General features: G+C 41.6%; 2 protein-coding genes across 7 annotated transcripts; both read left to right on the top strand.

Annotated features, from left to right (window-relative positions):
- The first annotated feature begins 19730 nt into the window (after positions 1-19730).
- On the top strand, positions 19731-116361 carry ANKRD17 (ankyrin repeat domain 17). Of its 6 annotated transcripts, none has more exons than XM_075039362.1 (34): positions 19731-20334; positions 64478-64631; positions 65245-65401; positions 67791-67938; positions 68242-68389; positions 69563-69796; positions 71832-71926; positions 77152-77389; positions 77974-78165; positions 78548-78657; positions 79508-79595; positions 80576-80703; positions 81182-81325; positions 81917-82019; positions 83583-84338; positions 91973-92118; positions 93541-93652; positions 93829-93974; positions 96017-96159; positions 96910-97123; positions 98164-98339; positions 100355-100517; positions 101304-101399; positions 102597-102713; positions 103521-103692; positions 104467-104914; positions 105330-105485; positions 105759-105908; positions 106421-108069; positions 109937-110134; positions 111210-111458; positions 113428-113603; positions 113930-114094; positions 115884-116361. In XM_075039362.1, the coding sequence occupies exons 1-34, from the start codon at positions 19963-19965 to the stop codon at positions 115941-115943; spliced, it is 7803 nt and encodes a 2600-aa protein (XP_074895463.1). In that variant the 5' UTR covers positions 19731-19962; the 3' UTR covers positions 115944-116361. The 6 variants fall into 6 exon arrangements, with proteins under 6 accessions (XP_074895463.1, XP_074895456.1, XP_074895487.1 ...); XM_075039355.1 differs by having other exon boundaries at positions 91970-92118; XM_075039375.1 differs by lacking the exon at positions 19731-20334 and adding an exon at positions 20822-21277 and having other exon boundaries at positions 91970-92118.
- A 2122-nt stretch (positions 116362-118483) lies between these two features.
- On the top strand, positions 118484-127760 carry COX18 (cytochrome c oxidase assembly factor COX18). Its single transcript, XM_075039397.1, has 6 exons — positions 118484-118790; positions 120217-120317; positions 121060-121223; positions 122330-122442; positions 123493-123600; positions 124384-127760. Exons 1-6 carry the CDS (start codon positions 118515-118517, stop codon positions 124555-124557), a joined length of 936 nt encoding a protein of 311 aa, XP_074895498.1. The 5' UTR covers positions 118484-118514; the 3' UTR covers positions 124558-127760.
- Positions 127761-136460: the final 8700 nt, after the last annotated feature.

The following is a 136460-nucleotide window of genomic DNA, read 5'->3' as shown; positions in this document are numbered from 1 at the left end:
TCTAGGACTTCTGTGTGAGGAATCATTTATATGCATCTCATGTTATCTCCGTTTTAGCTCTGCTGTTCCAAGAACACCACATAACAGTGTGCTGGGGGTGTGTAGGGTACTTCATAAAAATGCCTTCTGATTATTTACAGTAGTTTCTGTAGACTCTCCTTCCCCACTGTGCTGGTGGAGCTTATTACACATGCAGGTGATTGTGAGATACTTCAGTTGCGTGTACGTTTTTCTGTGGGTATTGATGTGAAAGCTCCCGGTTGCCATATCTCTAGAAACAATGTCCCAGTCCCAGCAGCATTGTCCCTATGTCCCCTACCTCAGCAGCAACGTGCTTTGCAGATCTCTACTCATACACGCCACAGAATATCACTGAATTTCAGAACGGGCAAGTTAGTCCCTACTCTTTGCTTTATCGTTTGGATGAACTGCGACTCTTGCCATTTCTATCTTCTACTCATCCTGGGCATCTATATACACCAGGCTGACATGGAAAAAACCATGTTAAATATCTTTTAGTGAAGGCTTTGTTATGATGTAATATATCTTTTAGATGTGGGATATCTTCTCTGTTGGTTTTACCTGTTCAAAGCAAGCTGTGGGTAAGTTAGCAAGTACCTCATGTACTGTGCAGCAGTGAGCCAGAAATCACGTTGTTCTTCTGTCTTCCCTACATACAGTGATCAAAGGGAAGAGATTGACTTCATACCTTGCTATGCTTCTTGTTATGCTGTCTTTACATCCAAACTACTCTCCATTTCAGCATTAATCTCTGAAGTGCTTGAGTCCTGTTAGTGAGTCTTGTTGCCTGTCTTGCTTTTCAAATCCTGTACATTTGATCCATAGGGCATTCTACCATCCCTACCAATTTGTCTCATAAAATCCACACTGTGGTGATGTAGCTGTTTTCCTTATCAAGTAACAGTTGCCACTATCATCCTTTGGCAGCAGGTACAAGAAAAGTTTTGTCTTGCCTTGTGAGGTAATACCTTAGTGACTGTAGGCATTTCATACTGACTCCTCTATAATGCATTAAATTGCTTGAATTTATCCAAATATACAGCTTTCAGTGTTTTGTGAGGGCTATCAGCTGGGAAGATTTATCCTAGGAGCGGCGTCACTCAGTTCGTTAAGTCCGTATCAGAAAGAACCTTTTGCTTCAGTACTTTTTATAAATTTCTTCGATACGCTATCTGGAATTTAAATTGTTGCAGTGGTCTGACTGATGTTTGTTTCATGATACAACTATCGGTGGTGATCTTTTTTCTTCCTCTTACATAATTCTCCAGAGGCCTTTGGAATCCAGTACGTTCACTTGTGCCCTAGAAACTTTTTGGCACTCGGTTTCCAATTTCCATGCTGCTGCCCGAGCTTTGCAGCCTGTGTTCTTCTGAGTTTCATGATCCACCTATTTTTGCTGGTTTGTATCCTGCTGATGTCGTATCCCCACAGAAGCTCATATTGTCAGTGGCTGCTTGCATTCTTCTTTAAGGTGCCGTTTAAAAACAGTTGGCACAGCTGATATGCGTGGAAACACGTACATTTCACTAGCATGTTTTTTTCAATAGCACACTAAGCATTGTTCTACTTCTGCTTATATTTAGCTGTGAGCTACTTCATGTATTTCTAACGATCCTAACAGAGCTGCTGCAAGTCCTCTGAAAATTCTCACTAAGAGTCTCTGCGGTTCATTCTTTTCACCAGTCTGTCTCCGTTGTGGCTATTTCGTTTCCGATAGCTAATAAATGGCATTCAACCTCTAAGAAATTGTTGGTGGCTCTGTGCCTGGAAAAGTGCAACTGCAGTCAACTGTAGCTTGATGGTCTTTGGCAGTATAGAAGAACCATTCAGTGAACACAGTTCAGTCAAGGGCCAAAGCTGAAAGCTTTTGTTTGGCCAGAGATTGTTAATATTTCTTCCCTAGGTTTGACGTACTTCAGGTCTAGCAGCGAAAGAGATATTGAAAACTTCTGAGGAACGGCAGGAAGTGTTTTTAGGTGGTTTTTTTTGTTTGTTTGAATTCCTTTTAAGGCATTTATCTGTGATGTCCAATTTATAAAAAACATGGCTACAAACTTTTTTTGTGAGTGTAAGCAGGTGTATTTGCTAAAATCAGAAGAAAGGCATGTTGAAAATGAAATAATGAACCGGGAGCTGGTGGTTTTGCTCCCAACTTGGAACACTTTAAGAGTTGAAAAAATTGTTTTATGTCTAGTGGGGCTGTAGGACTTCTGGAAAATTTCTGAGATGTTACACAGACTCCCCCATTCTGCAGCTGACACACCCAGACGTTACTGCATCACTCACAGCCTTTGACCCTCAGCAGTGCTGACATTCTTACTTTGTCCTATTTTTCATTTAGTTTCATCGTAAACTTAAGGTTTTCCCATTCTGTCCTAAAACCTTCAGAGCTGATAAATATTTTCTCCTTCGTGCCCATCCCCATAGAAAGAGAATCTGTGTTACTGCTATAATTGTTGTCTGATATTGTGCTGGTTTTTCTGTTACGGCCTCTGGAATTTTTATTTTGGTTTGTTTTTTGGGAAGATACTAGTTTATCTCGTTAAGACAACTTGTAAATGTTCAAGCATTAAGGAGAAAAAGAGACTGATCCTGTTCTCATTCTTCCCTCCATTTCTGAGTAAGCAATTCCTGGAGTTAAAGCCCTCACAACTTTGAAAAATGGAAAGATAGTTACTTTAAGTGAAGCCCTGGAGCAGGAGTGGCGTTTTCTACCTCAAATATCCCCTACTGCCTTCAGAATTTCTGTAGCTAAGAGTCAGGTACCTGAACTGGTACCTTAACAGGAGAACAGAGTTTTGTACAGCTGCTCGTAGGTCCTCGTTGCTGGGGGAATGTTTATGGCGCAAGCGAGACAGATGAACGTGTAGGGAAGGATCCTTTCAGTCCCGCACATACCGAAAAAAGTTCTGTCATGGTTGTATTCAAAAATATTGCTCCTTTCAGCACTCCTGTCAGAACTCAGATTTTCAGTTTCCTCAGAGCCTCCATCTGGATAGAGGTAGGACTCACCTCCTGACATCACAGCAGGGAACTCTGAAACTCTGAGAGCAGAGGGGTAAGGATGAACAGCAAGAAAGAGGGTCCAGAGGGTCCAGAGCTCTGCAGCCTGCCAAGCGGCCCTGCTACAGCTAGGACTGAGCCTGTTCCACTCCTTTGAAGCAGGCAGGTTAAGAATTTTTTATAGTTGGCACTGTCACTTACTCCATGACATAAAAAAATAATCCACTTCTCCATATTATTCTGCTATAATGAATTCTGAGGCTCCATGAACTGAATGTGAAGCTTTCTGTCCCCGCAGGAGAAATCCAAACCCACAGTGAAATATTTCAACATTTTTGTCTTAGCCTCAGAAGCAAAGTTCAATTAGTCAAACCTAAGCATGTGTACTTTTCTGTCTGAAAAAATCAATTGTTTTTAACAGCTAAAAGCTCTTCAAGCAGCATTCAAACAGACCACATTTATTAGGTGATCTCTGGCTTGTAGTTTCAGGTCCAGTACTACCTTAAAAGTGAATCAAACTCCCAATGATATCATCAGCATGTAATGATCTCTTAGAAGAGAATTCAATCTGCAGCAGCAGCAATAAAACACTGTCTTTCTTCTGGTTGCCATTTTCCTTCCTATGTTCTCCTTTACCTGTATTTGTTACAATATAGCATGTAATACTGGAAACCTGGGACTCCCAATGTTAAGGAAGTGACTAAAAAATAGTATGAAACTGAGGAAATGTTGCTCGTTTTGTTTGTTCGGTTGTTTTTTTGTTTAGAGTAGTGCTTGCAACCTCTGATTTTCTAAGGGGACAAGTGATCTGGGGTACCTAATTTGAGAGCCTTCGGGAAGACCTGATTTTAAAAGAGAGGTTGCTTGCTACATTCCAAAAATCAGAAAAATTTCATCCAAGACCAAAAACTGTGATTAAGCTTAGCAAAGATCCGTATCATTTATGTGGTTGACTGAAATAAGCAATAAAAAGATTGGTCCTGACAGTCACATCAAAGGAATTAAAAAGAGGCACCAGATAGATCTGTGGCTTTGCAAAGTCTGAATAGCTGTGTTGGTTTGGTTTTTTTTTTAATTTGAACGCTAACCCGAGAATCCTTCTCAAGTCATGAAAAGAAATATTAACAAACTCTTTGCACATGAAGCTTTTTGTGTTGTCTTTTGGATCAATTAGCCAGTGGCTATACTCGCTAGGCCATTCCTCTATATTGCCCTCCAACCCCATGCTGACAGTCCTTGACATTTGCTTTCTGTTCAAATGCCTTTTATTCTAATACCAACAGTGGTTCAATATTGCCCACCAAGCATATTCATGATCTATCTATAGGTCTCAAAAATAACTACTGAAATTAAACTATAAGAATGAGTTGAGGATTGCCCTTATCTGGCTCCTGCACTTTTAAGTGATCTAAGGTTTCTGACTTTTCTCCACGCCTATAAGTGCTGCAAACACAGAGTGGGATTTGTCTTACTAAGCTTTGGGTGTCTACAATACAGGTACCTGAGCTGTTCTCACTGTAAAGAGACTCGAGGCTTCCTGTAAAGTCAGTGCAGATCTTGTCCATATAGCCATGGAGCGAAGGACGCCTGTTATCTAACCAAAAGTCGGTGCTCGATTTAGAAAGAGAGGAATCCTGCCCTGCATCCCGTACAGTAACGGGGAGAGGTCTGTCTGTCCTTGTTTGTAAATAGCTAGTCATGTTACCTGATTTATATGTTATATCTGCCTCCTGTGTATTCATAAGTGTTTTCCATGCCGGGGTTGCCTAAGGCTGCCAGATGCCTGGCTCCCTGGGAAAGGAAGTTGGAAGCTGTGCAAATTATGTGTTGAACTAAATCTCTCACAGCTCCTGCTGGCAGAACGGAGAGCCTAGTGCTGAGCCAAGAGCTAGGACTCAGCTCCTGGTGTAAGAATAGGAAGCCTGAAAATGTTGAGCGCCTGACATGAACACAAGCCTCACGGTCCCCAAGGTCCTGCTGCATGGTTGGGCACTGTAGCCTCACTGCTGTTAGCACTGTAAAACTTTGGGGATGGATGCTTTGGCATCACAGAACACTGATGTTCTTGGCTCGTTTGACTGGGTGCCCCAAAGCTAGAAATCCTACAAGCACAGGGCCTGCCTCCCTGCAGGTTTGTTTAAGCCAATATGGTTCTATAGGAAACATAACTTCGGATTTCATGAACGTTTCCAGTCTGATGTTTCCAGCGAAACATTTTTGGATTCAACTAATTGATATTTTACGTGAAAACAGTGCAATAAATAGGCAGACCAGGTCTACTTTGTGTCATAATGGTTGCTTGATCAGAAATATCACCAGCACATCTTTGCTCTTACTGAAGTAAAACAGTAAAACTCCCAACAGGGGACTGAGCTATGGTAGCATTGAATCCATGGGAAATTACCCTTCTGAATGCATTTGTTGTCCCTGGGGATAGTGTTTTGTGGTCTACAAACAAAGCAGTTCAAGAAAGAGTGAATGTTTAAAATGTTCAAACCTTTCAAATGACAAACATCTCTTAATCTGCTAACCCTGACCTATGTCCAATAAAATTTCAAAACAAATTAACAAACTACAACACTACTAGCCTAGAACCAGTACTCAGTGATGACCTACATGGACAAATGCCCGTTTCTCAGACTAGGAATGACAGAGTCCAGCTACTATGCCTGACGTTGATGCCTCTTCTCAGAGAGCGAGACTGGCTATTTGTGACAGACTTAGCCTTTTACAGTGGCTATTATTTTCGTCTTCAGACTTCTAGGAATGTGCAGATTAGATTGTATTACTCCCTGTGACACTCTCAGACATGTAAGCCCGCTCCACATCTTCCAAGTTGTAAATGCAAATTTGAGTGGTAAATTTATCCTGCCAATCATAACGAGCAGTCTTAAATCTGAAAACACGAAAGGTTTGAAATAGTCACGCAAAAGATGATTAATATAATTCCTGGAGATCTTACACTGGAAAATAGACAAAAGTCATTATGTCTTAAAAAGACCAAGCCTCGTGTTCCTTGTGTACTTCATTTCTGTCAGAAAATCGGTATAAAAAGGAACACAACATAAGCAAAACTGAATGTGCATGAGGAAGCACGGTTTCAGTTAAAATCCTGCATATGGAAAGCACAGGATCCATCGTTATCGGCAGCGTAAGTTCAGAATGTTCGATGCTATTCCCACTAACGCAAAATAGAATAAAATTTCTGATCGTGCAGGCCCCATTTTGTCTTACACTGACTATCTCATGAAATGAATAGAGACTAACGCGACATGAATTTTACCTGTAAAACTGGACTGCTTTGGTAGGTGCCTGATTTCATGCAATAGACAGATGGGACTAAGAAGATATCCTACAAACAGACCGTCCATTAAAAATATGACCATTTGAACCAAGTATAAAATCAAGAGAACAAAAAGATACCAGTTTGTCACCAGGTCTGCCTCTAAAATTAAGATATCATCTCTATGGAAATTCAAGAATGACTCTTTCTGTTTAAAGACCTACAGACCCAGACCCTAGGAAAGATTTGTAGTTGTCATGGTTTTAGAACAACAAATGTGGAAGCCCTTGCCTAGTCACCTTCACTGTTTTACTGATAACATGTATTTTTGTCAGTCCTCATGGCATTTATTCATGAAACTTTGCACTGAATTTTCTGTTCTTTGGAAAAAACACACTGTTATTGTACCATGTGGCAACAAACAAAAACTCTGCTGACATGCACTTGGGTCATTTTATCTTGCCACCCACAAAAAGAAAACTTCATGATTGAGCTGGTCATAAAATTCAGCACAGAATGATGTAACACTGGAACTAAAAATTATTGTGTGGAGAAGGTTGAATTTAGATGAGGTTTCCCAAGGAATTTCTGTGTAGGTTTTGGGGGGGGGTTTTTTGTTGTTTTGGTGGGTTTTTTTTCCAAAGAAAAAGGAAACTACTTTATTTGATTCCTGGCTATCAAGTAGGCAATCTACCTACTTCCACTTCTGAAAGGAAAATCAAGTACTCCCCTCCTCCTTTAGGTATATAACTGCACTTTCTTTAAGTTGGGTAAGGACCGATTTAAATGAGACAAATCAGAGACTCCTGTCTGTTGGGCACTGACATTGCCTAAGTAGCTATTTGACAACTCAGTAAGGTTATCAGGTCCTCAGTGTAGGATTTTGAAATATATTCAACATTGGCCTAATTCTGGTTATGTGGAAGCCAGTGCTAAAACTCGCCTGACTTCACTGGAAACTGAGTTAGATAAAACTGCGTGCTTTTGAGAAACGCACTGCTGATTTACCCCAGTCGCAACCAGAGAACTGGATAGCTAAGAAAAGAAGATGAGAAACTGCTGAATAATCAAGCAATAATCAAACTTTTTTGGAGTAAAGTACCATCTAAAATCACAGATCCCTTCACGTCAGGTCAAAATTAAAATCTTTAACCTGCCATGAGGTCTGTGCAAGCAAGCCTTTATACCAGTGGATCTTCAAAGGTAGGAATTACAAGTACGCTTAATTGTGTGCACAGTGTATAGCCCCATTGAAGTCAAGCTCCAGCAGAGACACTGGTTAGCGTGAATGGCGCAGAAACAGTTTATTTTACACAAGTGGCTACAAGTGGGAGGCTGCTCTTCATGCAATAGGCTTTTTATTAGGCCTTAGTTGTGGAAGGTAGGGGTTTAATTTACAAAACTGCCAGGAGATACTCTATCTTAGAACTTTCCACGTGGACTTTAGACACTCTCTACAACATTTTAAGGAATTTATTTCACACCAAATGACACAAATATTTTTAGTCTGGTTAGCGGAAGAGTAGGAAACGTCCATGTCACACAGCAAAGAATTAATACGGGTTTAATTACCTCCTGCATGTGAAGCAAAACGACCCCTCAAAACTGCAGGTGAAGGCTAGTGCAGATGGAGCAGCGGTAATAGATGAAAAGGCCGTTACAATGAGCTGCGGGAAAAGCGCAGGCTAGGAGGAGGTCTGGGATAAATGCAGAAGGCACAAGTATGGACAGTATAAAGCAGGTCTATCCCAGGTTATATTGAGATTACTCTAAAACCGCCGTTCAAGCCTTATCCTTTCCTAAAAGACAGCTCTGGCAGGGAAAGCTAGTACGTGCCCCCAAGTAAACGGGTGTCAGCTAAGAGCTAGTCCTGATCAAGATGCAGCAAGCCTTTTCCAAGTCCTCAGGCAGGAGAAGCATGCCACCTACTGTTAGCAAAACTCTTTTGCACAGAGAAGCCGTGGACCTCAACGTTGACGAAAACGTTAATGTTCCTGTGGGCAAAGAAAGGGCTATTCTTTCAGTTAATCAGAGACATCATTCCTACAAACTATGTCCACTTAGTAACTAACTATTCCAGGATAAAAAGCTCGTGAGGTGTATCTCCATACTTGGAGAACCATAGGTGTTAAAAACATAAGAATGGTTCACCAACATTTAAAACGATCAAGACAGCGATTATTTGTGCTAGTTTGACAGGTACTGCAGCAGTCAGGCCATCCTATTACACCAGGATAACAGTTTGCTTTCCGTTAATTGTACTTTAACTTCTTTTATTCAGGCTGCTGTAAGTAAAAACCATTGAACCTGCAACTGCACATTACAGGTGGCTAGAAATGATCAGACTGGTACTGCTGAAATAAACCTGCAAGCTACCTGTTATAGCAGATGGTCAAACGTAGAAGCATAGGAACAAAACCAGAGAGAAAAAGCATTTGCAACGGATAGGTCCTATTCTTGGCTTTGCCATTCATGTTCTGTGCGACCATTTCCACTTCACTAGCTCTCTTTGCGTCTGCTTCCTCTCTTAACTTTTCTAAGATTTATTGGTCCATAGCACAAATACTTTCGGTCAGGACTGCCTATCAGAAAGGGTCTGTATGGTACCAATAGAGAAATCCTGAGGTGCCCGAGAATGGCAGTGTTCTCAGGAGGCTGAGCCTTTTTACATTCTCTTCATTTAAGAACTTTGCAGAAATGCTTGCTACATTAAATAGTTATATTTAAGAAGCATCAGATGACGATATTAGGGGCATGATGTGTCAATGAAATATAGAAAGATGGTGCATCTGTGCAATTTCCCTTTTTTTTTTACTGGGCCAGCAAGGCCTTTGGCATTCTGCTCTTTGGCCGTGCAGGGAGAACTACCAATACCTAGCAGCAGCCTGATGGAATAAGGCTTCCTGAGGATACGTTGTCCATTCTTGGTATAAAATAGCACTTCAGTATGTCATGAATCTATCCATTTTTTTCCTTAGGGAAAATAGCTAAAGAAATGTAAATATTGTTACTCTACCTGTAGCTAGGAACCACTGACTTTGCCTGTATTGTTTTATATAGGTCTGCAGAGCCAGCGATTCACAAACCACAGGGCTCTTACCTGTCTGTTTCTGTGCATATGCATGACATGCACACCACACACAAATATACAGGGAGTTAATGTCCCTGTCATCACAGCATCTGTTAGAAACGTGGTCACTGAGGGATTAAGGGATATCTTAAACGAGAGAAGCAGAACAATGTGTAGTGAAACCACCATTCATATCCATAAATCTCCTGCATTCTTTCTGGTAGCAAAAACATTTAGCTTCCTCTTGTTTGGCATTGGGGAATACACACAGCACAAGGTATTTGTCAAACACCAAGCAGAAACCACAGTATAAGGAAGCATCTGATTTTTTTCCTTAGCTCTAAATCACTGCCGTTTCTTTCACAGCTAAGCTGTCTGAAATTGAACTTTATTAAAACACTGTAGGGAATGATCATGTGTTGGTTAGAAAAGGAAAATGAATTCAATTTGAACTACGAAAATAGCCTACACAGTTACAAGAGGGCGATGAAGTGAAGGATTCAGCTTTGAAATTGTTGTCTGTTGATCCCTTGAATTGTCTTTCTTCCAGCCAGAAGGTGAGATTTTCCTTTTCTTTTTTTTTTTTTTTTTTAAATTTTTTAAAGAGCTGCAATTTTGGCTCAGATTACTTTAGCTCAGAGTACTCTGAGTGCATAGATGTCACAACAATTTCATTGCCAAAGGTGTCACCTAATGATTACAATTATTCGTAACTACATGTCATATTGAATGCCCCTCAACTCAAATGCTTTATGGGAGACTTCATATAAAAAAGTTACCGTGACCACACTTACTGATTTTTTTATAATGTACTCATTCCAAATTTCAGCTCCCTAACACCATGGTTGAGTCAGGTATCATCACGTAGCTTTTTCACATCATGGATGAAAACTGTATCCTAAAAAGACACATTTCCCCAAATCAGCCTCTTGTAAGGATCTGATCCGTTGCGTTCAAACTCACTCTGGGCCAGCTAAGCACCCAAGTGCAAGCTACTGACCACGCTTTGACGACACTTTTACTGAATGCAGCTGAGGAAGAATGAGGCCTCTAGAAGGCTGAAATGGACCTTTGTCCCTGCCATGGCTGGAGGCTGAATGGCAGCGCGCACAGTTTGGAATAGAGCCTTCCCTAGCTTGTCAACAGTCAAATCAAATGGCAAGACATAAAAAGTAAAACCATTGCATTGATTAGCATGAGTATCTCATGCTAAGAAAGTATTATTTTCGCAGTAGCTGCCTGCTCAACATGGATGCATATTTGCTGGAATCCAAAAATAAAATAAAAGCCAAAACCTAACAGTACACGGATCTGCCTGCAATGCATTGAAGTTGCAAGTTCTCTGACTAACATATACAAGAAATATGACAACATATACAGGAAATGCTGACAAGAAATGCTGACAAGAAATGAGCAGAACGTAGGAAATAATTCCATGACAGATGAAAATTCTAAGTAGAATAGTCACTAAGTATGTAACTGTCTCTAACGTTATCTGTTTAACAAAACTCAGGTGTATCTGCTTGGGACTGACAGTCCACATAGGCAGGTAAGCAATGTACCTTATTTAGGATATTCTAGCACACAAAACAAAAACCCACATCTAATATTTCAGTGCCAGTCTTAGAAAATTGCCATCGTGAAGCGTATAACAAAAGAGATCAGCTCTCACTGGGGTTTTGATTAATAGCAAAGAGCAAACTTGACTTGTCGATTAATAAGTATGCGCGATTTATTTGGTGCTTTTATTGCAAAGTATTTGTGTAAGACTTTTGGAAGTACTTCTACTGAAAAGTGTTTTCATTGTCCTGACACTGGTCTTTTTAAATTAAAGATAGATATTTGAAATACAGAATCTAAAAAGTTCTTTAAGGTATTAGGTAACACAGATAAAGCATAGCATTCCAAAAATTATGAACAGCTTTTCTGGCTAGTAATAGCCACTAGCCAACAAACAGGTGTGCCAGGTTCGGAACTAGGGTACCTAAAGGTTACATGTAAAGTGCTTTGCTGAACACAAGTAGGCTGAAGCAGATGTTTTAAATGTCGCTGAAGTTAAGTGGCATTTAAGAGCTTTGCCAAACATGGTGAGACTGTAGTGATGTCTGAAGGTGAGCTCGTGAATTTGTGTTCAAATTGACTTCTGGAATACAATGTTAAATACTGAAACGTAATCCTTCTGTATAATTGAAAATCACACACTTGAAAAAACAAATCAGATATTTTAGGCCAAGTCCACACATCGAAATTCATGAATGAGAACAAATGATCCAGATACACTTTTCAACCCTCATAAGCTCACTCACCAGACATCTGTAGGTGAAAGTGTATTTTGACTTACTGCAGCCCTCTTTTCAAGTACTGTCTAGTGGTACTTCCTCATTTAGAAATGTAACTGAATTCATGTTCATGAATGAGAATATAAGAGAATGACAGACAGGTGACAAAAGGAAAATTCACCTCATCAGCATTTTTCCTCCCATGTACATGAAATGCTTACTGAAAAGGACACTGATTCAGGAACACAAAGCTATTCAAAGCGGCACCTAACTTTGTAACTAGCTTGCATTAAAGTCAATGGTATTGTAAATGTCACACAAGAAAAAAATCCCTGTTTAGCCGGCTGGAAATAAATCAGAAAAAACCCCTCTTTATATTTACTGTTGAATGGGAAAAAAAAAATATTTTTAGGACACACATGTTCAAGAATCAAATGCTTTAGTAAAATTTCATTTCCAGAATGTTGGGAAGAGTAAGAATTTGTCATGCATGGCCCTCAATTTTGACTAGTTTTACCTAAAGATGGATTGCCAGCTTCTAGCTCCATCTACTGTGTCAAACTGAAATAACAGAAAGATTGATCTTCCCTCTTTTTTAAAAAAAACTGTATCCCAGCCTCCCCATAAAATAGGAGATCAGGAATCAGCAATATGTAGCTGTCGAAAGGAAATGCATTAAAGCGAAGACAAAATGGCAAATAGCATGAGCCAGTAAGTAGAATAGCACACAGTAAACAAGGTAGGGAAGGTTCTGTTTTGAAAAACAGAGGCTCCACAGGATCTGGGGGGGGTGTTAGATAATTTTAGACGATTGAGGGCTTTTACACCTTTTTTCTAGTTATCATTTAAACTCTGCGAAAAATGTTTTGCTTCCACTTTACATACCTTTTTTGAGAAATCAAAGAAATTTCTGGCATTGCCTTCACTGAAACCAAGATCTCGTGAAGTTTCACACAGAGATTCTCACTCCCTTTCTCGTCCAGAGATAAACTGGCCTGGTAGTATAAATATTTTCTAGGCACACTTTGTATGAAAATAGAAAAGCAACAGCTTGTACCTTGTTGTTCTGCATGCCAGCAGAAGGCTGCTTGCATTAACATCTCCTGAGCAGCACAAAGAAAAACAATTTCAAGGACTAATTTCAGAGCTAATCAATTGTTTACTTAAAAAGTGGTTACTATAGAAATTATCATTATGGACTGGCAGGACTCAAGCAAAACATAAAATGTAAGAAATGTTTAATGTCCTAGCTGATTCTTGTGTAGTCCACAGCTGATGCTACCTTAAATGTCAGTAATAAAAAAACCCAAAACCAAACCCAAACAACAAAACATTAGTTTGACAAGTAAACTTTGATATTCAAATACAGGTGGTTTGGCCTGAGAGGTATCATTCACAGTTTTGGATTACAGATCCATTATACATTAACCGCAAAAAGCTTCTCTTTATCTTACGATTTGTCTTGGTTTTATTTTATTTTTATCTTCTACAGCACTTGAAGACAATTAGAACGAAATCCAGAATCTCATCTAGATGCTCTTTGCCTCAATTTGCCATGGTATTTTTCGATTTTATACTCGCAAAGGGTAAGCATTTCGAAAGCATGTGAAGCAAATTAGGAACCTGAAACCTACTCTCAAAAATCATTTATGCACATAAAAATGTAAGTCTTTCAGAGTACTAATAAGTTTTAGGATTCCAAGTGCTTAAGCCATTTCTTAAAGAAGATGCAGACTCCCGAAGTACTACATATATTACAGAACAAATGCCTTTCCAGCTTAACACTTTAGGTCAATTGTTAGCTAATCAACCCTTTAGAATTTCAAGTTCAAAGTACTGTTACCTGCTGGGTAGTACTGGGGCTACAGAGAAGGGTATGAAATAGTGACTAGTTTGTAAAGCTCACCGTAAGAAAACACAAAGTACAAAAACTACATCACAACCTTAATTTTAATACAAAAGGTACTGCTGTCCTTTGACCCATCAGTCTCAGGCTGCCTGCCTAATGTCTATCCGGGGCCATCAGTGTTTCAGCTCAGTCTTCTCTGTCAGAGTCAATCATCTTGTATCACCTACACTGTACACAGATTTCTCAAGTGCTGTCTTAAATTTTAGTCTTTTGCTTGCAGTACTCTTGCAGGAAGACTGCTTCCAAGCCTCATGTCTCTAACCAGAACTCTGAATTTCCAGCCCCTAAACAGTTGTGGTGTATTATATATCACTGTTTACACTTGTGCCATTATTGTATTTTTAACATTTGCCAGATTTTTTGGAAAAACTAGGCCAGCATGGCCACAGCTAGCTAGCTCACTGTTACGTTAACATGCACGCCTCTGCCTAAACACTCGAGTGAAAATGGCAAGATGAAAAAACTGCATTCCGAACTTGGGAGCGCTTTCCCTCAACACCACACCAGAAGAAGCAGTGAGTAAGCCCCACTGAACTACCTGAACCAACTCCCAAGTGTATGGGTAGGCATCACTGCATTCAGACGCAAACCAGAACTATTCCATGCGACTGAAAGTCTCCAGCACTCCTACTGGCCTCCCAGCGAGTGCCCTGGTATCAAACACCACTCTGGACTTCAACGTCTTGTGGGTGGATGAACGCCACTGGTGACACTCCTTAAGATCGAGCTGATCGCTTCTAGTGATGACATCAGGAAGAAACAAGGAGAAGGTTAGTCTTTGTTAGCAAAGACTTAACTGGATGGAACGCCATCATTTCCTGCAGGACAACTGCGCTTTATCTTTTTAACAAGAGCACCTGCGTATTTCTTCAGTGAATCAATATTCAAAAGGTTTTGCTTTCTGGACTTGTTTTTACTTTCCCAATCCTGACCGTGAGGAAGTGGTCAAAGCTGGCATGAAGTTGTATTAAGGTTTAAGGGCAACTACCAGAACATGTAATATCAGTATCTGAGATGGAATACAAATACTCTTCAAGACACTCAGGTGGGATATATATGTTATTTCAAACTGACACCGATCATGTTTAAGCTTAGCAAATGGCAAAATCACCTGGTTTACCGTGCCAAATGTAGGCAGAAGTCAATCCCAAATGGGCCTTCGTACTGGACGGGTTTGAGTGTTAGCATTAATGTAAATGCTTTACCTTCTGCACATATAGAGGTGCTGTCCCTTGATGAATTGGGCTGCTGTAACTCTAAGCAGTTCCTTCAGGCTAGCACCACTCTTGTTAAATCCTGAATCTGTCTGGATTTTCTTTACTTTCTTTACTCACAAGGCCACAGCAGTTGGGATGCTCACAGGAAACTTGCTATAACGGAGAAATATTTTAAAAAGTGTCATTTAAAGCAAATGCCATGGCTGCGTAAAAACAATTTTTAATCATTCTTTTCCATGTGTAATTTACAGTTATTAAAACTGAGTGTTTTAAGCAAACCTTAAAACATGTATCACAGAAAACAGACTTCTCTGAATGCAGAGACATTTGTGTTCTTTTCCTTCTTTCTCCCTTTGACTTGGTCAGCAGTTAACTGCGTAATTGCTGAAGAACTTCAATTTTATTATTTCTGTTTAAAAGAATTAACAATGGTCTAGTTTTAGTTTGTCTTGTCTCCCATTTCAGATGTGTCTTCCATTTTTTTTTTGAGACAACGCTATGCACCGAGGACGTTCATTGACCCAGTCCTTTTGGTACGTGTGTTGAAGGAATACAATCGTTTGGGGTGCACAATTCCCAGAATGATACGAATAAAACCATTGCAGCACATACAGAAGCTGCAAGAGCTGCAAAACCGTATGCATCAAAGATAACCAATGAATTCACTCCTCCTATAACCAGTAAGACTGGCATGATTTGGTTTTTGGATTAATTTCATAGCTCATTCGGATAATCATCTCATCCGGAGATGTAGAACTGCTGTGCTCTTCCCATGTTCCTCCTACGGTGACAAATACTGTAACTGGACATACTCAGTCTTGCCACGAAGAGACAAAAACATGGGGGGTGTGGTTTTAGGCTGACAGCATTCGCCCTATTTAAGAGGCAGTCACTCTTTAGCACTTAGAGGAAGTCAGCTGAAGCAGTTGTATTCACAAAAAGAGAAAAATCGATACTGAAACTGCTGGAGTGAGACAATGGGAAAAGGCAGCCTTGTTGCAGTCGTAGCAGTCCCGAGTTTGAGTTAAAAATTCAGGAAGTTTTCACAAAAACAAATACAGAGAGAAAATACATTCACCCCTTCCCAAAACGAAAACTATTTCAGTGATTCAGAAGTGCCATTTCAGTGCATTTACAACAAAAGTTATTGAAGTTAAAAGCTAGATTATTTAATCTTTGCACATCAAGAATGAGATACCTTCTTCCACCCTTTTTTTTTCTCCAGCCCTCAAGTGATAATTTCAGAAGTTCTGATTGTCATTCAGAAGCTCCTAGAAATAAGAGCTGAGTGTGAACAGAGGGTGTTTAGGACTGCTGGATGGCATGGCACCGAGCACAGGTGGGCTGAGTTAGCTGACACGTGTACGAACCGGGAGGGAGAGGGTGCACATGTAAAATTAGGGCAGGAGGGCAGGTGGAGGGAAAAAGTCACAGACTTGCGGGGTGTGAAAACTTGCATGTTACGTGCGTGTCTCTGTGTGTGTGTGTGTGTGCTGGAGGGGTTACTAAAACTCAAACCAGGAATAACTTTTTCGGTTCCTTGATTAGTTATAATTCCAAACAAAACTCAATATCCCTGCTTCCTGACTTTGATGATGATACTGCTTCCAGCAATTATAAATGAAACTGAAAGCAGATCCATACAGATAATTATACCACAGCATAGGTTTAAACAAGTGAGTTGTCCCACACAACTTTTTAAAGAATGTGGCATACACGAGGCCATGCCTGAAGGCATTCGCTGAGTTCAAACCTCAGGTTTTCCCAATATTTATATTGAGTGTTTGGTGGAGGGATCAAGAACCAGAAGGGAAATGAGTAAATACTGAAGTAGGAGTCACAGATCAAAGGCATAACAAAGGATTATTATTTTTCTCAAGATTTCCTGCAGCTTTATGCCAGCAACAAACCCAAATGTCCAGAGTTAATCAACCTTACAGGCTCACAAAAGGAAATGTATGTTAGGTATTACTTCCCTGATTAGGGCCTATACCGACTTTCCATTGCTATATAATGCATTACCTAGCAGCCCTATGAACAGGAAACACAGCTTTGGGTCATGCACCCATATGGAAACTGGGATACAAAAAAATGGTCTCCATTATTTAGTCTTTCATTATAAGCCCATCTTGATGATTATCATGGTACCTATGAGAATGTTTTATTTTGGTTTTCTAAAATATAAAGCGCTGTTATGCAACCCGGAGAAGTTTCACGCCTTCCCAAGGCGTTCTCTTGCTCAGACCATCACAGGACTGATAGTTGACTTTTGTTAGCAGCTTTTGCCCGTGACAAAATCAAAGCTTATAAGCCCAATGAATCCGACACTGAGCTTCTCTAAAGACCACAAGTGCTTTTATTGCTGTTGCACTCACAAAAGGCTCAAACTAGTAAGGGTGGTAGGGAGAGCAGGTATAAACTGTACATTACAAAAATGGAGAAAAACAACTTCCTCTACAGTGCAAGATTAGAAGGAGCAACTCTTTGATCAGAGCAGAGGTCACCATCATAAAAGAAACTGAACAAATAGTCTCAGATAGTCCATGCTGCCTGTGCCAACAAAAGTGGTGGTTTGTAACTACTCCCATCTGATTCAGGGCTTGAGAATACAACGCAGAGTGATAAAATAACACGGTCGCTTTCATTAGCAAGAAACTGGGCTGGATGGCACAAAATACCCTTTCCAAGCCTAACAACTTAAACGGACTCTTGAAGTAACGTGCAAATGTTGTAGCTCAGTATTAAAATGCAGATTTGTAACACAACCGAACTGAGCGTTACTGCAGCCCCGCTTGGCCTCGATCAGCTCAGCGGCAGACCGACCCTTCGATGCCATTTCCCAACCTCACGCTGCACTGGAAAGGGACAGAGAGGGCAACTCCTTGCTAACAGCTCAAAGGGTAAAATCCAGTCCTGCAACCGCCCTTCCTGAATCCAAGCGGGGGCATTTGGTGCATTCGGACAATCTGTTCCTCTGCCTGGCTGCTTGTACGGCCAAAGAAGTCTCAGAGATTGTTTTGTTTAAAGAAGTCAGTCAACTCTTGGATCAAACGATGAAAACTAGGTCACTTTTCCAGGCTTATCACTTGAAAAAAGTGACATCCTTTTCACGCCCACACCATGAATCTCAGGTGGTAAGGCTGAGGTTACCTATATTCACTTGCAATTCTGTTTTCTGCTTGTTGTGATTGCAACAAGTAAGAAATGCTTAATTTGTGCTTGTTATCTCTACATAAATCAGTAAAAATCAACGCATTTGCCACAAGAGGACAAAAGCATTAGTCTCGCTGATCTGCCGTCACGCATCTCGCGCCGTTTTTGAGATTTTTGTGCAGTCATACCAGGAAGTAGTAGGTAGGTGACTGGAATGTTCAGTTTATTCCTCGCATCTGAACACTAGAGGTTAAGAACTACAGTTATAGCCAGATGACTTAGAAATGACGTAACTTAACGGTGGTGCTGTTACCACTAATGCAGTCTTTTTATTAAGAACATATAAAGGCATGTGACAAGAGGTAGGTTTTGGTGGGATGTCAGGAACGTGAAGATTTGGGGGGAAACTGTGCAGGCTTGCTTTTGTGACGAGTGTTATTTCTTTGAGAATTTTTTTTAAAAGCAATGTTTCATTTCAGAGGTGCTGCAGACATGACAGGTGCTTTCTAACATTATCCCAAGATGACAAAACACAGCATTTAAGGGTAAAGTAATCAAGTAACAACAAGCTCTTTGTGTTTCCCTGAAACGTAACTGGAATAGACACCGGCGGTTTGGAACGCCAATTCCAAAACACCCACAGCGTACCAGCACATGAGAGCCATTACCGATCTTTACAGTCATGTGTTTCTGTGGTTAACGTTTTTCCCTGTTGATTTCCATTAGATCTAAAGGAAGAGGAAAATAATAATAATAAAAAAAGCCCATTCCTTCAGCGAGCATTCGCCGGTTGCTTGTATTTAACTGCCACAAGCCTTTTGTTACTGCAGGACCTGACCGGCATCAATGCAGGCGACATGTTTTTCCACACAAAAAGTTGAGTATGACTGTCCCAAGCACATCTTGGGGATGGAAGTCTGGGCTGGGGGGGGGCCTGAAGGAGGAAACGGGATATGGTGACACAGTTTAAAGGATGTCATTAAAGCGCATGGTCAAAGTGACACAGGCAGCCTGATGCTTCCTACTTTTTTTTGGTGGTCCTCCACCGACTTTCTTTTAGAGCAGGGCTGAGGAGGTTGCCTTTGAAGCCCAGGGCGTCCAGGGAGCACGCACCGTACGGAGGACCACCGCCAGCGGCTGGAAATGGGGGTTGTCGTGCTTTCACGGTGGGGCCCAGCTGAGGCCCTACTCGCGCCTTGGCCGTTTCCTGAGGAGTTTTCCCGCCCACGGCGTCCCCTGCACCCGCACGGCCGCCCCCCCCCTCCCCGAAAAGTGCTGCTTGACGAGGCCCCCCCCTCCCCTCCTCTTACCCCTCTCCTGCCATTTCCTTTGACGCAGCAACTCGGCCGGTAGAGAGCGGCCGCCCAGCAGCCGCCCTGCCCAACCGCCTTCTCTCTCCGACGGCGACTCCCAGACCTCCCCCTCCCGGGCTTTTCCCCCCTGCCCTCCGTTCCACAGAGCAGCTCGCCCGGCGGGGCGGGGATGAGGAGATGGCCGCCATCCCCACTGCGAGGGCGGGCGGAGAGGAGGGAAGCCGCCTCAGAGCGCCGCCGCGGCGGGTGATGACGTCGCCGGCGGTTCCGGCGCCGGGGCGGTGACTGAAGCACGCACGGAGCGGTGGAGGAGGAGGAGGAGGAGGAGAGAGAGGGGGGGGGGGGGTCGCCGCCAAGGAGGCTGCCGCCGGCGGAGCGGGGAGCGGCGGGGGAGCGCGGCGCCGGGCCGAGGCCGCGCTGAACCGGGGCGGCGGAGGGAGGGAGGGAGGGAGGGAGGCAGGGAAGGAAGGAAGGAAGGAAGGGGCGGGCGGGCGAGCGCGGGGCGGAGGCGGCGGGAGCGGCGCCCGCCGCTGTTGCTGCTGCCGCCGAAGGCGGCGGCGGCGACGACAAGTATCGCGAGAAGTGGTGCGGCGCCGGCGCTAGAGGTGACCGAGACAGCGGCGGCGGCCCCGGGTGCCTCCTCCTCCTCCTCCTCCTTCTTCTTCTTCCTTCTCCTCACCGGGCGTCGGCGCTGAACGAGGCGGATCGGCGGCCATGGAGAAGGCGGCCGGCTCGGTGGCGGCGGCGGCGGAGGGAGGCGGTGACGGCGGCGACGCCGGGAGCGCCACGGCGGGGCCCGGTCCCCCGGAGGGGTTGAACGGCGGCGCCGGTACCTCACCGCCGTCGTGCCCGCCCGGGGCGGCGGCGGCAGCGGCGGCGGCGGCACCGCGGGGCTTGGTGCGGGTGTGCGACCTGCTGCTGAAGAAGAAGGCGGCGCCGACGAAGGCGAAGCGGAGCGGGCGGGCGGGCCGGCCGGCCAGCAGCAGCGAGAGCGGCGGCGGCGGCAGCGAGAGCAGCAACAACGGCAGCGAGGAGGAGGAGGAGGAGGAAGACGAGGAGGAAGAGGAAGAAGAAGAGGTTTCTGAGGTACCCCCGGGGGGATGGCGGGGTCGGGGAGGGGGGCAGGCTGTGGGGACGGGGTTGCTCCGCCTGGCCGTGGCCGTGGAGGGGGGGTGTGGGACGGCGATGCCCGTGGAGGGGCCGGCCCCGCGGGGTTGCCCTACTGCTCCGGTTTCATAATTCCTGCCCGCTCCCGCCTCCCCCGCCGCAGAGGCAGGAAGGGGGCAGCACCGCGCCGCCCGGGGGCGGCCTCGTGGTGGGGCGGGACCGGACCGGGATCGGCACCGGCACCGGACCGGGTCCCCCCCGCCCGCCCGCCGGGGCACGGCGGGGAGCCGCGGCCGGGCCTGGCGGGGGGCTCCGCGCATCTCTCGCCTCAGTGAAGGCGGCGGGAGCGGTGGCCAGTCCCCCCGTCCCCCCCCCCCCCCCGCCGGTTTCTGTGTGGGGAAGTGTGTGTGTGGGGTGTCGGTGTGTCCCGGGTGGGAGGCGTGGAAGGGACCCGGGGGTCGGAGGGTCGCCGGGAGGGTCAGGTGGCGGTGGGTCCATGGTTCTGTGGTTTTGGGCACGTGTGGTGTTGTTTTTTTTTTTTTTTTTTTTTTTTTTTTTTTTTTTTTTACCGTGGCGCTGCTGAAGGGAAAGGCCCGAGAAACGTCGCGGCGTCGCTCGACGTCGGCGCGTGTGCCATGCGGGAGAGCGTATACCGGTGGGAACAGGGCCGGGAGCAGGGTTTCGGAGATAGGCCCGAGGTCTGGTAGGAAGCTGTTTGCGCTCCTAGTCGCGGGAATAGATCCTCCTGAAGAAAAAGCAGGTGAGCGCGCGGCCGAAGGGAAGGCTGGCTTAGAGCCCTGGGCGTTCCGCTCTCCTCCGGCGCGTTCTCTGAACCTGACGGCAGCCGCCCTTTCGACGCACCGCCGAAACGAGCGCCAGCAAGCGTTGTTGACTTGCTCTCGTTTATCGTTAGGTTTCTCAGGTAGGTATCGCTGGAAGAGGCCGAGCAGGTCTTGAAGCCCCTTTCTTACTTGCATACGTAGTCACAGAGAGCTGCTTTGCCGAGGAGTTTTGATTCTGTAACTTTCTAAGCTGAACGTTCACTTCCGCTTTTTTTTGAATAGCGTCCTCAAAAAGGTCCACGTCAGGTTTGTAAGTTTTTCTTTGAACTTCGTTCCTAAGCGGTTTGGCTTTTAAGTGGTAGATTTACTTTTGTCTTAGAAATTAAAACAAGCAGGAAGAAAGGGAAGGAAGAATCTGATAAGTTTTAGGAAGGGCTGGGCTAAGATGGTGATAGGTTTTTCCACGGTTAAGAAGCACTCTGCAGTTTATTTCTGCAGAAGTTGATTCAAGAAGCATTTTATCCAACTTCTGTGAGACAAATTGCACACAATGAGTGCGTCTCAATTAACAAGTAATTATGCCTGGTATTTTGTTTCTGTAGTGTTTATTTTTAGGAAAGCATGTGTCATCACGTAGGTAGAAGTTTTTGAGGTACAAAACTTGTAAGATAGGCAGCCGTGGTTACGTGCCGAACGGTGCTATCTAGCTGTCTTACAGATACTTGAAGAACTCTCTTACTCTCTTGAACAGAGTCCCTGGAGTTTTGCTACGGTGGTGTGTGGTGAAGGGATGAAGGCCCCCTAATGACTTAGCAGATGCATCGGTTGATAGTTAAGCGTTGAGATAAGTTGTATATGACGGCAGCCTTCGACAGAATTCACGTAAAGTGAGACTTACTGGCAAAATCGTAGGCAGACTTATTTTGTGGTCCATAGCCGCTCTTCCAAATGGCTCCTTATACTGATAACTTTCAGATGTTGCTGTGTGTGGCATGACGAGAAAGGCAGAGGCAACTGAGTAGTATATGTATTTTTAGGTGAGGTGAGCCTGTGCTTGCGTGTTGTCCCTTACATAGCCATAGGTACCTATTTAATATGCTTTGAGACCTGTAGAGAGATAAAAAAGATCATTAAACTATCATGAAGCAGCAGAAGAATACTTCATTTTTCTTTTTTTGACAGAACGACACGTGCTATAGATACCGATAGCTGGGAAGGCATTTTTGGCATCTGGAAGATTCTGTGCCGTTTTTTGTCTTATTCATAGTAAGTGAAGGCTTTCCCAGTCTGGGTGGTCTGGAATTAAATATTAAGCAGAGGCAAGTAAGTGATAAACAAGTTAATAATATTGAGTTTATGAAGTTAAGGATAGCATATGTTTTGTCATTTACCAGCTTCATATAATTCTTTTTCTTGATCATTCAGGGTGCTTGCAAAAAACTGTTCTAGTCTTTCTCCCAGTGACTTCAGGATGAAATGATAGAGCTTGTAGAATATGCACAGCTGAAATCACAGTTTTTAGGAATGTGAACATGAGGATGGCCTGATTAATGGAGCAGAGGATCTAACTTCAGAGTAGTTCCCAGCAGCTCCTGGGGAAGAAATGTGTTATGAGTGTTCTCAGTGAAAGGGAGTTTTTTCTTGTCTGAAAGCAACCTGATGTTTAATTTTGGCTTTTAGAAGCTTTAAAAAAAAAAAAAAAAAAGTTTGTTTCTACTGTGGTATTTTTATTTGTTTGGGCTTTAATTTTTTTTCTTTTAGTTCAGACTTACTTGGGATGTGCATAGCTTGTGTGGCTTTCAGCAGTTGGATTGTGGTCTTCTGACCACTAGCAGTCTGGAAGGCACATAAAATGAAAAACACAAAGAAATCAACGTTTATGGTTTTGCTGTAAATGGAAACTGTTGTGGAAACACTGCATAAGATGGTGTTCCCTCCCAGCCATTCATTTCATTATGTCTGTAAATTTAAGGCAGTTTGTCTTAGGCTATTTTTTGCCCTTCCCATGCTTAGTACATTAAGACTTCTCTAATCTCTGAAGCAGAGTGCTTCTAGATTCGACTACTGATGAGGCAGCTTCTAAAAATCAGGAGTACAGTAGCAACAAGTCAAAGGAGTTACAGTCGGAAACCTGGCAGATGCTGAATCACAAAACCACCATGAGTGGAAAGGTATTGTTTGGCTTAGTTGTTGCTGAGCTGATGGAATGGAATAAAAAGTTGTAATCAGATGTCTCCATCTCAGTCTGTTTCTAAACTCTACTAGATCTTGGTGTGGAAGCATAGGCTCTGGGTAGAGTTTTGGGAGAGGTTAAGTTGAAATTTCATACCAACAACTTAGTGAGCTCCTACTACAATATTAATGGCAACCTCCGAAGTTGCTTGTTGAAATTGCAGCAAATGGCTGCTTGCTAAAAAACCCAAGATTCTACGTAGCGTGGTCCAGTATTGTCTGTAAATGGCCAATTGCCTTTTCCCTAACTACCAGTTAAGAAAAAAAAAAAGGCAAGTCTTTTTGGTACACAGGAAGAGGAATCTTAAGGTAAGAGAAGAATGACGGTAGAAGTTACATAGTGGAGGAGGTCAGCTTGCATGCTTCCTGGCAGAATTCTTGCCTCAGTTTATGAACTGTCACATACAACAAGTGAAATGTTTCAGTTTGCGTAGAGGTAGTCTCTTAAGCTGTTTAAGGAGCTGTACTGTTGTTTAATAGTACTGCAGTGCCACTTCGATCGGGTGGTAACTCACAGAGTGTGCTTTCAGGCAAGAACTGGATAGGTGCAGTGACACATAGGGAAACTTAACTGGTTGACGTGTTAGATGTTTTAAGTATAAGATGAAGGTGCATCTCTGTTCTTGATCACAGTTGTGTGAGGAGTGTCATTGAAGAAGACTACAGTGTTGGGCCAGTGCCCTAATGGGAAGCTGCTTTAACTTTTTAGCGGGGCTTTGTACAGTGTACCTTCTGCCCCCCATTTAGCATAGCTTATTATTGATATGTAAATATGTGAAACAAATACAAAGAAAAATGCCTGTCAGATTTGTGCCTTAGGTCAAGTCAAAGGTCTGTCTTCTGAGCTGCTTAAAGGAATGATTTTTCAGGACAGGAGTCAAAAAAAAAAAAAAAAAAGTGTTTGGGGGAAGAGCAGGTTAGACAAATGAAAGCTGGCTTATAATGTGAAACTTGGGAAGATTATTATTGTTTGGGAACTTTACAGGTTTGGGTTTTTTTATTGTGAAAACATGGTTTAGCAGTTCCTCTGAAGAGGCTCAAATGAAAAACAAAAATATGCAGATTTGTCGAAAGTGTTCTTGTATGCACTGATTTTGTTAAACATTAGTCTTCAATAAATAGCAAAGTAGTGTGGAAAATAAGTCCTAGTAGCAAGTTACTACTTAAAAATCTGATATCCAGAGTGGATTAGGGCTTCTCTTACTAAACACAGAAAGGCTTAATTGTATAATAAAAAGTGTTTACAAGCTTATTTCAAGTCTTTGAACTCACAGGATGTTTGCTGCTAGCAGCAAAGTTTACAATTGGTATTCCTAATAGCGTATCAATTTTAAGAGTCTGTAAGTTCGGTTTTCTCCGTGAGCAAAAAGTCTCGTGATGATTAGATGTAGATCAGTCTTGGATTTGTGTGTGCTTATTTCTGTTCTTCCTTTCATTTTTTCTGACTGGTATGGTATGTTACTGGATTCTCATATGACGTGCAAATCAGCTTTCCTAAACGTAATCCTCAGTAACATTAGCTATACCTGAAAGCGCTATCCCGTGCAAAGGATGTTTTTTGAGATATTTTGGCTGTTTCTTAAGCATTCTTGTTTTTACTTGGGCCTCATAGCCGCTGTAAATAAAAGTTCATTTTTGTTTTTTCAGCTGCAATTGAATTAGCAATTGAACTGAACTACTAAGATGAATCGAATAAAAAACCAAAACACCACCAGTCTTCTAAAATTTGTTCATGCAGAAGAAGCTACTCTTAACTTCTTTAGCTTCAGATATAAGGTGTTAACCTGAAAACTTGGACTTAGAGGTGTGATTTCAAGAGCGTCGCAGGCACGTGGTTGTAATACTTAGAACTGTAAAAGGCTTTAACTGCTTAAGTGTTAAAGCGAGCTGTTGATCTGAAACACAAAATTTATTTAAATTTTTTTTTTTTAATCCCAACTGTCTTAATTAGAATCCTGGAGTAAGGCCTTTGGATTCTGCAGCACTGCTAAAGAGCCGGTATGTCTTGCTTGACCGCTGTATGATACGTTGTCTGTACTACTATTACTTTCATCCCCTTGTGTCTTCAAATACGTGACTGAACATGCAACTAATTGGGCTCTGTCCTTGTTAGCGTGCGACATGCTGATGTACAGTTCAGTCTCGTATTCTGCTGCATTGTTTATGCTGTAATTCTTTTCTTGCTGTCTACTTTGGCAGCTTCTTGCCTGTACCGTTTTGTTTCTTCCCTTCAAAAGAAGAAATAATGGTGAAATTCCTTAGGAAAAAAACCAACCTTGTTTAAGACCTAAGGTGATTTTGGCATTTTCCTCATCGGTATAGTTACTGCAATGTGTAGCTCGGCATAGCAATAGTTACCTTACATCAGTTCACCTGATGTGACCCAAAAAACAGGTGAGCCCCAGCAGGGTCCATGGCAGACTTCTTTTCCGTCTCCGGAAAGAACCTTATCATGACACTTCAGAAACACCGGTTCTTACCTGTATGTTATGTAGACCCAACATAAAGCCCTCTCTTAGGGCAAATGTTTTAACGGGGTTGGTGCTATGGGTGACGTGCTTGTTTTATCTTGCGTGAGGGATAGGGTAAGTATGATGTAATATAACTGTTGAGAGTTAGCATCCATTAATTGTCTCTGAAGGTGAGTAGCGTTAGAGGTGGCCTGGAATTGTGAAAGGATGTTTCTAAAAAATCACTGAAGTAACAGGGCCGATCGGGATGTTGGTAGGTGAATCCTGCAACCAAGTTTCACAATAATGAAATCTGCTGTAGCTGACCCGACCCCAGGAAGCATTAGCCAAAAATGTTTAACAAACATCCCTTCCTTATTGTTCCCCAGACTAGATTCCGGCAAAATCGGTTTGGAAAACTGGAATGAAGATTTGGCTGGCTTTGCCATTCCCGGCGTAACTCCTTTTCTATCATTACTGGCATCTCCCTATAGATGATGACTAGCATATGCCCCCTTATCTAAGGGAGTTACATTACTAGAATTCATATGCTAGTTAGGAGAATTGAGTGTACTGTTAGCTGGCTGAGGTGGTAAGCAAAGGTTAAGTAGGGTCTTTATGTGCATGGCAAAGGGTCTAGGTATGCAGAGCTGATAAATGGTGTCTGGTTAGACCTAGTGCATATTTTCTAAAAAAAAACAAACCAAAAACCAACTTGAAGATTTCTTTTGTCTGCTCTGTGTAATTAAAGTTATTAGTGAATATCTGGATTTAACAAGAAGCCCCCTGCATAAAATGACCACTGCAAAAGGTGGGGTTAGGCATTGGTAGTGCCATGTAAATTTGTTTACTTCCGCAGATCTTTCTCCAGGAAATGTCAGTATAAACACAACTCGTGTGTGCAGGCTGGGGCCAAACAACCTGTGTTTTAAGGTAGTAAATTAGTTCTTTAAACAGCATTATTTCTCTGGAAGAGATTTAGCTGAGAGAATTTCCTCATCTGTCAACTTTGAAGGCAAGGGGGATTATGTATGTTTGGTTTTTGTTTTTCTATTTTTTTTTTTCTTTATCTGTGTTTTAAAACCAAAACTATTTGTGCTTATTCAGGCTATAGCTGATTTGGAAATTGGATTTAGGAATTGAAAAAATCAATGGTGCAGATCCATGATAAGTAAGAAGACTTTGTTTCTGAGGTTAGAGAAACAAGCCATTTTAACTTTGATTTAAAAAAAAAAATTACACAAATTTGATACTAGTTTTTTAGGCGATTTGAGGCAGAATCCACGGCTGCCTTGGTGGGCATTCTGCTCTTTTTCTGAAGTGATGATGTGCTTCTGGTTTCTTGATGGTGTGGCATTTTAGGTGACCGAGTTGAATCAACATCTTGAAGATGTGCTGTATCTATAGAGCTTCAGTACCTATCCTGGTCATCTTTGTCATGTCAGAAACTTTTGATGTTTTGAGGAAGAATACTAATTGTGTGGGTGGGGAAGGACTTAATGCTAGCAAGTGGTTTGGATAAGGTCATTTAACTAACGTGTACTTAGGGGAAAAAAAAAGTCTTCCTTAATGTGTGGTTAGCCTTACCAGTGAATGTAAATATGTCTTGGTGTTTGTGTGTGAATTTTGGTGACCTCTATGCAGTCATTGTGCAGTGTTGACAGGAATATTTGAAAAAAAATACGTGCTTGACCAATGAAGGGCAGCATTTCCTTTCTGTTTTCACTAAGCAGTTAGTGCTTTGTGTTAATCGGTACTCAGAGAGGTTATCTCAGTATTCCAGATGTTTTTCAGCCACATTTTCCCCCGCCCCCCCCATCTCCATATGCAATCCTAAGCTCGTAACTATCTGAAGAGCTAATGCCATGTGGAGGTATTACTTAACTGTTGTGTCACCTTATTTTCACATTGGGTAGTAGTTGTACACCAGGCTAAAAACGAGCCATGAAACCAAGCATGCCTATAATACATCTTAGTGCTTGCAGTGTTTTCTTTTAGGCTGAATGTTGTAGTTAGGATGATTTTGTTTGAGCTAACCAAAGCAGTTTTTGACAAATTCAAATGGCTGGTGTGTGATGTGCAGGGGTTTTTCCTCTGCTGTATTTTAGCTGACTCCTCAAGTCTTAGGAGTATAAAGGTGTATTCTAGGAAATGAGCAGAAATAAACTTGGTTTTTATTTTTTTCCCTGCCCCACCCCAATATCTTAGGTCTTTGTGGTGTTAATCATCAAGAATGGATAACGTGTCCAAATACGCAGCTGTTCAGATGCTAGAAAGCAGAGCTAGAAAGAAGTTTGGAGGCTTAAGAAGTATGATGAAATGTTGCTATTTAGAATATCAGTTTGGGGTTTTGGCCTCCATTCTCCTCAAGTTCAACTTGAAACAGTCAAAAAGTTAAGTGTCTGGATTTTTTTTTTTTTTTTTTTAGGTTAAAATTAAAGGCATCTTTCACACAGTAATATGACTTCTTCCTACTGGTAAGGAGGCTACCTCATGTTTAAGCTCAGGTTTGTTTCCCCTTGCCCTAATAGAAGAGGAATGTTTGTTTCTAAGCCTGTACGTCTGTCCTTCTTTGCAGGAACTGTTTTGTGGATTACGGCCTCAGCAGAAGGAGAACATCTGAAACCTCTCTCTAGGGCAGGGAGTAATTCAGAGATAAGAGGACGAAGGTTGTTTTTATCTTCCCAGTTTTTCCCACACGCAAGAATAGAACTAAACACTTAATTTACCGAGAAACTGGTGGTCCCTAGTACACCTGTGTCTGGCTGTTATCTGGTGACTCACATGTTTTCCTGCCCCTGAACCGTACCGTTTCAAAACTTCAGCTATTTCTTTCCTTTTGTTCAGTCTTGTCCTGAAATGCTTTGCCAGGGGAATTTTCCTTTTTATGGTGTTCTGCAGGTGTGAATTGTTCTCCTCCACAGAATGGTGAACAATGCTTTAATGAAGTTTAAAATTTCAAGTCATGATGTGACTTAGGTTTTTTTCCTCAAGTGCTCGGTGTTGTTCAGCCTCTGTGTCAGCGTGGGTACTAATCCCACTGAAGTCAGGGGAATTGAGCTTGTAGGAAGGTTGCAGTGAGCACGCTGCTGCTGAAAGGGGAAAAAGGGAAAAAAAAAAAAAAAAGCAAAAAAAAGCATTAATTGCTCCTCCCAGCCGCTTGGGTAATGATCTTGTTGAAAAAATCTCAGCAACAGAAAAAGCATGTTTACAGTTGATCAGTTCCTTGATCCAGTTTGTCAGGCAGTCGCAGAAGGGCTTGTGCTGACACAGCGAAGAGCCAGGAACTTGAGCAGGGAGGAGGGATGAGGACTGCCTTTTTTGGTGGAACTATTCATTTAAATGCCAGTGAAAGAAACACTTGCATTGTCTTCGAGGACTCGAATTGTTAAGAAAGGTACAGATCTGTGAGAATTTTTGTATTAAAGGGCAAAGTAGTCCTCCTGACGCTTCCTTTGGATCTCCTATTTGAAAGTGGCTGGCACAGTCCTGAAAAGATAAATCGCACAGAAATTTATTCTTGTGTGCCGCTTTAAAACTTGAAAGCTTCTTGAGATAAGATCAGCACTGACTTTTTTTGTCTCTGGTATCTGTTAAGGTTCTTGAAAGCAGCCTATTGAGGATAGGGATAAAGAGAGGAACGAGGCGGTATTTTCTTAAAATATTGCCGCACTTTTGAGTATTGCCGTCGCCGCTTTTGCGTCTTTTAGTGCGGTGCAGCAAAGGAGTCACTTTGTACACTGACTAGCATAAAGTAGTCACGAAGCATAATTGTCATCAGCATGGTAATCGTAATACAAATAACGAAGGTGGTTTAAAGAAAAAGAGCGCTTTCAACGTAACAGTCTGCTAGATAGATGAACATATGCCTTCTGTCCGTCTCAGTCGCTAACAGAAGTGAAAGTTGGCATAACAGCATGCTGGTATTTTTGTGAAGCATCAGCTCGATAAAGGATCTCCTCAGTGATAAATATAGTGGCAAACTTTATGTGCTAAACTTTGAAAAAGGGCTTTCCTGAAGCCTGCGTGTGGGGGAAATGTTTATACTTCTACACAGCTTCTGTGTAACATTGCTCTAAATGTACTTGCGTCTTTGAGTTGAGGTGGGTTTTTAGAAACATGCTAAACGTGCACTGAAGTTGGGTTCTGCAAAAATATTTAGGATATGGGATGGCATAATCTGATGAGTTGATCTAATAGCTTACCTCTGCCAAGAGGGGGGAATCTCTTCCTCTGAGCTATTCCCAGCTGTGCATTTACGCTGCTCATGTTTCGGCAGCTACCTCTGTAGCAGGTCGCTGGCCTGTGATCTGTCTGAAAGGTGGAAAAGTGGGTACAAAGGGGGAAGGGGGGGGAGATATGTGGAGTTGTTTGTTTGTTTTTTCTTTTGAGTCTGGAACTGAGGTGTTATATCAGCTCAGGATGTTGCCTTTTTCACCTCTGTAGGACTTAGTATACCCAAATCTTCAGCTGAGCATTGATGAAATGGCTCTGCCAAGTGGCGTGTTTGTTATGAAAGTTGATATAGACGCTAATTCCTCCTGTGCTTTGGAACTGTCGTGTACTGTTCGGTCCCAGCATCGCTTAGTTATGTCAGTGTATGGGCAAAACCTTCGTTAGGTTGCAAATCTCTGCCTTCAACAATAACTATCAACATTACGGGTTTTGAAGAAGTGTGTGAAGCAGTGCCACCTAGTAAGCGCTGGCTGGAGTGAATTAGACTTGAAATAAGGTTAGTAGTAGTATTGTCAATGAACTTCATTTAAAAATAATATTTTTTACATCTAAAAAAAGAAAAGGGCAAATGTTTTCAAGAAAGGCAGGTGTCTTTGGTGGTAGCTTTTGTTGTAATCCAGAGATGGGTATTGCAGAGAGTGCAGTCTTTCCAAACTGTTGGACTACTTGTCGATAGAAGTAACTTGAGCAATTGATTTTGTAACAGAAGTATAGTGCACGTGGTCTGGGACATATTTAATTTTTTTCCCCACTTTTTGTGAATTTCCAATGCATTTATTAATTTTTGTCATAGTAAAATAATTCCTTTAGGCTGTGAGTGTATGATTTAATTTAAATGCCAGTGGAGGGGGAGAGGTTCCGCTATGGGAGGGCAGTGCTGCATATATGTTGGGTTGAAAGTGCACCTCAACCTCAGCTGTCAGGGTGGTGAGTGTTGTCTAGCTATGCTGTTGAAGACTGCTGAAGATTTTGGGGTTTTGGAGTCTTGAAAGCTTTTAGGGTTAGTCTTGGGCTAAACTTGGGCTGTTACTGTGAGTGCATCTTGAATTCAGAAGGGCAATCAATAGTTTGCGAGTTAATTGTTGTATCTTTCTTCTGGTACTTTGAGATAAACTGACCTTGTGATATTATTTCTGAAGACTCAACAATGAAGAGGTGAGGAACAGGGAGTATTGGACTCCAGTGAACAAGCAGTGTTCAGCTAGAAGTATTTAAATTTGGCAGCTGGTTCGGCTATGCTGATAGTAAATGCTGTGAGTTCTGCTATGAGGTCCCCAGTCTGTCTTGATCTTCCGAGTAACTTCAAATGAAACGAGAAGTGAACAACCATATAGAGAACCCAAGTGTCTCTCACTGTTTTTATTCAGTTTATGTATTTTTCCTTCTTCAGCCTTTTCTAACAGCTTGATCTCTGGTAAACTCCAGGCTTGGTATTGCTGTCAGGGAATGGAGTACGTTTTCTGGCTGTTTCAGTCGGTGAACTTGAAGATGCTAGCTAAGTAACTCTGATTATTGAGAGCTTTGTAAAAGAAACAAACATAAAGTACATTGTTATGGGTCCTGCTTGTTTCCGTAGCAGTTAGGAGAGGTCTCAAAATCTGATACTAGCCAAGTCCAAATTCATTCAGAAGAGCCTACCTGTACGTGGAGCTGTTGAAACAACTGACTGATTCACCGCTGGGAAAAGGCAGACAGGTACGTCCCGATCCAGCAGATCCTGGATTAGAATTTGACATGGAAATACTTCATATCAGCGCTCACTTAATTGGATTATTATGCACAGAAGAAAATGATGGACTAAGCCACTTAAAAAGGAGGAGGAGACTTTGTTCTAGAAAGTGGCTTTTTCTGGTTGAAGGTTTCCTAATTCTTTGTGGGGAATGTATTTGCGCTTCAGCTATTCAAGAACTTCCAGTGACTTCCAGCTGTTACCTGCAGAAAGTGCTTAGATTTAAAACATTAGACAAGTTCCAATGTATATTCATATAAGCTTAATGACTGAAGAACTGGAAATAAGGAACTAGTCTCCTGCATGTTGCATTCAGTCCTTTTTATGGGTACTGAGTCTTGCATTATTATTTATTCGTTGTGTTCTGTGAGTGCGTAGCCAAAACAGCCAGAAATACTTTGTGTTGCAGCACGTGTAAGAGAAAGCGTCTATATTTGGGAGCTTGCATACCAATACTAACCAGGTGAAAAAAAAAAGCCACTTTTCCTGAACTATGCATGTTCTCCTACTTGCATATCAAATGGAGGGCACAGATAGAGCAAATGTTAAATGAGGATGGTTCTGACCTTGTACTCAAATTTTCACATACTAATGTGAAGATATCTTGGATTAGTAACTACCTTAGAAATTGAGAGACGTTAGTGTGAATGTTGTTGGACTGTACGTGACTCCTGCGTGTGAGAAATTACTACTCTGTTTAGAGGCTGTCCAAATGCTGCTTACATTATGCATAGCGTTCCTGTCACCAATATTTCACATGTGGAGTGAGAAAGGAATATATTTTAATTTGTTGGAAGAAGAAGCCTCCCTGTTCCAAATTGCTGTCTTATCTGAACGTGTTCCCCATCTTACTTGTGTTTAGCCCAAAAGCAGATTTCTTCAGTGTGTTGAAAGTTGTTGGACTACAGGCTTAGAACGTAGTATTACCCAGTGAAAATGTGGACTGCTTAGAGCGAAGAACTTCAAGTTCTCCTATAGAAAGCTCCCCTTAGACAAAAAGTTGTGCCAGTAATCTTACGCTTCTGATGAAAAATACTTTTAAAATGCTTGTGTAATGCTACGTAATTTTGTCTCACTTTTGCACCTTTGTATCAGTTTTGTTTGAATTTTTGTTGGGCAGTTCCTCCATAGCAAAATCGTAGAGGCTCCTCCAATGTGAGAGAAAACGCGCTGGACAAATGAGAAGGCAGAACCGCAGGAATGGATATTGACTCAGTTGCTTTTTAATGATGTTCTAGTTTAGTTCATCTTCAGGGCAGTGCTATGGATGAGTAAAGATATTTTCTTTCCTCCTTTTTCCGTGCTTAGGTTTGCCTTACAGAATTGAAATCCAAAATAATAGGGCTGATGTAAGCACTTACTGGGGAACAAGGCTCTTTGCTGTTTAGAAGGGTTTCTCTTGCTTTGTGCCAGAATGCTGCTTACCTGCTGCACTATAAAACTCTGTTTAGATGTCAGTTTCATTTAGGCATAGGTAAAGACTTATTTGAGAAATATTTTTAGACTGTGCATCTACCTTCTGATTTGAAATTGATGGTATGTATAAGAGGCTGCTAATAGAATTTAAGACTACTTAACTTACGACTCTTGACTTGAGTGTTGCGATCTTGCTTTAGACAGAGCTAGCTTTTGACATCCCTTGCCTTCGTGTTCCTGGAAAAAGTCCTGTAAGTGGAATGCTTTTGCTTTGAGCTTCTATGTGCTGTCAGTGAACCCTTATAGTTTCCTTAGCTTCCTGGCATTATGTTGCTAACTTTCTTTCAGTTGAGGAAACGATTGCCTTTTTTTATTGACCCTTGAATGAGAAATCTTCTATGAAATGGTAATGCAGCATGAATGCTGAAATGCCCCAACTAGTACTGGGAGGAGATAATACCGATTTGAAAAGGGTTTTCTGCATATGGAGTCATCATCTTCCCTGATCCCACCAGAACCTGATAGTTCATGCAAGCTGCCAAGTATACTTTGCCAGCATAGTGTTTCTGTTAAGGGAGAGCAGATCTGAGGAAGGTTGTGCGAAGGGAATCAGGCAGTGTTATTCCATCAGACAGGTCATAAACATCTGAGTCTGTTGTCAACAGGCAGTCTTTAAACCTTTTTAGTTTTATGCAGTCTTTTAAATTGACATAAAAAGCTCAGGATATGTTTATCTTGGCACTTTCAAAGGTAGTTAAGTACAGACACCTTTCAAAGATACTAGTTTCCTTGGAGCTGTGGGAAACCTAGGTCTCAAGAATACCATATTAAAGCTCCTTAAAGAATAGAATTTCAACCTCGCTGGCTTTATATGCTTACCAAAACGAGTAAAACTAAATGAGCAGGAAATACTGAGTGTGGCAGAAGGGTCTTGAATGCCTTGCTGCTGCCCTAGGCCAAGTGAAAAATATGCTGGACAGAAACAAAAGACCTGTCTTGGGAGAAAGCTTAGTTTTTTAGTGGGAAATAATCTTGGACGGTCAAAAAAGTGGTTGCATAGTTGTTATAGAAGAAAAATATGTGGATTTGTTATGGAAGTTTCCTTATCTGTGGGAGGTAACGGAGCTGAAGCGAGGGTGGTGTGATAGTAAGGATGGACAGCAAGGATCATGCGATTGCAAAACTCGGTGAATGCTCCACCGCGGTTTTTGGCAGAAAAGTCTAGAAATGCTCAGAAAGATACACTGAATTATAGGGATAAGGGAATAAAAAGAAATTAGAACAAAGGTATGTCTTAAAACCTGTAGATTTTTATCAGGTTAAAGCCCATCATCCCCACACGCACCCACCCCAATAATAAAAATCAAAGGAAGAAAGTAGATTTCTTTGATTTGAAGTTCACTAAAGCACCTATCTGAATGATGTTGGAAACGTAGTCAGCCGTAAGAAGTGAAGAAAAGGAAAATGATAGACTATGTGAAAATAGAAAAAGCGGTTGAGGGCTATGACTTCAGATGGTTCCTGAGGTTTGTTTTTGGACTGACTTGATTTTATGTAATCACTAACCACTGAGGATCAGGAGTAAGGAGTTCGATGAATCTGTTTAGAGAGAGAAGGTGAAGCATTAGGTTTTAAACTCTTTTTTTTTTTTTTTTTTTTTTTTTTTTTTTTTGTATTGACATAGAACTAAGGGACCTTACAAAATGTACCAAGTGATGACTGATGCAAGCTACTATGAAGTAGGGGTCGTGCTTTTGCAGTATAACAAGATTTTTGTATCTAAGAAAAAAAAAGACATGATATGATAAGTAGCACAGAATAACATGGTTAGTGTCTTAGTGGTTATCTGAACCAGCTGCTGATATGATGGGGTGATGAAAGGTATATGCACAGGTGGGTATGTAGTTCCTAATGAAGGTTGATTAAATACTAGCTCATTTATCTGAAGTAGTGTGTACCCTTTAGGGGTGTCTGGGGAAACGTTCACTTCTGACTTAGCTGTAGAGGGTTTTGAAAAACTTTTATTTTTACTCTAAGAGCAGATAGGAAGAAGTTGGCTCAGTCCAGCAAAATGAATGTGGGTAGGAGTATCGTAACTCTCTAAAAAGGGAAGAAATGGACCCAACACAAAGCTGAAAGCTTGTATTAGCAGATGCTAATTAGGTGGTGGGTAATCGTAGTGTGCCATTTTGAGTCGTTTACCTGTTACCGTGTTTCCCAATTAAGTTAGGTTTCTTGCTTTTTATTTTTTATTTCTTCCTTTTCCCTGTGCTACCTTTAAGATAATTTTGGTGACTGCATATTCTTTAATACAGAATAGCTTCACTAACTGCATCTGTTTTCAAGGGACATCAGCTTCCTAGATTTTGATGAGGTTGTTGCATTTAAAGCACTGTTTTGGTGATCTGCTTCTGCAGCCTCTAAGACGGAATAAAGAAAGTCCAGAGTACCAAAAGTCATCCCTTCAGTGTGTAATGACTCATGAAGACATCTGATTGTTTTTTGTGGATTATTCTGTAGGTGATTTCTTGTCTTAGACATGTTTTTTGCTCTTCCCTTAAGCAGTAATAGGAGTGCTTTCCCAGTACCAATAATGAAGCTCGGGAGAGAATCTATAATGGGTCAAGTTTCTAGGTGCTTTACTGCTGCTGGCTTGGATGTGCTTCTCACCCACGTAGTTTTTCAACTCAAGTTTGAAGCAGCCTTTTGAAAAAGCTATCTGAATATTGCTTGCACCATTGAATGTTTCTCTTGCATATAAACAACTGCTCATCTACCTTAACATGTTTTTTTTGTTTCGTGTTAGAAGAGGAAACTTGGTAATTTGAAAGTTTTAATGATGGAATTTTCCCCTTTGTGGATTAATTTAGTTTTTTCGTTTCATGGGTGTTTCTAATCCATGTGAAATGTCAGTCTTCTCTTTGCAAGTGTATCCTGTCATACTCGACATGTTCAAATATATTTTGTTTGTGGTAGATGCCTCAGTTTTCAAGGTATTCTCTGTGCCAATGGTGGGATTTTTGCCTCTTGGTGCTCTACATGTCGTGGAAAATCGGCATGTCACAAAATTTTGGCTGGAAAGCCACCCTGCTTTTTGGTCTTGACTGTCTCGGGAACTTGTTGACTCTGTCTGAGGTCATCTTGTTAGGGCTTTTACCTACTGCTGGAAAGAGAAATCCTTGGGAAAGCCATGCTGAAGGGGGTAACCAAGTGATGCTTTGTACTGTATTGAAGGGCTATTTTCAACTCTTCCCCTGCTCCATCTCAAAACGATCCATGTTTTTAGTAATGAGCGCACCTCATGGTTCTGCTGAGTAAGGTGTTGGCATCCGCGTGGGATACGGTTTAAACAACCCAACCTTGACATTGAGCTCTGTGACTCTGGAAACACACAAAAAAGTGTGTTTATGTGCTTTGGGATGGTTGGTGACCAGTACTGCTTGATCAGCTGTAAATAGATAACAATGTGCTTTTGTGATATAAGAGTGGGAATTGTCTGATCAATTGTTCAAATGCTTACGTTTCTGGGTGCCAGAATCTGTCTCGGATCAATTGTTAAAATGCTTGTGTTTCAGGGTGACGTAATCTGAGTGATGCCAGTTCAAAATTCCTGGTGGCCTGTGAGGTACTGGAAGATGGAACGAGGAGTCTTCCTAAAAACTGTCCTCTGGCTCTTGCGCATTTATAGCTCTGCTATATAGTTTATCCTGCATGAACAACTGTGTTCTTGCGGATGCTTTTAGTCTCCCTTTGGTCAAATCATATGCTTTCCCCTTAGTTACCAGTGCTGTACGGGGAACGTAGCATAGAATGAACCAACCCTGATTTGTACTCGTCCCCGCCTTTGGCTTTCACAAAATAGTAACTCAGGATTCCCTTTGGTCTAACACGCTTCAGTGTTTCTTGAAATAGGACTTTTTTCCCCGTTTTTAAGCAGTGCTGTGCTAAGTTTGTCTCCTCGAGCTGCACTTCAAATGTTTACTCTGCCACCTTCTGTGTGGGGAACATAAGGGCTTTTCTGTGTTTCAGGCTTACGGAATGTAAGGGACCATAATAAGAAAACACGATAGATGTGCACGGCTTGGACAGCTGCGTTGGTTTAAGGTACCACTTGTTCAGAAGGCTGCTTTTTAGTAGTGGATAGTAATAGGTGAGAGTACTGACTGGATCATGCACTTCAGAGTAAGGCAAAATAAAGATAATGAGCTTTCAAATAAAAGCTGAGATATTTCAAAGAGAGAACATGGGTTTTTTTCTACAACCTCTTAGTTCATAGTAATTCATAGAGTTGAACTTGAAAGCAAGGAAGAAACGGATTTGTGTTCACCTTTGCAAAACTTGAAGCTACATTTTCTGACCTGTGTTTAAAACCCCAAACTGCACAGTAGAAATAAGAAAGAAATTAATCATGGACATTAAATAGGGTTTTTTTGTTTGGTTGGATTTTTGCCCCTAGATACCTCTTTTTCCTGCAGGAACAGAATGGAAGCCTTCATTAAAGCCTTTACATTTTACCGAACATCTCATAGTAGTGGCGTAAAGTGTTGGGAACAGGCTTTTTGGAATTTGGTGTTCCAGACTATAAATTTTTCTTAAGTACTAAGTGGAGTAGTGGATATCATTTGGCAAACGAGTGCTTCTCTCGAAACCTGCACCAGAGGGCTGCAGATGAAGGTGGGCCCGGAGAGGGGAGGAGGTGAGGGAACACAGACATGAAGGGGATTGGAATATTGAGAATTTGAGTGTGAAAGCGAACATATGTTGAGTGTGACTTGCTTTCAGTGGAGTATCTAGCTGGTTAGGTTGTCTGCTGCCCTCATTGCTCACGCGTAGAACCTGGCTCCTCGTGTGTTTCTGATAGTGTAACACAAGGTGAGGAGCTCCGAATTATTCTTTTGCTTACGGATTTGTTAATGAAGTTATGTTGTTGCAGGCAGAACTCTCTGTTGTTTTCGAAGTGGGATGGGAAAGGGTGCAGCTCTTGAGGTGAGCTTGTTTCTCTTCCTCCTGAAAATCTTGCACGTGTTATATAAAAATGGAGATGATGCTATTCAGTTAGCTTTGCATGGAACAGAAAACTTCTTTTGTTCCTGTGTTATGCTGTCTTTCCATTTGAAGACGTTTTCAGTGTTGTTGTGTATAAAGTATCTTAATTTTGGTGCCAAGTTGTGCGTTTCATGCTTTTTTTTTTTTTTTTTGGTGATATAAGGTATCTGTTAATTCCTTCTGATGCTCAGAAGACTGAATAACTGGTCTTTTGAGACATGAGTGTTATGTGGGAGGTGGTAGCTGGGTTTTTTTTGGTTTTGGGTTTTTTTTTAATATAAAGGAATCCTTCAAGTTGTCAGGGATAACTTTGTACTTGGGCTAATGTTTGTGTGTAATTGGTAGGTTGCATGTACACAGGATCAGTTGCAAAGGGCTGCTAAGGATATTAGAAATGCTGACCTAAAAGCACTATTCCAGTGGAACCGTGGAGTTTTGTCTTGTGATTGTTAGCACGGACGAAAGTTTCCTACGGGAAGTAGGCTGTGATGGGTAGATGTCTCTATGATTCATTTCCCTCAAGACAGCTAAGACTTCTGTGAATCTTCTGGACTATCTAACTTTAGATTGCTGAGCTTTTGCTTCCGTAGGTACACGTACCCAATAAGGTTTGATAGGAAGTCAGGAAGGCATTACTAGATTTGATCCTGCAGAAAATACTGTTAAGACAAACTTCAGTGGGTTGAAGTCTGTGGTAAATGTTGGAAAACGTTGTCTTGTCCTCGCAATTAACCTCCTATAAGGATAAGTTGTTTTGGTTTTTTTTTTATTTTTTTTTAGTATCGTTTAGAACTTCAAAAAACCCCAAACCGGCTGAATAGCAGACAAAGTAGTAATGGCTGGATTTATCAGTTAACTCTTTTAGTATAGTACCTCTGAAAGGAAACCTGACCAGCTGAATAGGCAAAGTTCAGAGCTCACTAAGGTATTTGATGACTAGCATAAAAATTCTCCTGTGACATGAATGATGTAGGACATACTAACTTCTGACAACAGGCTCAAAGCAAGTTTAGCAGTGTCAAAAATGAACAGCCCATAGAGGAGTTGCTCCTTGAATGAATTCTGGTAAAACAGTCTAAAAGCTGGGGTGTTCCCTAAAGTGGAAAAACAGTATGGACTGCCGGAGCAGGTGTAGAGTTTGTCTCCAGTGAGAGACTTTCTGATAGGTGAGTAGGAGGTATTTCCCATTTTTAGGGGTTAAAGAACAGAATTTTTGGCACAAGAATATAGCTGTGCCTACGATTTAGACTGATCAACTAGAAATTCTCTTTGTGATGTTAGTAGTTGGTCTGGTCAGCTTTCTAAAACCAGGTAAGAATATTCTTGCTGTTAAGAGGAGAGTGTTTGTTACAATTAGAGCGTATTTTGGAAAAATATGATGTTGATTAGAAAAAGTGATTACTACTAGCATTTCTTCAAGTCAAAATGTGAACTTAATTTCTTTGGCCATTAGATGCTTTTGTGCTCCCCTAAAGTGAGTTTGTGAGAAAGGAGATTTTTGTGGGGTCGACAAGATTTATTACGGTGTGTTTTTTGACCTGGAAAATGAAATATTTTGAGAGCTGCAGATGCGATTGCTCAACGATTTTGACCTGCTATGCGCAGAATGGGTATCACTGTCACCTAGTGTTTGAAGGAGCGTGTAAAATTTCATTCTTTTGGTCCGAGTTATCACTGGGTGTTTTGGGTGAAGCAGAGGAGAAGCGTGGAGATGATGATGGTGGTTCTCACAACTACCTTGTGGAGACCTTGCTTCACATGGTCAGTCCCTTGGTTACTGGTGTCGCAGGCTATTTCTGGCATTCTTGCCGCCCTGCATCGTCCTCGAGCAGCGGAGGAGAAAAAGCTGGGGTGGTTGGAAACGCCGTAGTTGGCGGTGCAGCGCTTAAGATGGGCTAGTTGGTTTTAGGAGGTTTTGCTGGAATGGGAAGCCAGCTGATAGCGCAGAAAAAAATGTGGGCCGTGCCATAGCTCTGCCTAACCTAAGGGTTGGTGTTTCGGGTTGTTTTTTTTTTGGTTTTCCTTTTTGTGAGGAGCGCGCTTTATTATTGAGAGCGGCCAGGACGGGATGGCAATAAATGAGACTCAAGGAAAACCACCTGCAGCGGATTTGCCAGCTTCACTGGGTCAGAAGGAGCAGGTCCCTTCGAGCGTCCCCCGCCTTACTGGTGTGCCCCCGGGGGGTTTGTCAGCCCCTCAAATGGTTTTGTGTGCGGGTCGGGGGGCTCGGAGGGTCCAGCGGTGGGTGAGGAGGAGCACCGGCCGCCGCACCAACGGCCGGGGAAGGGCGGTGGAATAAATGCGTGATGGAAACCAGAGGAGGGAGCTGGTTTCGTTAGGATTTTTTTTTTCTTTTCTTTATTCTTTCTTCTCTCTTTTTTTTTTTTTTTTTTTTTTTTTTTTTCCTTCTCCGGAGTGCTCAAGTGCTCTTTGAAGGGACCAGGGCAGGAGGAGCCGGGCGGAGGCGCTGGCCGGCGGCGCTGCCCCGGGTCCGCCGCCGCACCCCCCCGCGCTCGGGTGGTAGGTGCCCGCCCTGCACGGTGTGGAACAGTCCATTTCCTGTTCCCCTACTGACAGCGGGGGGGGGTGGGTGGTTGGAAGCGAGCGTGCTGCTGCTGCTGCCGGGCGGCCGGCAGCCCGCCCGCCCGTCCGTCCCGGCAACGGCGGCGGGTCGTGAGGGAGGCAGAGGAGAGGAACATGGCCGGGCGGTGAGGCGCGGGCGGAGGCGGCGTCCGCCGCGATGGAGGCGTACGTGTTGGAGGACATCCTGGAGGTAGGGGCGGGAGAGGGCCGCAGAACAAAGGGGTGCGCGGGGTCGGCGGCGGGGCGGGGGGCGGCGGCCGAGCCCCGGGGAAGGCGCCTCGGCGGCGGGGGCCGGGGCCTGCCGGGGGGAGACCGGCCTCCCGCCGCGGGGCAGGCGGGTCCCGGCGGCCCCGAGGCCGGCCGGGAGTTGGTTTGGAGGCGGGCGGGCACTCGGGGCCTAGGGTGGGGAGCGCGGTGTGCCCGCCGGGGCAGCGGCCGCCCTCCGCCCTCGGGGCCTTCTGCCGGCCGGGGGTCCGCCGGCTGCCTTCGGTCGGGCGGCCGGAGGGGCCGGACGGCGGCCCCTCCGCCTGCTTCGGTGCTCGGGGACGGGGACGCAGAGACACGCAAGTGAGTGGAGGGGTGCTGGGGGAGGGGGGAGGCCGCCTGCGCGCCCGTGGAGTGTGCTCTGCGTGATCCGGGAGGGTTTTCTGGGGTCCCTGCGGGTGCTTGGAGCTGACATTGCGGGAAGGCTGCTGCGGCTTTCAGCCCTTCTGCAGAACGGACGGTTGTCATAACTCTCTTTTTGTGTTTTGGTTTTGGGTTTTTTTTTTTTCCTTTTTTTGCCAGCATTCCCGTTCCTTGCACAGAATAGGTGTTAGGCCTGTATCATTTCTCTTACCGTCTTTCTAGTCATCTTAAGCGTGGTCTGCTTTTACTTTCTCTGCAGAAGTAGACCCCGTGTTATGAAATAAATGACATACTCCCTTCTGGCGAGTGAAACCTGAAAATGCTCTTTCGGCCAAATGGGGAGAGAGGCCTGCCTAGGAATCGTAAGGTGAAACTTCTGTTCCAAGTGACACAGGTCTCTGCTCTAGATTATATTAGCTGTAGTACTTCGAGGAGGTATCTTCTTTTGTTGTTGTTATTCCTGGGGTTTTTCTGGTTTTGCAAGCAAAAAATATGATTTCGTTGCCAGTTGACTTTTCAGTATATCTGCATGTACTCTTTATTGTAAATGGAAGCTGCTACCTTATTAGCTGCTGTCAAAATTTAAACAAACCAGTGCTTTCGGTGACACTTGTCAGGTAGGTTTTTTCCTTAATGGCCATACTTAGGTTACACTTTACATTGCTCTGAAATTTTAAATCAATAGGAATACTTAGTGTTGCTGTTAACTTCCTTGTGAACCTTGGAACTGTTTAACATGATGACATCCAGAATGTTAACACAACTGCTCCGTTTGTACTTAAGAAACTGGTACAGATGTACAGACAAGATGTCTTTACCAGTATCTGTCTGAGCGGCTGGGTTTCTGTGGCGAGGTAGGAAGACCAAAAGTGAACTGGGCTGTCTGCCATCAGACAAATATTTCAGTACTTCACTTGTCTTACTGAATACCAAAAGCTTTTTCTTTTTTTTTTTTCTTCTTTATTTTAAATACAGTTGTCATATGCAACTACATAGTATGTCAAATTGATAAAATACTTGGTATTTATTAATAGTCTTGTTTGGAAAGGCAGTTAGCAAATTAATTTTGTCAGTATAGCAGTATTTTGGGTTTGTACGTGTGAGCTAACCAATTACATCTTACTTCTCGGAGTAGGATGTGGTGACTTTTCTTTTGATAATTTCATCACACGTTTTGTTCCTGGTGACGAGACCAACTGTATCCAGGTAAAACATCTTCAAAATCAAGTACGGCTTGTCTGACTTAGGTGTGTGTAAACTATGACTGAATCAGTTGTTCATGAATCTCTGAAGTACTCTGGTAGCGGTGGAGGCTGTTGGTAATTTCTTAGTGCATCAGTAGACGCAATGCAATTGTCTTGCGTTCCCAGTACGGGTCCAGAGGTAAAACTTGGTTGCCTCAGAACTTGTTTCTGCTGTAGCTTTGAACAGTGTCTTTACGGTGTGTGTCTTGTTTTTCCATTTTAGGGCTTTTTTTCTCCTGTGGAGCAGTTTCTGATGTTCGTTCAAAGACAGCAGTGTGAAGATCGGGAGAACTGCTCTTGCTTAGGCAGCAGAATCTATGTCTGGTCCCTGTTTTATTGGACAGACTTTGTACTGCTTAGTATTTAGTTAAATTTGGAGGCGTCAGTCCTTGCCTCTTCATAAAATCTTCAAGAATGTTTTCACCTCTAAGTTGGTTATAATTTAAAACGGGGAAAAAAGGCTTTTTCTGTAGCGTGCTAGTTTATGTTAAGTTAGTGTAGAGACTGAGCTTCAAACTGTGTTAGAGGTCCTTAGCGCAAGAAGCTAGTGGGTCTTTCTGGGGCAAAAGTCCCTTCTGAGTTAAAAAGATGGATAGTCATCAAGTAATGCATAGTTCACATGTTCTAGCTTGCCCTAGTGTGAAGGCTACTTCCTTGGGTAGAGGAAGAAACAAGATGAGGTGAAAGCATAGTCTCTGTGTGTTTCATTGCTGAGGTTGCAGGACTCTGTTAGAAATAATATTTCCCCATGCTTCTTTCCAATCAGAGGATAAAACTAAAATAATTCTTCAGCAAGTTTAACAGAACTGCAGGTGGAAATGGTTGTTAGCCTGGAAGATGTCATGCGGCGTCCTGGCTGCTGTGTGCTTACGCCACCTTCAAAGAAGGTGTACTTAATGCAGAACTTGAGCTGGCTTTGGTACTGTCAGCTGAAGACGAACTTCGTTTTGGCTTTCTTATTTGAATCTGGTGTTTAAAGTGCTGTGTGGGAATACAGTTGAATAAAATTTAAGTACCGTGGGGATGATCTGCAGGTAGCTTCTCTCTCATTTGGTTCTTCTGATAACGTGTATCTTGGCCATCCTTCTGTGTTGATGTGTGACTGAACTGACAACAAGGCTTTTTTTGTTGGTATAACCTTTCAGGTTTTGGCTCATCCGTGCTACTGAAGGAATAATTATGCTACAGGAGACCTTAGTATGATATTCAGAGAGAGACATAAACCCGTAGTTGTGTTTTTGACACTTGAGTGAGTCAACAGAAACATTTTCTCGGTTGGGAGAAAAGGAGGTATGTTTTGTCCTGACAGATGAGGATGGGGTCTGTATTGTGGTGTGCTGAACTCGGACTGACAGCACAGAAATGCACTTAGGAAGCTTACGACAGTAGAGGGGTAGGTAAATTTATATTCCCTATGTTGATTTCTGACTTTTCAAGAGGAGCAACCGTGTGTTCTGACCTTCAGGTTCTTAGAAATCTTGTTTGTGCTTGACTTAAGAGAAGCAGACTGGAGTATAATGCAAGCCCACATGTGGCAGCGTCTTTATGTCCTTGGTAGGTGCCTTAAAAGAAAAAAAATTCCTTTGACTTTCTAGCTTAAATATCTTTCACCTACCTTGAACTGAAACTCAAAATCATTGCTATCAAACCTTCATTTCTTATTGTGATACTGGGAGTATTTCCCAACTGCAGAAGATTTGTTTTAATTTTGTGCTAGAGTCATGGGGATATTTTAATAACCTCTAAGATCGTACTTTGGTTTGTAAGTAGCTGCCATTGGTGTAGGTCAGAGGTGAGGTAATATGGAAGGATCATGTAGTGTATGTTCAGTTGTCTAGTTGAGCCACAGTGAGGACAGTGGAGCATAGCTTATGTAGCGACCAAAAGCTTTATATAGAGTGGAGACTACCCTGCTTGAGCACACGGTTGCTTTGTGAAACAGTAATGGAAGGAAGAGCAAACACTAAATAGAGTAATGTCTGTAATGCAAGTTTGGAGATCAGAGAGGCCTCTGCAGTGCAATTTTTTAGTTATTTTTTTTTTAACAGGCTAAGTTTTTAATATTTATAAACAACGTAGTCTCTTGGTCTGAAGATTTAAGTCAGGGTTATATTACAGTATTTCTGGTTTGGGCATTAGTAGCTTTGCCATGTTCCAGCTCTTAAAGAAACGATTCTTTTCACTATTTTCTTCCTCACAGTTTCTCTTGGTAATCTTGTCTGGTTTACTTCTTGCCTCTTTTCCTGTCTTTTTAAAGAGTTTGCCTATACGAAGTCAGCATTGGCTACTAATCTGCTCCAGCATTTCCTAGTGATTCATTGCAGTTGTTCATACGTTGTTTCTCAGAACAATGTTGTCTTGATTTGTTATTTTCAATTAAGTTGAAGCACTGCTGTACTATTCATTTTATTAAGGCATCATTACTAAGTCTGGGCTGCATTTGGTCCCAACCCCAGCTGATGCTACTGGAAGCTTGTGTTCCTGACTGGGTCCAAGGTAGTAGGATTTCTGAGGTTTACTCTCAAGAAATACTGAGCTAATGTTAACAAGAGGACCCCCACTTAAATGCTGCGAGATTGTCCCCCACAATGATGTTTAAAAGGTTTAGCTGAAGCTGGTGGTGAGACAGCAAGAATGCAGTACAGAGCGCTTTAAGTACATCGAGAGCTGGACTCTGACTTGTTGCGGTGCTGTGAAGTTATGCTGTTGCCTGATAGTCTGAAGTAGAAACGACCTTTTTGTCAGAACATGTGTTCTGCCGAGGAGTAGCTACGACCTTCTGTTTTGTTAGTCGTTTGCATCTGGTTAGTGCACTTGAGCCAGTCAGTAGCTTGCTGATCGTGCCATAGTTTGCCTAAACTTTAAGAAAAGCAGATGGTTTTGGTTGCCTTTTCAGGGCGTGGGACTAAATTGTTCTGAGGTGAACTCATGTTCAGGAGCTCTCTGGGTGAGTGAGAACTGAATGTAGTTGAATAGGCCTTGTCTGAAGTATTGTTCAGAGAGGAAGATTGGCCTGAAGGAAAGCAAGCTGAACACGCTAACGGAAGAGGTTAATATTCATCAGCCATCTTATATTCAGGAGGTGGCACTAATATCCCTAGCGATGTGCAGTGAGGACAAGTAGGAAGACCAGGATGCCTGAACTTGTACCATATCCTTGCTTGACTGGTAGTATCACATGAGTCTTTTAGGAAATTTTAGAGCAAAAATACTTTTTTTTTTTTTTTTTTGTGTGTGTGTGTGTGCCTATCTTGAATCAGCTGGAGAGAAGAGGGGCTTTCTAAGCTTACTGGCTGAGATACTTAAGCAGCTTTCTGATCTACTATGCAACCATTGATGTAGTGAAAACCTGTGTGCTGCTGCCTTCTTCCCCTGGCTCGGTGGGTTTGACAGAATGGTGTCAGTCTGACTGAGCAGCAGTGATGGCAGTCACCTAGGCCCTGCTAGCTTGTGTGTTTGCAGCTTCACGAAGGTGAGTGGAAACTAGAGTGAAACTGCCTGGCTGGTTCCCAAGAGCTCTTTCTGTATCGTTTTCTAGTGCTTTCAAATAAAACATAGGAAGGTGATTTCCCTTCCCTTGAAAATACTCTCCCCCTAATACTGCTGCCTCTGCCCATTTTTTTTTCTGTGGTGTGAGGCAAAGACCTTACAGCAAGGGTGTAGGTGTAGTCTTCTAGAAAAGCAAGTCCTGTCTTTGCTGTTACTTTCCCCTTTCCAGTTAATTTGGTAAGAGTGTTTTGCAGGGCAAGGAGCTAATTTTCAGCTGCTGGATCTGCGTTCCCCTGTGTGACAAGCAAGAAGTAGAAGCTGGTAGATGTGATTTCTTTGGGTCTTAAGCTGCCTGTCCTTGACCTGCAGGAAGAGATTACAAGCTTGATAGTATAATTGGAAACCGTTCTTGTTATTTATGCATTATTGCTTTATCTTTTTCAGTAACAGTTGGTTCTTGGTACAATAATATGAAAATTCAATTATCGTGTGAGAAACCTTTAAGGCGATAAGTAACTTCATACTTGTGTAACTGCAGTTTGAAAGGTCAACATTATTCACTGGTTGTGTCTGCCAGTGAGCATCTTGCTCATTGGGACAACTTAACCAAGGCCTTGACTAGCAGGTGGGATCGGATCATCTGCAAAGATCTCTTCCCACCCTTCTCTCTTTTAAGCTGTTGGTTCAAATGAAGTACTTCATCAAAAACAATAAGAGAATTGAGAGACATGTTTTAGGTGAATTTATTTAGATTTTTTTCCCCCATATGTCCTGTCTTTAAACTTCTATAGAAGTGTGTAAAAAGGTTCTTTTCATGCCTAAGGTACTTGTCCCTTTTTTCCTGCATGTGCATAAAATCTCTTCAGATCTTTGCCTTGCTGGAATTTGCTGGCTGTGTTGACTGACAGGAAGTCACATGCTCTAAAGCTGTAACCCACACTCAAAACAACCTGTTACACTACCTCAGCATCAAAATCACACGAGAAGGAAATCTGGATAACTGGCTAGTATAAATGTGGTTTTCTGTCGCCTTATGGCCACCATCTCCCATGCTGCACAGTTCTTGCACAGTTTCTTCTATTTCATTGCACTTAAAACAGCAACATTCTGCTAGTAGGTGTCGGACTTGAACATCTTCGATGTTTTAGGAAGAGATGTGGTGTTGCTGTCTCTCACTGTGGACAAGTGTGTTGTAATAGGAAAAGGAACTTTGTACTAGCAGTTTTATCTGTGATCTGAATATAGCTGAACGTCGTTTGTGCTCGGGGAGGGAAGGAGAAGAAACAAGTCGTGATGCAGCTTGTCTTAATGAGAAGCTGATACGGGAGCTATAGTTGTGTAAACATTGAGTAAATATGCTAAAATACCTTTGTGGAACAGATGTGATCAGAAGCATTAAGGGGAGAGTAGAAATCAAAATTGTGATAGTGATTTGAAGGAACTTGGCACACAATTTTAATATCTAGCATGCAAAGAAAGACTCCACTTAAAATTGCCGTCTTTGCCCTTAAACCTTGATTTATTTTTTTTAATAGGACCTCTTTTTGATAAGGGAGGGGGAGGAAGATGTATTTGGATTTAGTCAAATACTTTTGCATTGCTTTAGCTACCTTCACAAGTCTGTTAATTTACCATATGTAAAAACCTTTTCAAATCTGTTCAATATGCAGCAGCTTTCAGTTGGGTGTGCCAAATAGAGCAAAATAAAAATTGTAATTCATTTATTAGGTATGCCTAACAGTAGTTTGTATTGAAGGAAGAATTCCGTGACTATCAAGCCTGTCAGAGTTTTAACCAAATGAGTTGAAATTATTAGAAATAATTCCTTCTGTGCTCAGTTCCCGAGGCAGTAACAATAGGAATTCTAATCAGATACTGTACTGTCTCCTCCTGTAACTTTATCCTCTCGCTTCTCATCCGAAGAGAAGATTGGTAAACTGGGCCATATCAGTTCCTGTACTGAAATGAAAAAAAGACTTCAACTGTAAATGCCAGAAAAGGAAAGGAGATCTACATAATGTTTCAGTTTGTTCTGTTTCACTTTTTTGTTGGGCTCAGTTTTTGTCTGTAATTGTGGTTGGTTGTTTTGGGACAGTTGCATAGCTATTTCTCCATTTAATTTTACACGACAAGAATAAATACCAATAAACAAAGCTGGAATGACTCAAAGTAATTTCAAAGTTCTTGACCTAAGTAGTCGTATCCTCCCAAACTATTTTTGACTAACTTCATATATGTCTCTACGTAATACTTTGAATTGGTTATGCTGCATGATGAGAGATACTGAAGGGAGATTTCAGCAGGATAATTACATGGAGGAAAGTAGATGTTCTCTAAGGACTTCTAGTTTCTACTTTCCCCTCCCTGATACCGATGGGTTAAATTGGATGCAGGCCACAGAACTTCTGGAAGCAGTATACTAGCAAGGTCTTAATTGTCATCTGTGCAGGACAAAAAAAAAAAAGGGGGGGCTTCTATAGTTTGCTATGCAGTTGAATGGCATGTAGCATTTGATTTGCTTGGGATGAACCCTTTTTGCTGATCTTGATGTAAAGCACTTCCCTTAAGGAGCGATTCTTCAGTCTGCTGGTTCTGCTGTGATGGTGAATTTTAAGCAGTAGCAGCGTGGCTGGTCTCTTTGTTTCCTCCGTTTGGAAGTTAAGGTAGAAGGGAATGGTAGCTAAACCTGCATATGCTAAACAGAATAGCAATTTTACTTAAACATTGGGGAGGCTGGAAACAAAATGTAGATGTTTGCTATGTCTCAATCTTTTTTTCATTAGTAGAAAAATGTTTGAAAACTCTGTCCTTCTAGTAAGTATTTTTTTCCCTGTATTGTATCGCTTTTCTTGTTTGTAATGTGCTCTGGTGTCCACGTCTCTTGTCTGTTGGTCACTTAGTGTAGCATGCCTTGACTAAAGGAGCTACCACCTAGTGTCAAGAAGGATGAATAGTGGGGACATGTATAATGTTTCTTTGGGTTTTTTTAGTCCCTGGAATAGCATATTGCATTCTGACCATGAAGAGAGGGGTGGACTTGTCTTATACTTGCACTGTGTCCTATACAGGGGACTGGTGCTCTAATTGCTTTCATGATGGGAAGGGAAAGCTGTGATGAAGCTAAGCTATGCATTGTGTTGCTTGAAGAAAAAAAATTGTTCTAGCGTTCCTGCATTTTGGTTTACATCTCTGCATACAAGTTGATCCTGTATTGCTGTGAACAAGCCTGTGCACACATCACTGTTTCATTCATGCCAAAGGGAATTCTGAGTTGAACTCAAAACAGAATAGCTGTTTGTGCGTTCATCCTGTCCCTCCTCCACATGTCCTTGTTCCCTTCTGCCGCTTCATCCTTCATTGCAGAGGACTTGCTTGCTATGGTGAAGAACAGCTAACCAAAACTACTTACAGAAGGGAATGATTTCCTGCCAAATTTGTGTAAGAAAACATGTGGGCAGCTTAAAACTATTTCTGTTTCAAAACCAACTGGTGTTATGCAGTTCAGGCCACTTGCTTACTGTGTTTTATGCTCAGTAGTCACAGTGGATGATAGAATAAATTTGTGTGTCCTTCTGGTGACTGTGGACCTGATGCCTGGAATGCACGCGTTGGAGTATGTGCAAGAGCGATTAGAATTGAGAATCTGAGAGGATTTTTTTTTAACAGGAGCAATGAGGGGAAAAATATGGAGCTTAGGTCAAAACGAGCGGTAGCAGTGCTGAGCATCGTTTGTTCATTGAGGGCAATGAAAATACTGTTTATCTAAAATTGTAATCTTTGTTTTTTCAATATTTTTTTTCCCAAGCCCTCTATTCCCTGGTGTTTTCTTACAGGAGAAAAAAAAGCTTCTGGAGGGAGTATAGGTTATACGTAGTGGGCAAAACAGGCAGACAGGAGTGGGAGGCAAACAGCTTTTCTTTCTTGCTGTGCTGGGAGAGATGGATGTCTGCCATTGACACGTCTTTTCCTCTACAGTAGATCCTCATTTTTCTGAGCGCAAGCAAAGAGACAGTCTGCTGCCATGGAGGGGACAGACGGGGAGGGGTTGGGAGTGTGTTGTGTGACAGTATTTTTTGTAGTGCCCGACAACATTTCTTCAATCCCTGATGGTATTTTGGACTCTTTGTTTTGAATTGTACCCTTTCCAATGTTGTGGCAGAGAAGGCAGGGAGAGAGCTGGTGGGTGCAGCGGGGTGCACGCCTCACCTGAGGCTGAGGTGTCCTCTGCCACGCTTTTTTTCCTACGCTTCATCAGCCCCCCGCGCTACTACCGCAAAATGCAATTTTGCTGCCCCAGGGTTGGTATATCATCCTTTAAATGGCTAATTTCAAGTTGGCTGTTGTTACTGAAGCTTTATGCTAACTTCCACATCGGCTTGTATTAAAAAGATAAAATGGGATGCTTTGGGGGGAAACCTAAGTCTTTACTGCTCAGTATGTTCCACTCAAAAGTGTAGTTTCTGGTATGCACCTTCATTACTGTGCAAGTGGTTTGGTAAAAAGTCTCCAATGGTTATATGCTATGATATCGGTATAACTGCCACACTCTTTTCTTATGCCTTTTAACAGCTGATGTAATGGAAGCCTGCAGTTTGTGATAGGTGTTCAGATAAGCCCTGAGCACTTTAAACAACACGTTAAAGTAAATAACTGGAGTTCTTGCAACACAGTGCCACTAGGTGCGGCTTTGTGAAAAGCGTACCTGAAAAAGCCAACTGCTCCTGTAAAGCCCCAGTGCACATAGCCATTTTGTGCCTCTTCTGGACAGATAGTCTTGTTGTACTGCTTCTGGTTCTCCTTCTTGAAGTGGAGTTGGTTTCAGGCAGGACACTATCCAAATATTGCCCTTTAGCTATGAGTTGTCCAGGAAGCAGTTAATGTAGATGCCTGGCTTATATTCTTGATCCTGACCAGAGAAAAAAGGCGGAGGGCGGGGGGAAGAGGTGCTGTGAGTGTCTTTGCTTCTTCCTTGGTGCTAGTCTGATGTTGTACGAGGGTTTTCAAAGTTCTGAGACACAGAAGTTGGGTGACCCCCCCCCAGCTGTTCTGACTGAGGAAGGTTCTCCCGGTAGTTCTTAGACATGAGAGGCAGTTCAGGGTGCCACTGCAGAAGTAAAATTAGAGTTTTTGGTGCAGCAAGGAAATTGATTTTTCCTTACTTTTCCTGGTAGTTGAACAGCTTTGTGGTTGGGAAGGGCAAGTCTCTGAAGCATGAGGTTTGTGTGCACCCTGGATCCAAACTGAGTAGTAGAGTTTTGAAGTAGACTGCTGTGATGCACAGAGCCTTTTAAGTGTCTGTTGGATTCACAAAGGTTGATCATGCTTTCACGGAACTGTAGCATTCTGGGTTCCTTTTCCCACGGCAAGAATGTGTGGTATTCATCATTGCTGCAGACCTGAAGACAACTGGTTCTGCCTGATGGGTGGTGGTGGGTGCTGGTGATGGGTTTCCACAAAAGTTGTCAGGAGGGCCTCCTTCCGCCAGAACACAGACCTTTTACCTTTGAAGTTTTGGGGAGGGGGAGGAGTTTCCTAGAGATGGGGGACATGGTATTTGAGTTAACATAGGAGTGCATTAGGCATCAGGATGTCTGAGGTGTAGTCCCGAAGGGAACAGTAACTTGTGATTATTTCTGTTCCCATTATTTCCCTTGTCCTGTGATTCGATCAATCTGTGTAACTCAGTATCTGTGTTTGGGGATGAAAATATGTGGGCAAACATGAATCACTTGCCTTCTGATATTGTTGAAACAAAATACCGTTGGCTTAATAGCTTGTCTGCATGGTAGAAGTTTCAGGGAATTGAGGTCTTCCTACATGTGTATTTTGTGGCCAGCACAATAGAGTGGTCTGCTCTTTGGAGGTTTTGTGGTATAAATGAGCATGTGAGCTGTCCTCTGTTTTGGGGTTGAGTTTGGCTTTAAGATCAGAGTTGGGAAACACACAGAAATAAGTCATTTGACAACAGTTAGGGAACAGGAATAAACTCCTAGTGGGAGTTGTAGCTGATTTACCACTGCTGTAGTCACTTGCAGATGCAGGGAGGAATGAAGCCAAGCTGACTAGGCTAATTGTTGGAAGTTGTGCTGACTGAGAAATGTTTTCTGGCAGATTTAGCGTAGCAAATCTGAAGCATCTCTTTGCGAAGACTGAGAAAGTCGATGGTTTCCCTCTTCCTAACCTTGCAAATGGAGCATGCTCTGTCAGTGAAAGCTCACCATGTAGCAGTGGTAGTGGAGGCTTTCTTTTTGCAAATATATTTTGAATGGCCATACGATTCCGGTGTTTTATATTGTACGTAATGAGGAATAGGAGGGTGGTCTTGCCTGTGGTTGGCATGAATAGCTATAAATGCCTGTCCTCTTTCATCTGAATCTGCATAGTTTGCTAAGTTTGACAGTTTCCTTGGCGTGGACTACCGAGGAGCTGCTTTGGGTCAACTGAGGCCTGGCCTCATTGCAAGAAATAACCGTGTGTTTAAATCTGAGAGAAATGCTCTTGTGTTAACAGACTTCAACTATGCTGTTAGAAAATCTGGATGAAGGCAAGGCTCCGCAGCACTTTTTCGGTATAGGGCTTTATAGCTGCTAGCTTTGTCTACACCGAAGTTATGATGTTGTGTTTCCATTGTTCAGCTGTGCTGATCTACAGTCCTTATAATAACAACTTGTTTCAGCTGGAAATGGATGGGTGTGCACAGTTCTGAACTGAAATGTCAACAGAGTGCATCGGGCCAGTGAAATGGAAGAGGTGAAAAATATTCCAGAAAAAGCGCTTGTGAGAAGTTGGGCCACCTTTAGTTGTGCTAAGCTGCTCTAAACTCCCTTCTCAAAGGATTAGTTAAGGGTCTTGATCTGTTACAACAAAGCCTGAGAGTGACAGAGAAATGGCTGCTTATTGAGCTGTGAAAAGAAAGCTCAAGATACTTCTCCTCGAAGACTCTGCAGGCAACAAACATGCAGGCAAGCCCCCTGAAGTTAACCAGTGATAAAGATAATAAATTATCACTGGGAATTCAAGCTTGGCTCTTGTAGAGATAGCAGAATTGAAATGATGCATTTGTGCTTTTAACAGCTCAGGATTTTATTTTATTTTTTTTAAGTTTTCACTTTTTTCTTAGGTGTTATTTAAAAGGAGGATACTTCAAGGTTCTAAATCAGTTGATGTGGATCTGTCAGTGTAGCAAGGCACTTCATTGTGGGCTTGGAAATGCTTGTATTGAGACAGGATCTGTTAAATCTGTCCTTGGAGTACACAGTCAAGGCAAAAGGTGAGTCCAGTGGAAACGGAATGGGACCAACTGTTAGAGAAGGATTTTCTCTTTCTAGTGAGCTCACCTTCCTTAAACAAAACTGAAGAGGATAATTAGTCCCTTGCAAATAGGTCAGTGAGGAATAGGACGTGACAGTGCACGGCAGGACTGCTTAGTCCTTTTCCAGTAGTGCACACATTGTTCAGAGATGCTAGCGTTACTGTGAATCGAGGTGCTCTTCAGGTAGACATCCAAAAACCTTTTGTTGAGAGCGGAGTCACGCTTAATGTATTCCCCCATTTTTACATACTGAATGACAAAGCTGAAGAGACGTTCATACAGCTGTGTTGTTCTGTACTCCTTATTTTCTCTGTGTTCCTTAGTTCTTACTACAAGATCCATGGAAGGTGGCCATGTCATGATTAGGGGTTAGTCTGAGTCTGTGGTGGTGGTCCTCAGGATGTGCTTGAAGTACAAGCTTATCTAGAGAGATTTGCAGTCCTTGAGCTGTCCTTCAGCAGGAGGAGAGATGGGAAAACTCTAAAATGCCATTTACATAGCTCAGAAGGCTTGTCTTAAAGAGCCTGCGATACAGTCTGGGTGGAGCATTGGCTAGGTGGTCAGAGGCTGCATAACCCCTCTAAGCTTTTTACAGCTGTAATGAGTAGGCTCTGGTTTGTGTGGCCCTGTAAGTAACTTGTTAAGTAGCTTGAGTGATGCTTACCTCAGATACTTGAGAGAGTGGGGCTGCAGTTGTTGTTCAGGTGTGACATTGGGGGACTTTGGTGACAAGAGAAGAGGGTGATTCTGGGAAGTTCAGTTGCATCATCTTTTTTCTTCGTAGCTGTTATGTGTCCCCTTTATTCTGTCTCTGATAGATAAACTTGTATTGTTTGGGAAGACATGACAGGTTACTTGCTAAGGGCAGCAAATATTGCCTGCGTAGGATCAGGCTGTCTGTTTAGTATCCTTCAGCTGCCGGGGTTATTTTGCAGAAAGCTGTTTCCATTTTGGTTTTGCAACGGACAGTGTGGGAACAACCTTTGTTATATGTGTTATCTATTTATCAGCGGCTCTGATGTAGACCACCATATCTCGGGGGTGGTGCAGAGGCAGCAGCAGTCTGAGCAAGTTATTCGTACGCTGTCAAAGCTTTGCTTCTGTGGTCAGTTCTTTCTAAGTTCACTCCAAAAGAGATGGTTTCTATCAAATGTTCGTGTTCAGCTTTTTTGTGGGGCTTGGGAGAGTGAAGGTGCGTACCTGTGTTCAAGTGGTTGGATTGGAAATGTGTCAGCTTTTTTATTGTTAATATAAAAGTATTGTCTGAAGCTGAGCTTTCAGAAGCATGATGGCAGGTGGTTTCAGAGTGTTTTAATGATTCTTTTTTTTTTCGGTGGTTATTACATCCTGTTACTCATCAGAGACTAAAACTTGTTGGTTTTTTTTTTTTTTTTTTTTCTTCCCCTCTGCATAAATGTGAAATTGGGGCAGGGAACTTAATAAGGTAATGAGTTGAGGTGGTGTTATTTTTACGTTGGCATGAAATTCTTCTTGCATAAACAATTGCAGCTGGATACCAGTTAATGCATAAATTTGCTTAATGTGTAAGTATGCTAGGTGTTTGGAATGAAGATTTGAAATGGAAAAAGAATATTAAACTGAAGGTGTTTGTCCTCATAGTTTCACAACCTTCTTGTAGCTATAGGTAGCAGTCTGCCTGTCTGTCTATTGTTGTTTGTAATGCTGGAGATAAGGACTACAGAGGAGAGGAGGGAATTTTTGTGTGAATACATCAGCACCTGTCTCGTCATCAGAAACACAGTAATACTGCAGTAATAATGCAGGTGTCCCTGCAGCAGAAACTCTGTTGGTGCCAGTCATGAGGACGGTGTTATGCCATTTCAGCAGCATGGACTGTTACTCTTCCCACCGTTCTCCCTCCCTCCCCCTTCTGTATTTTTTTTTTTTTTTTAGCAGCAGCGAGAGAAATGGAGTGTATAGTTGATGGAATAAAATGAAAGAAGACACTGTTGAGACGTTCCAGCTGCCGGACTTCAGATTTCTGCTGAACAAGGCATTTAGGTTTGGGGAGGGTCACTGCATGTTTGAAAGACAACAGATCTGATTATGTATCCGAGATAACTGGAAGCAGTCCTCACTGTATAGGGAAGAAATGCTGCTGTAAGACTTTGTGTCTGCGGTGACAGTGCTGCTGTAGTAGCTGGGTAGGGCAAGGGAGAATCACACAGCTTGTTCCTGTATCAAAATAGATTTGAAGAAAAAAACCATAAAAACTGCAAGTCTGAAATTGAGTAGGCAAAATAGTCTGCTTCACTTGGATTTAGTGTATGCTTTCCCTTTCAGTAACCAGGAAGCTGATCTTTATCTGAAGAAAATGGTGTCTTGTGTAAACATCCAGTAAACCATCATTTTCACTTCAGAGCTATGTCATAAAAACTAGGTTGTCCCCACAGAAATGGCAAGCAATGCCAGAGGCTTGTATTGAGTAAAGCTTTGAACGGAATTTTTAATATAATACATTATTAATGCTCTGAAGATCTACATGTTAAAATGGCCTGAAACCTGTGTTAACTAAGTGGTAGTTTCACCTGAAAACACGTAGCCTTAGGTGAAAAGGCAGAACCATACACTTTGCCTTAATATGTCGTTTGATCAAGTCAAAGTCTGTTCCCACTGTTTTATTTCAAGATATAAGTTGGTTGCTTTGTCTTGATGGTTCCCACAAGAGTATTTTTTCCAGTAAGCTGACTTTCAACTGAGATGGGTTAATGTACTTTGAAAGTGTAAGCGGTGATATTCTGATGGCTAAAAGGTAGCAGGGTAAGGGAGAGCAGACACTAAGACATGCGAGGGGCTGAAAAAATTTCCTGCCCTTTTTTATGCTGAGCTGACCTGTGACTAAGATGAACAAAAACTGCAGTGCATGTATGTTCTATGGGCATTATGAAGTACCTTTGAAATAATGAGTGTTTTGTCTTTCCAAGACTCCTATGTGATTTCTTGACACTTACAACTGAAAGCTACATATAAAGACTTTGGTAGCCCGTTAAGATTAAAAATGTGGTGGAACGATGGATCATAGTTTGTAGGTTTTGGGTTGCCTATTTGTAGGTTAGGTTTTGTGTGCCCAAGTGAAAAATCAGTCCTTGAAATAATTGGTCCGGTTTGCTACATTGCAAATGTGTCATTGCTTTAGTTTTGATTCACTCTTACCTCACGAATCCCTTGATGTGTGTTGAATGTTTAGATATAAGACATTAAAAATACCTAGCAGTGTTGTGCAAAGCAAACTTAACTAGTTATTAGTCAGAGTTGGACTTTGTTCTTGCACAGGGAATGTTGTTTTATTTCCTCTTGTGTGTTCCAGTTGCAAGATAATAGTATAAAACCTGCTATTTCTGCCTAAAATGGACTCGTAGGGTATATTCACGCAGTGAACAGTGGAAAATATTTTATTTTAAAGAAATGCTCATGAAACTTGTATGAAAGATGGACATATATATATATATATTTATTATTTTTTTTTTTGGTACAGTGTCTTGGAATAACTTGGAACAATTTCATGGTAATCCCCAAGGCTGTAGGAAGTGATTAGCAGATACTCAGTGGAACTGATCAGCAGCTAAAAAATAAACGGGGACCATTTTTCATATAAGAGGAGAATCTTGACAGGTGTCCTGATCCCAAACACCAGGGGAGTTTATAGACTTGTCTGTGATCTTCAAGAAAAGGTTTGTCTGTGTGCTGGCCCGGTGCCCCCTTCCTGCCTGTCCAGTCCCGCACATGCCGTTTGTGAGGTGGAAGTGCTGTAGGTCCAGCTTTAAGTAAGTAAATGACATAGGCTGTAAAAACAATCTGTTGCCTTAATGAGATGAAGGGCAGGGACAGAAATAATTAGCTCTCTGCCATTGGAGGTGTGAGAGCTAAAACTGTTCTGGAGCGAAAGCTGAGATTATCTTGGATATGAGTTGCTAGAGTGCGAGGGGAAGGCAGTGTAACTGTGGGTCAAGCTCTGCTGTTTATATGAGGAGTTCCTCGTGTAAATCGGGATTAAAACCGGTTGCTGTATGGGAGCCATTTTTAGCTGAGGAAGTGAAGAATCTGAAGATTCCTTGCTCTTCAAGCTAGTAACTTGTTGCTGTAGTGGAACTAAAGTTTATTAACTGACCTGGTAATGGTTGTCGTTTTGGTCTGAAGGTGTCTTTGCAATACCTGACAGACTTGAAAATCCATGTTAAATTTCATATTGTCTTTAAAAACCTTTTGCTGCTCTCCAAAAATTCTGGAGCTGGGAAAAATTGTCTGTTGCAGTGCTTGCCAATTGGCAGTAAGTCCTTCTGTGACTTAAGAAATAATACAAAAGGACTGTCTGTTAAGGTCTGTTTGAGGTGGTGAGGTTTGCTACGTGGCTGTAGCCACTAGCTGTTCCTTGTACGCCAGGTTCTTCGGAAAGGCTTTGTGCTAAGCCTTGATGCTCATCGGATCCATTTGACACCCTCTGGGTATCAAACGCTAAAGGTCCACGGGCCAAGGCGAAAATGTAGCAAATTCTAAAATTGTAATCAGTGCCTAATGTGAGGCAAAAGTCATGGGAGTCATCTGAGAAAAGCTGAGAAACAAATCTGCTGCTGGATTGTAAGCCTAGAAAATAGGGTCCAGCCCCAAGAGTAAGAAAAAAAACTTGCAGAGAAAATATTTTGTAATGGAAGGTGGGTTTTGGGCCTTTTAAAAAACTTCATCTGGGCTAGCCTGATTTATCCAAATCAGGTTTCAGATGCTCTTGCTTATGGAGGTTAAAAACACTTGAAGCTTAAAAATGTTTCATCCTTTTATGTTAATGAGTACAACTTGCTATTTCACAGCCTTTGAGATCTGTTGTTTGCAACCTAACTGCTAGACACTGAAACTGGATTTCACTGTTTACTTGATACTTTTTAAAGAGCTGTTTACTACTTTTCTTTGAACATGTCTTCATCTAAGGCCTCAAGGTAGAGAAACATTATATTGTCTATTTGCTCATTATAAACAATGGCTGAAACGCAGCTAGGAACTTGCGTAGCTTTCAGGAAGATGTTGCTGGATGTTTGGCCAAGAGTGCTTTTCATGTTCTTATAAGCAAGTGTTTCAGCAGGGTTAATGACATCATGTACCTAAATGTACCATACAATTAAGCAAGTGTTTGCTGCCCTCCATCTCTGTGCATCCGCTTTCAGATGGCACATGTTACAGTAATATGATGTCAGTTTTATAATTTATATGGAATGTAGGGTCTTGAATGTTTACTCTGTGTTAATTTGTGACTGAATGCTGCAAAGCGGTAGCACGTAAATACTGTCTGCATGCAGGATGGCCTTAAAGAGAAGGACTAGGGAATGGAATTGGCAAGACGGGCTCTTGAAGTCAGGCCGGGAACCTGAGATAAGAAGGCGAAAATTACTTTTACAGCCTTTTCTTAATGTCTCTGGGTTGTCCTTGTAGCACAGCTGTGATTGAGGAAAAACTGTAGAACAGTGATGAACAAATGCTGGAGATGCTGTGTAAATTAATGACCAGAGCTATTCATGGCAGCTATGTACTGATTAGATGGATAAATAATGGGCTTTTGTTATTTTGCAGTAAGGGCTTTAGTAGGTAGTGGATGCTGGAAACTGTTTTCTGCCATTGTTCATAAATGAAATTTTAAATAGTTGCTTTTATGTTCTCTACTACTGATGAAGTTTAGCTAATCATAAAGTTCTCTGGTAATGCTTTGTGGGCAACTATATTGATGTAAAGTGTAAATATTACAGAGTCTTAGATATGTATGAAAAGAGGAAGTTCACACACTAAACCGAGTGACATTCTAAAGGTACCAAAGTCACCAGCGTAACAAAAGGGCTTAGCTTTGCTCTTAGGTTCTTTCCTTGCGCGGCATCAAACAACATTAGAACTTCTTACTAGTGTAGTTGTGCAGTGTCATCAGAGTTCAATAGTGTTGTGGCCAATCTGTGGCAGGTACTTCTGCTGACAGTAAGATGAGAGTTGCTGTAGTTTTAGGCTTGTAATGTTATTTTACGTATTGTATACCAATTTTGGTAGTCAGGAGACTTGACTAGCTTGATACCTTAGTTGATGACGTGGCTCCAGAGGAGCCCTTTGGTGTTGAGTACTGGATTTCTATCTCATAAATGTAGAAGATGTGAAGAGACAGTTGTTTGTAGGTGGAATGTATCTTCCCTCCTCGGCTTGACATAAAATTAGGAAGATGCTAATCTGTCTTTAGCCTTCTCAGTAGTAAAATTGAAATCAGTAGGTGACTGACTCCTCTGCAAATCCTTAATGGATGGGGGTTGTTTTTGTGTGGTGTGGTTTTTGTGTTTTTCTTGTGGTGTTTTTTTTTGTTCTCTCTTTTTTTTTTTTTTGTTTTGTTTTGTGAGGGAAACTATGGGAGAAAGTTTATTGTTTGACCTTGGTTTACGTCTGTGTGAGACCGTGTGGAGGCATATATATGGACTCAGAAGACTCTGCTATGGGGATATGGGGAGATATTTACATCAGTGTGTACATGGTGAGATCTATGCTGACGGCAGTTTTATATGCGTGTGGCTTGATGATGAGAGATCGATGAAGTTTGAGTTAGCATCAAGAACTGAATTATGTCTCTGGCTGATCTAGTATCACATGGTGGCAAGAGCCATGCCAGCTAGAGCAAAGTAACTCAATTGTGCTTTTTTTTCCTGCTCTTGCCTGGCTTTTATTAAACTGTGTGTTCAGTTTCTGGTATTTGGCAGTCAAGACATAGAATTACTGACATCTTGTAGGACTGTCTTTAGGGTGTATAGACATGAGTCCTGGTGGATCAGCTTTTAGCTGGTTGAGGTGTCTATGTCCACGTACCAAGTGGCAAAACAGTACTAAAAATGCCCAAGTACTGTTCTTTATGACAGAAAAGATACAGTCTTGCCCACAGAATCGTTTTTGTAAGAAGTTAGACCTCCTGGTTATGGTCTGGTGAAGAGGAAATCCCTTGATGTTATGTGTCTTACCTGATGGGGAAAACAGCAGGAGCAAACTGATCACCCCAGGGTTGGAGTAGGAAAGAACAGGTGGGGTTTTGAGTCTGTACTTCAGAAAACAGAGAACACGAAAATAACCTTAGGTCTGCCTGAGTGCGTGCACACAGTGGTGTGCCACGTGGGAGCCTGGGAGCGTGCACGGGGAAAAGGACAACAGAGGTCACTGAGGGAGAGGATGAGTGCGCAGAACCCAACTTGATGATGTCGCAAAACTTTGCTAAGTAGGGAAGGACTTGTCTTTTTAATAAGAGGTGATAAAAGTGTGTAACGTTGAAAATTGAAGTTCAGTCTAGTCTTACAATACTTGGAAAATTTAGAATGACTTTTTTGCCTAGAAAAATAGGACTCGGAACATATGCTAAGGTACTTGTAGCATGCAATTTCCTTGAGGTTTGGATTTATATACCTGTTAATACTGAACTTTTCTGAGCCATTTTAAAATTTCTCTTTACAGTTATGTTCAACGCATCAAAACTGTAGGCTGTTCTTTTTGAGAATAGTTAGAACTTGGTAATTTTGTTCTCCTACCGTGTTTTTTGATTGTAGAGGCATCAAATACACTAGAAGTGATTACGGGCAAAGTAAACTTGGGCAAGTACAGAACATGAGATTCTTATTGCAGGATGAGAGAGGAGGAGAAATCTTGTAAAAGGCCTTCTGTTTGGGACTGTCTGAACAATTGGATTATGTCAGAGTATTGTTTGATCAGAGAAATACTGACTGAGAACCCAGATGAAATATTCTGATATGTGAGGTGGAGCATTTGTGGACTATTCTACACATTTTTTTAGTTAAGGGAAATAAAATACATCTGAAGACCATTAAAGGAAATGTCTGTTTACTTGGCCTGGTAACTGGAAATGCTTTGTCTTCAGTTCGTAGCTTCTGTAGAGAAGGCAGTATTTTCGGAGAAACGAAAATGTAATTTTCACTTCTACCAAGACTCAGTTTTATTCATCACTGTTAGACACTGTGTCTTTTATCACTATCACCCTGTATGGTATTCTGTGTCATGCTGAACTGGCTGAAAAGACAAGACTGTAGACCTAATGAAAATCTTAAGCTAAAAGGCAATCGTGAGAATATGCCAGAGTGTAACTGGAGGCTTGATTAAAAGTTCTGCAAGCCACTGGTGCAAGATGTATCTCTTCTACCTTGGAAAAGGAAATCTAGCTATATTTAATGTCACAAAATAGTCTAAATTTATTATTTAATAAGTTAATTTCTTGAGATGTTGCTCTGAAGTGGTTTAAGTGACAGCACATAATACAAACGTTTTCAAGACTTCATTGGAAGGGAAGTTTTCTTCTAATAACTTGTGGTTGTCTTGGTGCTGTGTTGTTTGTAGGTGGATTGCTTTTTCTCCCCGTTCTTCTGTTGTTTTTTTAATCCTACCACGCTCATATTTTTAGCTGGAAGGAAAATAGGAAGATTTTTCCATTTGAAACTTAAACTGCCTAAAAGACCTAATTGGAAGGGAGAGGAAGTGAGTGGGGGAGAGATGTTTTCCTATTTTGACTTTTTTCTTAGCAAATATTTCATAGTGTTAGGAAGAACCACGACCAGCTGTTAAGTATCTCACTCAGATGTTTTTTTTTCACTTAGTCTTAAGTAGTAGGGATTTTGCATGAGTTCGGTGAGCCAAGAATCCTTCTGACTGCTCAGTAGTTTGCCTTTCCGGTGGTGAAATCTGTCGCTTGGCTCCCGAACAGCGGAGTAGTTCCTTTCTCTTTCTGCGGCAGGCTTAGGCCTCTGGAAGAAGACAAATGGCAAGTCCTCAGATGAACCAAAACCAGCCTAAAAACTACAATGTAGATGCATGGAGCAGAGCTGGCAGTGACCAGCGAAGGACCCTGGCGAGGCAGGAGTGAACCGTTCCTTAGGACTAGGGAGGAAACTAGGAGTTGCCTGCACCGGTTTGCCAAACTGGAAAACTGCAGCCTGTGTGAGAATCACTTGGAAAAAGTAGTGCTGAGGAGCAACGTGGAATCCTGCAGGACTGTCCTGTTGTTGGCAGTTGTTGACATCAGTCAATTTTATCAGAAGCTGGTACTCAACTCCTTCAGCTTGCTGTGTTCCCAGGTTTGAAGAAGGAGGGCAAAGAGGCTTCAAAGGAGTGGAAGGAGGCTTCAGAGATGCCCTTGAGGTGTATACTTGTGTATTGACAAAAGCTGTCTGACAGGAGATTTGGTTTCTCGATGGTATCGTTGAAGTAATAAACTGAAGTAATTTTGAAAGTAGTTCTTAGCCCACCTTCCGAAACAAGGTGTCTAGGTTCAAGCTATGTGCTAGTACCATATCCAAGTAAGTTTTGAACTGGAGGCAGACCGCGGAAGGAGAAGTTCTTGCGTGAGCTCTTCACTTGTGACAAGAGAATAGATGGGAGGATGAGGGAGCCGTTTCAGGAGTCCCGAGATGAATTGGTCGCTCTTCTGGTTTGTCTGCCCACTTAAATTCTTAGGGCATTTATCTGCAGGAATCTAAACTTGTGATGCTCATGAGACTGCTTTTAAACTTTGGAGACACACACGAATCTTAAGAATAAAATAAATTTTATTTCTATCTTAATGAGCTCTCTTCCATGTAGAAGTAGATTACTGCTGTGCTAAGGACAGTAGCTGCTTTTATCTGAAGATGACTGAAGTTTTTAATCATGTTGTAGGGGTGGCTGGCATGTGTGGTTTGTTTGTCTGGCAGACTTGCATTTAGGTTGATTTTGATTATGGACAGGCATTGGTTGTGGTTTTTTTGTTTGTTTTTGGTTTTTTATTTCTTTGACTTTTTTGAAGACGTGGATTTTTGAGGCTGTTAAGCTTTGTAGGGGGGGTGTTTAAACTTTGCCTTTATAATCTCATAAATGGTTCGAGATGGCTAGTTCATAGGCTTAGGTGTACATTTATGGAACTCTTACCGGAGCGTCTTCTCTAAACTACTTGACCTAGTTCTCTTTTAACAGGCAGTGAAACACAAATGGATGCTAGGGGCTTTTCTCTCTAATATGCTGATCTGTTCCTTAATTTCTGTGTGTTTCACAACCAAAACAAATGGAGAGTACAAGAAAGTAGGATCTTTAGAAGAACTTAGACCACTCAGCATCTGTTTTATGAAAAAGGCAGATATCCGCAATGGCATGTTCTCTAGGTAATGTTTTAAATAAATGCTTTCTCCAGAAAGATTCTGTGAAACCCTTGTAAGTTGCGTTTGAGTTGATTATATCTAGAACTTGTTGCTTGTCTTTTTGTGTTTTGTTTTTTTGTGCGTTGTTGTTTTTTTTTTTTTGTTTGGTTTGGTTTGGGGTTTTTTTCCGTGTTGGGTTAGGAGACATCAGACTTGAAATAAGTGAGATAGCTGAGAGATTTTTTTCTGCAAGTGAGAAGAAAACAATCGGCACTAAAGTAGTGAAGACTGTTAGTTTTCCTGGTTTTCTGTGCTAATAGAGTGTAATGCCGTTTGAGGGTAGGTTACTTCTTTGGAAGATGACTGGGTTGTGGGAAATAGAACAATTTTGTCTTTGTTATATGTATCTTTCGTGCTTTGGGGAGGGAAAAAACAAAACTAAGCAACAGCTTGCGTAGAAACTTGTGGCCGCTACTACCTTTAGGCCTTCTGGAGTGATATCTGTTCTCTCACTTTTCCCTCCCGTGTTAAGTTGGACTTGAAAACCGTAGAGTGCAGTGTGGAGACGTGAAGTCAGTCTTAAACTTTCTTGGTATATCATATGGCTTCTAGTCACAGAGCTAACGGATAAGCTGATAAAAGGTGCATTCTTTGTATGGGATTTTGGAAAATCTCATTGCTTCCGTTGATGAAATAATACCCTTTTGAGTCAACTGAGGATAGTTTGGCTAACAAAGTACTTCAAAAGCAAATGCTTAAATGATAACTACAACTGTGGGTTTTTGTGTTTTAAATGTATTCAGTCAGTTATATAATTCTTAAACCAGATTGGTTGTTTTTCAGGTGGAATCATTTATCTTGGATCAGGATGATCTCGAAAACCCTATGTTGGAAACAGCTTCCAAATTGCTTTTGTCAAGTACTGCTGATGGTGCTGACCTGAGAACAGTAGATCCAGAAACCCAGGCAAGATTAGAAGCTTTACTTGAAGCTGCAGGTAAGTAGTCGTGTCCCATACAGGTTTAACCCTGAAGCCCTTACACACGAGACCATACTGGAACTGCTTGCATAAGTCTAATCCATATGAGCATGATATAAATGCGGAATGTAAGGCGGTGTGAACTTGGCAAGGTTGTGCAAGTCGCTGTAGAGAGAGAAGTTTATTAAAGCTTTTCAAATTTTGGAAAATGAGAGTTTCATGTGAAGGCTGTGCTTCTAATTGGGTTCCTTCAATGCTGCATTTCTAAAAACTGGAGTAAAACTTGACACCTGGTCTTGGCTTGCAGACTTACATCAAAAACTAAATTGCTCAATGAGGCTTTGTTTTGTAACAACTGTTGTACGAAAAGCTTTAGTAGTTGCTTATACTAAGTAGTTGTCAATAGTTGAAAAAGAATGCCCTCTGTGGATCTGAGAGTTTCATTCATACGCACCACATCTGAGTGCAGCTTTTAAATTAGTTTTGTAAACAGTAAATTCCTTCATTTTGGAAGCTGTAGTTTGTTATGCTTGGAATGTTTCTGCCAACAGATCTCATAGGCTCAATTTGAACTTCTCTGTTTTCTCCTTTTCTGGCATGCGTACCAATTTGTTGTAAATTGGAATGAAAGGAATAGGTAAGCTGTCTACAGCTGATGGTAAAGCATTTGCAGATCCTGAGGTGCTTCGCAGACTGACTTCTTCGGTCAGTTGCGCGTTGGATGAAGCTGCTGCTGCACTTACCCGGATGAGAGCAGAAAGCACAGCAAATGCAGGGCAGACGGACAAGTAAGCCAAATTTTATACTGGATTTTTTCAGTAGTTTGCTACTTTTAGAAGCAGTTTTTTGTGTTGTATCGCTTCTGATTACAGGGTGGTGGAACTCTTAAATCAAGTGGAATTAGTGCCAAGTTATCACCTGTGATTCTCTTGTTAAATATTCCTGGACTGTCAGGTCTTACAACGGGGAGTGAAGCAATTAATACTGCTTAGAGCTCGGAAATCACGCTCCGAGTAATTTAACTTGACCAACTATAGAAACAAAATTTCTAAGCTCTTAAATAGTGTGGGCCTTAGGACTGTACCAAAAAATAGCAAATCCCAAAATGGGTCATTCAGTGATAGCATGAAACTAGCTTTGGGACAAAAAAAAAAAACCCCAAACCCCATCTGTTGTTTTAGAGAACTTTAGAGCACCTTTTTAATTGAGGAAGGAAAAGATACTTGAGTGACTGGAGTGTTCATAGCGGTCAGCAGCTTTCTCGTGTTAGGTAGGACCTTGGACAGAGCATCGGCCAGGGAGTCACTGCTTTTTAACTGGGCTTTTTGGCTTTCATTGTGTTTTTTTGTGTTACTAGGATGTTTATGAGGGAAAGCAAAATAAGGTTGCCTTGTAGGCTGTCATTAAGCTTCCATACAACAGAAACAGAGTGTTAGTAAGAACAACCAAGTGCTGCTGTGCTAGTTGGCAGTTTGTTCCTTCTAAGTAACTCCTTGGAGTAACTCCAAAGAAACATTTCTTGGTGTGTTGACAAGGACATATGAAGAAGAGCAGAATAGTTTGGAGTTATGTCTGCTTCTATTCTGTGTGTGTCTTTCCGTGCCCCCAGCTACGTCTTTTCTTGTGGACAGTGGCTGTTGCCAAAGTTGTTACCGGGACAGAGCATGTGGGAAATTAAAATAAATGTGGCAAATGCAGTGAACTGACATATTTGAGAAAGAATTCTCCATATATTAATATTGCATCTGGTGGCACAAATCAAATACGAGTCCTGGGCACGGTATACAGGTGTAAGTTAGTCCTTGCCACACAAATACCCGCTTTAGTATTTTAAGCATTGCTCATATTTGCATAGAGTTATATGGTTTGCAAAAGTGTTCTGTCAACTACCTTATTTTTCCATTCCCTGTTGAGTTAGTTCTGTGTTGATGGGACTTCTTAAATGGAGAAGAGATGAAAGGGCAGTGGGTGGGGTGAGGCCAGTAGTATTGGATATATTATTATTGATCTAATTATTTGGAGCAGAATAGAGAAATATGTCAGCCTTGAACTTTTTTTCTCACAAAGCAATAACTCTTTTGGAATGAAAGCAACGTAGACAGAAGACAGAATTGGCAGGATTGAAAAATATGCTTCCAGTAGACCCTTTTTTGACTGAAACAGAATTGGAATGATAGAAGTGAAGAACTTGTGCACTGACGTGAGAACCACAAGTACTCTGACTCAGGCCTTGCCAAACCAGGAGAATTTTACGCATTTCTGCTTGGTTGAGTTAGGGCCACAACTGCAACATCGATTGTGTTACAAAATCCTGGGGTTTTCAGCACAGGGCAGAAGTGAAGTGATTAATTTGTTATAGAAGTGTGATGCAGGTGGCTTTTTTTACTTCAGTTAACAGTTACAGTGCTGAACAAAAGCTAAAGTTTTAAGATAGGCAATTTCAGTCTCCTCTGGTCCTGGGGCAAAAGAGAATGTGAGTGCAACTCTGAGTAGTGGTTGCTGATTTGGAAAGGAATACTCACGGTGGTGTTCTTATCGTGATTTAATCGGTTCTCCTTTTCGTTGAACCTTACTTCAGAAAACGCGTGGGACAAAACCTGTGTTTTTAAATGGGAACTATAAAGCAGGAATAGGCTGGAGTGTCTTTTATGTTGTAATTAATAATATAAGCCAACAGTGATTTGTTTGCAGTGCTATATGATTAGCCGTTTCAAAGGCAAAGTTAGTACCTATTTCTTACATTATGAAATGATTACCAAAAAAGGTTTTGTACTTCGGTAGGACATAACATTGTGCCACACGTATAGTGCTGCGACAGTAAGTCAGGTCCGCGGTCGTGTCTTCTCTCAACGTGTTTTCTGCTTGAATTGTACATAATGCAGAATTTGATAACCTAAATGGTCATCCTGCAGATGTTTCTCGTGTAAACTCCTGTTAAAAATTACTAACAGGAGTGGCTGAGTATGCACATTAGTCAATTTTCTGAAAAGTTCTGTGGAAACCTCAAGTGTAAAAACAGCACCTCTTAAATTAGCAGTTGGCACTTTTTAGATTGTGTCTCCTTTTTTGTTGACTGCATCCTCATGGCATGTTGGATTTTTACTCTGCACTATGTTTGTGGAGCAAGCTTTTCAAGCATAGTCCATTTTCACTTTTAAATGCTTTCTATCTTACTAGCCGCAGCTTGGCAGAGGCTTGTTCAGAAGGAGATGTAAATGCTGTGCGGAAGTTGCTAATTGAAGGACGAAGTGTGAACGAGCACACAGAAGAAGGGGAAAGCCTCCTTTGTTTAGCCTGCTCAGCAGGATATTATGAGCTTGCGCAGGTTGGTTTCCTAGCTGTTTTTAGTATGTGTGTATTGTACAAAAATAAGTGTTGAATTAATCTATTCCAGTCTTATGCACCTGGAAGGCAATATTAAGGTAGTGGAAAATGTTAGTTAACCTGCAAATGAAGACTTATATGTAAACTGAATGTTGCTAATGCATTCTTTGCGCTTACTTTCTGTAAGTGTTTCTAACACAAAACTGCGTGTTGGTGAAGGTGGAGGCTTTGTGTAGCATTTCAACCATCTTGAATATGCTGGTTTGTCACTTGCCGGTGGTGTTGATCAGCCTTCTGTTCACAGGTTCTTCTGGCAATGCATGCTAATGTAGAAGACCGTGGTATTAAAGGAGACATAACACCTTTAATGGCTGCTGCTAATGGTGGACATGTCAAAATTGTCAAGTTGCTGCTAGCTCATGGTGCTGATGTGAATGCACAGTCATCAACAGGTAAAGAAGTGTGTTAGAGCGTGGTGAAGACAATTGAAAAGCTGAGATTTACTGTGTGCAGGGAACTTTGTGTGGAAATTTGGGAGGAATGGCTCTCAGCCAAACAACACAAAATGCTTTCTTGTGGTTTTACTGTTCAACTTCTGGGTTTTTTTGTGTTTTTCTTTAACAAAGTTGTAAAATATTAGTTGGTTGCGGACATACAAAGGTAGGTAAGGTCAATTAGTAACTGAAAGGTATTTGTGTACCTAAGATTTGTTGCCACATAGTATTTTAAGCACAGTTTGGGAAGTTTTTGTGCACATAGAAAATTATTTGGTGTCAGGTTTAGGAAACCAAGGGAAACTAGTTAATAAGAAGGTGGCCCCCGTTTCCCCCACTTCTTTCCCATGGCAGTTTGGTAGGCATTTGTGTTGAAGTGACCAAATTGGGAAATTTTCTTGGTTTGTGCAGCCTTGAAGTGGAGAGATTGTGTGTAATGAACAGTCATTGACAAATGGAGTGGAGTACTGACCCTGAGTTAATGAGGGAAGTTGGGATACCAGAAGATACTTTACCTATATCTATCTATCTATCTATATTTTTTTTTAATTTTTTTTTTTTTTTTAGTGAGCTAGTTCGGACTAGTAATACTGCTTTGACCTTTCACTCTTTTCAAGGTATCTTTTCATAAAGGCAGATTCTGTGACTGTTCTGTTCACGTACATGTTTCTGTAGTTTTTCCGTGGAGGTTGTTTCAATCTCCTTGTGAAGACTGTGGGCATTTTTGAACTAGCCCTTTAGGGGTGTTTAAGACTTGATATAGAAGCAGCACTTCATTCTGTTTCTTGTTTTGAGCTTTCCTTTTTACAGTATAGGATGACCCTGCTGATGAACAAGACAAGAGATGGGTTTTTGTGATGGAAGCTGGGATTAGCTGGGATAGAAATCGGAAGATAAGTGAATCAGCAGAGTCACCAGGCACATGGAGATCTTCAGTCTGTCAGCACTGAGCTACTTTGTGCAGTTACTTGCTTGTTTTTCCCCTCCCTGTAGTTCTTGGTCTGTAGCCTGAAAAAACCCTATTCTGTAAGGTAGCCAGGTAAAAGGGATGAAATGGAGCATAAGTGGAAGTTCCCGGTGTAGAAATGCTATCAAATTCTCTTTTCAAACTTTTTTGTCTTCCGTCTTCAGGCAATACAGCCCTTACATATGCCTGTGCTGGAGGCTATGTAGATGTTGTGAAAGTACTGCTGGAATCAGGCGCTAGTATTGAGGACCATAATGAGAACGGTCACACTCCTCTGATGGAAGCGGGAAGTGCCGGCCATGTGGAAGTGGCCAGAGTGCTGTTAGAAAATGGAGCAGGCATAAACACGCATTCCAATGAATTCAAGGAGAGCGCGCTTACGCTGGCTTGCTACAAAGGTATAGTACCATGTACCATACTTGTTACAAAGGTCTAACAAATGTGGAAAAGTGTGACAGGTGTGAAAAGTCTTTTCAAATATGTATTTATTCAACCTTGCTGTCCTGGGCAAAATGAATTTAAAGGTTATGAATAGACACTTTCTAATGCTTTTCTCCTGTCTGTGATACCATGTAGCATGTATGCGCCGTATGTAAAATGATGATCAGTGTGGAGAGTGTAATTACCAAGATAAAAACCTTTTCTCTGAATCATTATGATGCTTTAAAAGATTTCTCTGTTAAATGAATTGGGAGACGAGGAACTAATACGCTTTACCATGGAGTAAGTATGGTAAACTTTCTGTATTGCAGCTGTCTTATACAAGATACCTCTGCTTAGATACAGAAATCACTTAATTTTAAAGGACTTGGCACTTGGGAAACATGCAAAATCTAGGACCTTGCCTTTTAGGCGTCAGTGCTTAGGCAACAGGCCTTTCTTGCCTCCCTTGGAGCATTAGGCCGCTATCTTGCATCACCCAAGAAAGGGATGAACATGTTAAAGAGGCCAAAGGTGTTCACACGGCTGAGCAGTTGCTGTTATAGGCACTTAGGACATGTTTTATTAGAGCTGTTAGAGTGGCTCTTGGCATTACTGAGTAATTGATGTTGTTGGTGGAGGTACTTCTGTGGCACCTCAGCAGAAGAGTAGAAGATGGTCTTAGTCTTTCATTCATGTTTCTTTTAGCTGCCTTGATAAATTCTTGGTTCACTGTTGCTGGACACCCTCATAAGCCGCAGTAATTTCCTTTGGTGGTGGCTGTTGGAGCAAAGGCTTGTGTTCGAAAGAGGGGAGTGGGACCCCAAAACATTCCCTCCCTGAGAAAATGTGCTTGGCCTCTGAATCCTGAAGTGAGGCTGGAAAGCAGAGGTGAAAAATGAGAAGTCTGTGCTTAGTCAGTTGTTCACTGTGATACATGGCGCAGAAGTGAAGATATTCAGGCTTTTATGTTTTTCACCTTACCCCTATGTGGCTCGTCTATCTTTTGTGCATTTCTGTATTGCTCCAAATCTCATGTTTAGGGCATAAAAACAAGCTTTTTATTTTCTCATGTTGCTTGCTTCCTGTAGTGGAATGACATGTGATATTTGGGACCAAGAAGGTCACTAACTTCTCCCAAATGCAGGGGAAGGGTGAAAAGGCAACATAGCCTCCTATTGAGCAGTATCTGTGGTATTTGTGGTGTTGCTAGGTGTAGTTCTAGTTTTAAGGTTTAGCCACGGTCATGTTGACCTATGAAGCGGCAATTTTATTTTCTTTGACTTGGTTTTATATGCTTGCATATTGTGTTGGTCATAACTGTGTAGCAAAGTTGACTGAACTTGGCACACATACAGGACTTGGTGAACTACAGCTCTGAATTAATGGAGCAGTTGAGAGCAAATACTTTCAACAAGGTGTGAGGTGTCCTTATCTATGGAGGATTCCTATAGATGGTGGAATTCCTAAGAGGATGCTTGGAAGTGTGAAGGTCTATCTGCTTGGTATGCTTTATGGTCTGAGGGCCGGTGTGAGCTCTGGGCCTGGCTACAACACCACTTATAAAAACAGTAATCCTAAATCCTTCATGTCAAGCAAGTAGAGGGGAAACCCTGACCCCCAACAGAAAACCAACCTGTGTTTTTTTTCTTTTTTTTCTTTTGATGAAAAAAAATCCGAATATCTTTGCACAAAATATATCATCATGGTAAAGTTTCTGGAGTGTGTTCTATTTAGCTCTCATTTCACCTCAATGAATGTGTGTAGTGCAGACATGCTTTTAGAAACTAAGTGAATTGGATTGTATTTATAGTAACCACACTGTTAAGTTGCTCTGTGCATTGAATGCATAGATAGATACAAACAAGTTTTTCAAGAGTGTTTCATGGGATTTTTTTTAATGTTGTAACATGGCCTTCTATTACCTTCAGTATGTGTATTAGACCCTTTCTATGACTTGTGAAATGTGCTTTCTAAAGTAGGTTTTATCTGTTAAATGTTTTCTCCATACAGGCCATCTAGAAATGGTGAGATTTCTGCTGGAAGCTGGTGCAGACCAGGAACACAAGACAGATGAAATGCATACTGCTCTCATGGAGGCTTGCATGGTAAGAGATGTATGGCTTGAGCAGTAAGGCTTATGTACTCTCTCTTCTGTTCCTGAAGATGAACAGGGATTCCTTTTGGCCTCCTTTTGGTACAGAACCTAACTATGTAATGGTTCAGTTCTCCTGTGTACTTGATGGGCCTTTTGCAGAAGAAATTGGGGGGGGTGGGGACAATACCTGGTCGAAAAACAGTACTTCCTAAAACAGCAAAATTGAACTCATTCGTCTCGTGGCTAACAAAAGTAGTTGAGTTCTTAAGAGACATCAGCTAAAACTCGCATCATGTGAGCATTAGCAAAAGAGCTCTATTAACCCATCCTTAGAATAAGTAGGTTTCTATATGTCTAGCTGCACTTTATTTTTTTTTTTTTTTTTCTGAAGTGGTGGAAGTCAGTGGATAAGGCTGTGCTCATTGTCCCAAAGCAGCTTCTGTAGGCTACATCTCTCGTTGTGCTGTCGTATGTCAATTGCTCTTTGCTTTTTGCCCTTCTGATAATCATGGAGGCCTGGTTTGAAACAGATACCTTTGTGAGCTTGGTTCAGAGACATGAATGACTTCAAGAGATAGCCAAAAGTAAATAATAGTAATTTATTTGAACAGATTTTTTTTTTCTTCTTCTTCTTTGTGTAACTTTTCAGGCTTCTGAGTGAGCAACTTTCAGTTTACGATGGGACATGCCTTTATACAGGAATCTCCAAATTAAATAACTTCAAGTGGAAGATTCTCAGTCATTGTTGAAATGCTTTTAACAATTCTAAGGTGCTAAACGTAGCAGTGAATATGGTCACAGCCTGGCAATTGGAGTCATGTTTAAAGAGTTTGTAAGCTAAATTCTTTCTCATTGTAGGTGGTTATGTTTAGGTGTCCGTGTGCAACTTGTTTCAGTATGGTTCGCATAGGCACGTGCTCCTTCAAAACACAGGATCAAAAGCTGTTTGGGAAGCGACAAGGAAATGGAAGGGGAAACTGCTACCTTTTACTAATAAGAGTACTTTCATGTTGCTGCTTTGCCCTTTGAGGCAATTGTAAAATGACAGTGTAGAATAGATTACTTTTTTATAAAATTTAGTAAGATTCTGAGAACCACTCTGTTTTTTGGATAATGTCGTAGAAGACAAATACATGTGAAGCTTTCCCTTGAAAATGTCTTGTGTGGCTACATTTTTAACACTGGAAGCGTATAATTGATGCTGGACTTAGGATTTTTCCAGGCTTCTGTGGTGAAGAAAACTTGCGAAACTGATGTCTTCAGGTAGTTTTTCTGTTTGAAGTACTCTTAGGCTCGAACAGCTATATAAGTCTCATACATCTGCATCTTCTTTAAAGCACATATCTATTTGATACTTATTTATTATCTGAGGTAATGGGATTCAATTGCTTGGGCTTTTCCTTCGGAGATTTCTTTTGATGATGGAATAAATGTGCCCATTTATTCCCTTCATTTCTCCTCCAGGAATTGTTTAGACTTCGGTACCCCCCTCTCAGAGAAATGAATACAGTGCCATGAGTTTATTAACCCTGCACCATACCAAGGGTTGGCAGGTGTAAGCTAGCAGAATGAAAAATCCAGGCGGTGTCAGTTTGTGTTTCTAGAGCTGAGAATGTTTTGAAACATTTCCTGCTGGAGAAATGAAAATGAAACAAAATGGAGCAGAATTAGGCTCCATTTCTAGACTCCCCAGGTTTTCTTTGTGACCCTGAATTGCAGTAGGCTGTTGGGCAATGCTTACTGCAGAGGTTTCCTCTACTATTTAAGATGCATAGCTGCAGCATGCTTAGGTAGGTCAGTAGTTTATCCCTTATGCCACCCTATTGCAAATCCTTCATCTGAATATGGAACTTAAATGTAAAACTGAATACTTGTCTCTTAAGTTTCCTTTTTACCTTCCTCTCAAAATAGATTTCTCACGGGTCAGGTTTTTCATGTCATTAGCCTTGTATAGTGTCACGTTGTCAATCTGTGGCCGTAGAGGAGTGCCGCAAATCCTTATTTAGTCTTCCCTTCCCTGAAATAACTGTAATGGCTCTAAAATCAGCCAGTTAGGTCTATTCAAGGAAGTTAATGGCCTCAGATATGGGAATCATTAACAGAAACCATTATACTTCTCAAGAAGTCGTTAGAAAGCCATGCAGATAAACAGGAATTCAGCTATTGTTTATCTCCTTGTCTGAAATCTTAATAGATAGCCACATAAATATCATGGGCCTTGTCCTTGCAGCGAGTTCCCTGGAAGGTGACGATAAAATCATCTTGTCTGATGTTGCAGTCGCCTTCTCATCAGGACGGCTTCTTGACAGATCAGAAATTTGCAGAGAAAGCTGCTATTCCACGGAGCAAGCCTTCTTTCCCTTGCCACCCTCTTCCCACCCCCATCTTCCTCCAGCAACAGGTGTAACAGAAGTCCATCGGACTCGCAGAAATGTTGAAACCGATGGGTGGTGTGTTTTGTTTTGTTTTTTTTTTTTTTTATTAAGACTTAGTGAGCAATAGGAAAAAAAATCTTGTCACCCTTATTTCTGCAGGAAAATGTTCCCAAATAGGCATTTCCACACTGCTGCTCAGAATTGGCAGGTAGTTGAGAGTCTCCATACTATAGCTCTGCTTAAGAGAGGGAGCAGCGTTCTGTAACAGTACTTAAAAAGATTGCAGGCTGAAATAAAGCAGTGCAGGAGCTTCTCATCTCGGCATGTTTTTTCTGCAGAAACAGTTGTTGCTCTTAAGTAGCTGAAGAAAAATACCTTCTCCAGAATAGTATTGAACTCGAATATATGTTAATGAATTGTTTGTATGTGGCATAGCACTTACGTACGAGCCAGTGAAACTGTTTAAACCTTGTCCTACAAGGCGTTGGGGAAGACTTCTGACCGAGAGCTTTTTTTTTATAGGCAGCAGTTAACATTGGTTTAATGCAAATAAGTCATTGGGCAATGTGACTTGCCTTGTGGGAGTGAAGAGCAGGTTTGTCTAGTTGGCACTTCCTCTTACTGCAGTACAGTGAGGGCTGAGTACTGGTTGCCCACAGCGGTTGAACTTTAAAATACGCCTGGTGCGCGTGTGTAGATGTGTCAGATGACTTTTTGTGATCTAATAGCAGTTATGAGGCTTTTTCCAGCTGCTGCAGAAGAGCTGAACAGCACCACCCCATTGCAAGGTCTGTTAAAGCATGGATAGAATTTCCTTGTGTGGTTAAACACCAGCAGTTCTTCTCAAGGCTGCTTGGCCCTTAGAAGCATACCTTCATACTGCTGTTTGCCATGCTTGTTGCGAGTCGGGGATGATTTGCGAGCTGTCTTGCCAGAGCCTGATGGTTGAGGCACCATCTCCGTGTTTCCCTGAGGAAAGATTCTTTATGGAGTCTTGGAGTTTTTCCCTAAAATAGTATTGTCATTTCATGTAAAAGGTGAATATGTCCTAGTTAATGTCCTAGATATTTTTCTGAGAGGAAATCGTGCTTTGCTCCCTGGATATCTAAAACACTTAAGAAAACGAAGCACAAAAATGTCAGATGCAGTTTTGTGTTTTGTCTGGAAAAGAGCTTTTTGGGGCTGTGGTTTCTAGCTTGGCGAGGATGGCTATGGCTGCGATATGCTGCCTCTTATTAGTTAATCTGAGATCAAGGCGTAATTTGGTCAATGACAACCTTGGGATAGCCTTGCATTCCTGGTAAGCTGCTGTTTTTTATATGCAGCCCTCCTGTGTTTTGTGTGTCAGACCTTTTCCATTATGGTTACTCCCAAGTTTGAATGATGGCAATTTCCTCCTGGAGCAAACCAGCTTGGAGAGTTTGTGCTGTTGTTGGACCACAGTGGCCAAGCTGGTCTCTGTTTCTGTCTAAACCAAAGCAGAATTGAATGGCAGTTGGATAAGTTACTGTCAGGCCTCCAGTGTAAACATATAGCTGAAAAGCCACTTCAAATAGTTCCTGAATTTATGGCATACTAAAAACATGACGAAGATCATACACTCAAATATTTTCTTTGTTTCTAAAGGAAGAAAGCAAACTTAGGAGCTACCTTTTGGTAAAACGAGTTTGACAACTTGATAATGGTATCTGGAAAACCCTGCAAGAGAAGGCTGTAGTTCAGGTGGCTCCTGTGATGTACGAGGAACCCCTGACAAATGGTCTTGGTTTTGGCTCTTCTCTTGGAGGGAGAAATTAAGTCCTGACTCTGCTATTAAATTCAGCAGTGAAATAGCTTTGCAGGAGCCAAGAGGCGAGCAGTGTCATCGTGCATGGCTTGCTTTTAAGAAAGGAAGGAAGCAAAATTGTTAAACTTAAATCTTATCTTCTAACAGACTGCATGGACGTTAGGACAAACTGTATTCCTGACATGCATTGTTTTTATAACTAAAATACACTGTATTTAACAAATGATGCAACTGCATGTTAAATTTAAAACCAAATTCCCTCTCCTTGACCAAGGGGGGAGCATTGGCGTTCAGTGACTTGTTTGTAATGTAAAGGTTTTGTAGTCTTTAGGGAGAACTTCAAAACCTGTTCTTACATGTAAGAGAAATTTTTTTTTTTTTCTGAAATTCTAGTAATACTGCTGTATTTATTAGACTGCTTGTGCTGTTAGTAGTAAATTGTTGGCAGAACACAAAAAGAAGTAGGTTTGAGTGGTAACTTAGAATTCGTGTTCCTCACATAATTTCACACGTGCGGTTCTGCATCTGCAGTCTTTAACAAAGAGGAGTATTGGGTGTTAGAGGATTTCGGTATTGTTCTTGTGGAGGAGGTAGGCTTCTAAAGTAGAGTTGAGCTGCTTCTCAACTGTTTGTGTTTTGTTCCACCCTGCCACCCTCAACCCCCCAACCCCCCACCTCCCAGCCCCCTGCCCCAATAAGCTGATCCCGAACACTTGAACTTGAGTCTGATATGAAGAAGTTGACCAGCTTGCTACTTAGAGCATCAGCAGGCGAAGCGTGATATGTGGTTCGCAATATTTTCGTTTTGAATTGAACAGGTCCAGTAAACCATGCTTGAAGTTTCTTCAGGTGCCTATTTAAGAGTTCATGTTTAGCCTTTATCCAAATACTTAGGGAAAATATTTAGGAAAACTTTTAAGCAACTTTTATTGGGTTTTTTTTACTTCTTTACTCACTTGTTGCTTTCTGTGTCTTCCGAGGGACTCTTGAGTTGGTGGCTACTTAAAGCTTTGGAAAATAGCATTTTTTTTTCTATTTTGATGGTCTTTTGGTCTTGGTTTTTTGAATTCCTAGGATGGCCATGTGGAAGTGGCAAGATTACTTCTTGACAGCGGAGCTCAGGTGAACATGCCTGCTGACTCTTTTGAGTCTCCATTGACTTTGGCAGCCTGTGGTGGGCATGTCGAACTGGCAGCTTTGTTAATTGAACGTGGAGCTAACTTGGAAGAGGTAAACGATGAAGGATACACACCCCTAATGGAAGCAGCTAGAGAAGGCCATGAAGAGATGGTGGCACTGTTACTTGGTCAAGGTAACTATTGTGGTGCCTTCCGTGGACTGTAATTCAAGAGGCAACTGCATATGTTGGGGGGGGTGAAAAAAAAAAAAGCTAAGTTACTGTAATTTTTGTGTCCTCCTTCAACAACTTGTGAACTCCCCGTGGTCTGCCCCCTTTTTGAGCAGTTGGTGGTTTTTTTTTCATTTGTTTTGTTTTTAGCAAAATATCCTTTGCTCTACTCATTGACTTTGTAAGTGGTCATTCTGAATTGTTCCTCAGTACAGGTTTGTATTTTTCAGACAGACATAGAATAGTGAACAGTTTACGTGGGTAACTTGTGGTCTGCCTTGGCATATCTTGAGATGGTGTTATTGCTTAAAAGGTGTAGAGAAGTGCTTTGAGGCCCTCAGAATAGTTTCCAAAGTAGTTAAATGAAGTTGAAATATTTTCGTTTGGTATGCTATGATTTTAGAAGAAAGTTTCTGCAGCTCAAGAAATGAGATACGTAGTAAGAAGATGCCTTGTGCATCAGGAAATGGCTTTGTTTGCTGATAATGGTTTCAGTGACTGGTGTTTTCTGATGAATGTGTGGTTTTGGTATTGTGTTTTGTTTTAAGGAGCAAACATCAATGCTCAAACAGAGGAGACGCAAGAAACGGCATTAACTCTGGCTTGCTGTGGAGGTTTTTTGGAGGTGGCAGACTTTCTTATTAAAGCAGGAGCTGACATAGAACTTGGTTGTTCCACACCTTTGATGGAGGCTGCTCAAGAGGGTCATTTGGAGCTGGTTAAATATTTATTAGCTGCAGGTATGGAGGAATTTTGTTAACAGTTTTGTAAAGACTTAATATAAGCTTTAAGAAGAATATCTTTTCCCATATTCATTCCATATTCATTAGCAGCTTCTTGAAATTGACTGCAAAGGTTTGTCAAACCTTAAGTAATTTATTAGTTGGACCCTAATTTAGCTTTTGAAGATTGAGTTGATGTAAACTTGTTTGGAATGGAACTTCTAGTTTGTTTGGGTTTTTTATTTCTCTAGAGTATGATAAAGTTGTCAAATTCATACATGTTGGATTGGAAGGGGGAGGTTAAAAATTTGCTGTCTGATATGGTAAAGATTATGAAGAGACGTGCATATTTTCTATAATGAACCTCATGAAGCTTATGTGCTTGTTCCTACTGCTTCAGGGGCTAATGTGCATGCAACAACAGCAACAGGTGACACAGCACTGACATATGCCTGTGAAAATGGCCATACTGATGTAGCAGATGTCTTACTTCAGGCAGGTGCAGATCTGGTAAGTCATTACCTTCTTAAAAAAAAATATCTAATTAGGAAATAAAATTATAAAGGTCTATTTATTTATTTATTTATTATGGGGGTTTTTTGGTCCCATGTTTATTGCTGAACACTTAACAAGTTTGCTGTTAATTGTTATAGTTGTATTCAAATTATCTTTTGACCTTTTTCTTTTAACTAAGTGAGAACTGGTGATGCTTTTCTAATGGATTTTAGGCTGTTCAATTACCTGAAAGTGCTTAGGTCAGTTACAGTACTTTGGTGGTTGATGTCTAAAGCATTTCCAAGCCATTCAAGGTTGCTTGTATGGAAAAATAGGGGATTTTGTTCTTTTGTCATGTGCAGTCCTGAATGGTATTCTGCTTTGAATTGTTGAGCTGATTATGGGTTAGTACTTGTACCTGCAAATTTGTTCTGTTCCTTATGCAGCAAACGGTTGGTAATTCTGTTCTCATGTGACTGTTTAGTGTACCGTAATGGAATTAAGATGACAGAGGTAAATAGATTTTTACATTTCAATAGGCTTGTACACCAGTATGTTCCCAAAAACTGAAGTTAAGCATGACAGAACACATTTTGATTAACTAAAATCCCCACCATGTGCTTGAGTGTTTCTTGTCCAGGAGTCTCAGACCTGTACAAAGGTAGGCAGATAACTTCATCTGTCTGCGAGATACAGTCAGTTCACATGTTAGGTAAATTTTTATGTCTATAGTTTGTGAAATGGTAAAAAGCGACCTTCCGTGTCTGGTGTCTTCCCATTCGAAAAACCCAGAAGGCTGAATTGCATCCTTTCACGTGTGCTGCTTTTGAGTTTTGAATTTTAAGCCTTTCTTTATTTGCTGTAGGAGCATGAATCAGAAGGTGGAAGAACTCCTCTCATGAAAGCTGCAAGGGCAGGTCATGTTTGCACTGTTCAGTTCTTGATTAGCAAAGGTAAGAGTGTGAAAAGGTTTTGGTTTTCCTGCTGTTAGAAATACTCAAAGTTAAGAGCATGTCAGTACTAGTGTAACTTCCTTGGATTTGTTTCAAATATTTTAACTGAAGTAGGTCATGGATTTTCAAAGTAGGCATGTAATGATCACCTCTGGTTTCTGGTGAGATTAGTGGGAACTGCAGCTAGTTCTAAAATTAATAATATTCCAGTCTCTAATTCCTAGTAAAAGCAGCAACAGTAGTAGTGGTTACTGGGTATCTCCATGCTCCTGGTGCAGCTTTTGAGCACTGTCTCTTCAGAAGTTTAACTTCAAGTGCCTGTTTGTTTTGAAGTTTTGACTGTAACTTGCTTGATGCTGTCAGAACTATTAGCTCCAGCCTTACATCACTGTTGAATGCATAGAGTTGATACAGAGCTCAGAATTGCTGTTTTTGCTCTCTTGAGCCTATATTGATGGATTTTTCTTGCACCTTTCATGTATGGAGCAGGATTGGCCTAAAGCTTCCTGTGTGATGTAATTTTCCCTGTGTAGGTTGTAGAGGAAAGAAGCAGAGCTGCGATTAATCATCTGCTTGCTGGTGCTGAGATGCGTGGATCCGTGCGCTGGATCTTAGCGGGGTTTTTTTGGGTTGTTTTTTTTTTTTTCTTTTTTAAAAAAGGCATAGCCCTGGCACAATTGCTGGCAAATTTAAAAGCAATAGGTTCACCTGCTATGCAATGTTCCACACTTATAACGGAGCCATTTGATTAGTGAGTTCGGAGTGCTAGTCCAGGTAGGGTTGATTTTCTTTTTGTGACATATTGAATGGTCTTCTGATGATAGTAATAATTGGATGTTCAATTTAATTTGTCAGTCGTAAGTCTGCAGCCATGGAGAAATGTTTTCATATTTAAGAAAAAAGTTAACTTCATGTCACTTTTGGTAGAGGAGAACATGTTGAAGGGTTTTTAAATAATCTTACCCTCTCTGTTTTTGAAGGAGCAAATGTGAATAGGACCACAGCTAACAATGATCATACCGTATTGTCGCTGGCCTGTGCTGGAGGTCATTTGGCAGTTGTGGAGTTACTGCTAGCTCATGGTGCTGATCCTACGCACAGATTGAAGGTTTGTTGCTCAACTACTTTACTTTCCTCTGGGGTGGTCTTTCATTAATCTTAAAACTAACGAGAGTCGAGTGAATTTGCTCCTTTTGTATTCTCTGCAACTGACCCAACGTGTCGTGATTTCAGTAGAAGGAAGATGGCAGAACTGGTATTCCCACAAGCAGGCATTATGCTCATGAATATATCTATAGAAGTTGGAGTTAGGAGGAGTGCAGGTCTATTGATTACTGTGAATGTAAAGGTTGCGCTCCAGTTGTAAGGTCATGATTGTGGAAGGAAAATTTTAAAGTACAATTTCTTTTCTTTTCTTTTCTTTTTTTTTTTTTTTTTTTAATACTTAGAGTCCTTAAGTTTAGATGTGGACTTAATGCGGATTGAATGAATATTCATTAAAGCAGTGTGTCATGTCTCCCAAAACACTTGTGTTGTCATGTTTTGATGATGCTGTTTTCTAACACTGTGATCTTTCCCTTTTTTAGGATGGATCAACTATGTTAATAGAGGCAGCAAAAGGTGGTCATACCAGTGTGGTTTGTTACCTTCTAGATTATCCAAACAACTTGCTTTCTGCTCCTCCACCTGATGCTACTCAGCTGACCCCACCATCCCATGATTTAAATAGGGTAAGATTTAAGGGCTGGTTGTCTGTGCATTCGTGGGGCTTTTTCTGCATTTCTTCTTGCAGCTTTCTCAAGAGTTTAAAGATGAGAGAAGAGTCAGTCATGTCATTTCATGAACTACTGAACTGTAGGTGAACGCACTGAAAATTACTCGAGCTGTCGTGAGAGTGGTGAAAACTTTGAATGTGATCGCGTAGTGCTTTCATCGTTCTTCTTAATGCTCTATAAATATTATAGGAAAAAATGATGGGGGGAAAAAAAACCCCAGCAGGTGAAAAGGTCTGCTTTAATGAGGCTCTTCAGAATTACATTTGGAGCCCATTGTGGCTTGTATTTGCTTTACCATAGCGTATCGCTGTACCATGCTGAGATGAGTATTGTTTGGCAAGTAATTTCTTAGGTTAAAAATGCAAAGTATATAGATGTCAGATGATCTCAAATTAACAACTGTTGAACTCAGCATGTTAAAAAATGTATTAAATGTTACTAGTCACCATTAAAGTCTGTTTTTCTAACAGGTTTTGTTTACCTTCTATTGAATTATAACTAGATTAGAGTATGAGAAAAGTAATCTGTTAGTATCCAACATTTTAGGCTCCTCGTGTACCAGTGCAGGCGCTGCCCATGGTCGTCCCACCCCAGGAGCCTGACAAACCCCCTGCTAATGTCGCCACAACCCTTCCCATCAGAAATAAAGGTCAGTCTTAGTTCTGGAGCTTATTTTCTAAATATCCTTTCTAGGTAGAAGATAGAGGGTTGCACTTCTAGCAGAGTAGTTCCTATGAAGAGTGTTCATGGATTCAGTCAAGGAAACTGCAATTTTTTTATTTATTTTTTTTTTTTAAAAGGATTTGCTTATCTGCCAAATACAAAGTGTCAGTCATCTAACCCTGTAATCATAAAGCGTCAAGAAATCTGCCTAAGTAAATATGTTAAAATATGTATTAGTCTGACATACTGGACTAATGCAGAATGTCACCCAGAATCCTATATAAATTTGATAATGGAAGTTGTAAAAACAATGTTAATCTCCATATTGTAGTTGATTTGATAGTTTGTGTTTACGTAGTTTACTTAGGATAGTAATCTTGGAGTGGGTTTGACTAATTTGACTGAAGGCGGAATTTCTTGTGCTATAAAATACTTAGTCTGATGTGGCTCAGGTCCTCCTAGGACTAAATTTGCATCTATTTTGATATTGCCATTTTGACACTTAACTCTTTCTGTACTTAAGAATTCTCTTCCAAAACAATTTTTATCAAGGATCAGCACTAGTGCAAATACAGGCGTGCATGTCATAAAATTAATACTGTGTGTACACTTGTATTGTTCTGGAAATACAGCGGGGATGACTGGAAGAAACTGGGCTCCTCCACTGCCTCAAATCCTGAGTTTTGATTTGCCTTTCGCCCTTCAAAATTAATTGATTGTTCCTTCTCCAACTGGTATGGCAGACCATGTCAGCTGTGTTACTGTGGACTTCTTCATAAAAGATGAATTGGATTAGTCCATCACGCATTCTTACAGGAAGGCTGAAATATTTGCCTTGCCTAGGCAGAGAGCTGAGTTTTGACGCAGGCAAAATCATGTCTGCTATGGATTAAATGTAGTGGCTAAACATAGCCTGTTAGATCACGTTAAATATAAATGACTATCCTGGGTTCTAGCGCTGTTTGTCAACTGAGAAAAGCTGGATACCTGTAGTGAAAGGATTCAGTAGTTCTAGAAAGTGTAGTGCTTCCTAAAATGTACTGAGTTATTCACAAAACTGGTGGCCTAGAACAAGTCGCCTGTCCCTCGAGATGTTTTTGCATCACTTTTGCTGTGCTTTCAAGGCTGTAACCATACTTTTATGTCTTAACACGATACCAGACGCAAAACATCACGTAAAGAGACAGCATATCCTTTCTTTTTGTTTCCATTTATCTTGTAGCACCACTTGATAGCAGCGGCTCTTGAGACAATCGCTTCATTTGGCAAAAGTATAACAATTGTTGGAGTAGATATGTCAATGTAGCACAGGGTTATTTGGAATGTATGCGCAGTAATCTGTACTGTTAAATTGCAATCTGACTGCTGTATTAAAATTGATAGCGAAAGATACGGTTTTCTTTGAGGGCTTTACAGTACACGCTGACCTTCTGTGGGTGCTGTGTCTTGGTGCATAACCGGCCATTTAGCATCCCAACAGTAGCTCTATAATGAGGATGCCATTCATGTGCACTTCCATTGGTTCTGAGGGGGTTTCTTTTTCACACAGCTGCTTCTAAACAAAAGTCCAGCAGTCATTTGCCAGCAAACAACCAGGATGTACAGGGTTACATCACCAATCAGTCTCCAGAGAGCATTGTAGAAGAGGCTCAGGGCAAGTTGACAGAGCTGGAGCAGAGGATAAAAGAAGCCATAGAGAAGAACGCTCAGCTGCAGTCCCTGGAATTGGCACACGCTGACCAGCTCACCAAAGAGAAGATTGAGGAGCTGAACAAAACGAGGGAGGAACAAATTCAGAAGAAACAAAAGATTTTGGAGGAACTGCAGAAAGTGGAGCGAGAGTTACAGCTGAAAACTCAGCAGCAGCTAAAAAAGCAGTATCTAGAGGTAAAAGCGCAAAGAATTCAGCTCCAGCAGCAGCAGCAGCAACAGTCTTGCCAGCATCTGGGACTACTGACTCCTGTTGGGGTAGGAGAACAACTCTCAGAGGGAGACTATGCACGATTACAGCAAGTGGACCCCATCTTACTTAAAGATGATCCTCAGCAAGCTGCTGCGCAGACGGGTTTTGCACCAATTCAGCCTCTGGCGATGCCACAAGCTTTGCCTCTGGCAGCAGGTTCCTTACCTCCAGGGTCCATCGCAAATCTTACAGAACTGCAAGGTGTTATAGTTGGACAGCCAGTATTGGGCCAAGCACAACTAGCAGGGCTGGGGCAAGGAATACTGACAGAAACACAGCAAGGGTTAATGGTAGCCAGCCCTGCTCAGACGCTCAATGACACGCTGGATGACATCATGGCAGGTGGGTTTATATTGTTATGAGCAGGTATAATATTTGCTTGACCAGTTGAGGCTATGTCCACTTCTTTATATATATATATGTGTGTGTGTGTGTGTTTGTGTATTCCCGCTAGCTCTACAGCCAGTACCGCTAGCCTACTGATCCCTGTGTTTAGGAGTTCAGAAAACTAGTTTTAACTTTTCAATTTGCAGGGTTGCCTTTCCTTTTGTTGAGCTAACTGGTGCCTGTTTGTCAGGTTGGTATGTCAGAAGTGGCTTTTTTAACTCTTGATAGGTTGGGGGGGTGATATACTAGGGTCTAACAGTTCTATTTCGGCCTCTTCGTAGCTCAGGAGCAACGTCTTGACAATACTGGTTAGTACTTGGGACTAGCTAACTGAGAACTGACTTGGAGCGCTCAGAATAGGATTTGAGCAGCTATAGCACCACATCGAGCCTATAAAGTGTAAGGAACGTGTAGGCTTGTCTTTGGAAGGACTGCTGCTCTAGTTGGCCTTGAATAGTCTACTTATTGGAAGGTTTTACTTCTGTTCGGGGAAAAAAATGATGATCCCGTGACTTTTTAAAATGTCTACTCATAAAAATGGCTGCTTTGCCAGCGAAAACCAAATTTTGCCTTACCAAATTCTTCTTAATCGCTTTGGAGAATTCTTTACCCAGTGACATCAGTCTTTTAAGCCCCTGAGTAGTAAAATAAAAGAATGAAACAGGTTTTAAATACCGCAGGACATCTGAGTTGTTAGTGTTTGTTTCCTTTACACCCCCTTCAGTTGCACTTAATCCCCTTTCCGTGTTAAAGTGGTCGCTGAAATGCTCATTTTGACTACTTAGTTGAATACAGATTAACTGTTAGGACAAAGTATTTAAAAAATCGTATCAATTTGCTGAGGTGCTTTTGGTTAGGCTGATGAACTTTCATTTTTAAAAGTGCTGTCTGTTTTGACAAGTCTGCTTTGTAAAGCATGTTAGCATGAGGGGTGTGTGCTGGAGGAAAGGCAGGCCTCTGAGAATGTTTTAGCCCAGAGGTGTGGAGCTGGTCCTGCGTATACTGCAAGTGTTACTGGAGGACAATAGTGGTGCAGAGTGAATAGAAGATACGATAATGGTTAAAAATACCAAGCGGTGATTGTTTAAAATACTTGGAACAATGCTTTACATATTAGGCACCTAATGACTAACCTGATGTTCAGGCAAGGCCTCGTTAAAGATTACTGAAACTTACGGGAGCTACAGAGATTTTTTTCTGAAAATCTAGTGTTAGAATTGAAGCCCAGACATAAAGATTGGAAGCTGTCAGTGGATAAAACCAAACTGGATGCATGAAAAAGTAGATGAAAACCCCTACATCCGTCATGCATTGATAGTGAAGATTTCTGTCACGTGGAGCTGCTGGGGTACATAACAATACCAGCTACTCAATTGAAGAGATGGGATCATTACAGTTCTTGGTTACTTGTGAAGCATCTCTGCAATGCACTTCCATTGTGTTCAGATATAGTTTAAACTTTGAGTTAGGACATTTGTTAAGTGCTTAACTGCATATAACATCTTGAGAATCTATGATTTTAGGTCATCTGCCACGTACCCAAATGCTCACGCATGACTTTTTGGAAAGGTCAGGTATTTCCAATGTGAATTTTGAGTGAATGTTTTTGTACCTGCTTAGTCCCAGTTCTTAGTATGTGCATGCGCACATGCAATTGGGAGTGAGGCCTAAATTCATAGGATCGTAGAATAGTTTGGGGTGGAAGGGACCATTAAAGGTCATCTAGTCCAACCCCCCTGCAGTGAGCAGGGAAATCTTCAACTAGATCAGGTCGCTCAGAGCCCCGTCCAACCTGACCTTGAAGGTTCGCAGGGACAGGGCATCTGCCACCTGTGCCAATGTTTCACCACCCTCAATGTTTAAAAAAAAAAAAAAAAAAAAAAAAGTCTTCCTTCTATTTAGTCTAAATCTACTCTCTTCTAGTTTAAAACCATTACCCCTTGTCCTATTGCAACAGGCCCTGCTAAAAAGTTTGTCCCTACCTTTCTTACAGGCCCCTGTTAAATACTGAAAGGCCACAGTAAGGTTTCCCCGGAGCCTTCTCTTCTCCAGGCTGAACAACCCCAACTCTGTCAGCCTTTCCTTACAGGAGAGGTGTTCCATTCCTCTGACGATGTTTGCGGCCCTCCTCTGGACACGCTCCAACAGGTCCATGTCTTTCTTGCGCTGAGGACTCCAGAGCTGAACGCGGTAGAGGGGCAGAATCCCTTCCCTTGACCTGCTGGCCACGCTGCTTTGGATGCAGCCCAGGATAGCGTTGGTTTTCTGGGCTGCGAGCGCACATTCCCGGCTCATGTGCAGCTTTTCATCCACTGGTACCCCCAAGTCCTTCTCCGCAGGGCTGCTCTCATCCCCTAGCAGAAAAAAATTGCGCTCTGGAAGGCATTGGTGGCAAGTCTGTTAAAAGCTGTACGCATGTAATTCCATCTCTGCTTTTCTGTGAAGTGGCTGATTTTAGGTGGGTTTGTTTTTTTTTTTAAGTGAGAGCAGACACAGTCCTGAGCATACAATTTAAGTGCCAGCTTGAGTCCATGCATCAGAATTTAGCGTGGAGGTGAGATGGGCTCAATGTAATACAAAACATTTAAGCAGCAGCTAAATATTTTGTTAGTAGCTTTGTGTATTGCTTTAATAGGAACCCTCTAGAAAATTCATATGGTTTTACATCTCTGTTCCTGAGATGACTTCTGTTTAGTTCCATCACAGAGCTGTGGCTTGCTGCACGGGTTGCAGAACCCAAGCTTCACCTTGACTGTGCAAACTATCCAGTGTTCATCTCTGTGCTTAATTAGTTGGAAACAATGAGTTTAAGTTTCCCATTTTAAGTACTTGTTTCCAACGAGGCCAGGTGTGCAAATGCTGGTATTTGTCAGAGGCGAGCGTAAGACATGGGTATTGCTGTAGAGGTCAAGTGTTGTTGCTAGATCAAGTCAGGGACTTCAGAGTAGGATTCCTTGCTATTAGAGGAGCTAGTTGGTGTTACCAGAGGTCTGCGCAATTTGCCTGGAAACACAGTGACAGAATGTACCAAGTTAAGGGGTTTGGGTTTTTTTTAAAGAAGGAAATAGGGTATGTTGAAAAAGTAGTAAATAATCTTTCGGTTTTAACTTTGGTCTCCTTTCTGGTCCTGTTGGAATTGATGACAAGCAAAAGGTTCGCTCTTTAGCTTCAAATGTTGGACAGGTTCTTTGCTTGCTGTGAGGCTAGTGAATAGAAATACTTTTTTGGGCTAGTTATGTAACACTTGAATGAAAACATTGTCTAGTTAAATGGTGTGTTAAATATATAAAGACAAAAGTATATCCCTGTTTTTTAATAGCAAACTTTTTTTAAAGTAGGTACTATTCAAAGGATTATGTCCAGTAACAGAGCCTCACAAAGAGCTTCAGGAATCTTGAAGCACTTGATAAGATTAATTCCTGGAAGCCACCTTGTGGGATGAGTCCATTTTAACTGTAGCTGTCTAAATTAATACCTAAGACAGAATATGCATTCAAGTTCTTAACTCCTTACTGAAAAAATAACTGTAGAGCGGCAGCAGCACAGAAAAATCAGGAGGTTCTGTCCCACGCGCGATCCGTGCACGAGCTGCAGAAAACTGAAGATGCAAGCTTTTATGCACTGGTGTAAATACAGTTGGTTGCTGGCAGCGGTTATGCTGTTCTTGCAAATGGATGGTAAATGCATTTAGACCTTTGTCCTTGAGATATTAAAAGACTTCCCTTTATTGCTAGCAGCTGGTTTTGTGTGGGACTGAGCCTGTCGCAGTCTACCTTTCATGCTGTAACTAGTAATCATCAAGACTACACGTGTGGTGTGGTTTTCGGGCTTCATCCATGGTGCTGTTAGTGCATAGAAGCAACACTGTGTTTGTGTTTGAATTCAGAACATAACTTTGACTCTTGTAATTCGAGGCATGTTATGCATCCGAAGTGTTCTGTATTGATTTTAAGCATGTGTGACAGGAACATAGCTTTTAGTAACTTAAGATACTATAGAGAAATTGGGGCAGAGGAGAAGAAGCTGATGTGGAACAAGCCTGTTGAGTTGGCTTGAAACACGTTGAAAAAGCTGAGCTATCTAACGTATTTCTTGTAACGTATTTTTTTTTCAGTCCCTCATCTTGGCTTATGGCAATGTGGTGTGAAACAGTTCTTTTATACATCTACTGTTGATATTATAGGAGATAAGGAATAAATGCATAAGAACAATGCTGTGCCCACAATCAGACAACACCAGTAAGAAGCTTAATGGTCAACATAAAGATGAAATGGGACTATAAAGGTGCTTGGTTTCTGTAACATCTTGCGCTTTGTGAAAATACGAAGTATGCAAAGAAGCAGCAAACTTGAACAGCGCAAACAACCCCATGTTTCTTTCAAAATGTCAGGCTTTTTTCCAGACGTACGTTTTGATTTAGGACATGTAGATCAGTGAGGAAGAAATCCTGTGGGCTCAAATGTCAATTATCTTGTGTTAGTTTTCAGTTTTTTTAATTTGTCAGCTTGGCTGTTTGCTTTCCTCCCCTGATCCTAGGGTGGCGGTTGTAAGCCAAATGCTTCTCTGGATGGTGAGGCTGTTGTGCATGGGGGAGAAGGTAGCAGCTGTGAGCATGTCCTGTTTTTACTTTAAGCTAGGAGACAGTTGAGATCTCCAGAAAGAAAGCAATATGAAAAGCAGCTGTGCTTCTAATATCAGTAAGCGCAAAACTGATTTGTCTAATGTTCAAATCTAAAATACTTCGACCAGAGTAGTCAAATGGTGCTTGGAGTGATGTGTTCTGACAAAGAAGCTTGACTTTGTTTCACAACATGATTAAGACCGGTAGTTGGTCCCGTACCAAGCCATGTATATGCTAAAATAGTGTAATAGTGAGCTAGCTTTGAAGACTGTTAGCCCAGGCATAAAGTAATGATGGTTTAATGTTGAAGTACAGACTTACAGTTAAATTTTGCCACTGTTCCGTTAGAGTAGATGGAGGGGCGGAGGGGAAAGATAAACCTTTGACCATCAGTGCATGTAGATTTGATGATCAAGCCAGTTGGTTACTTTTTTCACTGCTCAAGACTGTTGTCAAAACCTTTTGGCTTATTGAAAACTTTTAATAGTTTTGTTTGGACACGGTAAAGGTTCTGTTCGTTGCCCTTGGCATGTTCATTACAAATTTGAAGTCTGCACAGGTGATGTTGAAATAAACATAATCTAAGTCATTACCCATAAAAATTAATATCTTGTCTCAGTGAAATGTGCTGTAGGGATTCGAATTATATTTGTTGGTTAATTATTGCTGAAGCACACTTGAAATATATCTAATATGAGAACTGTAAGTCAACATGCATATTCTGCTCTACTAGCATGCATAAAAACATTTTTATATGGGTTGTACAATAAAGGTTTTCTTCCTTGTGGAAAGAGGGGTGTTGGCTTTTAAACATGTCTCTCTTGGTTTTTTGTTTTGTTTTTCCTCCCCCTCACTGTAACACACTGGTATTAAAAAAAGAGTTTACCTGAGTTGAGACCTTCTTAACTACCTTCATTTGTTTTTTTTTTTTCCTCTTTTTAAGTCTAAGAACTTTAATAGTGTTTCTTGTAATATAGTAGATGCTCTCCAGCTCCCATATTGAGACTACAGCAGTAATTCTTAGCAACTGTTTAAAATACACGTGCTACTGTAGCAGGGTTAACTTTCCATGTCTGGATTATTTGATGATCATGCTTTTATATAATGCAAGTTAAGCGTACGTGGTTAGTTTCCACTCTGTTTTAGCATCTTTATCCGGTTCTTTTGGACTAGCTGTGAGAGTCAAGAATCATGATGCTTTATAATTCCGTTACTATTTTATGCTGCTTTAACTTCTTCTTTGAACTTACAGAAAGAAGGTAAATAAGCTAGTTTTTCAAAATTACTTGTTATGACTGTACATGTAAAGAGGGAAGCAGGAGTTGAAACTGACACCTTCTTATCCTTCTGTATGAAACCAATTTGAAGTTGTGTTTTTAGGTTATATTTCTAATTTACAGTCAGGATAAGGCATGAGACGAGTTTAAATTAGATGTTCCACTGAATGATATTTTGTTATGATCTTTGGTTAGTTCTCCTCTGTACAGAACTCCCTTAGGCCATAGTTTTTGACCTTATGTCAGAATATTTTGGCTTAGCTTCTGTATGTTTCTTTTAATCTATACGTAGAGTGATCTGTCCCGTAAGATGAGAGAAGTTTTCAAAGGGTATTCTAATATAAAGATCAAGGGAGTTAGAATCTTGATTTACTCTTAAATATAAGGTTAATCATACTTCTTGTGTTATAAGTTGGGGCCTCTTTGTTTCTCTCAGTGACATTTATTAGCTTCTTTGCTGGGATTTGGTATAGGAAGTCCAGAAATTAAATTAGTAACGGATGAAAAACTTAGGAGCCTTGCAGAGGAGGGAGTACGCAAATTGGCATATTAGGATACAATTTTTGTGGCATCTGTTGGAAAAACTTATCACTTCAAATTAAATACAGGAGCTAATTATCAATGTCTGGCAGTTATAGACACGGCTGATTATTAAACCTGTTTGAAAAATGAACAGGACTTGAAAAGTTGGGGATCAAGGGGTATTATTTTGATGTTCCATAAGGTTACTTGGTGGTGCATACTAAGGTCAACACTGACAACATGTGGAAACTGCATTTCTTTCATTTTGCAGTTAAAGGTGTTTTTGTCAACTTGACAGGAGAAGTGTACAATATTTTATTTTCTCCTTTGCTGATCACACCTGATAAAGACCTGTAGAAATACTGGAGAAAAGTCAGGGAGAAAAAACATGGAGTGCTTTTAAGGAAGAGGGGGGGGGGGGGGGAAGTAGGAAAATGGGAGTTTCCCCCCACAGGCTGTTCCAGATTCAAGTTTGCTCTGTGCCTGTAAACATTATATGTATGAAATGAATTTCAGGGAAGCGTGCCAGTCGGTGCTATTTTGTGTCATGTCGATACACTGTCATCAACTATAAAATGGTGTTACCTTTTGCTTATCCTAACAACCTTCACCAAAGTTTCTGCAAAATGGCTGTTAAGAAGCTTCCACTTCTCTGGTTTCAACAAATTCTGCCATGTGAGCATCCTGATGCTAGCACTGTTGCTTTTTTGTTATGTTTATGGGGGCTGGGGGGTTGGGGTTAAAGGTTGGACAGACTTTTATATGAGAATCTTCAAACTGTTTTAAGAAAAATTGCATAGATGCCCATTGATTGGACTTATGCTGCGGTCGTGTTTCTCAAGGTATGGAACTCCTGGTCCAAATAATGGCTGACTTGTTGTAGGAAAAAAAAAAATTTTTGTGGTGGGCTTCTAGAAAACATGCCAATCTGATACTTTCCTATTTCTTTGATTGAATACTGATAACCTTTTTCATAGTTGTTAAATTCAAAAAGTTAAAGTCGAAAGATTGGGTTAAATGTGTAAAATACATATTTGTGGAAAATGAAATTTTTAAGGAGTTCTGTGTGTCGGTGGGAGTTCTGTCCCACTGTCCATTTATTGTCACATTTAACTTTTGAAGTAAAGTGTCTTGCTTTTACTAAGTGTAATTATTCTGTTCAACAGCAGTGAGCGGAAGAGCATCTGCAATGTCAAACACTCCTACCCACAGCATTGCAACTTCTGTCTCCCAACCTCAGACGCCAACTCCGAGTCCTATCATTTCTCCTTCAGCCATGCTGCCAATCTACCCTGCTATAGATATCGATGCACAGGTAAGCCTGCAATTGTCTGTGCAGCACAGATGCGTGGAGCTCTTTCGCTTCTGCATCCTGAATAATTCAACGATGGTAAACAGCTCTGTTGTATAACGAATTGGGTTCTAGAGGCTTGATTTGCTGCTGCTTTTAGAAAGCCTGTACAAGTCCCTGGAGAGTTGCAACCCACTTCACTCTGTGCTCTCGCTGAACAACAGAGAAGGTCTTTGAATGACTAAACACTTGGATTTCTTATTTCCTTGTTGTCGGGAGTGATTATGAGAAACGGCAAAGTTGTCTTCTGACAGAAATCGAATATTCTTTTGGCCTGGTATCCTAAGACAAAAATAAGCCTTAAAATGTTGCGCACTGTTGTTTCTGGTGGTGTTTGAAGTTGTTGGTCAACAATCTTCCAGTTTGACAGAAGTATGAAAGTATTGAAACTAATAATTTTTTTAACAAGAGGAAATGACGCAAGCTGTCATTTCCACTAAAGAACAGGCATTTCTGTATTGAAAGGAATTTTACATAGGGCTGCTTTATGTTGACTTGCAGCTAGCTGGCTATCAGAAAAAAAAAAAAGCCTACATATACTAACTAGCATGCGTATATGCGTAGCCCTAGACTATACATAACGTGACTAAGATATGGGCAGTGTGGAGAAGAGGAGAGGCATGAGATAGTTGTGGAGAAAGGGGGAGAAACCTCTGGAAAGCTGGGCTTGGCTACTTCAGCTGCTCGTGGTACTTGGCTTGGTTTCTGCTGTGACCATGTCCAGGAGCTCTTGCCACAACCTGACCGGCCTAGTTTTAGCTGGTAGACACCAAGGTAGATCAACATTACCATTAGTTGCCAACTACCCTGGGTCATAATAAAGTAAAGTAAAGTTCTCATAGCAGCTAAGAGATGTGTGTGGGTTTGGGGTGGTTTTGTTGTTTTGGTGTTTGTTGTTGTTTAAGAGGGGAGAGATGTCAATTTAGTCAGTTCCTGTGCTGTAACTAATAGTGCCAGTAGTTCTCTGAGTTTCTCAGTTGCTCTTTCAAATAGGATGAGGGTCATTTACAGGGGCCCGGGCAACACTGAGAGTTAAAGACAGAATTCTTGCCTTCATGGTACCATCTAAAGGTCACAGTCAAGCAGCAGTAAAGAAGGTGATCTAGTTAGCAAAGCACAGATGAGATCTCGGTTCTTGAAGAATCTCACTTCTTGTCAGGAGTTGTTCAGAAATCTCCCAACAGAGCTGACTTGCGAAGTAGAATCCTATTATGAAGAACACAAAAGATAACTGTGAGGCAATCAATAGACATGTCTTAAGCTTATAGAAGCTTTTTATTTTGTCACAGGTATAGTTGTACTTGGGCTAATGTACAATATAAGAGGGATTGTACTTGAATAAGGAAATATTTATCTTGTTGTATATATGATGTCTGTTTCCTTTAGACTGAGAGTAATCATGACACAGCATTGACACTTGCTTGTGCTGGTGGCCACGAAGAGCTAGTACAAACACTGCTAGAGAGAGGAGCTAATATTGAACACAGGGACAAGAAAGGTAGGTATCTCCCTACAGCAGTACAGACTCTCTCTGGTTTTCCAGCGTATCACACTAAATAAATACACCATAAGCATTGTCTTCATGTGAAGTTTTTAGGCTTGCTTTTCTGATGGTTTAACTTGTGTCACTTAAGCTATGAATGTGGACTCTTCAAACATCCTTTTTCGTTTCAGGGTTTACTCCGCTTATTTTGGCTGCTACAGCTGGCCACGTGGGTGTTGTTGAAATTTTACTGGATAATGGAGCTGATATTGAAGCCCAGTCTGAGAGAACCAAGGACACTCCTTTGTCTTTGGCTTGTTCAGGAGGGAGACAAGAGGTGAAGTAAAACTTAAGTCTTCAAAAGCAGTGTATAGATCACACAGTGTCAGTATACTAAAGCAATTTCCCAGAAAAGTTAGAGTAACTTAATTGACTGTTCTGTTTCAGGATGGTGTGTTTTAAAAAGAACGCAGAGAGCTTTATGTTTTCCAAGTTATATATTGCAGTGTGTCCCATACAGATTGCTTTTTTCTCTTCGTAAGCTGGACCGGTGCTGTGCAGATGACCTCATGACTGTAATCATTAGTGGCTCATTATGGGGCTTTTACCAGCATAACTAGATGTAGATATGAAAGTGAATGCAATGAATGTTCTTGTCGCAAAGCTGGAGTTAGACACAGATCAGTTCCATATAAGAGTCAAGAGGGTTTTCTAATGGATTCTGTGTACGCCGTAGGATATCGCAGTACTGCAGATGACTCCGGTGTCTCTGACTAAAAACGTGAAAAAACAGTTTTCAAATGATTGATCAAAAGTAAACGTAGGCGATGTTTTTTTGAATGTTATGTGAAATACTGTATTCTGTGATTTAATTACGAAATCTGCATTTTGATTTTTTTTCTAATGGTTGTTACAAAGTTTAAGTGTATAATTCTGTTAATGCTTCTACTATTTGGATTGCAAAAGCCGCAGTGGAAGCTGTATGATCTGGTGCAGGATCACCTTCCTCTGTGGCCATCTGGAAATTAATGAGGTTGGAGATACCTCTCCTGCTTCTGCAGATTGTCTTAACAGTGATAGCGGGGCATTTAAAAGGGGATTACTTCGCTAGACAAAATCTTACTGAAAACCTGTAGCTATTCTGGCCTGGTTTTAGTGCCATGTGGAAGATTTCAGGCATTGTGGAGGATTAGCTGCAATGACAATCATACGCTCTCTGGGGAAGGGCAAGGCCTGCTTTTTAGTCAGTCTGTCATAGCAGCCTTTGTGGCCAGCAACCTCATGCAGCAAATGTGAATTTACGCTTACTTTTTTAGGGATCTGATTGATCTGTGTTTCTCAAACAGTATTTCTTGGAGGAATGCATCCTGTTTTCTTTCACGTTTTTTGATAAAGAAGATGGGAGAACGCTGGGCTTCGGGCAGTAGAGATGATGTCGGATGCCCTCCCGCCCCAATTTTTGTATTTGGCAGTATGTTTGTCCTGTGATTTCACGGAAAAATACTGTGCTTTTAAAGCCCTTGGCTTCAGTTGTGTGGGTCTTTTCTAAACATGTTTTATGTTTAAAAGCTGAAAGTGCAAAATTGAACATTGCACTGAAGATGACACAGTGGGTTTTCACCTCAGTGTTCATTTTGATTTTACGTAGCCAGACAGTTTAGTTGCTTGTCAAGTCTTCTGCAGAAACTTCATTGCAGAATGTAAGCTTCATGTAGAATGTGGGAAGCTGTGAATTGTTTGGGTTGTAAATGAATCTGTAAGGAAGGAATAATGTAAGAACTCTTTGTGGTTTTTTTGTTAATGTACAGACAAAACCAGCAAGGGATGCAAATGTTAATTTTTCGGATGTCTCTTGCATGAGATTTCTCTGTACAAGCTGTACACCATTCAATGTAGTGGTGTAAACAGATAAGACAAAAGCACGCAACTGCTTCCTTGTTTGCTCCGCAGCTTTGGTTTGAGGATGAGTTTTGAACTTGGTAGTGAACTGAGCATTAAAATGGGAGAGGGCAAAACCCAAGACTACCTTGTATACCGTATTCAAAATGAATCTGTTTTTGACAGTCTTTAAAGACAGCTGAAATAATCATAAGAAGATCTCAATTTTTTCTCGCTATGTTACACAATTTGGTATGAATGGTTTAAGCATGCTAATGCGTGATCGTGATTGATTTTTAAAGGCGGTTTTACAGTGGCTTTGGGAACATAGTTGCAGCCTCATCTGTTCAGGGAGGCGAGGATTATACGGAAGCAACTGAGTAAAAGTGCTTTCTTACTGTTGGAAGATGTCAACGGTACATTTAGGCTTCAAAAACATTTGCCCTGGATAGATTTGCAAGTTCGGGAGAAAACCAGATGTTATTTCTTAAAACACTGCAGGTGGTGGAGTTGCTGCTAGCTCGAGGGGCAAACAAAGAGCACAGGAATGTTTCTGATTACACACCTTTAAGCCTCGCCGCTTCTGGTGGCTACGTGAACATTATCAAGATACTGCTAAATGCTGGGGCAGAAATAAATTCCAGGCAAGTTCCCTTTTCACCCCTTCTCTCACGGTTTCTGTAGTTATTACCCTCTCCAGAAGAATTTCTTGACAACTTGACAGCTATGTGGAGCAAAATCTTACTATTCTTAACGTGATCACAACCAATATATTGTTTAGTTTCTAGTAGACTTCTTTCCTCTTAAGTTAGAAACGAAAGGTTTTGACTGTGCTTTTCTAATGCTCTTTTAACTTCTCTCTCTATGTATTTTTTAAAATTCTTTCCTGTATCATATGATCAGTCATCTTGTGCCAAAGACAGAAATCTTTCCTCTTCCTCTGGTTGGCCTGCTGGATTGAAATTAGTTCTGGGTTATGCGAAGAAAGTGTGTGTGTGTGTGATTTCGTTCTTTTCCCTGTGTAGTTAAATGACAGCTTTTTCTGTGTGTGTATGCCTGTAAGTAGTGCTTTTGCATCCATTGGGAGGTAGAAGATAGCTCAGCTGTGCGCTGCACAAGTCAAATGAAAGGTCCAAGCAAAGTTAGGCTCCTCATAAGAGATGCCTTTAAATTTACAGCAGTTAAAAGGTAACACACACAGTATCTCTTCAGTAGAAATATTTGTCCTAAGCAATGCTACTGTGGAGAACCTCTTGTAGTTTCAGTAATAGTTGCTCTGTAGCTGATTTTTCAGTCTTGGGTAAGTACTCTGCCTTCACTAGTTTTGTTAAAGTCATTTCAGAAACATGATTATGATTTAAAGAGTCTTTTGGTTTTTCTTTTTTCTCTTTCAGAACTGGTAGCAAATTGGGCATTTCTCCCTTAATGTTGGCAGCCATGAATGGGCACACTGCTGCTGTCAAGCTATTACTGGACATGGGCTCTGATATAAATGCCCAGATAGAGACCAACAGGAATACAGCACTGACTCTGGCTTGTTTCCAAGGCAGAACTGAAGTGGTTAGCCTGCTGCTTGATAGAAAAGCTAATGTGGAACACAGAGCTAAGGTAAGGAGCAAACAGCTGAGTAAGTCTCCAGAAAGAGATGCTTGTAAGTCATCACTTTGCTGTGGTTATCTGATTTTATTGTCTTTTGTACAAGTTAACTTCTGTAGTTCAGTTAACTGAACTGAACCATGTCTTGTAAAGAAAAATAACGGCTGTACTTAAGGGCTAGTGTTTTGGTTGTTACACAATTAATCAAAAATAAGTGTTTCTTCTGAAGCCTTAATATATCTTCAGGTGCTTACAACCCTAAGAATAGTCATCCATTAACTTAATAAAAGTAGAAGGTTGTAATGTATTCAGAAATAGCTAGAATCTTGGCATAAGTATGCTCATGGTGAAATCTGTTTTGTCTGGCCAGCTGCATATGTCCACAGTGGAGATGCAGAATTGAAAGGGGGTATGTGTGCTTGAGAGTCCGTCAGTTGACCCCAACTCTTTCAATAGGAGGAAAGGCTGTTCACTAGAAAAATGACTAGAATGTTGGGGGGAAGCGGGGAAGAGACCTCCTACAAATGTGGCATTTCGTTGTCCTTTTCCACTGTACTTAATGGTTGCCACAGAGGAGCTCAAAAGGACCTGCACTGTACTGATTGCTGCTAGGTATTTATAGGTCCCCTTGACCTAGCCAGGTGCTTCCTGGATGTTGCTATGTAGGCTCTCCTAATGAAGGTAGTAAATGTGATTTGCATCATCTGTATAATAAAATGGGCACTTTATGGGACTTAATGCTGATGATGGTCATCTGTTCAAGGTTGGTTGGGTTAGTTTTGAGAAACCGACAGCAGTGGGCTTTGAGTCGTGCTTAGCACTGCACAGCAGCAGAGTGCCACCGTGCTGCCGGTGGAAGCTCTTCTCAAGTCACCTGAAAATGAGCTCACCTTCAAAATGTTGCTAATTTGTTATGAAATTGGCCAGGTAACAATTGGAATCCATACATCAGAACTAGAAATATATTGCTGGAAGTTGAAATAAATCCTGGCTCCCAAGTAAACTCTCCCACCCCCAACTAATTGCTTATGTTTCCTGCTCGCTTGTCTTAGACTGGTCTCACACCATTAATGGAAGCAGCTTCTGGTGGATATGCAGAAGTGGGCAGAGTTCTGCTGGACAAAGGTGCAGATGTAAATGCTCCTCCAGTACCTTCTTCAAGAGATACAGCTTTAACCATTGCAGCAGACAAAGGGCACTACAAATTCTGCGAGCTTCTCATTAGCAGGTACTGTATTTGCAAGTGTGGCGGGTTAACCCTGGCTGGATGCCAGGTGCCCACCAAAGCTGTTCTATCACTGCCCCCATCTCAGCTGGACAGGGGAGAGAAAAAATAACAAAGGGCTTGTGGCTAGAGATAAGGACAGAGAGAGATCGCTCAACCAATTACCATCATGGGCAAAACAGACTCAGCTTGGGGAAAATTAATTCAATTTATTACCAATCAACCAGAGTAGGGTAATGAGAAATAAAACCAAATCTCAAAACTTCTTCTCTCCACCCTACCCTTCTTCCTGGGCACAACTTCACTCCCGCATCCTGTACCTACCCCCCACAGCGGCGCAGGGGGATGGGGAATGGGGGTTACGGTCAGTTCATCACACGTTATTTCTGCTGCTTCATCCTCCTCAGGGGGAGCACTCATCACACGCTTCCCCTGCTCCAGCGTGGGGTCCCTCCCACGGGAGACAGTCCTTCACAAACTCCATCATGGGTCCTTCCCACGGGTTGCAGCTCTTGACGAACTGCTCCGGCGTGGGTCCCTTCCACGGGCTGCAGTCCTTCAGGAGCATGCTGCTCCAGCGTGGGTCCCCCACGGGGTCACAAGTCCTGCCAGAAAACCTGCTCCACGGGCTCCTCTCTCCACAGATCCGCTGGTCCTGCCAGGAGCCTGCTCCAGCGTGGGTTTCCTACGGGGTCACAGCCTCCTTCAGGAACCCACCTGCTCCGGCGTGGGGTCCTCTCCCCCTGGGCTGCACGTTGATATCTGCTCCACCGTGGAAGTCCCTGGGCTCCAGGGGGACAGCCTGCCTCACCAGGGTCTTCCTCACGGGCTGCAGGGGAATCTCTGCTCCGGCGCCTGGAGCATCTCCTCCCCCTCCTTTTTCACTGACCTTGGCGTCTGCAGGGTTGTTTCTCTTACACATTCTCTCACTCCTCTCTCTGGCTGCCGTTTCTGTGCCCCCCCCCCCCCCAACTTATTTTTCCTTCTTAAAAATGTTATCACAGAGGCGCTACCATTATCACTCATCGGCTCGGCCTTGGCTGGCGGCGGGTCCGTCTCAGAGCCGGCTGGTATTGGTTCTGTCGGACACAGGGGAAGCTTCCAGCAGCTTCTTACAGAAGCTGCCTCTGTAACCACCACCACCCCCCCACCACCCCCCCACTACCAAAACCTTGCCACACAAACCCAATACAGCAAGTGTGCTGCTTGAAGAAAAATATCTTGAATATAGCTTTACTTAGACTAATCTTTCCTAATCTACAATAAGATTTCCCAATATACGCTACAGGGTAGGAAATGGGAAAGGGTCTGTGTCTGTCAACCTTTGATATGTATTTTTATTTATCAAAACTGAAGTTCTCGTTGGTGTTCAAGTGCCTGCTTTTGCCCAAATGGACTAACTCAAGTTTTTCCTGTCTCACTGAATCATGAATGTTGGAAATAAACAAACAATTTCTTGTACAGTTTACATATGCAGTACTCATAATCATGACACACAGCCATTTTAGATGGTCAAGTCCTTCACCAACAGAAGATGCTCCCTACTCATACATCTTGATTTAATTTTTGGGTTTTTTTAGATTGATCGTGATGCACATTCAGTGTAATTACGTTTCCTGGGTAGCTTTTGAATATGTCATTTTCAAAGTAGTCGCGCTGGTTGTTGGCTTGCACTTGCAATGTCGTAAGTTGTTCTGAGTAAGCTTATGAAGAATACAGTGTATTGATGGATGGGAGTTAACGAAGCAATTGGTGAAGCTTCAGAGAAAGCTGACAAACAGCATGATTAGAGTATTAAAGTTGTCTTTAGGCTGAGTTGAGGCTCTTGACATCATCAGAATAAACAAAAATGTAATTTTGGAAGCTGAAGCACTCTACGAATGCATATGTTTGATGTAAAAATGAGTATTGAATTTTAACCTATTGTTCTTGTGTTGCATGTCCAGTTTGCCAGTCCAGGTGATACACGAAACAAAAATCGGGTTCAGAGTTTTGATTGAATGTGTTTGTTTTTGTAGAGGAGCTCACATTGACGTGCGTAACAAGAAGGGGAATACTCCGCTGTGGCTGGCAGCAAATGGAGGGCACCTAGATGTTGTCCAACTGCTAGTTCAAGCTGGAGCTGATGTGGATGCTGCTGATAACAGGAAAATAACTCCTCTTATGGCAGCCTTTCGAAAGGTAGAATATGAAGTTCAGCTTTGGTCTTAGTTAGTATTGTCTTGATCATCCCTACACAGTTGTTATAAAGAGAAGATAGCTGACAAACTACGTATTTAAAAATGTCAACTAATTTTAATACTTGGCATTCAATCTTTAAAAATAGGTATGTGTGTCACCTGTATAATATCTGTGTTAAATTCTAGTTAAAATTTGCTTTATAGGCATTTAACTGAGGCTGGTTCTCGTGGGTATGAGAGGTGAAAATTGCAGTGTGTTTGTGCAGAGAGGGGGAATACGTGATAGAACTGGGGGGAACTGGGGTTGGTTTCTTATGCAAGAGAGGATGAGCGCTTTTGCCAAAAAAAGTCAAGTTTATCCTAATTTGACTCTAGAGAGAATTGTTGTTAGAAAGGGAGTGTAGTTCAAATGCTGTAGTACTTCAAAAATTGCAAATGACTGTAGGAGCCTGCAACTGTTAAGTTGCCAGCTGGGCATTTGAAAGCTACCACAATAAAAGGTAGAAATATGTGAAAGTATGGCTGGAGTAAGGGCAACTTGACAACAGGTACTGTAATTGCTTGCCTTCTCTTCCCATAAATGTGAAGAAACATCCCTCACAAACATCAACTCAGGAGGTGATAAAGATTTAAAAAAAAAAAAAAAGTAGTTAAGTGCTGAGAGCGTGCTTTAAAGGAGTTGAAAATAAATATTTTGCAATGAGTGCTTGGACTAAAGTGTTTTTTAGCAAACAACCAGAAGCAGCTGGCCTGATACAAAATGTTGTCCTTGAAATTTCTTTTTCAGGGTCATGTGAAAGTGGTGCGCTACCTAGTGAAAGAAGTAAACCAGTTTCCATCAGACTCGGAATGCATGAGATACATAGCAACAATTACTGATAAGGTAAGATTGTAAGAAAGAAAATATTTGAGAAGGAATAAAGCTGTACCTCAGCTTTAGAGTCCATGCTATGAATAGTCTTTAGCTTCTTGGCACACCAGATTTCAAGCAAATGATAAGTCCCAATGGAATTTTTCAGAAAAAACGTTGCAAAAAATGGGAACACGCGGCCACAGTAACTTTGTGCGCCCTAGTGCTGTGAGAACGGTAGTAAATGTGGTGTTATTTATTATCCATGCTTATTTTCAAGTGTTCTCCCAGTCACTACCTCACTCTGCTCTACATTCCTCCCTGTTGAGCAAGTTTGTACTGAATTTATGACGGCTTTTGCAGCGGGGTGGAGGTAACAGAATGAACTTCTGCTAGGAGTATGTGTGAGCTTAAGTACAAAGATTCACAAACTTGTAAAAAAAAGTTTGTACTGGAAAGAAGATAGAAAATATAATTGACAGTAAGGTGGTTTCTTGTAGCCTGTTAAGTGGACTGCTGCTCTTCCCTGTGGAGCTTCAGTTTTATTTGGTTTATCTTCAGTCCAGAATAACAGGGCAAAAACTATTTCATAGTATGAAAAATGAGAATAGCAACTGGTGCAGAAATATGGCCATAATGCTTCTAACTCCTCGCTGATCCCCTGCACTGCAGTTAAGTTTAAATCAGTATGTGTTTTATTGCCAGTGGCTATGACCACTGTCCGTTTCCATGATACTAGACACCTTATAAATTTAAACATTTTTACTGCTATGAAGCCAATATAGGTTTGAGTAGTACTGTAATACTTAGGTATTTCCCAAGTGTCTTCAAAAAACCCCCCAAAAAACAAACAAAAAAAAAGGCAGCCTTGCTTTATGATATTTTTATTTCTGCAGTTGCTTCACCTTTCAGACACCATTCGCCTTTTATTTCATAAACTTGTTAGGTCTTGATAATGGGCATAGGTTATGAACTGTCTTTGTACTGTTTATAGCACACCGAGACATAGGTTATTGATTTCCAGTCACAGGTGTGATGAGCATATCAGTTTGCAGCGTTGGACATGAAACGGAGCTTACTGGAGGGAATTTAAAGTTTTCCCTTTTAAAAAATCTCCTGTGCAAGTAATGCAATAGTTACTAAATTACAAGTGTAAGCTTGTGCTCATATATTCAAACACATGCAGTGTTACTTTTTCAAACAGAGAGTTGATGTACTTTATCATTTTAGGAGATGCTGAAGAAGTGCCACCTCTGTATGGAATCAATTGTTCAAGCCAAAGATAGACAGGCTGCTGAAGCCAACAAAAACGCAAGCATTCTTTTAGAGGAACTGGACTTGGAGAAGGCAAGTTGAAAGAGTTTGGAGCTCTGAATATTGGATAAAATTCCAATTTCACATTCCTTCAAGATTGTAAGATAGGTGAAAGTATGTATTAGAATAAAGTAGTATGTGTAATTACCATAGTTGGAGTGTCTAGAGCTGAGCATCTTGTTGTTCAGGTAATCTTTGAGCTTTTGACTATGATTCAGAGAAATTGGATCAAGAAACTCCGATATAACTGTTTCCTCTGGAATAAAATTGTACCAAAAGAAGGATTTCTGAGTATAATTTTTTGTCAAATGCATGATAGATGGGCATTTTCCAGTCACATTGGTATGGATTTTAGTTCTAAAACATGTTTTTTGTCTTAGAGATTAACAAAAAATGTACTAATTATGTTACTAGGGACCATAGCACTGTAGTAGAAATCTAATGGAAGAATCAGAGTATAGTGTCAGGTGAGCGCACGCTTTATATTCAAGCTAGCTGAAACCATGTTCTAATCTTTGAAAGGGAGATGGTGTTGTTTGGATTGTACTGCTGAGACACACAAGGTTACACAAAGATTCCTGAAAGTGCGTCTTGGGAAACTCTGACTTAAGTTTGTATGGTGTCTGTCCTCTGTTTCTTCACTAACCGTCTTAACATGAATGAACCATCTGTTTGGACGAAGTAAATACGGAAAAATAAGGATCATAGAGAATTTGGCTTCTGTTTGTCAAATATGTTAGTCTAGTATGCAAGTTCAGCTTCCTAGGAAAAAGAAAACATATGCATTTCTTGAAGTGCACGGGACGTCTTGTAACACTGTTCCGTGTGCTTGACTTCTAGCTAAGGGAAGAAAGCAGGAGACTAGCTTTGGCTGCCAAAAGAGAGAAAAGAAAGGAGAAAAGGAGGAAGAAAAAAGAAGAACAAAGACGAAAACTAGAAGAAATAGAAGCAAAAAATAAAGAGAATTTTGAACTTCAAGCTGCTCAGGAGAAAGAGAAGCTAAAAGCTGAAGGTGACTTAAAATATTTGCCTTATTTTTGAAACACAACCTTGATTTTATTCCCAGTATTGAAAATTACTTTTCTGGTCAAAACTCGAATACAAGCTTTCTTATGACTTGCTGAGCTTTCTTTTTGTTTACCTTTTCTGTTAAGCCCATAGATTAGCATGATGGCTTTTTTGGTGTCTTGCTGTGCAAAGGAACTGCTGCCAGCACCTTCAGTGAGAGTTATGGGTTAACTTTACCATGGGGATGGTGTTGGCTTGGGTTTTTTTTCTTCCAGGTCCCAATGCTTAAAACCAGGTCAATTTTTTTTTTTTTTTTTTTTTTTTTTAGCTCGCAAACAGAATGATAATAATGATTAGCTGAAAAAACTGGCAGTATGTAAATTCCAAACATGTATCATTCTCTTATTACCCATCAAAACCTGGCTCTTTTGTATCTTATGGCAATGAGTTTCACGTGGTGTACTGAGAAATCGTTTTCACTGATTGTTTCCTTGCTCTGATATGCTGGAAGAAAGGGAAGACATGTGACAACTTTATGTTGCTTCATATACTTATTTATGTCTCCTAATTGTTTGTGTCTGTCTTCCCATGCCTGAATTCAATTTCACATTTGTTAAATTGTTACTGCATTTGTTCCAAGACAAGAATGACATTCTGCATGAGTTAGCATAAACATGGGGAGAGGCTCCACAGTATGACATAAATAATAGTTTTAAGATGTGCACACAAGCTTCGTTAAGCCAGCTACATTAGTACTGTTTTTTTGCTCTTCCATCAGATGATCCAGAGGTCCCTATGGAGCCTCCTAGTGCTACCACTACAACTACCATAGGTATATCTGCAACTTGGACAACGTTAGCGGGTTCCCATGGGAAGAGGAATAATACCATCACCACAACAAGCTCCAAAAGGAAAAACAGGAAAAACAAAGTAACCCCTGATAACGTTCAGATTATATTTGATGATCAACTCCCAATTTCCTATAGCCAACCAGAAAAAGTTAATGGTGAATCTAAGAGCAGCAGTACTAGTGAAAGTGGTGATAGTGACAATATGAGGATTTCCAGCTGTAGCGATGAAAGCAGCAATAGCAACAGCAGCCACAAAAGTGACAATCATTCTTCCACAGCTGTTACTAACACACAGAGCAACAAAAAGCAACCATCGGTTCTTGTCACTTGTCCAAAGGATGAGAGGAAAGCAGTTACTGGCAAATCATCCATAAAGTAAGTTGCTGTGACCGTGCCTGCCATTTTAAGGTGGTGTTGCCCTACGTGTGAGCGATGCGCCATTGTCTTTGTGAACTTGCATTCTTAAATCAGTTGTTAGGAAGTGGATGAGGCAGTGTGTCCTTGCTCTAGTGGGTATAAGGAGCATAAACACTGTTGCAGTGTGAACTCGGAACTTGGTAGTAGGTTCTGAAGCAAGAAACTTCATAATGGATCTGGAATTAGGGAGTTGTTGGGGAACTTCGAGATGTAAGAATCTCAATTCAAGCAGCTTCTAATAACGTACTGCTTTTGGGCTAAAAAGAGAAAAATGGGTTGGGGGAGCTGGAGAATGGGCAAAATGCATCCTTAGGGTGTTTTGGGTTTTTTTTTTTTTTGAGTGTACAATGACAGCAATTAATTTCTTTTAAAGGTTGTCTGAAGTTATTAGTGAAGTGACGAGTAATTCCTTGTCTACTTGCACAAAATCTGGTCCTTCTCCCCTTTCTTCTCCAAATGGAAAGCTAACCATTGCTAGTCCTAAACGTGGTCAGAAAAGGGAAGAAGGATGGAAGGAAGTTGTGAGAAGGTAAGCAAAATGTTCCCCAACTCTCCCTTGTTGTTGTCCTTTGTCAGAATGTTTTATCTACTGTAGCCCTCTCTGCGGTTACTGAATGACCACCTTCTTAGTGGACCTGGTAGATTTCACAAAAGCACTGCTACACAGTTGCATCACAAATTATAACATGATTTTGACCAACCTACCCACTGGTTCATGCCATGGAAGTGTTTCCCAGTTAATGTTGTTTTGGTTGTTTGGGTTTTTTTGGTTCTGTTTTGTTTTGTTTTGTTTTTTTTATAGATCCAAGAAGGTTTCTGTTCCATCCACTGTAATTTCCAGAGTCATTGGCAGAGGAGGATGTAACATCAATGCGATACGTGAGTGCACGGGAGCACACATAGACATAGACAAACAGAAGGACAAAACTGGAGATAGAATAATAACGATAAGGTAAGCAGGCTGCTTAATTTACTCGTTTCTGTGGGGATTTTTTTCACTGTAGCATGCTGCTCTGTGTAGAAAAATGGAAAGGCTTGACCTCCTTGTCCATTGAAAGATCACTTTGAGACAGTCAGTTCTTTGAGGCAGGGGAGATGAACGGCGTGGGGAAACGGAGAGCAACTGCCAGCTGGTACCATCGCGTTTGTACAAAAGACGACTTTTGAGATAAGGTGGAGCATAAACGTTAGGATTCGGTGTTTAGACTAGCTTAGACATGGCTAAATATGTAGGTGTGTTTAGGGAAGTAAACATTTTAACCATTTGGGTTTTTCAGGAGTTAGAGTTTTCAGTTTCAGCAGCAAGAACATGCCAAGCTCAGTCTTGAGTTTGAGAGTTATTTTTCTGTCTCTGTTACCATGACAGAAGACAGGCTGGATCACGTGTTGGAGGTGCTTCCCTATAAGGTTTGTAAATAAATGCTTTAGATGCACTTTCTCTTTTCCCTTCCATCCTTTTTATAGGGGTGGCACAGAATCAACAAGACAGGCCACGCAGTTGATCAATGCTCTGATTAAGGATCCAGATAAGGAAATTGATGAACTTATTCCAAAGAACCGTTTGAAAAGTTCAGCTGCAAACTCCAAAATAGGGTCATCGACACCTGCCACCACTACAGCTGCTAACAGTTCTCTCGTGGGCATCAAAGTGACCACCGTAGCTGCTTCGTCAACATCTCAGACTGCCTCCGCGCTCACCGTGCCTGCAATTTCTTCAGCATCCACTCACAAAACCATTAAGAACCCAGTGAATAACGTGCGGCCTGGTTTCCAAGTTTCTCTTCCATTAGCATATCCTCCTCCGCAGTTTGCACACGCTTTACTCGCTGCTCAGACTTTCCAGCAAATCCGTCCGCCTCGGTTGCCCATGACACACTTTGGAGGTACTTTCCCACCAGCTCAGTCCACATGGGGTCCGTTTCCTGTTAGGCCGTTGAGCCCTGCAAGAGCTACCAACTCACCGAAACCTCACATGGTGCCTCGCCATAACAGTCAGAACAGCAGCGGTTCTCAGGTGAATTCAGCAAGTTCTTTGACAACTAGTCCAACAGCTACAACAAGTTCAGTGGCTTCTACTGTGCCTGGTTCTTCTGCGAATGGCAGTCCAAGTTCACCTTCAGTCAGAAGACAGCTTTTTGTCACGGTCGTGAAGACATCAAATGCCACAACGACCACAGTGACGACCACGGCAAGTAACACGAGCACAGCGCCTACGAATGCCACGTATCCAATTCCTACTGCCAAAGAACACTACCCTGCATCTTCCCCCTCATCTCCTTCTCCTCCTGCGCAGCCAGCAGGTGTTTCCAGAAGCAGTCCTTCCGACTGCACGGCAAGCTCTCCCAATAAAGGTGCACCTTCGTCTGATCCAGAAGTGGGTAGTCCGCCAGCAGTGGAAACGAACAGCTCGACCAGCAGTAGGCAGTCCAGTTCTGGTACCGGCAGCTCATCTGTGCACCCTGCTCATCAGCAGCCTCCGGGAGCTCCTCTGCAAGAGGCAAGACCCCCTCTTCAGCAGCCTCAGGTTCCTGCACCAGATCCTCGAATGGTTGTGCCTCCAAATTTAGCAGCGACAAGCTCATCCGCTCCTGTGGCAGGTCCAACGAATGCCCCGATGACCTATCCCATGTCTCAGACATCAATGGGGTCTTCTCAGCCTGCAGCGAAGATGGAAACCCCGGCCATCAGACCACCTGTCCATGGAACCGGTAGCGTCCATAAGAATCCAGCTCCTGTGCAAAATTCTTCCGTCGCAGTCCTCAACGTTAATCACATCAAAAGGCCCCACAGCGTTCCTTCTTCAGTGCAGCTTCCTTCTACCTTAAGTACACAAAGTGCTTCTCAGAATTCAGCCCATCCAGCAAACAAGTCTATGGGTAACAATTTCAGTGCTACTTTACCATTTGGGCCCTTTAGTACGTTGTTTGAAAACAGTCCTACGTCTGCTCATGCCTTCTGGGGTGGTTCCGTCGTTTCATCTCAGACAACACCAGAATCTATGCTATCAGGAAAGTCTTCATTTTTGCCAAATTCAGATCCTTTACATCAGTCTGATACTTCCAAAGCCCCAGGTTTTAGGCCACCGTTACAGAGGCCAGCTCCAAGTCCCTCAGGTAAGTGTGTGGTTTTACGCTCGGTACATTAATAATATACTTAAATAATAACTCCTGCATGTTTTTATTTTGAACATGTAATACTGTCTGCCTCGGCTTTTGTGGTGATTTGTAGTAAATCACTGTGCCCTGCAACAAAAGGGTGCTGTAATATAGTTTGTTGTTGTTTCTGTAAGCAAAATTGAGTTCATCTTCCTTTTAAGTGCCACCTGTCAAATCTAATAACTATTTTGCAGCTGATGAACTTGATAAAAGTCGAGCTGAGGCATTTTTTCTGCCATTCCAATCTACTCTTCTGTGATAGCCGAGATAACAAAACACCTCACTGTTGTTTCCGCTTCCCTTCCCTACCACCAGCTAATAAGTATTCTAGTTTGTGACAACTTGCTGCTTGTCCTGAGGCTGCAGAAAAATATGCAGCGTCTTGAAAGTGTTAGGATGATAAAAAAATTTGTTTGTATTAAGAGGTGTGTTCTCTTAACTATTAAATTCAATCAAAAACCTTAATTGCATTGACTTCCTGAGTTTTGTAGCGAGACGTTTAGCATTCTGCACAGAGATCAAGGGGTTGTCACAGAACTTGTTCTATAGCTTCCAGAACATACTCACACAGTTTGTGCTTTCTGTGCCTGTTTTAGTAGGACTTGCGAGTTGTTCTTTATGTAGCTTTTGGTTATGAATCAAGAGATGTAGGAGCTAGGTTTTTCATATTTTGTGAGTATTGTGGCGTTGAGTAGCTTTTGAGGTGCTCTCTGTGAATTTTGTCAAATCAACATACTCTTAGCATTTTGAGTTCGGCACACTCGTACACTGTCTATCACTTGAGTACGCCAGTCAGTTCCTGAGTGAAAGCAGTGCTTTAACCACAGTCCTGCTCTTATTTCAGCAGTTTCCCTTTTGGAAGGCTGCAGGCACATCAGGTTAAGTTGGAGGTGTCTATTATAGAGTCAGGAAGCGTTACGTTAGTTCAGGGAAAAGTAGCCCCTGAGAGCCTGCAGAATTTGACAAAAAAAATCGAGGTTGGATCTTGATAATGATTGATGCAGAGGAGGCAGGTGCTGTGCTGCTTAGTTCTTCTGCCTGTCACTGGTGAAGGGATTTTTTTTTTTTTTTTTCTCCTAACTAAAACTACAAATTTAAATCTTTTGTCACACGCTTTCCAAGTAGGAGAAAGATGCAAGTGCCACAGCAGTTGCATGGTAACAAGCTTCTTTCATATATGTTTTGAAACCTAAAATACAAAGATTTTATTTTTCCCTTTCTTCATTGAGGACAATATTAAGGGGGTAGTAATTCTTGTATTTTGAATACCTTGGCCGATTGGTGCCACCTGGTCTTAATAAAATATCATTTTCCTAAGCAAGTGAAAACGTATCCCGGGATTGGGATAAAAAACACTTCAGTGTTGATCATGGTGTATGTAGACATCATTCTGTAAAATAAAAAAATAATGGAGAAAGTCTTCAACTCTTTAGTATTAGTTCCACTGTTCTTGGTATGAAGTCATACTTTGTAAACACAGGAATTTAAATTACGGGTTAATAAAATGCTCAGTTACTTTTCTGATGTCCAGTTATATCAGAACATTTGTTATATTCCCTTAATTTCTTTGCTTTCAGGGTTATCTGCATCATAACATAAGAATCATTTTTCATTTATATATACAGCACAACTGTCACACACTGTCAATACTTGCAGAGTATGAAGGTTAAGGCTCCCTGTTCTCTTTGGAAAATAGTAAACCCCCCCCCCCCCCAGTTAATTGGACAAATATTTGCCTTCCTTCTTTATTATTTCCATGATATGGGTGACCTCTTCACAGAGATCTTGGAGTGCTGGGCCTCACTTGTGCCAATTTCTCTCATAGGTATTGTCAGTATGGATTCACCCTATGCTTCTGTAACACCTTCTTCTACACACCTGGGTAATTTTGCCTCAAACCTTTCGGGAGGTCAAATATACGCGCCTGGGACACCTCTTGGCGGAGCACCTGCAGCTGCTAATTTTAACAGACAGCATTTTTCCCCACTTAGTTTATTGCCTCCGTGTTCATCAGCATCAAACGGTGAGTTACAGTCAGCGGGAAACTAGTTGATAAGCTATTGTACAAATAAAGTGGCCTCATGCATGGCCTGTTTTAGGTAGGCTTTTCTAGTTGTGTTGATTTTTAAATTGAGGTTTTCAGATATGTTTTAAGCCCTTATGCAGTCTCGGATTTTGAGATAAAATTTTCTTGTGCAAGTTCTGATCTCTAGTGTGGTTTTTTTAGTAGCCAAGGTCATGCTATTGCAGAGTTCCTTATTCTTGCTGCAGTTAACTTTGGCCTGTTAACGTATATGACATTCTTTTAGTCATCTTGCAAAGAAGAGGTTGATTCTTTGGTTTGCGAAGGTAATATTCCAAGCGTGAGTTGTGTAAACCTCATAATGATGTTTTACTAAGGCTCGCTCGACAGTGGTGATTGCTTAGTTTTTCTGATATTCTTAGAACTGTGTAATGTATTCCAGGAGAAAATACTAGGGCAAGTTCTGGTACCTTCCTCCGTGTTTGGCCCCTGCAGTTTTGGCTATGCAGTGGAGTTTTTTGGACAGAAGACAAATGAACTGTTGAGTGCTGGCTCAGTCAGGGAACAGTTAGTCTGTTTTACTGGCAAAAATAATGACAAACCAAACCCACAAAAACCCAAAAACCAAAAAACCCACAGACAACAAGCCGGGATTAAAAAAAAAACAACCACCAAAAACCAACGAAGAAGAAACAAACCCAACCCAACAACAACATGGGTTTATTTCAGCTATGCTTTTGGATATAATCCTCAAATCCTCTATTGCTGATGAAGAGTAATGCTTAGTTAAGATTTTGAACCGTCTGTTGTCATCGGTTGTGGTGTATGTCCGGTAGCTGAGCTGACAGGGCATGATAATCATTTTATGTAAGAGACTAAATCAACGGTGAATGTCTCTCTGATCTGAAAGTAAAAGCGTTACAATTATCCCGAAGTGCTTGCTGTATGAATCTGGCATTAACAAACTACGCACTTCCACTTGTTTGATGTCTGGCTTGACATTAAAGGATAGGTTTGTGGTGACTTGACAGCATCTGGCTGCCTTTACAAAGTGCTCTCGTTGCTCTTCTTGCAGAATCTCCTGCTCAGTCGGTGTCTTCTGGCGTAAGAGCACCATCTCCCACCCCTTCAGCAGTGTCCTTGGGATCAGAAAAACCCAGTAATGTTTCTCAGGACAGAAAAGTTCCTGTTCCGATTGGGACTGAACGGTCTGCACGTATTAGACAAACTGGAACGTCTACTCCATCTGTTATTGGGAGCAACTTAGCTGCTCCAGTGGGACATAGTGGGATCTGGTCCTTCGAAGGTATAGGTGGCAATCAAGGTACGTAGATGTCTCTGCGCGTGCTTGCAAGTGACTGCAATATTGTGTTTTCCTATCTTGCCTTTGGAGCTGAAGGACGATGCAGAAGTGAGTGCCTCAAAATGTAGGAGTGCTCTTTCCAAAGGAGCTGGAGCAGGGACTTCTGTTTGCCCTCCTATCCACTTAATTGTGTTTTAACAAGGTCTCAGAAAACCTCAGGGGTTCTGAAACACCCTGGCTGTGAAAATTTGTTACTCGAAGCAGGAAGTAATGGGGAAAATAAAACCACAGGGTTTACGGGGATGAACTGAATGAGGATCACTGGATTTAGGAAGAGGAGAAATGAAGATGTCTCAAGATAACTGTGTATTTTCTTTCTGTAGATAAACAGATTATTTTGTACAATAGGACTTAAATATTAGCTTAAATTTGTAGCCAAGATCGAGCTTTTTGTGCTGAGGATCATGCAGTTTATGTTCTTATGAATTGGTAGCATTCCACGTTTGAGTTTTCTTTGTTCCTTGCAGTCATGCATTTTACTAATGCAAGGCTCTTGGCTCTCCTGTAGTCGCACAGAATTCAGTATTTCAGAATTCATTGAAAACTTAAGTTACTAATGGGACAGCTTTTCTCAGCAAACTCTTCAGGAGTCTTGGATGCAATTTATAGGAGACTGCTGAATTTTTTTTACATTGTCTTTTGGGGGGGGTGGGTTGGTTGGTTGGTTTAGGGGTTTTTTGTTGTTGTTGCTTGGGATGAGGGGGACAGAAAATGAGACCATGTTGGATGGGACCTCTGGAGGTCATGTCAGCCTCCTGCACAAAATGGGATTTGCTGTGAGGTCAGACCGGGTTGCTCAGGGCTTTATCCAATCTGATCTTGAAAACCTCTGAGGATGGAAACTGCTCAGCCTCTCTGAACAACCTGTTCCACTGCTGGACTGAGGAGTCCAAAGAGCTTAAGGTTTTAATAGACTTGACTGTGCACATGCTTTGCATGTATACTGTCCCGGGTTTTTTTTGCCCAAATACAAAATAGATAGGATATACCCAAACCATTTTGTACTTCACTAGTGGTCTTTTCCCCATCTGTGTAGTGAGAGGCTATTCATCATTAAGGCTTTAGAAACAGAATATTTTTATTTGCATTGTCTAGGTGTGAAACTTGCCCTTTATGTCTGTCTTGGCTTTTGGAATGCTGCTTTCTTTCTACTTTGTTCAGTTACTTGAACATTTTGATTTTCAGTTCAGAATAGGATTGGCTCTTCTCCTGTTGAATATTAGGATGGCTTCGGAAATGTTATCTGTATGCCGTCTCCACCCCTACAAATATAATTTGCTTATGTTTTGGGTTTGGAGTTTTTTTTGTTTGGTTTTTCTGTGTTTGGGTTTGTGGGTTTTTTTTTTGTTTTTTTTTTTTTAAATTGGCTTTCTGGATGTCTGAGGTTTGAACTGTACTGGCAATACCAAGTTGCCTCTAATGAATTCATGTAATTAGAATGTGAGCACAGGTCTCCAGCTGGTCATTTTGTAGTTATGCTTTTGAAGAGTACTTCTCTGTCTCTTAATTCATGAAATGATTCATGAAAGAACGGTAATGAAGTAGAGCAAATAATCTTCATAGCGTACATGCCCCTTTCACAGCACCAAATGCGCAAGGAGTTTAGGTTTTTGGAGGAGGAAGAGGTACCACAAATGCCAGCTTTCCCTTTCAAATGAAGGATGATTGCAGAGGTGACGCTTTGGTTGCATATAACTGTTCAAAACTCCTTGCACTGGCTCAAGGCTCCTGCCGTGGGGTGTGCAGGTACCGTTCCTGATGCTCTCTGTCCCACACGCACCTAAGTTTTAATGCAGGTGGATGCACAGGAACTGCAAGCTGAGCAAATGCCACTTCTAGAAACGTTACAGTGTGCAGACATTTAGGCTGGAAAATAGATGATTAGTGGGTATCGTGTATAATGCTCTTGCTGTGTCTTCTGTGTCCTTAGATAAAGTGGACTGGTGTCACAGCGGAATGGGGAGCCACATGATCCACAGGCCCATGTCTGATCCAGGGGTGTTCTCGCACCAAGCCATGGAGAGAGACAGCACGGGAATCGTAACGCCTTCCGGTACATTCCATCAGCCCGTTCCTGCAGGATACATGGACTTCCCAAAAGTTGGGGTAATGACCTTCTTGGACTTGATATGCGCGGTACGCTCGATTGCGGTGTCAGTGCGTGGGGCAGGTGAACAACGCGGGGATATCGTTCACTGTGCTGTTGAGTGTGTAAGATAAAACGCTGACTAGCCCTCACGGTATTGCAGAAGCTTAGATGTAATAAAAAATAACTTGTCCCACATAGGAAAGTTTTTCTTAAATGCAGGCGTTTCATTACTGCTTTCAGACTGAGAATTTCTTTAACACGACTCACCTTTTGTCATTCTCTGTGTGCAGTAGTAGCAGTGTTTATGAATACATACTTACTCTTGCTTTTTCCTCCCCTTAAGGGTATGCCTTTTTCTGTGTATGGGAATGCAATGATTCCTCCTGTAGCCCCCATCACAGATGGTACTGGAGGCCCTATATTTAATGGGCCTCATGCTGCTGACCCATCTTGGAACTCGCTGATAAAGATGGTTTCAAATTCCACGGAAAATAACGGGCCTCAGACGGTAATTTTTCAATTTTTATGTTTGCAGTTTTGTTTCAACTTCAGAAACAGTGCGGTGAAGATAAGATCGTAGCGGTTAGAAAGTATGAAAATGCTGTTAGGAAGTATGAAAGCACAGTGTAGCGTCTCTTCTTTTTGCTCGTGTCTCTAAGGAGCTGATGCAGCCCCCTTATTCGCTGCAGCCCTGAGCGCTGTATGTGCTTGCTTACACCTTCTAAACATTAGTCATCACTCCAAAAATAAGTGTAAGTTGTCCGGAGAAAAAACGAGCATCGCTAAGTTAATGCAGTTCAAAGGAGTGTGCTGTTGTTACTTCTGTCAATATACTTGTGCTTGAGAATTGGGAAGCTTGCTTCCAGCTGAGCTTAGAGAAGCTGCCTATTTAATCAAAGTTAATTACTGCAGATCAGCTTTTCTGATGATGTGTGGTAGGCAAGTCTGGATAGAAAAGATAGTTTTACACTGTATATTTTACTCAAAATGATCGTGATTTCTGTCTGTGCAGTTCTGCATTTGGGAAAACACAATCAATTTGCTTTTGTGAGAAAAGCCATTTATTTGCTGTTATGTAAGCTATCCCTTCCCAAAAAGGGAAAGCGGCAATAGGTCTAAAGGACTGATGGCTGGGCACTGAAAGGTATGATGTCTTCAGTGTGGGTTAGGAGTTCAGGTAGGAAGGGAGTAAGTAGCTCTTCTGTCTGCTGCTCTGATCTTGCCTGGCTTATAGGCTTGTGCACTGAATACAATCCAGGTATAGGGATTATGTTGCCCTAACCCTCTTGTTCGTACTCAGCCAGAAACTAATATTACAATGGATCATTGGTAGCTCTTGTTACATTACATCCTGTGTTTATTTTTAATTATACACTGAGCTGTGTTAGACTGTTATTGAATAAAGATGTTTCGGGACTTAATTTGCTTGGGAATAGTCCAAGCTGCAAACAGCAGGTCCTGGCTCTGGCAGAGCGTAGGTGTGCAGAAGAAGAGGCGGTCTGTTGTTTAGCCACAGTTCACATATTGCTCTGAAGCGGCTCCTGACCGTTACGAGGCGACTTCTGGTTTAATAAGAAAACTTTGTCCCTAAAGAAGGCTTTACTTTATTATACTTGGGTTTCCCCAGAGATGAGGGTGTTGGTATGCACTGGGGGAAAATAATTCAGGGTGCCAGAAATCAAGTTCTTGATTGTCTGAACTTCATAAGGAAAAGAGGAGGTAGTCTTTTCTTTTCCTCTGAAAGCTGGAGGTCTTCAGGCGCTGTCCTTGCAAATAATTTTGCACATACAGAGTCCTGGTAATTCTCCTTGACAGCTGACCTGGCATGTTTAGAGGGAGTCCTTATTTCCCTGGGTCTCAAGGGATACATTTTCTCCCCTGGAACAGTAAAATACATGTTACGTTAGTGTTGCTGCCATGGAGGAACTACTGGGCATAAATAAATAGCATTGATTTCTTTCTTTGGTTGTGCTGTGATGGAAAGTGGTCAGGCTGGGTTGAACATATTTTTTTGCACTAAGTAGAAGGGAAGAGTAAGATGGACACTTGGGCCAAGGGGAAAAGGTACAGGCAGAAAGATTAAAACACCATTTCCCTCTTTTCTCACTGGAATTACAGCAGGATGAAACAAGTGCTGAAAGGAGCTCATTGTAGTTTGATGGTGGATTGCTGTGTTGTCTGATGTTGGGCTTTACTTGGGTGCAGTGAAAACCATAAGCACTGCAGCGTAATTTTTGACTTCTGAACTGTTCTGAGCAGCCCCAAAGCATGGTGTTAAATGAAGCTTTCTCTTTCAGGTGTGGACTGGAACTTGGACACCTCACATGAACAGTGTGCATATGAACCAGCTTGGCTGAGTGGGATCAACTTGCTAGCCTTGAGATTCCTTTTTTGCAGAGGAAACCACAAATGGCAGAAACAGTTTATGTGCTCCCAGATCATTCTACTGATGTGCTTGACTGAAGTGTGTAGGCTTTTTGCAGAAGAACTTACTAACTGACCTTTTTCTGTGAACATTGTGACCGCCCATTCCCCACCATCATACGTTTCAACTTAGTTAGCCTTTATTCTTTCCTTTCCTTTTTTTTTTTCTTTTTTTTTTTTTGACATAACTTTCTGTTGAAGCTGTTCTTTGGCTGGTTGGTTTTAGTACTGTAAACTGCTTCTGAGCAAACACAGAAATTTAGCAAAATTATGTAAACTTGATCCTGAAGTTTTAGAATGGCAAATAAATGTACAATTGTTTACATAACAAATGGCTAAGCAGAAAGTAAATTTCAATATGTCAGTATAGAGGCTCTACTTTATGTAGACTTAAATTAATGTGAGATATGTACCTTCATATTCAGAAATCTGGATGTTTCCTTCATACATTAAACTATTAATAAGCATAACTTTTCTACTTGTGTAATTTAAGTACCTTATAAAAAAAAAATGGGCATTATCGGAGGGCTTCTTCCAAATGTGTGTTGGATTTTTTTTGATAAGGCATACATTAGTAGTAACAAGATACTAAGGGTTTTCATTTTCCTTCCATGAAAGGCTTTTCAGCAAAAAGCACCTGAGAAAACAGCCTTTTGGCACATTCAGACTCATCTCCACATTGAGCTCCCCTGCTTGCCCGGTAAACAGGGGAAATGTATCACGCTGCAGCATCTATTAAAAATTATTCTTACAGTTGGGTTGATGCAGCAAGGTCTGTTCTGTTTCACTAGTGCTCCCAGAGCTTCTGTTCCTGTGGTCCCTTCCCTTGCCTCCAAGTGTCATTTCAGAACATACATCCTTGGTGTGCGTTAGTTCAAGAATGAGAGTTTTGGAGCTTTAGCAGAGCTTCACTGATGAAAACCGGCTTTAAAGGAAGGCTTATTTCAGAGTAAGTGGCTTGGTTCTAGTAGATGATGTCTTGCTTCAGACTGGGTCACCGCCCTGTGTAGGTTTATTTGGAAAAGTCCAAGTGAGAATTTCCTTACAGTCGTTGTCAAGAGCTGCCACCTTCTTCGCTCACAGTTGCTTGGAACGAGGAGGAGTACCGGGAGGCAAAGTCTCAGGGGTCCTGTGAGGCAAGACTCGGTCAGCAGTGACAAACAGGTCCAGTCAGGATCCCCGTACAGTTTGTGTACATATGGTTTAAAGTCGATCTACGAGTGGAATGTATTTTTGTGCAGGACAAGCGAGGGCCAGCGTGATCTGTTGCTGGTTTCTCTGCATAGAGGAAGGCTGAAGGAAAGCTTGTTTTTTCCTTGCCGTGTCACTTGGTGTCAATCCTTCTGTTCTAGGTTGCTATCCTGAGAGATACAATCTGGGAAAGAAATATCCCAGATGAGTTAAATGGGGTGCTTGTGAGGCTGGAATTTAAGAAGTGCTGTTTTGTATTTATTATGGTACTCCTTTGGAAGCCAGAAGAAGAACCCACTTGTCCAAAGAAACCTGCTGCCTCTTAAATATTGTGGTATTGCTGAGGTCTCCAGAAGGCTTGTGCATACCACTGTCCATATACATGCCCTTAGGTGATGCTCTAAATAAAAGTAAGCTCCTTTCTCCAGCTGTCTGATCCCCTGAAATAGTTTGTGTAAAGAATTGGTGGTGGCAAAACGGGTACCAAACTGAAAAACTGCTGAGAAAAACGACTGATATTCTGTTTCAGCACCTTACTGTGAGTGAGGAATAGTGCCCTTCTAGTCTTCTGTATCACCTTTGGCCCTCTACTAGAATTTTTTGCTTCACGTTTCAGTGCTCTTTGGGATTGTTTGCACTCTTATTTGGAAATAATCCTACTGCAAAGTACTGCTCGGTATTTATTACAGCCGTGGATGCTGTGGGTCAAAAGAACAAGAGTGTCTGAGGGTTGTGGTTTCCTGCCTGTGTTTTGTTGACTTGAAATATCAAGCTGTGGCCCCTGGAGCGTAGAACGGATGCTGCCTTTGTGGCATTCGCCTTGTTTCATGAAATCCTGGGGCTTTTTGGAAGTCTGTACCAGGAACAGTGGGCTTTTTTTTTTTTTTTTCTTGGATACTTTTTTTTTTTTTAATACTTGAAATGTAAAGGCTTTGATTTGACCAATAAAGAAAGAACATACTGTGTTGGGACCTGGCAGCTCGTCTTTATTTAAGAAAAGGGATTGAAACCACGTTGAGAGATGGGTGCTTGGGTTGTGGCAGATCCCTAAGGCTGAAGGAGAAATGAACGAGGCGCAGCCCTCTCTCTTCACCACGGGCTTTCTTTACCTCTCCTTGCCCTGCAGGAAGGAGGTAAGCACCCACTCTTCGCACCCGCCCTTGGGCCTCCTCATCAGCGAGGATTAATTATCGGCGGCCCGCAGGGCGGCTTCCCGCCCTTCCTCCTGCCCTCAGTCAACATGGCGGGCGGCGTCAGGGAGGCCGGCGCATGCGCGGCGGGGCCCCGCCCCCTCCTGGAAAGAGGCGTTCGCCATGTGGCGGCTGGCGCGGGCGGGCGCCGCTCGCGCGGCGGGCGGGCGGTTAACGGTCGCGGCGGTAACGGCAGCAACGGCAACGGCGGGACCGAGCGGCGGCTGGTACGAGCGGCTGGCGCAGTCGGTGCCGGTGCGCTGGGCGGAGGAGGGGTTGGTGGCGTTGCAGGAGGCCGCCGGGCTGCCGTGGTGGGCCGCCATCGTCTGCGGCGCAGGCCTGCTCCGCACCGCCGTCACTTTGCCGCTGGCCGCGCACCAGAGCCGCCTCCTGGCCAAGGTGGGTTGCCGGCCGCCGAGTCTTTGCGTCCTGAGGGCGGCCCTGCGGGGGATCGCCCTGGTTGCGTGAGGGAGGAGGGACCGAGGGGCACGGCCGGCGGCCCTGCGGGGCGCTCTGGGCGGGCTTGCGCCTGGGCTTCGCGGCGGGCGGGGCGGGAATCCTGGTGAGAGCCGGGTTTCGCAACCAAAGCGGGGGGACTTTTCCACAAAACCGCTCTAGCGGGGTCCTGGCCGCAGTCGTCGTCGTCCCCCCCCCCCCCTTTATTCGGGGGGGTCCGCTTGTGCTGCCTATTGACCTCGCGTGGCGGAGGGCGCCGCAGCGGGTGGGAGGTTTTTCGGTGGTTGGTCCTTCCTTGGACACGCGAAGTCTAAGTAAAACTGAAAAAAAAAATGGGAACGTGCATCTTCTTCACGGTCACTACACGAAGATGGAGTTGGTTTAGTGCAAGAGTCAGGCGGCACGTGCAAAGTACTTTCTGCGATTTGCTGTGTTAACTTAAGCAAAGCTTTTGCTAAAGCTTGTCCCGTCAAAGCTTGAGGTAAACTACCCTTCAGCAATTTGTAAATATCTGCTTTTCCTCAGAAGCGAGGAAAACGGTCGAAGTTACTAAAGAGGTCATACGCTGTGCCTACAGCGGTAAAGGAGCCTTTGCAGTGCCGCGGTATGAAGTAGGGTGTTTCCCCTTTTCTGTACTGTTTTTTTACCACCTAAGGAGGACAGTAGGGGGGTGCTGCACAGCTGCCAGGATTCAAGCCTGATTAGGAATCAATTCCATCTTTGTTCTTCACCTGTGTAGAGGTCAGATGGGTAAATGGAGGTGTGGTTTTGGGACAAGGTTCTTAAGTGGCCGTTGTTCAGAGTGTTATTGCAGAAGCAGCATAATTTAATTCTTTTATTGCAGCGTGTTTGGGGTGGGGGATTTTTTGTTTGGTTTCTTTGTTTTGTTTTTTTTTAGGGGCGCTTGTTCATTTTTCCTTTTCTTTTGATTGTAGAAGTGAATATCGTATTGTAGTATTGTGTAATAGGATCTCTTCTTACTTCTCAGGATAGTGACTTTGGCAACTGCGAAGTTGTGTGTCCTGCTGGGCTTTAAATTTTTTTCAAGTGGCGTTAAAGGGTTTTTTTGTTTAGTAAAGTAGGTGGTTCCAGTTCCCTAACTAAGACAAAAAGATGCTTATTGGGAACAAAATATAAAATCCAATTCTGTATTTATTTCATTTAGCAACAAGATGGTGTCTTTGATTGTTACTGTAAATACTTCTCAATAATTCTTTCACCTGTTTATTTTGCTTAAAGATGAAAGGCATTCATAGATGTGTGCCTTGTCCTTCACACTCATTTTTAATGTGCTTACAGTATCAGGTGGGGAGAGGAAGTGGTTGTTACACGTAACCGCGCATAAACTTTTTTCCTTTTCTTTAGCTAGTTGGAAAATTTGCAACCTGAGATTAAAAAACTAGCTGAGCATCTTCGCTATGAAGTTTCCGTTCGTCGAAAGCAACTGGGTTGGTCTGAAAAGGTGGCCAGGTAAGATGGCAATGGCATATACCTTATAAATCCATTGTGGGTTTTGGGGTAGCAGCAGGGAAAGTCCTACAAACAACGATCTTGCAAAAACATTCTGCCATTGTCCAAAGCTTCGATTTTCTTACCGCTTCGATGACTTATTTGTGTTTCTTATATTGCCTGTCAGAGTATATCTGTCTTAAAGCTCTGAACTTGTGATAGGCTTATGATTACAGGGCCAAATGCAGGATTGTTTTTGTTGTCTTTACTTGTAGCTCATGGTTCTTCAGCTATTGTGGTATCTAAATATTGCTGGAACTTGAGGCTTGAATGGTGGTGGTCCCGTTCATTTGTTAGCACCCCGCGCAGTAGCACCGCACCCCGTGCAGTAGCAGTGTATCTAAGTTGGGTTACTGAGGATCACGTAACTGGCTGATTGCCGCTGTATTGAGAAAGTTATACCCTAGTTCAGACAAAAAGCACTGTGAAATAAAATATCAGACAAGTTACTGGCAGCTGCCGATGACAAAGGGAAATTCAGTTGTGAAAAGGTGCTTAGAGCAACAGGGGTAAAAGTTGTGAGGAAAAGGGGTTGGCAACGAGAGAGGCACGTTTGAAGGGGAAGGACTTTCAGGTTTTCCAGAGTTGCACCTAAAGAAGCCAATTTGACATGCACAGCCTGTAGAATTGTTATTTGAGAATTTGAGAAGTTACTCTGTAACAGGTATTGTGAGAGGACTTTTTTTTTTTTTCTTTCTAAAAGGTTCCACTTTAAGAAAAACCTACGGAGGATTATTACAGAACTGTACATTCGAGACAACTGCCATCCCTTCAAAGCCACTTTACTGGTGTGGGTACAGATTCCAATGTGGATTTGCGTGTCCCTCGCTTTGCGCAACTGCAGTGTTGGTGCCACGGACTCAGGAGGTGATTAATCTGAACAGACACACTCTTAACAGTCATTTTTCAATCAGTTACAGTTTTTGCAGATGCTTCATTGGTTAAAGAACACAGTCTCCCGACTGATACATAAAACTACTTCACTATTAAGCTTTTAAACTTAATATAGATTAAGCATATTTAAATGGCTGATAAGAATAAAAATGAATTTCAAAGACTTTGATTAGGTACATTGTACATGTTGTACTACATTAAACCGCCGTTCATGTAAACAAAGAACTCGCATCTGGACCACAGCTGTACGTTTCTTTGGTTGAACTCTTCCAGCAGGTATTCGCAGCGTCTAGAACATCACTGATATCTACTTACACGCTTTTGCTTTTTGTGATACTGTTGTGAGCTTTGTGGGATGCCTCTTTAAAAGCAGTACCAGGGCCTGAGCTCTGGGAACAATGTGGGGCATTTTGTTAGGCTGTGTGAGCGTGTAATTATTTTGTGGTCTTCTGAAGACAGGGTTACTAGGAAAAAAAAAATTGTCTTGGGATTTTTCTGTTTCACAAGATAAACTTGTTTAGCAAGTAATATAACCCATGCCATAGCACAATCACTATTAATCTGTATTTTTTTCTTCCATGTGAAATTTCACATGAAGGACTATAGGCAAGGTGAATGTGTGGGGGTTTTTTAAATAAAAATACTGGTATTTTCATTTTTTTAGAAAAGCGTTTATAGTTTCTTCTTCTAAGAAAAATATAACAAGTTGTATAGTTTTTAAGAAAACTATTTCAAACCCACAAAATATGTAGTCACTGTAGCCTACTGCATTGCATATTTTTCTCATTGGCTTGTAAAATGGTTGTGGAGATCAAGCTAGTTGTCATCACAGGTTTACCTGAATCGGTAGCTGTCATGAACTAAGCTGGACCTCAGCTTGCATCTCCCACCATTTTTTATTTGTACTGATACCAGGCTGCCTTGTCATGCGATCTGTTAAACCAGATATTTCTGTTTTAATAGTAATTATTGTGTAGACAAAATGTACCTAGAAACTTGGATGATTTGATTGTAATACATGGTATGGTTCTGTTTAACTTGAGGTAGCAAATCATGCTTAACTCAGTATTTTCTTGTAGTTCAAGAACAGTTTTCAGCAGGCGGAGCATTATGGTTTACAGACCTCACGGCACCAGATTCTACATGGATTTTGCCAGTTTCGCTTGGGCTCATGAATTTGCTGATAGTGGAGGTATGTTGGTGGAATAAATAGGATGATTGCAGAAGGGTAATTCTTATAGAATTGTAAGACAATATTACCCAGTTGTAGAACATGGTAACATAAGGGTAGTTTCAGATAATCACTGTTTTAAATGCATTGGGGAGAACTGAAAAATAACTTAATGATTCTATGCATTCGAATGGGTGCGTGTCTTGTTTAGAGATGACAAATTCTTATGTGACACATCTCAGATACTTTAATGGCTTTGCTTGAGCATCAGTAAAATTTAGTCTTGACTCTGCTGTTCTTCTTCGAATGACGTTCTGATGAGCTTCCTGGGTGTTAAGCGTCCAAAAGCACATATGGGTTTTCTTGGTTAATTCTACACCCCACTCCCAATTATTTGTTACTGTATGTTGTCAAAACTAACAATATTATGTGTTCTTAATAAATTGAAAAAATTCAGAACTTTTGAAGATTGCTGGGGAGATGAATCAACAGAAACAGAAAAAAGTCTTCATTTCCCATTTTTGGGGGTAATTTAATGGAAATATTTTTCTTCTTGATTTTTCTGTTAGGTGTTCTCATCAAACTCTAACCCTCTGGATTTCATTCTTACTCCATGTTCTTCTATGTCATGTGGACTGACACTGTCTTAGAGAGAAAAAAAAAAAAGTCAGTATGTAACTGTAGACCTGATTCTGCTTTCATTCAGTGATCGATCCACCATGTTTGGTCAGTTTCCCGTTGGCAGCCTTTTCTCAGAGGGCTGTGCTTCAGGCCGAGGTGTTGGAACTTTTGATGTGCAAAAGTGACCGTGTAAAGTTATGTTACCTGGAAATGGTTGTTGGGTACTTTGCTAGGTTGGTGCAGTATTTTCTACAAAGGACTGAACATGTAAAACATCAAACAAGTTGAATGAAAGATTGTAGCAGTATGTTAACTGAAGTGGAAAATGCAAAATGGAAGTAATAGGTGAACAAGAGTGCTGGGTTACAAGAAATCCCACTGTTGCCTTTTTTCTCATTTTAGTCCTTTCAAAGAGAGCTTGTTTACAGCTGCGGGTTTCTCCCCTTTCAGATCTTTGCTTCGCAAAAAATGGAAGTTTCCAGGTTCCAGAAGCTTGCTACAAATTTCTTTCGAGTGGTGTCAGTAGTGATGATTCCTGTTGCTGCAACAGTCCCCTCTGTAAGTACAGAGTCTTAATGGTGCGTCCATGAACCTGTGAGTCTGATACGTTCCTTGTGCGTAAAGAGCAGCCCAAATGCCTGGTGTGTTTAATAGGCCGTGCTCTCTAATACAGTGTGCCCTAAAACAAATAAGATGTTTTGTCTACATATACATTTAAATTCTTAATACATGTAGAATATTTTTGTCCAAGAGGGAAGGATCTGCAAACTTACTGTTTCTAAACATCATTTTTGCAAACTAGGGCTCAGAAGGACGTTCAGAACAGGTTAGCGTCCTTTTTATCATCTCAAAAATGAGAGGAAGACTTTATATAAGGACATACAGACAAGCGTTTGCTAAGTGTTTGCTTACTGTGAGAGGAAAACAGCCTCGTTCTTTGATGAGGAAATTTTCCACAATCTTAAAATGCTTCTCACTTTTACCAGGTGTTCTACTTCTGAATATTTTTGCAGTGGATAGCAAAAACAAAGTATCTAGTTGTTTGGCTTATCAACTCAGTGTCTGAAATACAGAAGTTCGAGCGAGTTTAATATGATTTAATTTATGAACTGTTGTCAAACTTCAGTGTAGATTGACTTTTTTTCTCCAGAAGAGTTGAGAAAGAGTGAAAAACACATTGAAATGGAAGCCATTATTGTTATTGAGAGGAGTGGTTTTAGGTGAGTTATTTTTCTCAATGACTGGGAGTAACCAGTGGCTGTGGTTCGTGAAGAGCTGCCTAAAATTGTAGTGTTCACATTGCATCTAGGGATGCTGAATTCGGTATTTGTCTCGTTGCAGTCCATGGCGTTGTACTGGCTGTCCTCGAGCTTCATGGGACTCTCGCACAACCTGTTGCTGCGTTCTCCGACCTTTCGTCGGCTGTGTTGCATACCAAGGACCAAATCTGACTCAGATACTCCTTACAGGGATATTGTGTCTGCCTTGACTACTAAATATGGTTTTAAGAAATGATGTCGTTTAAACTGTCCGAAGAGCTTTCCCACAAATGTTGCATGGGTAATTAAGTAGTGCTGTCTTATAGAGATGTACTTATTTACTGTAAAATGTTGCGTCTGGAATTATATTTATTTTCCAAATAAAGCATTGACCGTCTGGCCATAAAGAATGATTGTTCAGCACAAATGTATGTTTATTGGGAAGTTTTGTTTCAAGGGTGGTCGTTTTGCAGTTAGAATAGTCCAGTAATACAGGTTTGTCTCCCGAAGTATCGTAAGGAATTGGGCAGATGAATATTGAATAAAACTGTGACTTACCTAGGCTGCCTTCTTGTAGTGAAGCTGATCTGACCTGTGGGCTAGTAAGCAACAAGTTTTAGGGTAAGGGAGAAGGCTAGATGGACTGACGCTGTAGTTACTGGTTTAATTAATTAAGATGGTGCCGCAGATTGATGGGTAGTCAGGTATAGTCATTTAATATCCAGGTGGTTCATGTGATAGTCTTCCTAACAGTTCTGAGAGCTGATTTCCTGTAACTGCAAAGTAAACTAGGTCATTCCCAGTCTCTTGTGCATTAGATTTAGAGTTAGGAGGACAAGTTTCATGTATTGTTTTCTGGTGATCAGCTGTTGAGTGACAACACTCCGCATAGACTAAAACGAGGCAAGTAGCACCTCGAAAAAGAACAAATGATGATTACAAACCAAATACTTCATTCAACTGTGTATCAGATCTCTTTTAATGTAAGTCTTAACGGTCAAGTGCAAATGTTTTATGCCTTAAAGGACCCGTGTTTGCTATTTTTTTCATGTAAACATCAGTGTTATTACATGTAAGCACTTCCTGTAAGGGTATTCAGATTCGCGTCTCACCTTGCTCTGCATACATCTTAAGTCAGCAGACATATGTTGTTGTGAAACTCTGCATGCTCATTGCCCTTTGCACTGAAGTCTGTGCAAGCCCAGTCTTGTAAAAGGTCAAATCGGCATAGAGGGCAAAGCATTGCTTGTACTCTTTGCTCTCAGATGGTTGTCATAGTACAGACCAGGATGATTCATGTTTTAACTGCTAAAGTTAGTGCTCGTTAATCTTTGGTAATAGGAAGTGATTTTTTAAATAACTGGGATCTTTTTGTCATTAGAGAAGACTATATAGCACTGGGAAAGAGAGAAGCAGGTGGATGTAGACAACACTAACAAGCCAATAGTCACTTGCCTTTGTTGTGGTGGGAAGAATCTGTAGTCTTGTTTTATTTCTTTTGTTAGTCTGTTTCCTGACCCCTGAGCAGAAGATGGGGTTGAAGGAGTTTATCAAGGTTTGGTGTGTAGATAGGGCAGGGATGTTGTTTCAGAAAGGTTGTTTGAAACTACATGTTCCTAATTTTCAGTCCTGGTACTGCACTTAAAATTACCTTTTAGTGGATGTATTTCGCTGGGGGCATGCATGATACGTTCTCTCACGCTCGCTTCAGAAGCGTAAAAAAATTCATATAAATTCTATTTTCTTATTGCATTTTATGTGAGTTTAGCGTTGCCATACGATTTCTCAGACTGCAGTCTACCCGTTAGACAGGATTGAATGGCAGCAGCAGCAGTTGGGCTTGGTTTCTCGCTGTAGCGTTACATAGTCTGCTGGTGGCAGGATAATAGCAGGTCAGTATGCTGATCTGGCAGTGATTCTTTGAAGAGTTGGGTCCTGGCAATGGCCTGGTAAGGTGAGGAGGTGGAAGTGAAATCCTATGTTTTCCTGAGGTGCCTGGTTGTAGGATGAGAGCAACTGTCTGCTGGGCTGTATTAGCAAGACCGTAGCCAGGAGGTGAAGGGAAGTTGCTATTGGCAGTTCTTGAGGCTGCATCTGGATGCTCTGTCTAGTTCTGGGCTCCCCAGTACAACACATGAATGTACTGGTGCGGATCCAATGGAAGGCTGCTGAGACAGACCGGAGGCTGGAGCCCATGATGTGCTGAGAAAACTGGGTTTTTGTTCAGCCCCTGAAGAGATGGCCTTGCAAAGAGAGAGGGGAGATTTATTGCTGTCTACCAGCAGTTAGTGGGAAGCAGCAAAGGAGATGAAGCCAAACTCGGCTTGGAAGCGCACAGAGGAAGGATAAGAGGCAACGGCAATGAGTTGGAAGACAAAACCTTTCATAATTGATATGAAAACATGTTTTTTACCTTGAGGATGGTCCAACACCTGGTTTCCTGGATGAATTGTAGGATCTGTGTCATCAGAGGTACTTGAAATGCCAACTGGACGAGGCCAGCTGAGGAACCTGCTTTAGTGGGCCTGCACTGAGCAGGGGGTTGGTCTCGAGACCTCCGGAATTCCTTTTCCAGCTGCAAGGTTCTGTGATTGTATTAGTGTCTTATCTGGAGAAAGACCACAAATTCTTTAAAAAAAACCACCTTTTTTAAGCATACAAATGGGAGCACTTTCGGTATTATGGATGGTGCATTGCCAGTTGCTGTATAGGTCAAGAAGAGAAGGCAGTTTGCTGTCCTGTCTGGGTAATGCTGAGTTTCTGGCAGCATCCCATCCTAAGAAGCAACTGTGTCACATCAGGAGCTCAGTGATCCTTTTGTCTACCTATTTCTTCTTACGAATCACCGAGTTGCTCATTTTCTTCCACTTGTATGTACAGTTTGTTAAATAATACACTGCCTTACATTCTATAATCTTTAGAGAGGACCAGCAATTGAAATTTTAAGTTGTGCTGTTCGAAAATACATAGTTTTGAATTCTAACTGTTTCTCAATATTGGACTACTATTTCCTTAAGACTAATGAATGGCAAACTTGCTACTCTGTAGTAAGGTTTCTTTCCCCAAAAGATGTTTCCTTCCCTTTTGAGATTTCTGTTAGAAGTTGTAGTCTCATTTGCAAACATGTATGCAGTTCTCGAAGTACAGGAAAATAGGTTGGTTATTAGAGTAAGGAGGTGCCTGTGCAAGATTTTGAATCTTGGTATTTGAACTTGTGTTTTTTCTTTAGTGTTGTAGAATGACTGGCTTCACAGTGTTGATACCAGCTCTGGCTGCATGGGAAAGCGAGGCAATGAAGCTCAGTGAGATACAGTGCTCTTGATGTGGCTCACAGAATTATAGAAAGAGTGACTTGGTATTCTTTCTCATCTTAAATAGCACAGCAGGATTTACTGAGGCAGGTGGTGGTTATTTTTTTTTCCTGAATGTTCAGGTGCTAAGGTTAGCAGTTGATAAATACACCACAAAATAATCAGAGTTAATAAAAACTCGAAAGTGTATACAGAAGGGCTATAAGGTGTTAGACTTAATGGGAACTGGCCACAGATAAATGTATTCAGAGTTAACGTAAGGGTAAGAAAGGTCTGGAATGCTTTCAAATGAAAAAAAAAAAAAAATCTACTAAACTAAAGCCAAACTCAAAACTGTTAGGACTAATAGGAAAGTGCTCAGGAGGTGAGTTACTCCACTCTTGTGTTTTACTTGTTTCCTGCATTTTCTTCTTAAGTACCTGTTTCTGGGTGTTGTTAGTGGCACTGAGTGGGGGGAGGACAGGACACAATTCGGGTAAAGCTAGAGCCATTTGTGACAATTTTGGCATGGATACCTGGTAACTTGTGCCACGCTTGTGGATTTGCAAGTTGGAATTCTGCATGATGATTCTGACCGTCTCCGGTGCTCTCTGTGACGGGTTAGTCACTTTTGTCTCATTTACTGCGTCAGTTAAGTTGCCAAGAGCATGTAATCAAATATAGAAAATACTTTCATTTGTTGGGCTGAACTTCTGAGTTTGGAAAATACTAATGAACTGTTACTGACAAAGTGTTTTTTGTCCTTGCTCCTTACTTTGATAAGTAGTCATAGAGTCTGACAGATGAGGCTGGCATGGAAATTTGTCTCACTTTTGCATCCTTGATACCCCGTCTACGTGGTAGAAGTCCAGGAAGACTGAAGCTGGAGCAGTGTGCTCCTGAAGGACTGCAGCCCGTGGAAGGGACCCACGCCGGAGCAGTTCATGAAGAACTGCAGCCTGTGGGAAGGGCCCACGTTGGAGAAGTTCATGGAGGACTGTCTCCCATGGGAGGGACCCCACGCTGGAGCAGGGGAAGAGTGTGATGAGTCCTGCCCCTGAGGAGGATGAAGCGGCAGAAATAACGTGTGATGAACTGACCGTAACCCCCATTCCCCATCCCTCTGCGCCGCTGTGGGGGGTAGGTACAGGATGCGGGAGTGAAGTTGTGCCCGGGAAGAAGGGTGGAGTGGAGAGAAGGTGTTTTGAGATTTGATTTTGTTTCTCATTACTCTACTCTGGTTGATTGGCAATAAATTGAGTTAATTTTCCCCAAGTCGAGTCTGTTTTGCCCATGACGGTAATTGGTGGGTGATCTCTCTCTGTCCTTATCTCTACCCATGAACCTTTTATTATATTTTCTCTCCCCTGTCCAGCTGAGATGGGGGCAGTGATAGAACAGCTTTGGTGGGCACCTGGCATCCAGCCAGGGTCAAGCCACCATAGGTTAGGATTGATTTCTTGTGATTGGTACAGAGATCAGGAATGTAAAAAGGTAGGGGAGACCCTCCTGTTGAGTCACAGGTTCAGCAAAGACACCCTTGCTTTCTGAACTCCTGTTGGAGTATAGGGGCAGCTGGACCGACTCCTAGTCCCTGACTTGGTCAATGGTTTATATCTAAAGGGATTATGAGTATAATAGCAGCCTGAGATTCATTCATAGTTGAATGAAGTTCATGGCAGTGACTTCTGTATAGATTTGAAAAGCAATATTTGTAATACACTTGCTATAGAGTATTCAGGTTAGTACACATGCACGTGCACAAAGACACTAAGAGATATGCTTGCTTAGGCAAGTGAAAGAGGTATACCTGTTAAAAATTCCCCTCAAGTTCAGTGAAAATATTCACATGAAATGCTTTGGCATCTTTCTCAACAGGTGAAGGGTCAAGCCTCGAGGAGCAGAGAGTATCAGCCCAAGTCTTGTCGTCTTTTGGCGACAGATCTCCAATCTTTGCAAACCGAAGAGTTAGCGAGCTCTCAGAGGCATCCCGCTTGGAGGGAGGTGCTGGTTGTAGCCCGCTGCAGTCCAGGAGAGCTCAGAGGGCCTCCCTTAGTACTGCTGTTTATAGGTTTGGGAGATGATTTGCTTTAGTCATTAGTAAATTACTGGGATTCCAGTAGCACTGGTACCGTTTCACATGAGTTACGATTCAGATAAGGACGGCTCCAAGGCTGTCAGACAATGACTTAAGGTTCCGATATGGAATGTTCCAAGGCTGTGAAGAGAGGATTGAGATAACGTCCCAAGGTTGTCAAGAAACGACTAATTATCCCTACTCCCGTCCACAGCCTCTGCCAGGCAACAGGAGCTCTTGGTATGGTCGGTGCAGCTCCCTGTCTTAGCTGTGCAAGAGGTCCTGGTACGGTCAAGGGCGTGTAACTGTCCAAATCATTGTAGTCATGCCAAGGCCTAGTGAGGCTTCCTGAGTTCGTAGGTCAGCCCAGAGAGGGGGAAGAAACGCACCACCGCAGGGGCGAAACTGTTTAACCATTCACCACTGGGCTTTGAGAAAGACACTGTTCTGGAGTTCTTTGGCCAAGGAATTTCAAATTGGCCAACGTCTGGTGAAATACGTGCAAGGCATACAGGATTTGATTATATTTTTCATGGGATAGATACTACCACAAATGAAAGTGCTGTTCTTCAGAAACACAAAATATAACAGAGATGCTATGATACGTTACTGTGGAGACCACAGCACAGCTCCAGGTTCATACAACTGACTTAACGCAAAGAGTTTTATAAATAGTACTGTGTTCCTTGGAAATGTCAGGTAGGGGTGCTTAGTTTTAACATACCTGTTGCAAAGATAAGAATTTGGGTTTCCTTGGCAATTCAGGAAAGCAATTATACTTCTAATTTAAGAGATATTATAAGAGTAATTTTATTTCCTTTGAGATGTGTCTCAGAGGGGGTGCTAGTTTGAGTGAAGTGGATCCCAGAGATGAATTTTGTAGGGTTCTGAGTTTTGGTTATCTGCACGTCCCTAAGTTTCCTGGGAGCAAGTAAACTCTGCCATGTATCTTGTTTTGGCTGTTCCAGATACTGAGGTGATAAAATTCCGTCTTGTCAAATTTAGCTGCATTCGGAGTAAAGTTTCTAGCTTTTGTTGGAGTTTAGTGTTCTGTGTATGCAAAATAAGAGGTGCACCTGTATATTTGGGGGGGGAGAAAAAGCAGGAACTCTGTTGGTTAAATGGAAATTTTTGATAGGGTTACAAGTTGACAATTCATACAGTTATTTCCTGAAATACCCTGGCTCTAAAAATAAGGCTTGTTTTATCGTTATAGAACATGCACAAAAGAACTGTTCCTCATTGTCCATTCCCATTTGCATAGGCTAACATTAGAGAATCCAGGCACTTTCAGCATCTTCTGTTTACTCAGAAATTTAACATTTGTGTATTGCCACTGCTTTATCTTTGTTGGAAATTTTAGTGATTTTGCATAAGATTTATTTTGTAGATGTCCCTCAAATAGAGGGGGAAAGAAAGTGGAGAAAAGGAACATTCTGGGTTTTTTAAATCTTTTTCACTCCCTTCAACTTCTTAGTACGGTGGTATGTATGGAATTTGTCACGAAAGGGAGTGTTGTGAAAAAGAACTGCTTAAGGATGTTCTGCACAGTAGTCTTCCTTTCACTGCCTGGCATAAGGCAGCAAATTGGAATAACTAAGGATGTTTTTGTTTGTGGAACAGATGGAAACAGTGATAATGACAGAACTGATAACTTTTACTAGTATTTTTATTTCTGAATTATGTAGCTGTTGTCCAGGCACAATGCAAGTTAGCATGATGCTTCAGTCCTAAATATAGGCTATAGTTCCTCATGTCTAGCCACATCCTCACATTACAGTAGCTGCTGTAACTCATTTTATATTGTGCCAATGGAATAAGTGTCTTAACCTTTCATTTATTGCTGGAGTAGACAGTGACTCAGATCTCAAAAATTTCTACATTTGATTAAATGAATGGTATCTGTCAAAATACTCCCTAATAATAAGTATTCTGTAAAATAAAAAACAAGTTTCTAATTTATGTGTAGTTTCTGAACTTCAGTTGGTAGATCCTGCTCCACAAATTCTTTAAATACTTTCAGTACAATCAGAAGCACTGGAATTTCTAAATTGTTTTTCCTATCATTGCTGAAAAAAACACCCAAAAAGTAGAAATAAGTGCCATAAACCCCACGAATCTCTTGGAACATGAAGCTGACCTTTAAACAGTGGCAGAAATAAGTAAAATTCAGTAACTGTTTCTACTGTGCCATACTTGATGAAAAAATCTGAAAAAGGGATTATGAAATAACATCCCAAGCACGAAAGAAGATTTATGGATTTCAGCCACAAAACTGTCTGAAAGCTGTTGAAGAAAAAAGACGGGACAAATTGTAAAATAATCTATTAGACAGGAAGTAAGTGTTCCACCCAGGGTTGAAGAAATTCATGTGCCTCAGACATACTTAAGTGTTGTCTGAGAGCTGATACCACAAGATACCACAAGGCCTTAGCAAGAGGGCAAGAGACCACAAGGCTAGAAAGGGGCAAAACATGCTCTTTTTTTTGATAGACAGTATATATACTTTCAGACATACATGTATACATCCCCACCCCCCCCTGCCCCGCAATCTTTCTTTTAGCCTTTCTCCACAGTTCTGTGATTTCAGGAAAAAAGTTTATGTTTGCTGATAATTTTCAGATTAAAAGCAAGCAGAACTTGGAACTCAAGTAAGAAAGTATTACCTCTGTCAAAGTGCACTTTTTTCAGATTCTTTTTGAGTTAAAAGTATCACTGAGTGCTGAACAATCTTGCTTAGATCCTTAAAGCAAGCCATAATTTGTCTTTCAACATCATGAGTCAAACAAAGAAAATAGTGTTGTTCCATGTAGTTTGTTTCTGGTTCTCTATTAAGTGGTACTGTAATGCTTCTCTGTAGCTGTAAGGGCTACATGCTGACTGACCTAAAACAAGACCTGAGCTTCTCATGTAGATTAGCGAGTCACAAGTAGGCAGCCTTGCTTTGCAGGCACGAGTTGTTTAAATGGATAAGGGCAGAAGCGAGCTTGTAGCACTTAATGGTTTATTAATATTAAAACATGACATACGCAGTGTGTGGAATAGGTGTGTGGCACTGCAAGACTGAACATAACCTTTTATTTTGTTGCTTGCTTGCTTGCTTGTTCCCTTTTTCCCAGAACTCTCTTAACTATGCTTCCAGAAAGTATCTTGAAGCATATCTGAAAACAGTGATAAGCTGTGCTTGTATACCTATCAGGATATTATTCTTTAACTAGTAAGAGAAATGAAATCCAAAACTGGTAACTACATTTTGCATAAATTCCCTAGACTTCATTTCTGTTTAGGGAGAGGGAATGGGAGAATGCTCCTTTTTGTAGGAAATTTTCTCCTAGCTTTTTTTTCTAGGCGTTCAAATTAGCGCTAGTTAATCATATGTTATCCATATGTCTTTGATCCTCCTTTCCCCCCTTTAATTTATAAATGCATATTTTTCTCTATTTTTTTCTTGAATGGAAGTTCTTTAATTGTGTAGATTAATATGGAGATGCATTGTGGATTTTTTAAGTTTTGTTGCGAGTATATGTCCTCCTTACCCTGAAAACTGCAATGTTTCTGGATTTAGAGCACTATGATTTTAAAATAGTTACAGATTTCTGTTCTTTGTGTAAATACTGGGTTTGATTTAGAGCTTTTTTCTTTGTTAAAATGAAGGGTAATGAATTAATTATTTAAGTTTTTAAAACATCTCAAGTTACTTCTTTGATGTAAACTAAATTAAGAAAAAGTTGTGAGCAAAATTTTTAACACAGAATTTGAAGCATTTATTTGAATTGTGGTGGTAGCTTAGTGAAACTCAAGGAGAACTAGTTGTACCATATGCTTACCAATTCTGTTATTTGTATGTGTTAATCTTGCCACTCTTTTCCTGGGTCAGCCACTTAACTGTTTGTTGTGTGATGGAATTGCAGAATCCTGTTTCTCCTGCAGTTGCTTTTTGGCAACTTGGCAAACACATTTAGGCTTTTGAAAGGGTATCAGAAGTCAACTTTCCATAAGAGGGCGTTAATTGATACCACTAACAATGTGTTGCAACATTCTGCCTACTGCATAGATGTGTGCTTATGCAGCTGTAACTTTACAGACAGGGAGAGGGATGGTTTCTACCTAAGAACATCAATTCTGGAGAAAAAGCAAAGTGCAGCTGTCATCATACTAATAATGCTGTGCTTGCACAGATTTGACTGGTGGAGGTCATTTCACTGTCTGGTTATAAATCTCAGAACACCAATGATATCGCTACATCTGTACGCTGCCAGGATATTCTTATGCCAAAAAAACCTTCTGGGTGTGAAAGTGCAAGTTAGAGGAGGAAGCGAGAAGCATCTTATCTAAGGAGACAGAGCAACTCAAACCCCACAGGTAAGGAGGTCGTGGCAATTGATATGATAAAACCCTTTCCAGGGTTGCATCAGATGTAGGAAATTTTTTCTAGATTTTTAGAGGGTGTTACGGATCTTTCTGAATGTCATATCGTCATTCTGTCTCAGCTGAAGGATTGGAAAAAGTGTGTCTGCAAAGGTGGAGTGACTTTTTGGCTGGTAAACTGGCAGTAGGGGGAGCTGGTACTCCGTGCAGCTCGAGAAGGAAAGTCCCCTTCACCTTCCTCAGCTTAATCTGAAAGGTATTCCTGTTTCCACCTCAGGAACAGGGCATGCTGAAGCTTCTGGGCAGGACCTTAAACCAGATACAGCTTTTCTGTACTAAAAAAATAACATGAGATTTCTCAGGAACCATAAAGAGGGCCTTGAAACTGATTGCTGAAAAATGCCTCGCAAAGGTTAACAACTCTGTCAGGACACCAAATATTTAGTACGTGAAACTGGTTATGTTACATTTGCTGTTCTTTTCAGTGTATTGGAAAGTCTGCTACTTTCTAAGATTTGAGTTGCCCTAGGGTTTGGAGGAAGAAGCATCTTTGTTTTCTCTGGTATTATGTCTCTGCTGGAGCAAGCAATATGTGGCATACATACGTAAAGAGAATGCATATTTAGTAGAATTGCATACAGATATAGATACATGTACACCATATGTTTTCCTAAATATTTATGTTCCTATATGCAGATAATCATGTGCATGCTGAAGAGCTGGCAGATCCTTGTCATGGGAAATGTATGCGTAATGGCTGCCCCAGCAAATATTTGTCAGGTGCTGATTTAAATGTGGGACTCCATTGTCAGCTGTGATAAACATTTATATTAAATGCTTTGTAACAATTAATTCGATATATCGGTACCATTTGACTGTTTCTTGTTTATTTCTGCAATCCCCATGAATCCATTTGTGGCAGAAAGCTTGCTGTGCTGAACTCAAGCCAGCTTATTCTTAGCCTTTGTCTGTGATTTTTGTGAACTATTTTCTCTATTGCAAATAGTCCGTTTCAGGTCTGAGCAAATTGTGCACCATAGATAAATGTGGGAATTTGTATAGAGATGGAATTTTTCACTTGCATAAAACTTTACCATGAACTTTGCCAGTCAGTTTGATTGCTTCTACCACAAGAGCAAATTTTCAGTGTTGTTTTAGCAATATGTGGGTGCACTAGTCTGGTAATCTAAATGTTCAGTTCTCCATTAATTCATGTTTGCTTTATACCCTTTTAATTCTGCTTACCTTATAAAATCACACCCAAGGTCTGCCAGTGCAAGTTAAAAGAAAGTAAGGTTCCTCCGATTAATGTATTTGGAGGTGGATTTCTTATAGCTTTATTTTAGATGAAACCTGAGTGTGGAAGAGGGTTGTTGAAATAATGCACCTACCTAGGAAGGGGACTAAACTTGAGGAACTGAAATCTGTCAAGTCATGTTCAGCTAAGTACAAGTTCCCTGAATGGGTTCTGTTCTGATAAAACTCAAAATTGCTGAAATACCCTGGCACAGATCCCATATGGAGTAGACGTTGGAGCCTTCAGTGTTTATATTGCTTTTCTGTTCCAAAGCCATAATCCAGAGCCTGCATGGAAACTTTCCAAGCCGTTGTGAAGTATTCGTTAATACTAATGCAACACAGAAGATAATTCTACAAAGGCAAATCGAGAGGACATGGGGTGAAAATGAGAGAAAGGTAATTAAAAAAAAAGGCCCCATTTTAAAGGCACTTTGACTGCCCCTGCCTAGCCAGTGCAGGTAGGGTTTCCTTTATACACATATAGCAGGGAGAACCTACTCATGCACACGCTGCATACTCGCCTTCTTAGTTCAGGATTAATGATACTTGAAAGCGTAAGTTTTTACAGGTCATATATGCTTCATTCCCTGCCTTGAAAATATAGCCTGGACTTTGAAAATAGGGCTGTGATGCTCCTTAGCTTTAGTAGTTTTGACCTGGAAAAAAGGCTGTGTGCCCAAAAGCTTACCTCCTTTTTCAGCCATGGTAATTACCCTGTTAAAATATATTGTCTGTACTAAAATCCTTGTCTTGATGTTTGCTGCTGTTTCTAGTGAAGAGGATCAGAGCTTTGCTGTTTCCCTTCCTATGATGTATGCCTATGGCAGTGTAATTCTTTTGTTTTCAGTCCATGTTGATGAGACAAGGATGGAGCAAAGAAAGATACAATGATCTGTCTCAGGCCAAACGAGCTTGTAAGCTGTGGAGAGGAAGTAGTCCCAGTAAGGACACCTGCTCTGTCCTTTATGCTAACCTTATGACTTTAACCTTGCAAGCGGTCATGTCATGTTAGAGGGTGTGCTTTCTGCAAATGAGCAACTGGAGGTGGATTTCTGGAGGAGAAATCAGAAAAACCGTTGCTGTGTATTCTGAGAAAAAAACTGAAGCGTCTTGAAAAAGTCTGTA

Source organism: Buteo buteo, chromosome 1, assembly GCF_964188355.1.
Source record: "Buteo buteo chromosome 1, bButBut1.hap1.1, whole genome shotgun sequence".
NCBI lineage: Eukaryota > Metazoa > Chordata > Aves > Accipitriformes > Accipitridae > Buteo > Buteo buteo.
The sequence above is the reverse complement of the archived record's forward strand: the minus strand, read 5'-3'. Positions and strand labels throughout refer to the sequence as shown.

What these genes read in the sequence shown, in the direction of transcription:
- ANKRD17 (XM_075039355.1), top strand. Translation starts at nt 19,963, where the DNA reads ATGGAGAAGGCGGCCGGCTCGGTGGCGGCGGCGGCGGAGGGAGGCGGT. An exon ending in AAGAAGAAGAGGTTTCTGAG is followed by an intron (nt 20,335 to 64,477) that starts GTACCCCCGGGG and finishes GTTGTTTTTCAG; the next exon opens with GTGGAATCATTTATCTTGGA. An exon ending in GGGGCAGAAATAAATTCCAG is followed by an intron (nt 96,160 to 96,909) that starts GCAAGTTCCCTT and finishes TTTCTCTTTCAG; the next exon opens with AACTGGTAGCAAATTGGGCA.
- COX18 (XM_075039397.1), top strand. Translation starts at nt 118,515, where the DNA reads ATGTGGCGGCTGGCGCGGGCGGGCGCCGCTCGCGCGGCGGGCGGGCGG. An exon ending in TGGTCTGAAAAGGTGGCCAG is followed by an intron (nt 120,318 to 121,059) that starts GTAAGATGGCAA and finishes TCTTTCTAAAAG; the next exon opens with GTTCCACTTTAAGAAAAACC. An exon ending in TGAATTTGCTGATAGTGGAG is followed by an intron (nt 122,443 to 123,492) that starts GTATGTTGGTGG and finishes CTCCCCTTTCAG; the next exon opens with ATCTTTGCTTCGCAAAAAAT.